This window comes from Cyrtonyx montezumae, unplaced genomic scaffold, assembly GCF_038088225.1.
Source record: "Cyrtonyx montezumae isolate F1298 unplaced genomic scaffold, pur_monq_1.0 scaffold_4, whole genome shotgun sequence".
NCBI classification, from domain to species: Eukaryota; Metazoa; Chordata; class Aves; order Galliformes; family Odontophoridae; genus Cyrtonyx; species Cyrtonyx montezumae.
In genome coordinates, this window is record NW_027072045.1 from 16175107 (window position 1) to 16297002 (window position 121896).

General features: G+C 41.5%; 4 protein-coding genes across 8 annotated transcripts; 2 read left to right on the top strand and 2 right to left on the bottom strand.

Annotated features, from left to right (window-relative positions):
• Positions 1-4608: 4608 nt before the first annotated feature.
• Positions 4609-6449, top strand: IFIT5 (interferon induced protein with tetratricopeptide repeats 5; the record flags this gene model as incomplete). Its single annotated transcript, XM_065746666.1, has 1 exon — positions 4609-6449. A coding segment is annotated over one exon (1482 nt), but the record flags the coding sequence as incomplete, so codon positions are not given.
• A 4717-nt stretch (positions 6450-11166) lies between these two features.
• Positions 11167-36145, bottom strand: SLC16A12 (solute carrier family 16 member 12). 2 transcript variants are annotated; one of them, XM_065746170.1, is made up of 7 exons: positions 36102-36145; positions 20311-20502; positions 18667-18770; positions 17333-17476; positions 14512-15106; positions 13196-13455; positions 11167-12275 (listed from the first exon to the last, which is right to left on the bottom strand). In XM_065746170.1, the coding sequence occupies exons 2-7, from the start codon at positions 20403-20405 to the stop codon at positions 12013-12015; spliced, it is 1461 nt and encodes a 486-aa protein (XP_065602242.1). In that variant the 5' UTR covers positions 20406-20502; positions 36102-36145; the 3' UTR covers positions 11167-12012. The 2 variants fall into 2 exon arrangements, with proteins under 2 accessions (XP_065602242.1, XP_065602241.1); XM_065746169.1 differs by lacking the exons at positions 18667-18770; positions 36102-36145 and having other exon boundaries at positions 20311-20358.
• A 6226-nt stretch (positions 36146-42371) lies between these two features.
• PANK1 (pantothenate kinase 1) lies at positions 42372-76506 on the bottom strand. 4 transcript variants are annotated; one of them, XM_065746164.1, is made up of 9 exons: positions 76394-76494; positions 75279-75391; positions 73937-73992; positions 59820-60172; positions 50669-50922; positions 48448-48624; positions 47921-48044; positions 44424-44549; positions 42372-43801 (listed from the first exon to the last, which is right to left on the bottom strand). In XM_065746164.1, exons 2-9 carry the CDS (start codon positions 75329-75331, stop codon positions 43742-43744), a joined length of 1203 nt encoding a protein of 400 aa, XP_065602236.1. In that variant the 5' UTR covers positions 75332-75391; positions 76394-76494; the 3' UTR covers positions 42372-43741. The 4 variants fall into 4 exon arrangements, with proteins under 4 accessions (XP_065602236.1, XP_065602238.1, XP_065602235.1 ...); XM_065746166.1 differs by lacking the exons at positions 73937-73992; positions 75279-75391 and having other exon boundaries at positions 76394-76506; XM_065746163.1 differs by lacking the exons at positions 73937-73992; positions 75279-75391; positions 76394-76494 and adding an exon at positions 67915-68287.
• Positions 76507-82021: 5515 nt separating this feature from the next.
• On the top strand, positions 82022-120371 carry KIF20B (kinesin family member 20B). Its single transcript, XM_065746667.1, has 33 exons — positions 82022-82272; positions 84514-84670; positions 85157-85243; positions 85377-85493; positions 85700-85838; positions 86502-86686; positions 88881-88929; positions 89578-89775; positions 90462-90573; positions 90989-91060; positions 91508-91654; positions 93373-93535; positions 94587-94844; positions 95567-95706; positions 96209-96356; positions 96903-97167; positions 98280-98341; positions 98544-98663; positions 99803-99965; positions 100457-100467; positions 102249-103468; positions 103904-104042; positions 104768-104890; positions 105302-105362; positions 105992-106117; positions 106377-106516; positions 107144-107299; positions 108237-108425; positions 109384-109548; positions 116204-116329; positions 117541-117672; positions 118430-118562; positions 120269-120371. The coding sequence occupies exons 1-33, from the start codon at positions 82022-82024 to the stop codon at positions 120298-120300; spliced, it is 5586 nt and encodes a 1861-aa protein (XP_065602739.1). The 3' UTR covers positions 120301-120371.
• Positions 120372-121896: the final 1525 nt, after the last annotated feature.

Sequence of the window (121896 nt, forward strand, 5' to 3'; positions counted from 1 at the left end):
AAAGGGGGTGGGTGAAAGACAAGGCATGCAGGAAGGGAAGAAAGATCTTCCTGAGGGTGGCAGGGAAGTGCTCGGGGCATGGCTCATGCAGGTTCCTGAGGCCCTACTTGCCCTGCCACCTGATCCTTCTGCCTTTTTCCTGGGGAAATGAACCTTGCAGAAATAAGGAGAAACAATATGAAAAAGAAGAGCCATCTTTATCACAGTGAGGCACAACAATGAAAGAAGTCAGTGTCTTCTGTTCTATCTTCCATGTGCTCTGGAGGATTGCTCTGAACTGTCATCACCCAGGGAAATGTTTGTGCAAGTATGGCTTTGCAGTGCTCACCCAGTGTCTGGTGGATGAGGAGGAATGCTACTGGCTAAGGCACTAAAGGAACCAACTTGGTCAATTCCAGACTGTCAGAAGTCAAGCAGGCAGGGCAGAAGGACCATGGATCTTCTTCTGGAGCTTGGAGGCAAAAAGAAAATGTACAGTCACTGAACATGTGTTTAGGCAACATGGAAAGACTACAGAGATGCTGTTTGCCGCACCAGGCAGAAAATGAAGGTTGCCAAAGCTCAGTTAGAATTGAAACTGCAGGGGGACAATAAAAAGGGCTTTTTTAGATATGTTAACATCAAACAGAGGACCAGAGAGAATGCTGTTTCATTACTGGATGGAGACAGTCACTTCAGAAAAAGGAACGCAGACAAAGCAGAAATGTTTAATGCCTTCTATGACACTGTCTGAAGCTGATGGGCCCTGGGACCCCCAGAGCCCTGAGCTATGGTGAATGATAAACTCCCAGCCTAACTCAAGCCCGCATGAGACTCGCTGCAGCTGATGGGGCCTGGTGGGATTCATCCCACGGGACTAAAAAAGCAGCCTGATGTCATCATGAGAACTCTCTCCATTATTTTTCAACAGTCTTGGGAATATGGAGTGGTTGCAGTTGACTGGAAGCTAGTAAATGTTGTCCTAGTTTTCAAGAAATAAGACCCTTGTAACTACAGGCCCGTCAGTCTCACTTCAATGCCTAATAAAATTAAGGAGTTATTCTTAGACCTACTGAAAAACACCTGATAATGCTGTTGTGGGTCACAGTAAACACAGACACACGAGAGGAAAGTTCCATTTAACAAACTCAATCTCCTTTTATGATAAGGTTAACCACATACTTGACCAATGGAAGCCAGTTATATAGTACTTTGTGAATCTCAGCAAACCTTTCAATACCATTTCTCTCCCCATGGTCAAAATATCCAGCATAAAGACAGACAAATACAACGTGATGAGTGAACAATTGGCTGTCAGACTGTGTTCTGAAGGTTATAGTAATTGGGGTTACATCACAAAGGTGGTGAGCTGCTAGCGGGGTCCATTTTACTGGACAGATCATAGAAGACATAAAACTATTACAGAATGCTCAAAGGAGAGCTATAGGGTAAAGGGCCTGGAGGGCAAAATGAACAAGGAGTATTTGAGGCCCCTTGGTTTGCTGAGCCCAGAGCAGAGGAGGCTGAGAGGAGCCCTCATGGTGGTCTACAGCTCCTCCCAAGAGTTGCAGAAGGGCAGCACTGAGTTCTGCTCTCTGGTGACAGCAACAGGATTTGAGGGAATGGCATGGAGCCGTGTCAGGGGAAGTCAGGCGTGTGCTGGGATAAGATTCTTCTCCAGGAGGTAGCGGGCGTGGACCAGGCTCCCTATGGCAGTGGTCACAGCCCCAGGCTGATGGAGTTCAGCAGATGTTTGGACATCGAGCCTGCTCTGTTGGAACAATAGTTTCTGGCTTTTGGGACCTCTTCCAGGACTGGGAATTTTAATTAAAAAAACTGTATCCTGCCTTCACAGGATACAATGGAATCACCTTCCAATCTCCTGTATCAAGTTGGAAATATTTGTTTCCAGGCTGAGTGCCCAGGCAGAAGACACTCTTGGACCCTCCCATTCAAAGGCAAACAGCTCCAAAGAAATGAATGTAAAACTGTCCACGAAGTGTTTCAATTGTCTTATGCTGATGGGAGGCAATCCATTCCTTACTAGTCTCAGACACCAGCAAACACTTAGCTGCCACCCAAGACAGAGCAGCCACTCAGCCATGGGCTACACTGGCCAGGCAGTTCTCAATGCTAGCAATTTGGGGTTAAATTCAGACATGGAGCTACTAGAAGCCGTTGCCATGGGTTACACAGCACAAGTTAATGTGTGGCATAAAGCCAAAATTAAAAAAAGGAGAGTGACTCATAAGTTTCTGTTTCCCAGCCGGTTGCCTTGCAGCTCCACCCCGACTCAGGAAGCTTGCTTTCACTTTCTGATTCCCAGTACCATGCTCACCTATCACGTGCAGGCTAGAGCACATAAAAGGCAACTCCGGCTCCAGAGAGCATCTCTTGGGCTTCAAAGCTACCTGCGAACTCTGAGAGAACAGAAAATCATGAGGTAAGAGAGCAGCCTGGTCTCCAAATGCTGTTTTTACTGTACTCTTATGCCATGGGAATACAAGTTTGTAATTTGCATGACTGGAAGCAGTAAGGTACTTAACAGACTTAAGCATCTGAGAATAATTCACAGAATATTCACTGGAAGCATTGAAGTAAGACAAGGGTGCAATTGGATGCTGTAACATTACTGCTTTTTCAGAATCGAAGGTCAGAAACTGTGCATGCAGTTGCAGGATGCAGTGCAGGCTGCAGTAACAGCTGCTGACCAGCCAAGAGGATGGCTGGCGCTGATGCAGCTGAGAATTTACTTTCTGCTCTCTAATACCATGAGGACCAGCAAGACCATTCTGGTCTGCAGTCCAGAGCAGAAGAAGTGGGATAACTGTCCTGCACACACAAATAGGGCAGAGCTAGAATGTTTATGACAGCCTAGGAAATTGCACTGACTGATTACGCGTGGTATTAAGTTGAACTGTTATCTGCATCACGCATCTGTTTTGGGGACTGCATTCGGATTGCCTGGTCACAGCCTGAACCAGTAAATGAGCACCTGAGTGCCGGGAGCAGAGGAGCCCAGATCTGGCCTCCCTCTCTGTCTCGGTGGTGTTTCCTGTAGTGCAGATGTGCTCAGCTTCTGCAGGTTGCTTCCACCACCACCCCCCCCCCCCCCCGCTCTCTTTTTTCCGGCTCACCAGAGTTCGAACAAGAGGCAGCTGCATTCCTTAACCCAAACGTTTGCCAGGAGGGTTAATTCCCCTTTTCTCTAGCATCTTGTTCTATAGCACCTACATGTCAAATAAAGGCTCTGTCAGCACCTTTGTTTACTTTACAGGGACACTGTTCTGTGTTGCTGGTCACCAGGTAGCTGTGAGGCTGTCTCTTCATCAATCAGAAAGAAAGAACATACCACATTACAGTTCTGTATGGTGTTGTCAGAGTCTGAGCTAGAAACATGTCCCTTAAATCCCACACATGTTCATAAATGTGAATTTACTCCTGAAATTACTGTGTACTGTTGTTTTCATTTACGGAAGTTTTCTGAGTTCTCAGCTGGGGCACCAAAACCAACAGGAAATGCAGAATCACTTAGTTCATTCTCACAGAACACGGGAATCCTGCGGGTTGGAAAGGATCTTCAAGGTCAACAAGTCTGATCATCTCCCTACAGTCCCATCACTAGATGGGGCTAGATCGTCGCTTAATGTGACAATTTGAGTGATACATTTCGATTTTGGTTTGAGGGGGAACAACTTAAAATGCTTTGAGCAATTCTTGGACAGATTACACTGGTTTGGCAGCCAGGATTTGTTCTTCTATGGTTTTCTCCTGGGGAAATAGGTTTCTAACAAGGTATTGTTCGTATCAGGAACTTGCTCTCACTTCCCCTTCATCCCAGAAAAAATATAAATTCCTACATACAGTTTTCTAATTAGGAACTGCTGTTAATAACTTTTTTTTTTAATCAGTAGTCAGAAGAGATTATATTTTGATAAAAGTAAATAAATCAGTAAGACAGACATACACTTTAATAACACTTAAAAATACCTATTCCTCCTTCGTTTGCATCCTCAGAATTGTCCAGTCTTCCCTCTCACTCCATTTTCCTCCTAAAAGACATCTCCTCTCTATGTCCTTTCCTTTCTTTATGTGATGTTGCAGCTGCGCAGCACACATGGCCCCATACAGGCTGGTAGATGCTCCTAGTTTTACAAGGGAAGAGTAGAGCAGTCTTTTTGACAATGGAATATTTGACCAAGGAAACAGTGGTAGGAGGGGGAACACAAGCAACACTGCCCCAGTTGCTGCCAGGCTCATCCAGCATCCATCAGCCCACGCCCACATGCACGGAGGAATCCAGAGGCACAAAGGCAGGAAGGATCTCCACTTCTATTTGATTACCTGTTCCCAAGTAGGCTTCAGAAAATGTTCTAAGCAGGGGTAATACATTCCTGAGGCCCGGAGGAGTGCCGGTGTTAAGAGTACAGCAGCCCTGCTCTAACAGCATCCAGATCACATCCCCTTTCTCTATGTAAGAGGTGCCCTCAATTCCTCTGGCAAGGCAATTTACTAAAAGAATGATTCCAGATCTGTGGCTTCCCACATCTTTGGCTTACTTGAGCTGTTGCTGACTAGCAGCACCAGCAGAGGTACTGCCTGCTTTTGAAGTACATCATGCCTGGGTGAAAAACAGGAGCAGCAGGAAGTAATCCATCTTCTTTAATTTATTCTAGTACCATTTCCAAGAATTCCTTGAAGAACTCCCTGCTGCAGCTAGAATGCTATTTCACATGGACTTTGCTGAAAGAGGATATAGATATTGCCTGCCTAGAAGAATCGATAGCTGATCAGATTGAGTTTTTCATAAAACCCAACATTACAAATTACAATCTACTATCTTACGTATGCCACCTAAAGCACACAAATGAAGAAGCTCTGGAAAATCTCCAAAAAGCTGAAGAAGAAGTTAAAAAATATTATCCAAATGAAATTGACAGGAGAAGTCTCATTACCTGGGGGAACTATGCCTGGATCTACTACCACATGGGCAGATATGAAGAAGCTCAAGCATATATCAATAAAGTGGAAAACAGCTGCAAAAAGCTGTCAACTACTGCTCAGCTGAAGATTCAGCTTCCAGAGATCTATGCTGAGCAAGGATTTGCACTGTTAAAATTTGGAGGAAAGTACTATAACAGAGCAAAGGAATGCTTTGAGAATGCTCTGAAGAAAGAACCCAACAATCCAGAATTTAACGCTGGCTACGCAATAGCAGTGTATCGTTTGGAAGAATTTTCTTACAGAAGATGTGAAGAGGTGAACCCATCCCTGGAGCCTCTGAGGCGTGCAGTGGAACTGAATCCAATGGACACTTATCTTTTGGCGTTACTTGCGCTGAAACTTCAGGACTTAAATCAGGTGAAAGAAGCGGAGAGATGCATTGAAGAAGGAATGCAGAAAACCCCCGATCTTCCTTATTTCCTGAGATACGCTGCTAAATTTTACAGAAGGAAAAAAGAACTAGACAAGGCACAGAAGATTTTGGAAAGAGCCCTAGAAGTATCGCCGAATTCTACCTTTCTGCTTCACCAGCTAGGACTCTGCTACAGAGCAAAGCTGTTTGAGTTGAAAAACAGTACAAGATATCCACCTCGAGATCAAATGGAAGAACTCATTCAAATTTGCATTTCTCATTTCAAAGAGGTGACTGAGCAAAAGCCAAAATTTTTTTCTGCCCTAACTGACTTGGCAAGGATGTATGCAGAGGCAAAGATGTATCGAGAAGCAGAAGAGACATTTCAGAAAGCAATGAAGGTAAATATTCTGTCCTGCTCCGATAAGCAAGAAATATGCTTTTTTTATGGATATTTTCTGCAACATCAGAAGAAATCAGAATCTGAAGCAATTAAATATTACACAGAAGGACTAAAAAATGGTAACCATATGTTTGCAAGAAAGATCAAGAAATACCTAAAGAGACTGCTGGAAAAGAGAATTCAAGAAGGGATAGGAGATGAAAAAGATTTTAGTGCACTTGGATTCATTCATAAACTAGATGGTGAGAAGCTTGAAGCAATTGAATGTTATGAGAAAGCCAATGAATATGATCCTGACAATGAAGAATTTCTGAGCGCATTATGTGAACTACGACTTTCCCTCTCAAGCTGAAGCAACTCCAAATCCTTCTCAACAAGAACACATTTAAAGAGACAAAATAAATGTATTTATTCACTTTTTATGGTTAAAGTTATAACCAGATGAAAAACCTGATGGCATCACTCTAGTGATAATGCAGAAACTGTAGACAATGACTAGGTGATGACCGTGCATTTGCTTGTCTGTTTGCTACCAAAAAGCATGCCTGACAAGAATAAATAACAACCAAGCTACCTTAGCTTGCCATGCCAATACTGGCATAAAAGTTGTCTGTGTGCACCTGTATGACACAAAGCTTCTAGCCTGGAAAACAGATCTCACCTTCTACTGAGAAAAAAGAAGCATAACATTTTAACATTTAACCTATCAACTGGTAATAATAGGGTTATTTCTAGTGGTCTTTTGAATATCAAGTATCATTTAGAAGAAGCCTGTGTTGAGTTGTTCAGTTTGCTACCTTGTATGCTGTTTAACAATAAAAGCAACCACTGTTTGTCAATCCAGTTCACTGTGAGTTGATATTAAGACACTTTGATACATAAAAGGTGGAAAAAGCAAAGAAAACCAAGAAAAACAAGTGATGCAAAAAACACTTACCACCAGCTGACCTATGTCCAGCCAGCCCCTGAACAACAGCAGCCCTGGCAAACTCCATCCTCAATTCTCCGTTTCCAGTTTTTATTGTGGAGCACAATGTTGCATGGTATGGGGTATCCCTTTGGTCAGATTGTATCAGCTGTCCTTGTTACAACCCTTCTCAGACTGTTGGCCATCCTCAGCAAGCCCTTAATCTGTAGCAGGCTTTCTGATGGGAGCGAACACCACGGAGATGATTCCAGGCTGTGCCCCACATCAGGCTCTCGCTGACACTGGTGCACAGTGGGGCAGAAGAAGGCAACAGCAAAAAGGAAAAGCAGCCCTCTGTGATAGACAACAGCAGCTGTGCAAGGAGTGATACTTTGTGCTGTAGTCATTATTATTATTTAATTTATCATGCATTTGTTTCTAGCTGGGTCCTGCTAAGTGCTGTTCTTGGAGTGGCCTCTTGCTGGGTTGTGGAGGCTGCTGGCCCTCATCTTTGGAGGACAACATGGCCCCAAGCAAGCAGTCCCTGCCCTGGCCAGGAGCAGAAGGACCTGCTGCCTCCTTCCCAGGCTCCTCAAGAGGGCTCCTCCTGCACTACAGGGATGGCAGCAAAAATAAGAGTGTCTGGAACCTCCAAATGAATTTTGTCCAATGTACTTGGAAGCTCATCAGTGTGTAGTCTGAGGTGCTGCTGCAGGTCCCCGGTCTGGCCATGGGGTTGTCCTCCTACCTCATGACAGTGCAGTGCCCTGCCAGGAGAGCAGCCTGGGGGCCTCTTCAGTGCAGCGCTGCACAATGACAGCACACACAGGACACTGCATGGTACTCTAGGTTGGGCTCCAGCATTTGGGTACAGGCCTCCTCATCTAGTCCATACAGGCTGAGGGTGGAGATGGTTAGGTTCTCTGCTACAACTGACTTCTACCACCTGGCCCCACATGTAGATCTCCTGCAGCTCCCATTTGCAGCCAGGGCAGAACGGGCTGAAAGATGATACGGTTCTCCTGGAAAAGGGCTGCTCATGTACCCAGGAGGGGGCTGCCCAGGACCTCAGATGGGAACAGCACTGTTTGCAGAGCAGATGGTAGAGAAGCCACAGGGCTATGGGATCTGTTAGCATCTGAGTGTCTCAGAGCAATTCCTGCACTGCTATCTGTAACTCAGTGATTTCATCTGATCAGTCCTGTGCAGAGGAGGCACTCTGGTTTCTGCTTGGCTCACCAGATCAGGCATCCAAAGTAGAACTGACAGAGGCATGGTGACCAAAAGCCAGGCCATCACAAGTGTCATGGCAGATGGGGCAGTTTCAGTTTGGTGGTGCAGCCGTGAGCAGTGTGCAGTGCAGTGGGCTGTGGAAAGCAGATGGAGAAGAGCTGCTCCCCTGCGTTGGACCTGCAGCTGGGAGATAACACACACTGGAATAAAGAGCAGCCATAGTTCTTCGCTGGCCCAACAAATGGTAGAAGATATAGCCCATTCCCTAAGCAGGAAATCTTTCTAGCCCCACAGCTGCGCTGTCTTCTGCCCCTTGCTGGCATAGGACCACTGACTTTCGCCTCCCCACTGGGCTGCCTTTGCTGGCAAAACGTCAGCACTGAACAGAGGGGAGAGCTGCAGCACATGCTGTCCCCTGCCCTGAACAAGGCAGAACGAGTCACGCTGTGCTTGGTGTTGGTGAGATCACATCTCAAGTATTACATCCAGTTTTGGGCCCCTCACTACAAGAAAGATATTGAATGTGTTCAGAGAAAAGCATGAGTTTGTCATGAGCACAGTGTCAGTCTCTTTTCTCAGTTGACAAGTCACAACCTGGAAGGAAGAGCAGGGAGAGAGGGAAGAAGAGCTCACTGCACGGTTCATGCAGGCTCCTGAGGCTCAGCTGGCACATCCCTGTTTGTCGGGCTCTTCATCACAGTGAGGTATACAGCAATGCAAGAAATCAATGTCTTGTGTCCTACCTCCCCCAGAGGGATATCTGTGCAGGCGTGGCTTTGCAGTGCTGTGGCTGGAGGAGGAATGCTGCCTCCAGTCAAGAGGTGCAGCTGCATCATCAGCACGGCCACCTTGGGCAGTGGACATGCAAAGCATTTGGCGCCGTCAGAGCCCAATGCCCAACACCAGAGCTGCACAGAAGCAGGACTCCACCTCATTCACATGTCAATACGATTACCTCACTGCAGCCTACGCTACTTACTGAAGTAGAAAAGAAAGAATAATGGTAACTGTGCACAAAGTACTTGTATATGAATTAACATCACCTCTTAAATCGTCCATGAAACAGTACTAGAATCCACGCAGATATATAAGATGAGTTAGGCCCTCTATGTTGAGGTATCATCTGCTAACATGAAAATTCAGCCTTACAGAGGGACAAGGCAGGACAGAACACAAAACTGAAACAGCAGAGCAGCCCAAAGGCCTAGAAAAATATCAATTATAAAGCAATTACAGATCATATTCTGCACTCACTTGCACTGCACTCTGACACGCGGCATGGAACACAGCATTACTTCAGGCAGGATTCATCTGCAGGAGGATCCATCTGTTTCTGTCTTGGGCAGATGCTGCCCCACCAAATCTCAGGCAGCCAGAGAGGTTCAGCAATGCAGTGTCCCATCCAAGGTTATATCCTCCACTGGTGCTCAATAGGGCTGGTGGGAATGCAGTGTTATCCTGGCAAACTGTTCACATCTTGCCCAATATTCACCTACTTCCCCACTGCATCGTGCCGGAGTACCCTGTATGAGAAGAGCCTCAATAGTATCATCTCTGGAAAAAATGGAAAAAAATGTTGCAGATGCAATTAATCATTTTTAAAAATGGTATAATCCATTTCATGCATCAGGATGGAGAAGACGTTCACTTCAGCTGTGTGGAGCACTAAGCAGAAACTTGGAATGAGGCTTTGCAAACTTGAGTTGTATTCCTGGTTATTCCACTTTCATTTCTCGCTATGCTTCATTCCTTCCAGGTTTCTTAGGTGGAGAGTTTCATCACAGAGCTGATATTTTACACTCAGTTTTATGCACAGAAAGAGTCATTCTGGTACCTAAGCCTTTGTCCACTGGCTTAAGTCAAAGCAGAAACAGCACTAGAAACACTGACATAATTCAAACACCTTCTACAAAAAAGGTCTGTGTATAAAACAAGTTGAGTGTTTTACGCTGAATTGATATTTAAAACAATAAATACTGCTCTAATTATAAATGAATATTCATGTTTATAAACAGAAAACCCTATGAAAAAAAAATCTTGAAACTGTTTAAAGCAACTCCCATATGCTAATAATTTGTTACCAGATTTGTATTACTTACCCAGATCAAAATGTTATAGCAGTATTCCAACAGGCTTTTATAACATGCACTTCTGGCACCAACAACTGCTGACATATCATGATGTGGTAGAAAAAAACAAACTACTAAATTTTTGTAAAACAAGTGTTCGATAATTTGTAAGTTGTTGAAATAACCTCTTTTATAGACCACACTACTCCCTACTTCCTGATATGAAACATTTGCACTGGAATCTAAAACAATATTTTCATCATTACAAATAAATATAACTCCCCCCCTCCCCCCCCCAAGTGTTCATACTGTGTCTAGCTCACGAAATACCAAAGAATGCTTTTTGGCCTTTTATCAACATACATTAAAATGAAACTTAGAACCACAAACTCAGTTGCCACGCAGATCTGAAGAAAGGTTGTGCTTGGTAGTTTTAACAGCTTTCACACTCCCACCTGTTAATCTGTGGTCTGTGCAGGAACTCACACTACTTGCTCTGACCATACCGGGGCATAGCAGGATTGGTAAATGCTTTGAGCATAGACAACTGAAGTCAAACAATTTTAATGTGTTATATTTGAAATATGCATGAAAAATAGAAGTACTGATACACAGAGTATTGATAGATATAAAATACTTTATGACCCTGCGGCTGTTCTCTTGATCTAAATCAAAGTCCTGAACAGCAGCCCACACTGCTTTCCCTCCTGAGGCACAGAATGGAATAGGACACCAACAGCAAACATCAAATGTACCGCGGGTGATCAACAAAATTACAGCATTAATGAAACTCATCTGGACACCGATCAATTTGCTAATGAACAGAATACAGCTTTATACATCAACAAACAGAAAAAATTTGTATCTCAGAATGTAAAGTTCCTCCATCTCTAACAGTTTCATCCCAGAAATGTAGAAGCATCCCATTTTTAATAAACCAGCCATGAGTAATTTACCTCATGAGCCACACTCAGTCTCCAGGTCCCACAAAGTAGCCAGCTGTAGTAAATAACCCTGGCATAAGTAGCATGAAATTGTCAGCAAATTGCAGCTGTTGCTTTCTGGCCAGGACAAGTGACCTGATCAGCTGCTACAAGTGAGTAATTGGCAGCATCTAAAGATACAGCTCCCAGATCCAAAATAGGGACAGAATGGCCATTGCAATACACTGGAGCAGCTTGTCAGCCAGCATTCTAATGGCTGGTGTGGTGAGTTCTTGGTAATCTGCTTGCACAGATCTCATTTTTTTTAAAAAGGCTAGTGACGTTCAGATGGCAGAGCAGCCACAATTCCTCTTACACCCACTCTGAAAACATCAGCTGGAGGATCATACCTGGAATGTCAACATTCAGAAATTCAGCCTTTAGAGGTTTCCAGGGAAAAATAACACCAAACGAAAACCACCAGCAGCCACCTGAACATTTTGCTGCAGGGGGACGGGCAAAGCAGCTCTCCAGCCACCCTTGAAATGAAGTTGCAACGTACGTACAAGGTCCAGGCACACTGTAGAAATTAAAAGCTGCTTCAGATATACTTCCAGTATAAATCACAGCTTCCTTCCAGATTTTCTAAAAAATGGCTTTGGCATTCAGAACAGTCACTGGCACAGAGTATAACGCAGCCTGAAAAATGGAGAGGCTTTCTGGTGGCGTCTGCGATTACTCCGTTGCAACATAACAGACTGGAACACTGAAATGCCTATTTCATTAATACTATTCTTAAAATAATTTAAACATTATAGTTCATCTTTGGTGACTGATTACTTCAGTGTTTTCTTTTGATCATAGCCAATTATGCTCTTTCAGATTACCTGTGAAGTCAGCATACTGCTTCAGAACTAAATCTGTTGACATTCGTATCTACACACTCTATTCTCAGTCTAGCTCTGCTCTACTACTGCTTGAACTTTCTATGCTGTATGTAGATTCTAGTCTACCAAAACATGATAGAAATATCTAACTGAGATGCCTTGTGTCACAGGACTACCATTTTCAGCACTGCAACGTGATGCAGCCTCCTCTGTCTCAAGTGGTGGTTGCACAGTGCTGAGTCCTGACAGTGCTTGTCATCTGTTGCTGTAGCTGTTTGTATCCACAGCCAAAAATTCAGCATCCTTTTGGTCTAGTTCTCCTGTGACAGAGTAAGCTATTACTCCGTTTGTCCATATGTGCTGTTTGCTGTGAGTACCATTGGAGAGTGACTTCAAATGTGTTCTCTTTATTTTCTTTGCCAGTCTCGCAAAACATAACAACATAGAACTAAATATCATAGCAAATCCACACAGGAGGAATGATGCCGTGTAACTGCCGGTTGTATCCACAAGCCAACCTGTAGGAAGACAAATTACATTTTTTTCAGGTCTCCCAGAATTCGGATAATTTACAAATCCTGTGATCAGCCACGCTTCTGGAGTTTTACCACATCTGAATGCCATAAAACCAGAGACGTTCACATCCCTGTCACTATTCTTCTACATCTTGGGGTGGGAGAAAACTGGTCCACCGCATCACCAGGCAGCTAAGACTTCTGTGGGATTTTGTTTAGATACCAAACACACAAGAAAAATGCAGCAGTCATCCCCACAGTACTACATAAACATCTTTGCACCATCAGTCTTTAGACATGCCTAAGAAGTCAGCGGAATAATTACTGTGTGCATGAGATCCTCAGACCAAAATTGCTAGTGAGCTGTGCCAAGGCTCATGCATCTCTTATAAAGCACTTCCTTTTGCAATATCTTTTGCTACTCAAAATTAAATTAAAAGTTTCAGGTACATAGATTAATTGGAAATTGCTTTGAACAGCAGGCAAGATACACAAGACATATATATACATGGCTCTTCGGAAAAGATCTCTAACCTTCCTTAATATTCCAAAGTACGCCAAGAGCTTTCCAAAGAATAACAATTACTCTCTTGCAATGAATAACATTACCCTATTGCAATGAAACTGATAGGGAGAGAAATGGATGAGCTTGGGACCAACAGCAGCGAAGCTGACTCACCCATCTGTTCAAAGCAGCTCAGAGATGAAAAGATTAAGTCCTCTGGATGAAAAACAAAAAACCAAAAGCCTTGGAACTAATCTTTTTAGCTAGCATTTTTAAACTGCATAATTTCAGAGAAATCTTTCATTTCTGTACTACATGAAATGGTAATGTTGCAGCTCTTAGAAGCTTAGACTATTCTGCTTTGGTCAGGAGGTGAAGCCAAATAATAGGATTACAAGAAAGTCACTTGTGAACTGACCTGCAACAGGTGGGCTCACTAGATATGGTATGGCATGCAAGAAGTACACAACTCCCAGCGCTGATGATAAAGAAGTTGTTCCCACTACATCCGCCGTCACAACAGGGATCAGTGTTACATAGGCTCCATCAAAGTATCCAAAAGTAAATGAGAAAGGCACAAGCAAGGGGAAGTTTTGGAGAACTGGCAGGAAAAGACAACAGAGACCATCCATTCCTACAGCAAAGAGGTAGCAGAAGTACCGATAGTTCTTCAGACACCTGCAAATTTCAAAAAGGAAAGAATATCAGTGGACACAGCATCTCAGTTGCTATATAGTCTGAGTCTTTCTCTCTTACATATTGCTCAAGTTTAAGTCCAACTGATTACTCAGACTTCTAGATGAAAAACTCAACCAGCAATGAGACCCAGTGGGGAAATGAAGCTAAACTACAGCTGCAGAAACCCTTGGAGAACAGCACATCAATCTGCTCTTAGGGCTGACTGTAGTGAGGGAAGCTGCTCAGCTGTCAAGATGAAGCAGTCCTCTGAAGTTTCAGTACTCAGAACAGTATTTCATGGGCTTTCCGGCTCAGCAAGGAGCTCCCAGTACGGTGCAAAACAAGCTATAGCACACCTCTCTCAGCGGTCAACCTTCACATCAGCCCTCCAACAATGGAGTTAGTGAGAGCTAAGTGAGATGGCAATTCCCTCTCTCGCTTCCACACAAAACCAATGATTGATTTCTCTTAGGAAGTGAATAAACTCAAATAATTATGTGTCCTTAAGAATCAAAACACCTCTCAGTTTAGCCAGATGCTGTACACAGATGTCTGGAATGAGCTGAGTTAGTAAAGAATTGTGAGTTCTCATTATACTGAGAAACGTCTAACAGTTTTACATCAGTCCTTGTGAGTATATGCCTGACAGTGGTAAGTCAGACCTCTGCTCTTTCTCCATCACTTCTGCATCTCCCCAGCAGCACAGAAGAGATGAAAAGGCAGAGTATTATCCTTTAGGGATTACATACAGGGGATCACAACTGACACATCTTGGGCAAGTGGTTACATTTCCAAGGTCAAACACAAGCGCTTTGCACAAACACATCCTTTCTTCAAGCGAGAAAAAAAACCAAAACGACAACACAAAAAAACACCCAGCAGAAGTCAATGAAGAGACAAAACATTTCTGAAAGTTAACTTGTGGGCTGGTTTTCTGGAGAAGTTACACATGCTACAGATAATGTCCATAATGTTAACTTTTATATGTATTTCACCCTACTTGCATCCAGCCTCCCACTGGCTAAAGCTTCCATTTCCTTGGCCATAAGCCCTTACCTTCTGTCTGTCAGCCATCCAAAGGTGATATTACCAATGATATCAATGACACCAAGTATGGACATGAGGAAGGCAGCCTGGTGATGGCTCACTCCAACACTCAAAGCATAAGGCACTAAGTAGACAAACAGAGGGCTGCAGCCATATGCCATAAATAAAACAGACACTGCTAGCACCATGAAGCCTGGCATCAGTAGAAAGTCATACTCCTTCCACGAACAGTAGCATAAACACTCATGTGACCACGTTTTGATGAAAGGTGAACAGAGAGACATTCGCTTCAAGCCTCGTTTCTGTGCTTCAGGGATGTAATCTTGAATTTCAAGAAGCCCAGGAACAGTTTTACGGTCCTCCTCGAGGGCAATAGGCCGCATCAAGGCACCGCAGACACAGAGGTTTAGAACAAAACCGCCTAGGATGAGTAACGCCCCACGCCAGGAAAACTGCTCAATTAGGAGCTGGACCACAGGAGCCAGGATGAAGGTACCGATTCCACTTCCAGACATAGCTATTCCATAAGCCAGTGCTTTCCTTTTGTTGAAGTATTTGCCCACCATTGCAATAGCTGGAGAATAACAGAGTGCAAACCCAAGTCCTAGGAAAGAAAACACAGTGCATATGGTTTAATTCTGAGCACAATACACAGAACATTCTAAATTAAGCCATACAGCTTGCTTTAATTAGCACTTTAACGAATAGGAAGCTCCTCCTGATCCTGCATCGTGAAGTCCACTGTGGGAAGAAACCAGGATGACTCCTTCCTTCCACTATCAGGGCCATTCACTTGACAAACCTAATACATCATTATTAACCCACAATAACAAGGCTCAGAAAGGAACAGCGGAGTTTACTTAATCACAAGGAACAGGGCTGTCAATAAAAATCAGAAAAATAGCACGTCACCTTCTCCTGGATACCAGATAAGGTCTTAACCCAGCACAGACACTGGTGTGGGGCACATTGGTGAGGCAATGCTTTGTGTTTCAACCCGGTGCAAATCCAGCTGTTAATTTTCAGGTCGCAAATGCAGTACAAGGAGTCTACCTCTGTCACTAATATCCTGCACTATATCTTTTTCAGTCAGCTCAACTAGCTCCAGGGAAAACTGGCTGGAATCCTGAGCATTTGTAAATCTCTGCACACAAACAAAGAGGGGAAAAATGCCTCAGAAGACAAAGCCATGACCAAGTCAGTAAACATATAAGATCCATCTCTTGGAAAAGATTGTGATCTTCACTGCAGAAAGCGGAGAGATTTTAACTAGCACATGTTTGCCACGATGCTAAAACATGTATTTCCAAATGAAACAATAAAATGAGCTCCGGAATGGGATTCTGGAGCATGTCTACATTCGGGTTAAAAGTGCCCCAACAGTCCCCAGCAGAATGTGCCAGCTGGGGATGTAATCACCTATGCCATAAACAGCTTGCAAGGTTCCCCTCAAAGGCCTCTCTGTGTTGGGCAGGCATTGAGCTGAGTGGATTAGAGGGGATGAGGAAAAGAGATGGCAGAGGAGCTGTGACAAATATACTCTGTTTTGAATGAAGTGGCAGGGGAAACAGGTCCCCACAAGCCAATCAGTGTCACGTGAAAAGTGGAAACTCAAAGTTTGAGTCGGAAAACCTCTTTTTACCTCTTAGAATGAGCTCTGCTACTTCTCACCAGCCAGTCCCTCATCTCATCTCTGTTTCACTCTTCACAGTTTCAAGTTCTGCTGCCTTTATGGACTTAATTTAGTTACGTTCCCACCTCCTCTTTATGTTGAAGCATCACCACTAGCCTTTATCAACAGTTATCTCTGTATTAATTAGGCCCTACAGTCTAGAAATTAACTGCTTACAGAATGGACTCCGTAAGGAGTCTTATAGATGGGATTGCTTTTACACCCCAATATTCACTGTGGTTCTCACTAAGGAAGCTTCAGTGGCATTAAGGTGGTATGTGACACTGTCCTTTAGAGCTACAAGGAGCTTTTTTATTTGTTATGAACACATTTGTCAAAAGATTAACATTGCAAAGCAGGAACTACATGCACTATAACAAAGTAAAAAAAAACAAAACAACAAACAAGAAGAAATCCTTATTGAATAAGCTGTTGGCAGCATGTGAACTGCAGTAATTCCTCCACCTCATTACTAAACAGCAGGGGACCGAATACAAGGGCTTATATCACCGTGGCTACCAGGTCAGTATTAATGAGGAAGGAATGTCAGTGTGACCATAAGCACCTCTCATATTCCTCTGTGTATGACAAACATGAGAAAATAAGACAGAGCAAAGATATCTGCTGTCACCGCACCTGAATGCAAATGGAGGACCTGCTACAGCAATATGATGAGCCAGGGATGTTTGCCTTTTAAGTGGAATGTAACACAGATAAAAATAAGGTGCACAGCTGAAGTATTAGGTATTCATCTGGGGCTACTCTGTTCATTTACTCTCTGTTTCAATTCACATTTTATTTTTAATTTGCAAATATATGGGAGGCATTTTAGAACACCCATTCTCCCAAATCACAGTCAAAAGAGGAAATCTTTTTGGGTATCACCTGTAGCAAAAGTCCTTCCCAAACTCCCATAACTTCAGAGCTTTATCCATAGCCCTCAGTTGAGCAGTGTTAAAGAGACACTGCAGCATGCTGTATTTGGGCTGTCTGAGACCCACTGACTGCAGCCAAACCCTCTCTTCCACAATGAGGCGAACAAGTTGCCGAGTGGCACTATGTCATGGAGAGACCAACCCCCATTTAAGGAAGGACCATCATTTTTGACATTGCTGTGTTGCTTTTCCAACTGGACACTAGAAGGTGAGCGTCTCCTACCTGTAAGGACTCCTAACGATAAATAGAGATGTTCCAGGCTGGTGGCGAAGGAGCTCAGAATTAGTCCAGTAGATGCGAGCAGCCCTCCTAGCATGATACCAACTTGGCAGGATACATGATTACTGATTAGACTCCCAAGCGGGGCTTTAAAGAAACAAAGCTGGCAGTTAATAGCAGGTCTTCAGACACAGTTCATTGCAACAATCACCATGGGAATGGAAGCAGCAGAAAAGTGGACAAAATGGTGATCAGGATGGTCTTTCAACAGCCTCCCTTACTTAGCACAGGGTGAGCGTCGAAAACCTAAGGTGATTTTCCTGATAGTCAGGACTAAACTGAAGTTTACAGTAGCTTTTTTGGCAGACCTAAGTCATTGTGGGGCACAACTACTCTGCAGATCTGGGGGTCAGGGAAGGCCATAGCAACAACTAGAACAGCTCACACTGTTCTTTAATCCATGCTTACAACAGCAGAGATCTTCCTCGACCTGAAATCTGTACTTCAGCCCTGAGTAACTTCAAGTGACCTTCCTGAGGGCTCTGTGCCAGACATAGATGGGAGAGGTCTCACACCATTTGATCACCTTCAGAGCCACCAGCAACATGTCCTGCACTCCTCCAACAATGACAGTTCCCAGATCACCCTGCCTCTACCAGGGAACGTATCACCAGCTCTCTCCCTCTCTGTTACCTGCAAATGCCAAGGCAAGCTTATCCTTATCTCTCTTTTTTTTCTAAGACATTACCCAGCTGACACAGCAGAGTTGCTATGCCTCATTTCAGCTCTGTTCCTGTGCCTGTGGATTAACCCCTCTACAACAGGATCAGGGCCTGGATTTTCACCTAATTGCACAGTTTTTAAGTAAAACCCTGAAAATTCAATACAGCTGCTGAACTAATGCATATAACTTATAGTAGCACAAATTTTTCTTTTAAAGGAAAATAATACTCGTAAACACAAGTTGCTACAATGAGGAAGATGTGACTTGATCCAAAGGCAGAAAGTACAGCCTGTGCTAATTCTCAAATATGATTCCAATCAATAGGAAAAGAAATGTGCTCAGCTAGCAGGTCTCTAACATAACTTGTCCCATCAGACCTTGTACATTTCTGCAAACTTACATAATTCGACAAAACAAAATTATGTTTGTTTTCTTTAGTGTTAAGCCACTCCCTTCCTGCTCAGCTACACTAGGGGAAATGGCTCGCATACACCAGACCCCACAGTCCACAGCACCCATCCTCCCCAGATTACTGCACTGACTGATGGGTGCACCCAAACCAGATGGAGTTGAAGGAAAACAATCACACTAGTCATAAAAATGCAATACACACCACAGAGCATAGTGGCACAGTCGGCAATGGAGTGGATCCAAGCTGTTCTGGCATAATCCTGCCCAAAATATGTCTGAAACTCCACAAAAAAAATGGAGATGCACCTACAGAATAAAACATGAATATAGAACTGTTAAAGACTGCCTCACAGAAAGCACCAGTGTCATTCTTCAGGGATAAAAAAAAACTTGCTTGAAGTTCCTCTCCAGCCCCCAAGACAATCAAACCTGTGGTCTGCCTGGGTCCCAACTTGAGGGAGATATTTTTAGAGAGCTGCAAAGGGGTACTAGAAATGAAGATAATTAATGCATGTGACACAAGTCATGAAACAGGGCATGCAAGTTTAGTAATCACAACAGAACTCTAAGTTAAGTACTTATGTTGATGTGATACAAGCAGGGAAGAATCTTTACTTTGCACTGGCAACAACTGAATCATAAAACGGCATCCAGCTATGATCCCAACAGGGGGATTAGACAGGGAGACTCAGAACAAAATTTAGACAGGTCAGACTAATCCAGAGGGATTATTAACATTAAATACCAAATTTCTTATTGTGGTATTTGCTGCTAGGTTTCTATAAGTCAAATTATTTTTCAATTGAAATGAAACCGAAGCTGTAACTATCACCAGCAATTTATAGCCACATCATGATGCCATTACCCTAGTACACAAAGCTCAGCCACCGTTCCTTGCTCACTCAAATGGCACCTGTGCAAGCAGAGCAGATCTCCTCTATTACCTGTAGAACCAACACACTGCCTATAGCTTCATGTTCCTACACGCACAAGTACAAAAGTGGTAGCAAGTGCAAAGCAACACCTTCAAAACAGAGAATAAAAATACCACAGGAGCCAGCAGCCCTCCCAGCACTTCATTAAAACACCTCCAGGAGTGGTTACTCCACCCAGTTGCACAAGCACTAGTGTTACACCTGCCTCTGCAGGGAACAGAATCATGGCTGCATGGTTTTGTTCCAGCTTCCCAGCTGCAGAAGAGATCCCTTTTGCCTCTTTTCTTTCTCCTGTAATACATGGACAGCCTCTTTCTTTACTTTTTTTCTTGCATATATTTCACTTTTCAATGTTCTCCAGATGTTCAACACTCATCAGATTATTTCTTCGTCTCTTTCACATTTCATATGTGAAAAAAGAAAGAAATCCACTAGGAAATACGCTATCATTATAGAATGGATATGTTTGCACGCAGAAACCACCACTATGTCAACAATCATATGCCCCTTTTGTGATATTTATTCCAAGCTCCTAGATTTCATATCCCTATACCCAGCAGTTTTATTTTAAACAAGATGTGAACATGAAGCGGGAAATGCTGTATTTGTATTACACTGCCTGACCCAGAGTCTGCTGCCTCAGTCCCTCCCTCACTAGAACACCTGTCTCTGGTCTCTGCTTAACACAGCTCAGTGTCCACATGCACTGGGGCATGCTCCTGCCTCCTGCCTCCAGCCGACAACAAAGCAGCCCAGCAGCAGCTGTGGAAGCCATCTCACCCCAAATGTACACATCACATCTGTGCAAAGAGGTTTTTTCCTGTTCTTTCACTTTTGAGAAGTATTGATGAGGGGAAGGAAGAAAAGAGGTAGCATCACTGCAGGCCAGAAGTGAGCAGCAGCCGCTTTACCTTGTCACAGCCCTGGTGCAGATAGTGACCAGGAAGCATCCGGCCACGATCATCCAGCCCCAGCCACCGTCAGGCGGGCCGGCACGTGGGGCCATGTTGTGGTGGGCGATGCTCCTCTTCCTCCTCTCAGTGCTGCTGGTTGGCTCCCATCACCACACACCAGGGAAGATGGGCCCAGAGGCTGCTCGCCATCTGCAAAGAAACAGGCAGAGAAGGGTCAGGGTACAGAGCTGTGAAAGGTAAAGGTGAGCTTTCCTTCTAAACACAGGGTATTGAAATTCACTGGATGCAAGGCAGAGTCATCAGAACTTATCCTCGTGTCTGGTATCTCTTGCACCAGGGTGATCCCCCCAGCAGCTGCACCCTACCACGTGGCAGGCTTTCCCCCGCAGGCGTAACTCACCCTGCAGTCCTGCTCACCTCAGCAGGGCTCCAGCACCACACACCAGTGCCGGGACTTTATTTCAAACCACACCCTCTGATCGAGGCAGCTCTACTTCTGGTAAACTGTTCAGTGAAAAAATCACATTTGAGGGAATACAATTTTAACTTCTGTGTAGTTTGCAAAGGCCGGAGATGAGTCCAAAAACCAATGTCTGTGCTGTAGTATGGAACAGCTGAACCTTTGTCACCTCATACCAGTATGTGCTTGTCAACACTTTTGCATGGTGATTTAAAGCAGCCGTATCTGAAACAGTATCTCTATCAGTGGATGAAAGTACCCATAAAAGATGCCAAAATTCTATGTAATTGCCATCCGATTACTTAACCTGAGAAAGCTACTAAGAAATATCCATCCCTATGTATTCCTCATGTACCATTTATTCACACCTGTGTGCTGCTCAGATAGTGAACTCTCACTTATTTTACTAGAGGCCAAAAATCCCATACCCCGTGAGTGTACTTGGAAAGAAAAATGACTGGTGTGCTTTCTCTCTTTGTATGATAGGCTTTGCTAGTATTTATTTGTAAGTAAATGTTTGTATAAAGCTTTCAGCGATTCCAAGCCCAAAGCTAATCCAACTATAAGCATCAGAACATGTATTAGTGCAATATTTATTATTCTCTCTTCTTCAATTGTCCCAAAAATCAATTTCATCATAAGTTAAATAGTGTTTTGAAGCCTCTGCAAAGTCTGTTATCCTCTGTGTTTACATGGATTCCAGTACGAGTGATCTTCATTGTAGTCTGAAGTATCATCCCAATGTAACGTGCTAATAAATTAGAAGAGAGCTCATATAAGATAAAAAAGAAAATCCTAGTGACCTGTTTTCACTTGTCACTTCCACAAAGCTCTGGAAATATACACATTGCTCCACTCTACATCATTATCTAGGTGCTTCCCGGTTCATCAAAAGAACAGGACGCATCTCAAATGGGACATCTGACATAGCTGTGTTTTGGATCACACAGCAGTGGTCATAGCAGCTCACAAAGATCAAACAAACACGCAGCTGGGGTTATCAGAGCTTTTGAAAGCAGCCCCAGATCCAGTATCTCATGCATGCTCCCACGTGAGGGTAAAGGATCCCAGCTGGATGCGGTCTTTACAAGTTCATTCCCACAGCTGATAAGAACAAAACACACAGAGCAAACAAGATCCAAGTGAGTTCAACATTTCAAACTTTGTCTTTGAGGTATTCAATTGCTAGGATTGAAGCAAGCAGAAGATCAATGAAAGTTGCAGAGCAGTGACCAGGACAGTTTTCTTTTTCAGACACAACTTTTCAGGACGAAGCTAAATCTGCCTAGGCAGGCAGCAGAGCTTCCTAAGCAGCCTGTTAGATGCACACACAATCAAAGACCACCACTGGTCCCCTTGCAAGCCTTGTGACTTCCTCCTTGAAACGTAAAGTCAAGCACTTGACCATATATATCTATTTACTTTAAGACAAACATGCAGTACTACATGGACCCTCACACCCCACTATGTTTGGAAATAAACTCTGACAAAAACAGAACATGCTCTCTCTTGAGGAAGCATACAGACAAAAGGTAATACAGACTGACTAATGCAGTAAGAAAATGTCTATAGGCAAAGAAGTATAGCACTGTTCACAAATTCTATGTTAAAAGACCATTACGAAAGCTGAAGAAGCATATAGCCAGAAGTTACAGGACTCCAGGTGCATGATGCAGAGGACACACCCATGGACTTGCCACTTGCTACCCACATTCAGTATTCGCCTTCCAGCACGTGCTGCAAATCTGTGAGCTGACCATGATTCTCATGTGCTGAATCCATCCGTACAGCACAAAGGTTTACATCGCTTTTGGAGTGAGTTGACATGAACTTATGACTCGTTCTTGATATTTTTTTTTTAACTAGTAATGTCAATTATCCACCCCTTTCTGTATAGCTCCAAGCAACAACTGTTAATTAAATATGTGCAACTATTAGATTGGCAAGCTGATGGTGAAAGGCTGTGTCCTTACATGATTCTTCAGCCTGGATCAGCAAACGACAAGAACAAACTGTATAATTTGATGCAAACAGATCCCCTGTCAACATAGATGAAAAAGAAAATTTGATGTTTTTGTGGGTACCTGCTTCTAATCTAGCTGCAAAAAAAACTGGTAGCCAATCTAATCTAGCATGAAGTCAGGGTGTCACAGATCAGTTACACTTGGGTTTGACAACAAAGCCTCACATTACATTACCCTACCAAATTCACTTGAACAAGAGAAGAATTACCTTAGAGCAACCACACTTCATAGCCAACACTAGTGATTTCAAGTATGGTTTTACTGCAAGTTTAATGTGTTAGGTTCAAAATGGCAGAATGATTGAATAACCCATGAAAATCCATGCCAGTTGCCTAAAATACCATGCACTGATAAAATGCCATTGACATTTTGCTGGCCATCAGGAGTAGCACAGCTTGGTGGAGTTTGTATAGTCACATGATACATTCCAGAAGGACCCTATGCAGTCCAGACATACCTCTGCAGCACCTTTTAGCATCTTGGTAAGGCAGGGCTTCTTATTTTGAATTCAAGCAATGTATTTCACCGTCCCTGCTGGAGGGATGGAAACTGCATTTCAAATTCTGGTTATTAAGAGTGGAAGAGGAAGTTCCAGAAATGCCAGAAGACATAACAATAACTCTGATTTATGATGCATGTTACAGTAAAGAGAAAATATACATACCACCTTTCAGAGGAGTCTACAGTCTCCAAACAGAGAGCCTGAACTCACTTTTACACACATGCAATAGCTGAGTGCCTGGAGCTCAGCCTGGGTCTCCCTGGCCCAACCTCCCAGGCAAGCTTCAGGTAGGGTGTGACCCCAGTTTGCGTTTTAGTTGCTCATAACCACATTTGTGAAGTGTTTGATTACCTACCAGGCTAAGCCAAAACAGATTAGGTACTTGGTTACACAATCTCTTGTCGATTTTTTTCCCACAGAGCCCTCCCTGCCAACACACACCAACAGCAAACACTTAATGAGGCTACAAGCAACTGGAAACAGCTTCATTAGAGATGTCTGACAAACACAGCAACAGGCAACCCGTAGCAGGACCTGTGCAAACCGTCCTCTTGTCTTCAGGGAGTACTGTGTTACAGCCACTGGATTAAGTTAAATAATTTCCTTTCTTCTTGCTACAGCAGTCTAACAAACACTCAGTAGGACATCCTAGCAAATGTATGCTGAAGTTAGAAAACTTCACTGGCTTACACCCTGGTGCTATTTTCTCATTATCCATGCCACTAACAGTTCGCATTGCAAATTCTGCAAATGAAGACAGAGACAGAAAGGCTGTTCTTTGTGCTGTCACCTATCTCCTCCCTTCCCGATCCTACCTTGAACGGCTCTCATTTTTTCTCTTTCCTTTGTGGTGCAGAAGACCCTTACTATGCATGTTATGTAGCTCATATTGTTTGGCAATACAGAAATGTGCATAGGACAAGAATTTTCTCTCTGAATGAATGCAAAATTTAACTTTGTATATATACACACACTGTATGGGCCTTTCAGAGCCTTTACAGCAACGATAGGCTGGCAAAAGATTCTCAGGCCCAGCTCCACTCTGTCCGAGCACTCAGCTGTGCTCCCACAGCAGGTTCACTCACACAGAGGAATTTGAACTCTGTTTTTCTTGTGAACAGCAACATACACAGCTCTCCAAGGCACCCTGAGAACATTTGTGCAGACAAATTTTATGAAGTATAAAGCAGCCTAAGCACAGCTGGAGAAAACCTATTAGCACTTACAGTGAAAGGCAAGGGTCTATTTTTTATATTATCCGTACAGCTCTAGGCATTCATAGGTTATTTGTAATCAGGCATATTTTTCCCAACAAAGAGCTGTCCTATTATTCACCCAGGTCAGCTATTTAACTGAAAAAGAACAGTTTGTTTTGACTTCTGCTGAGAGTATTTATCAGGAATTGCAGGATTATGACTTCCTGTTTCAAAATGACCCGAGGTCTCTCCCAACTCTATGTTTCTACATAAAAATACCTCATTGAGCATCTCGAGGCTTCCACTCTGTATCCTCAGCTTTCTCCTCTGCTAAAAGGTGGCTTTATCCAATGACCAGATAAAAATAAAGTTTATGCTTTCCTAACACTGGCAGACTGCTCCCCTGAAATCTTCCTTGTGTGAACCAGAAATCTTGAGGATTATGGGTATCTATTGAAGCAGAGTACACAGTCACCTTTTCAGTACACCTCCACACACTCAGCCTTTCCAGCAGTTCAGCAAATGATTATCACCCACCTGAAAGTTCACTTAGGGAATTGTACCAGAAACAAAGCAAGCAAATAAATAAATAAACAAGCCCCATTTCTAACCGCTGCTACAGCATTTAAGACAAGAAGCTTACCACAGCAGATTGTCCTATATGCTTCATCCTTTGTCCAGTTTTTGATGTGTAGTGTACCTGAATCGATCTGGATACTCTACTCTGTGCATTTGTAACACTTTATGCTTCTTTGGGAAGGGTTTCCCTGTGACACCAGATAAAAGCAAAATTAATAGCCTATTTATGCCTGGGGACTTTTATTCAGGAAGTGGGGGTCACGATGCTAGGCATCACACCAGCATCTAATAAGGCTTCCTATCCAAGATGTCTCAGGATAAGAGAAGATGAAACATGAGAGAGCACAGTTTATTAACTGCCATCACTCAGGATGCTGAGCAGCAGACGTTGTTCATTTGCTTGAGTTTGTTCCTGTGGAGAAGACAGATGGCTTTGAAGAGGATAGCCTCACTGAAGCATAGATGTGGGGCCTGAAAAGCAGTAAGGAAAATAAAGGGATGCTAAAAAGCAAGTCAAGGAGGGAGGTGCCAAAGAAGTAAAGAACTGAGTGGGACAGTGCAAAAGAGGGGCAGGAGCTGAGAAATCATTTTATACAAGTGTGAAGATACTCAGAGCTGAAACTCAAAAAAGATGGCAAAAGTAAAAGCCGCAGTGTACAAGAGCCCATTAGTCACTGCCCTGCTGAGTGGCATGATGCTGAGAGAGGAAGAGCCATGTTGCCACCCACCACCAGTGCTTCACAGCCACGAGTTGTTCACAAGAGCAATTTGTCAGAAATCACTAAACCAAACGGTGCATCCAGAGCTCTACCAGAAATATTTACTGTCTGCTGGGCCAGAAGCACATGAATGAAAAAGGTAAACTTCCTCTTTCTCTGGAAAACTGTATGGAGCTAACAAAACCAACAGCTGGATCCATACGGGGTCCATAGCAAAAGGTTAAGCAAATCATAAGGAAAACCTTTTGACCTTTAAAGTAGTTTCTTAAGCTGAAGGTATGGATAGGTCAGTCCTTAAATAGCACAGATAGGGTAAAAAATACGCAGGAGCATTTTTGTAGAAAACCCCTTTTTGCAGACAAGTCTGCTGGAGGTGCACATGTGTGACTGGCACTCTGACAGATCTTCAATCTAACCCTTGTTGGTGCCCACTGAAATCTGAGCTTTTAACTCTACAAACTGACTGGTAGCTACCATTTCTACAGGGGCAGGAAGGAGAAGGTTGCCATCATCCTCCCCATCTTACCATCTTTCTTTCCACTTCCTGCAAGTAAGTGAGAATATCCAGAACACATTAAAAAATAGATAAACAAACAAACCAGGAAACTACTTGGGGTAGAAACGAGCAGTACCTACTGCCCAACAGCTGCAGTTACACAAGACTTCCACCATAGCATTGTGGAATTTTTAGTGCTGAGGTGCTGCCGAGGATACACTTACATATGGGGAGCATAAGACAATATCAGAATTCTCTGATGCTAATTATTTATCATGTTAAAGTGCCATTAACAGTGACTAAATGTTTTATCAAACATTTATCAAACGTTCACAGTTTAAGTAGGTGATGCTCCAATCACTTTCTGAATCATTGCTATTAGTTTGAGAAATGAGAAATGCACTGATCATAGAATCATAGGGGTTCTGGATCAGGAACTTCATAATACACTGTTATGCCCTTAAACAAATATTAACATATGACTATAACTGTTTGGAAATGCTGAAAAGGCTTTTTATTCAGTGGTCTTCAGCTGGCATTTTTCCCTCAGCTCGGATATCTGCAAAGCAGCCATGAAACACATGGAATGAGACATTTTTTTGTAGATGGTTAAGCATTCTGTTTGGGGAAATTACTGCTCTTGCCTTCTTTCACTGTCACTGCACACTGCATTCCACACTTAACTAAGCGGGATCCAAAATTGCTCAGATGAAAAACGTTTGCACTAATAGTTCTCAAGATGTCAGTAGTACAGAATCACGTATTGATGAGAAGGCTGATGACCGTTTTAGAAAACAAATTCTGCACCTACAGAACAAGTTACCAGAAGATTGCCTCTATTTACCTGATGTTCCAGGGCCGCTGTTAGCAGCAATCCATTTTATTTTCCTTCAATATACAGGATTTGTTTGCAGAAACTAATCAGGCATGAAAAGGCAAGGGAGGCTATTTCCTTTCACTCACACAAGCTTACATTTTGAAAGAAACCTATTAGGATACTTAATGCCTTATGTACTCTTCTACTGGACAGCACACGCCATACGATACCAAACTGTCACCAGGACCATTATTTTTCTTGGAAGGCCTAGAGCTGAAATCACAAGCCCTGTAATATCATGACAGTCTTATTACAATCTCAAAGTCACTATTAATACATACATACATTACTTTTGATAAGGATAATATATAATTACTGTATATACCATACTGCACTACCATAATCTCCAGTAGTAATGGAAGAAAATAACTTTAACTATGGGAAATACTTATGGTACATACAGATACATACTTTGATAGGCTAGTTCCAATTAACATTAAACCTAAATGTGCGAGTACTATCATGCACAATGCAAACAGTGTGTGAATTAGTCAAATACACATATTGCAAAATAGGCAGCCAGGCAACACACACAATTTTATAGGAGTTTAACACACTGAATGGATGGTTTTTGGAAGCACAAAAGGCCAATGCCAAGCCTCAACTGCACAGAAACATCTTTCTGCTCAACTTCACAGCTGGGGCAACCTACAGCCAAAGAACTTTGTTCAAGGTCTTTTCCAACCTGAGCAATTCTATGATTCAAATTAACAGACCTCTGCTTAAATGCTAGAATTTAGATTTGGAAAAAGAGTTGCCAGGACCGCTAATATTCCCATTTACTTTACATTGGGTCTCACATCTTGGCCAATCTTACTTCTGCCTAAAAATGCCTTCTGCAATACAAGAATTTTCCTCCTCCAGTCACATGCAGTATCAGCATCCGATATGATAAAGGCAGGCATACTTACTACAGAGGCCCTCTGCATTTTAATAACAGACAAAATGATTCATACGTGAATTAATTGTGCCGAGAGTAATCATACACTATTTTGATAAGATTATCAGGAAACCCTACACTTCCTAACCATCCCAAGGGTAGGCGGAACCTGATCTGCCACAAGGATAAAACACAGCACGTGCCTTCACAGCACTCCAGATATTCTAAGGAAGAGTGAGAAACTTCTGAAAATGACAACACAGAAGCTACCAAGCTGGGAAGGAAACATCAAACGCTACAGTGAAAGACAAGGGAACAAATGAAGGTCAAGAGAAAAAAAAAACAACTTTGTTAGCTATAAAAAATAAATATAGCTCTGACCAGGAAGAACATGATGGCTGCACGCACGTCGCAAAAAAGCACATCTACTCACCAGAAACAGATTGTCTTAGTGAAATCAAACACTGGAAGTTAACAAACAACTGACACGTCTTGAGCAGATCAGCACATTCTTCACGCTCAGTCTTCCATTCAGCCTCACCAAGCTGCATTTCAACTAGATCCAGAAACTTCTTTTAGCTCTTAGGAAATCTTTAAAGCTTCAAGAGAAGTGCCTCTGACGAGTGCATATTGGTGCAGCTGCTTGATTACATCATTTGCAGGAAGGACCAGCAAGAACTTTCCATGCTACTTAAGGGTGTACTTGTAACTACTGCAGTCCACATCTACATCTTCCCAGTCTTATGTTAAAGGACACCTCTTTCTTCAAAGAGAACAAGGAGTTTTTCGGTAAGTGAAACACAAGAAATCAACCTGCCCTGTTACAAGTGTTTCATTTTCTGCTTTCCAGTTGTCCGGCTATTTAAAAATTCATTTCCATTACTTCTCTGGTGTTCCTGTGCAGCTCCTCAGCTTGTATGCCCCCAGCTCCACACACACTGAACTGTCAGCAAGCAAAGCATAAGAGCAGGCTTTCTCACCAGCACGTCTATGTTCACATTTAAGGAACTCATGGAGACATAACTGGAGGGAATGCTAGAAAAAATAGCGAACTGCAAGAGGTAAGGGATTGGCTTAGCTCTTAAAGAGACCAAGGACCAGAGAGGCACCTCTGCAAAAAAACTCAAGGGGGCCTCTGGCAGAAAATCCAAGCCTTAAGTAGGGAGGGCTGAAGCACTGCAAGAGAGAAGGCTGAGCTGCATTAGGAAGAAAGAGGTAGTGGGAAAACAGGAAACCAGTTTCACCAGATTGTATCACACTTTTCTCTTCAATGGCAACACTGAAAAGGCACAGATGGCTATAAACAACAAAAAAAGGACATAGGGAGCAGCAAGACATTAGGGAGTTATCTTGCATTTAGACAGCAACGATAAGGAAGACCATAAATGGCAAAACTTTAAAGGACTTAAAAATGAGAGAAAGAAATCTGTTGCTAAACACAAAACAAAAAACTAGAAACGTCTCTAAGAACCTGTCACAAAAGAACTGATAAAAAGGCTCTATTTCTTCCCATTAAACTCAGTCCTCCCCATTGAGCAGCAGAGCATTTACAACCACAAACCAGCTCAGCCTGCCCAACGTCCTGTAAAACACCCAAACACTCCTATCAGCAGACTCACAAATGGAAACACTTCAGAAGCAGACTGCAGGCTCTGCCACTTAACATGGCCCCACCGACCAACTCTGGGCCATTTATCACAGCGTTCTGAACTGTTACTCAGAAACCACTACATTAGGAAGTGCACAAGACCAAACACCTGGCTAAGAAATCCAAGAAAATTCTGCAGAAATAAGGAGAGGTCCCTAAGCTGGCACTGCACTCCTACAGCAGACTCGAAGAAGGAAAAAAAAACAACAATCTTGGATCTCTTACTGCAATTTCCTTCCTGACAATACTGGTCAAGCAACCATCAGGAAGAGATTTCAGATGGGATAGTCACACACACCATTTGGTCAAAGTCTCACCGTGGGTGACAACTTGGGAACCAAAATACAAGGGATTTCAAAGAAGGACTCAATAATTATCCTCTTACCTTGTTATCCTAACCAACCTCATAATTGTCCCTTATCCAGATCCCATTATCAATAATCCTTTCAGTGGCACTGGTTTCACTTTAAACAGCTTATTACACAGCATGTCAAAGCAAAAATAAGAACAATCAGACAGTAAGAATTACATTCAACATTTTTTTAAATTCTTGATACACAGAGTTTGATATTCCTTAAAATCTTTTCCAGATGAAATTAAGAGAAAAGAAAAAGAACAAGACATACTAGGTTTTTTTTTTGTTTTGTTTTGTTTGAGAACTATTTACAATGTAAATTCACCCCATCTGAGGAATAAACTATTATAAGAGCCTCAAATTACTTAAATTGTTGTTTCTGAATTACCTGAAAGAGGAACCTGGGGCATTTCAAAGAATCGTTGTTACAGGGAACTGTTGGTTTACCCCTAAGTTCATTGACATTGCAATAATGACAGGATAACCTTGAACTCATGTCAAAAACAGTAAACAAAATGCAAAGGAAAATTTGATTAGTATCTTGGATTTGCTGAGAAATATCTCAGCTGAGCTAAGTTTCCTTTATCATAACACCTGTATATGGAAATATGTTGCTAGCAGCTTCTGCCTACAAACCTGCTTTCTGAACAAAGCTCTGCTCAGCTTGCATCCTTCAAATCCTGAATTGGTACATCGTGTTCCCCTTGTGCAGGCATTTCAGTTAGGTCAGGCTGTATTTAGAAAACTCCAAATGACTATCAACTTTCAAATTCACCTAACGAAGAAAACAATTTTTTTTAAATCAGTCCACAAGTGGCAGCTGACTTCACTTACCTGCATAAAACACTCTGCTTACTTTTTCACACATCAGTTCTTATATCTCAACCTCCACAGCCTCTTCCTCCCTTTTATCCACATCCATTTGTTAGTGCTCCAGTGAAATCTGCACTGTCCTTTACTGCCAGGAGGCAGTAATATATTGCTAACACACTTTACTTGCTTGTTCTATTCCCCAGGAGCAATACAGCTAACATCACCAGTATTCACAGAGTATGAGCTTTTCACATGTGACTCCCCAAAACTGCGTCCTCATCTAGTTACAACACAGCAGAGCTGCCCGCTAAGAGCTCTGTGCATTAGAAATGCCTCAGATGTCCATGCAACAGATCTCATGTGAAGCATTTCATTCTCCTGGCCTTCTGGCACACCAGCAGAGTCTGGAAGCTCTGACAAATCACACAGGAGCTGTTTCTGTGTGCTGTGCCTCACAAGCACCATTACATAGTGTAGGTTTCTGCTCCTATAAGATTACTCTTTCCACAGTTAAGTTCATTAAGAATAAACTAGCTGAATGAGATCATTCCACTTACTCCCTTTAACTTGCTTTTCCACCAGGCAAGATGAATGGGCATGGACAGAAAGAAGCACAAATGAGATCAAGGAGAAATGCTGGCTCTGTGAACAGCAGAGCACGGCATACCAAGTATGGGACAACTTACAGCACATCCTAAGTTACCGGGCCTCCCTTGCATGACCTTGCTGCATTGTCCTACACACAGCAAACACATCTGGGTTTGACTTAGCAAACCCAAATGGGAGCTGCTCAAAGCTTGGGCCCTGCGCTGCACTTCTGCAAGGCCTCACTGCACTGCCCATTTACTTGGTAGTCACACATCAACTTGCAAAAAAAATGAAAACCAAGTTTGACCAATTTAATCCTGTTCTGACTGCTGAGATCTTCACAGATTTAGTGCAGGCACCAGGTCCTTCAGTACACAGATGCTACTGGGTACCTCTCAAGTGGATAAATTATCTGGCTGTTGTGTTCTCAGTTCCATCACAAGGGGAAGCACTGCTGTTTTCAGCTCTTTCTGCTCAGCCCACTTGTGTGCCAACATTCTCTTTGCCCTCAGGAACACTTTTTCCAAACCCTTAAGTAAATGAGATGCACTTTTGCTCATCAGATTTGCTGCGTCTGACACTGTGCCACAGCCAAGCTAAGTAATATTCAAGCTAATTAAATGCAGTTTCAGAACTTCAGTTAACAGAGAAAAACAGAATCAACAGACAGGACTGTTGATAAATACATTTCTCAAATGCCTATTGCCCTTATCTAGAGAAAAAAAAAATAGCATCGTTGTTTTGTTAGATTAAGCAGATCAGATAGCATGACTTCAAAGCTTTTATGTGTTTGGCTGGAAGAAAGTGCAATTTGAGGGCAGATTCATGAGAAAGCTGTGTCCAACAGATACAGCTAGTAGGGAGAGAACCCTGCAGTACAGTAACACGCTGTGGCACCAGGCATGGCATGTGATCATAGTGGAGAAGAGATGGGCAGTGGTTTGCCAGACCAACAGGATCTCATCTGGAAGATGGTGAGACAAAAGGAAAAAAGAAAAGCCAAACCAAACCCATTTCCTTCCCTCTCCAGAAAAATCCAGAAGCTGCTCCTGATGGGGAGTGTAACAAGAGCATTCAAATGGGAATGCTGTACCAAATCAATTCTCTGACAATCACTCAAAACATCAGGTTACAAATCCAGAAGTTAGCCTCTGCAATGATAAACACAGCTCCTGTGCTTCCACCAAGTTCAGTATTGTAATGGTTCTAAAACCAAGCGTGGGTATTTACTGAATGCTGAGCCACCCCTGTTCAGTCAGGGCGATGTGCTAGCCCAGCAAACTCCAGTCTAAATGGATGAGAGACTGGGTGCTGCATTTCAGGCTGATAACAGGAGCCTTGAATAAGGCTCACAAAGACAAGGAGTTGCCAATTCAAATGCCCAGGTACCTTGGGACAGCATAAGAGTAACACATAGGACTTCATGCAGCCCACTGTGGCATCAGTGAGAGGAGCTGGCAGAGCCAGGACAGCGGCTGCAGCCAAGCAGGGCTCAGCTCTGTCCCAGCAGCTCCTAACTCTGTGCCAACTGCCTGAGCTGGCTCCAAGCACCTCTGTCAATGGGGACTGATGTTGTCAAACATCAGCTCAAGGACATAAGCCCCAAAAGGGACTCGAGGAAGAGGTACTTCCCTGCATCAGCAGACTAAATTAGTATGTTTCAGTGGTCCTCCAGAAGTTCTCAAAGTCAAAGAAGTTTCAGATGTGCATACAATGAATGCTCTAAGACAGTAAACACTGTCCCAGAATGACTTGTTTAATAAGCCCCCAAAACTCTATGGCTAGCAGGAAAACCATCTGGATCATGCTGGACATGCTATTTAAGAAACTCAACAGCAGCACAGACTCCAAGAAACCCCCATAGAGGCAGAGGAAAGATCCCACTTTACAGATTTGCATTTTGCATCTGGGAAATGTGAGTCATCACATCCACATTGGTACAAATCCAGAAACTGCAGGAAGGAAGGAAGCTTTGAATTGGGGGGGAGGGAGTGAAAGAGAGGGGGCCGTTTCCATGTTGAACAAAGGGAGAGAGAAAGGTCAGCACTGTCCTGCTGAGGGCTGTGCGTGGGGAGCTACATTTCCAACTTCAAAGCTACTTTCAGGTCCTAAGCAGCAGCAAGGCCATGGTGAGCTGAAACATCTCCACACTTTTGTACTCCAAACTTACCCCGCAGGATTCCATGCAACAGCTGAGAAACACCTTTCATTTCTTAAATACCCTAAGACAATGTTTTGTCCTCCTACTTATCTCCTATCTGGAATTTTGCTTCCAACTTTTAATCAAGAACTGAAATTTTTCTTCTGTATTTTCATCTGGATTCTTATCTACTGCTCAGAATGAATTCAAGAGCAACTTTTTCTCCATAAGTAGCCCACAGATGAGTTACAATACCAATAATGTGCACTGCAGCTAAACATCCACACATGGCTCAGGGCTGCACGTTACCATTATTTCTGGATGCTGCTGTCATGACCTTCTGGCAGCAGCTAACACACTGTTCAGAAAGCATCAAGGACAAGAGTTCATGGAAACCCAACTGGTTCTTGTGATAATGAAAATCTTGTGGTAATTAAGATGACATTTAATAGTTAAAAAGCATTTTCTAGGAGTTCAGTGTTTCTCAGAGGCATTGCTTCCACATTCATTTTAACTCAGTTCAGAGATAGACTTCCCCAACACAACTTCCCAGCTCTGCTTGCTGCTGTGCTGATGTGGAGATGCATCCACAGCACACACTGGGCACACGAGTACAGAGACCATGGTTACACACAGCTGCTCACACCTCTGCTCTTTACACCACATCCTGAAATTCATACCAGAGCCAATGAATCATCTTACAACAAAAACACCAGAAAAGGAGAGAAAAGGCCCATTAATTCTTCAGCAAAATGTTGCGACGCTGACTAAAAGCAAATGCTGATGACCACTTCAGGTACTGCCTTCTCAGTTCATTACTTCAGCAAATAAAATGAGTAGAAACTAATAAATATGACAAAAAACAGCATACAAGTGCTGCTTCATTTGCTACAAGTGTCAAGGAAAGGCAGCAAGCAGATGCTGCCCTGTGATGGCTCGCCAACACCAAACTACAGCCAAGCAGCAGTTTCCCAATGTCTTCTGCACTGCATGCAAGTCACCCAATTACATTTACTAACCAAGAGGGAACTCATCCCAACTCCCTAATGAAATGCATCAGCTGGCTTCCTAGGCAGTGCCACAGCCCTCAGGCTCTGGGAAGGTCTGTTGCAAACTGCTGGCTCATCTTAGTGCAGTAGAGATGACTGGATGCTGAAGCTGCCTACAACCATGCCTACCTTTCCAATGCCAGAGCTGCGTGAGCTGCAAGCCCACTTGCTGGCACAGCCAAGGCAGTGCTGCAGCATCAAAAGGCCCAGCATGAAGCAGGGCTGTCTGCAACCACTCAGCCCACAGAGACTCCCACTACAGTGAAGGCTGCACAGGGGCTGCAGCACCCACTCAGCATCCCAACTGGAGCCCCATCCTATTAGAAAGGCAAATCAGGAGATCCTAACTCACCTTTGTGTATGCACCCCACGGGTTTAAGCAAGAAGAAGACAGAGGCCACACAGATGTCTTCACCCAGGGCTGCCTGACTGCTGGCACATGCTGGCTGCAGCTCACCTCCTTCTACACTGCAGCAAGCACAGGCAGCTTCCAAGAAGAAAGCACAGCTCTCTCTATTGTCCACTAAGCCACCCACCAAACACCTTTGATTCCGGTGAATAAAAATGGAATGAGCATCCTGGGCGTTGTGGGCTTCGGTTTTCAAGGGTCACACATTTCAGAGTGCTCCAGGTCACAGCTGGGAGCCACCACGTGCAGAAATGCCACAGCACTGCAGCCCCACTGCCCCCAGCCCCACCTGCAAGGCACCGTTAGCATGGGCAGCAGCACAGTGCCTGGGGGACACGGCTGGCTCTCCTTGGGCTGCTGGAAATAAACCCACTTCTTCTCAGAAAGAACGGATAAAATAAAGGATTTTCTTTGTTTTTAATCTGCTTTTTAAAGCTACTTTTTCAAATCCGCACCAGACTGTAAGGCAATTCAAAGTGCAGCTGTAAGGAAAGCAGGAAAAAATAACGTTTTTCTTATCTTTGTTTTAGGTTAGAGGGACAAGCGGTTTCCCTCGTTGAACACAGGCTGCCATAGCATGTCATGGCTCCCTGGATGCCAAAGCGTGCCATCACCTCTAAGCAGCGGTGGCTGGATGAAGGCAGGGAAGAAAATGTGTAGAAACGGGCGGCAGCGCGGACACCGCGAGCTGAACTAACAGGGATTTGGCCCCGTACGGCCAAACTTCTCCCCGAGGAAGAGAACGGCGTTCGCGCACAAACATCTGAGCAGTCCGTCCCCCAACCCGTACCCGAGCCGCGGGGAGCCGGCCCGGAACGCGCCCGCAGGTGGACGGGGGAGGGGGGGAGAGGGTCCCGCGGCGGCCGCGCTCCCGGGGGCACTCACAGCCGCAGATGGGGGTGCGCTGAGAACCTGCGACGAACGTACAGCAGCCAGAAAACAAACAAACGAAAAAAGGTAAGAGAGCGAAACACCTCGTTCGGCGGAGCGCCTGTATGAAATAAGCGGCGAATCGGCGCAAAAACGACACGAAACGTTGAGGATGACACTCACCGTGTGCCCTTTGGCATTGTTTCTCGCTGAGCGGTGCCCTGCCCTCACGGAGCCCGCCCTCCCCCCCTCCCCAGCCGCCTGTGCCCACAGCCGCCCCGCGGGCGCCCGCAGCTTTGGGGCGCGCACCGCCGCACCTCCCGCCCGCGGGACCGCCCCGCACCGCCCCTCCCGTGGCGGTGGGCAGCCTTTCCCAGCGGCTCTCTTTTCCTTCTTATTAAATAGAAAGACAAAAACCAACGGTATTAAGTTCTCCCGCGCCTTCGAAGAACCTGAAGCGCGGCTGGTGTTTTCTTTAGCTGCCTGCCGGGCGTCACGTCTTTTGCTGCACTTAGGTGCGCACACGCCGTTTCCCCGCCGAACGGGGAGGGTCATAGAGCTAACGTGCAGGTCAGTGAGTGCACCGACACCTGCGCCCACACGGCCCCGGCGCAGCCCCACGCCATCAGGAGCTGTGCCGCTGCTCGCTGCGTTTTAGGCGTCTAAACTGAACACAAAGGCACGGGCCAGGGCAGCCGCACAGGGACCGCAGCGGGCTTTGGACCCTCAACTGGGAACAAGTTTCAAATTCCAGCCGCCCTTTGTTTATCCAAGGAGATAAACCACGCCGGCTGCTGCACTCGCCAGGGGCTGTCTGCCGGGGGCTGGAGAACAGCAGGGCCCTGCCGAGAGGGACACGACCACCCTGGGACACAGCCCACGAGAACCGTGACGCTGCACAGCCTCTTCCCCCTGCTGCCCCTCAGGCAGCTGCTGTGCACTGCCAGGAGTGGGCAGCTAGGAGCTGCAGTCCCTGCGTGGGCCAGGACCGTGCTGTCACCCCTCCTGAACTGCTGCCACCACAGTGCCATAGGAGCACAGAAACGATAGAAACCACAGAAAAGACTACACTGGAACTTAACGGGTGAGACGCCTGCTTTTGTAGGTTGGAGCACGGCTGCGTGCTGTGGTACCACTGATGAAAGGCATTTGGACAATGCTCTCAAGACACAGGGTTTGCATTTCAGGTGGTCCTTTGCGGAGCCAGGGTTTGGACTCAGTGATCCCGGTGGGTCCCTTCCAGCTCATGACATTCTGTTTCCGTGGTCGCTAACATTTGGATCTACCTCCTTTGGCACCACACGGTCAAGGGGACACAGCTTCCCTGACATCCCCAGTATTAAGCCAGCGACACCCCAGGCTGAACATGGACAAACCGTACCCCCACAGCCCCAACCCAGCAGACTCCCAGGTAAGGCTGTCACCACCACTCACCAGCAAAGGCTGCTTCCTGGGCACAAGGCCAAGCTGCCTTGCTTTGGTGTGCACAGGGCTTCAGCAGAAGGTCAGGAGCCTGCAAGATCCTCAGAGCACATGGTTGTATAATTCACACATGGAATCTGGATTAAGAAAAAAGGAGGACGTGTAGTTGTATTCCACAGCCTCCTCACTTCACACTGGTGGTTCCTACAACATAAAGCCATTGTGCAGTATCAGGCCAAAAGATCCACTTGAAAACAGCCCAGTTTCTGATGGCACCCAGGATGAGATTCACCAACATCCTAAAGCCTACTTTGCCTACACACGTCTCCACTATGAGAATTTTTGCAAGTTTTGCTAGACTTAATCTCTGTTCTTGATATACACCAAGTACAGCAGATGAGGAAAGCACACCATTTCCACAGCTCTATGAAAGTTCATGGCATTGTTTCTCCTCTCCCTGCTGGATGACAGGAATGGTTTGCTGTGTTCTGTGGAGGTGTCAGCAGCTCAGCACCCACACCCCCAAGTACAGCAGCTTCTGGGCCAAAGCAGAAGGAGCTCTGCCCCTACAAAGAGTTGATCCAGGCTGCAAAGTCTGGAGGGAGCACAGGTCCTTACCTAAGCCCACAGCAACATCACTGGATGACAGGTGATGGTGAGCCACCTCCACAACGTACATCAGAGACCAAACCCATGCTGCACCTCAGGCATGGGTTTGGCACCCATCCCCTCCCTCCCCCCAATGCCCCGGTGCATTCTCCACTCCAGTTCTGCTGTAAAATGCTCACCTGAACTGCTAGCCCTGATTTCAGCCCGTGTTCCACTGCCCAACTGTTGTGTTTGTTTACAGCCTGGGGAAGAGGTTCTTTGTTTTAAACCTTTGTTAATGTCCTCCTTTAAATAAAATATGCTCATTATGATACCTAGAGCAAACATTTGCAGAGCTAACAAACTGGGAAAACGTTGTCATCCTACCCAGAGAGAAAGCTGCAAGCACCAAAGTGCCGTTTGACTTGGAGGCGGACCAGGGGACTCCAGGGGCCCTTATGCAACACACAACCTTCAGCTATTTATTTTATACCGTTCGTGTGCAAGCGAGCTGTTGGGCTCCCCTCCCTCTGTTTGCTTTTTTCTCTGCGACTCGAGCAAGTGTGGACAGAGCCCTAAAGCAGAGCCAGCTAAAGGAGAGCCAAACTGCGCGCACCACGTGGAGAGAGCGAGCCGGACAGCGGTGCCACCTAGCGGGAGATGCTGCCGGGCCCTCGGGAGGGTGTGGGAGAAAAAGCATCACGGGAGGAGCGGGAGAAAAATCTAAGGATCAGTTCCTGAGTGCTTTGTCCTACCTGTAAAGAGAAAGAGCAGCTGCAGGGCGGTGGGCTGGGACCGGCCCTCAGCAGAAAACAGCTCTGGTTCCCTCGCTGCACTCTTCCTTCTTCAGAGGCTGCAGGGACTTCAAGCCGCCTGGATTTGAAAAGACAGAAAAAGAACTGTCTAGGCTAAAAAGAGATGACAAACCCTAGGAAACTCGGGAAAGTGTTTTTGGCTTATCTTGCAAATATTTCTGCAAATGTTTTTTGCACAGCCCTCTGTAGCCAAGTGCAATCTGCAGGGCGCTAGCTGCTAGCAGCATGCTGCATGCCTGCGTCCTGAGAACAGCGTGTAGATGTTTATTTATCCAAATAACACCAGGGGTGAGGTTGCTCAAAACAAAACAATTCTACGTAAAAGGAACGAATATTTCTTTTAAATCCATTCAGCATTTTGTGATTCACCTAGCCAGCTATCTTTGAAAATGGAAGACTCGTTTGCTCCTTTTCAGTTCCTTATTTCTGCCAGGTGATAACAATTTAGGGATTTACACGAAAATACTTGGTGTGCAAGCTCCTGGTTGGCAGGGCTGTTACAGCAGCTTGCAGGACAGAGTGCTGACAGCACGTTGTTTCTGCTGGCTCTGGGCACTGTGTTCCTCATCTTTACACACAGGTTCCCACCTCCACTTCTCCCAGATTTGCTGTGATCTGGGTTCAGTCAATTCCTCTTTAGCTAACAGGTAAGAATGCCAACAGCAAGCTGCAGTGTACCAGCAGCCACACCACTTTGAAGCACCGCTGCCTCTGTTGTGGTGATCTCGTGGTGGGAGCAATCCTTCTTTGTCCCCGGCGATCCCTGGAGCTTGGTGCTCTGCAGCTGCCCCCACAGTGATCGGAGCAATGCTGGCATGGTGCTGGCTGCGGGGCCCTCAGAGCCCCGGGAGCTGCCACCCCTCTCTCACAGCCAGCTGTGGGGCACTGCCGCACACTGCACAGCCACCACTGTGGCCAGCAGAGCCCTGTCCTGCCAGCAGTGTCACTGGTTCTGTGAAATCTGTTTAAAGGCCAGGACACCCATGCTGCATCGCTCAAGTACTGAGACGAGCAATGGACATTTAAGACCAAGCCACTGCTTGCTCATGAGAGCACATCTTGGGCAATTAGATTCCCTTCTTATTTTACTTACCTGTATTATTATTATTATTATTTTTTTTTTGGAGGGGGAGAGTCATGGATGTTTGAAGAACACCGTTACTGCATACAAGTTCACAAGTCCCTACATTTTTTTCCTCCATCACATTAATGCTCATCTACTATCAAGTTCCAACCAGAACCAGAGAATCAGAAATTGGATTCAGATTTTGAGTTTGTTATTGCATTTTCCATCCAGGACTTTAAGAGTCCCAATGTCCTCCACCTCCCAGGCAGAGAGACACAGAAGAGACTGTGGTCTTTTTCCATAGCCCATATTTCATTTTATCCTAGATTCGAAGACACCTTGTACTTTGAAAACAGATGCCAGTAGAAGTAGTCATTCCACTGGAAACAATCACAGATGTTTGTTTTGTCACCAGTTCAACCCCATATGGCTCTCCCACCCCTAAAATCCTGTTGTGTCCTGCCAAAACTCACTTGAAAGCATCTCGTGACAGCCTTAGAGGAACATGAGCACCGCTGTCCCTGAAACACCAGGACAGCCTTGCTAAGGCTGGAATGCACCACGAACACATCCCTTGCCCAGGAAGTCAGGTCCTTGGGCTGTCCCCCCAGGCATCCCATACTTGCCTTCTCCACATCTGATCAGTTAAGTACTGTGTCTCAGCCACCTCCCACTCCTCAGTCAGAATTCGCAACTTCTACACAGTAATCCAGTCCAAAGATTTCACTTTAATGCATATAACTCTTTTCCTGGGGGACACAGTTTGAATTTCTGTCAGAACTGTTAGACATCAGGGTTTCTGAGTGTGCAGGGAAGAATGATGGGAGTGGTATGCATTTCAACAGGAACAAATGCTTGAGTCCGAAAGCAGCAGAACGGACACAAGCCATCACAAGTGAAAGCAGGGAATCCCACTCATTCTGCTCCAACTCACATTACAATTACCCAGACATATATCAGAAACAAGACAGGCCGCGTTAATCTAGCTTCTAACAGATCTCAATTTGTACCAAGGCTTTTCAGTATGTACCTAGAGTCGTGGAATAGCTTGAGTTGGAAGGGATCTCTAAAGACCACCTGGTCCAACCCCCTGGTGATGAACAGGGACACCCACAGCTAGATCACGTTGCTCAGAGTCCCCTCCAGCCTGACCTGATGCCTCCAGGGATGGGGCATCCACCACCATTCTGGGTAACCCATGCCAATGCCTCAACACCCTGACTGTAAGAGCGTTCTTCCTCATGCCCAATCTAAACCCCACCCTTTCAGCTTGAAACCATTTCCCTGTGTCCTATCAACAACAGGTCCTGCTAAAGAGTCCCCTTCCTTCTTACAGACCTCTCTGGACACTTAATGGTTGCTTCCAAGTCTCCCTGGAGCCTTCTTTTCTACAGGCTGCACAGCTCCAGCTCTCTCAGCCTGTCCTCACAGAGGAAACTAAATCTGCAGACTCACTGATCTTCCCAAGGGAAGTCTGCTCCTTCACCAGTACCACTCAAAACAGACTCAAGGATCTGAGCACTTCATGGTTGTCAATACAGACCTTCCGCAGTGGTGCAACGGAGCTTCTCTTGCTCAAAACAGAAACGATGAAGGAAGGCAAAGCTTAAAGATAAACAAGCAAACTACTGGGCTGGCAGGTTCTCAGGACAGCACTGCAGGGGAAGGAAAAAAAATGGTGACTTCAGATTTCAAGGCAACGAAGAAACACCTCTGCATGCCTTACAGGACTCTTTTCCTTTAGGAAATCTAACACACAACAGACTTTTTCTTACACCAGGCTCTTCCAGTTTCTCATACTTAGTGACTTCTCTATCATCCTCTTCATTATAGCTGTTATTTTCAACAATTTCCAACCAACAAATAGACTCACCTGAATTGTTGGTACATTTTTTCCATCCTTTCTGCTACAACAGCTGACACATTATGCATTTTAAATCTCAATTCAGCATTTTGAAGTTAGTTTCATTTTGTGCTCCTCTTCAAACAGCTGTGATTAACTCACCTGACAGTTCATGGGATTCTACACCCAACACGAGCTTTCCCTCCGCAGCCACACAACCTGAATTGGTGTTTATTGCATACGTTTGTGTGCACATTTTTTGTTGGTTTTCTTTTTCCCTGGACCACAGAATTAGCATTTTGAAAGAAGCACTACTTCATTTTTAAGGAACATTTCATTTTTTCACCACTAACCTATAAAATGTTAACAATGCAGGGATGTCTAAGTGACAGACACTTCCAAATCTGATCCTCTTAAAAAGAAGAGGGAGAGAGAGATATAATAATTATATATATATATTTTTTACATTAAGGGAAAAAAAATCACCAAGAGAAAGAGAACACCCACCCCATAACCACCAGCTGCCAGGAGCACCATCCTTAAAGCCATGCAGACTTCTTTATCTGTGTTATGCTGCCCTCTACTGCTTTACCTAGGAAGTGTGTCCACTTCCTCTAAGAGTCAGCTGAACAAAGCTATGAAAAGATAACCTGCAAAAAGTTATGCATTAACTGCAAAGTTACGTCGATTCCAAGAAATGAATTCCACAAGCACATTAAAATCGTCAAAACAGTGGTGGTCTTTATTTCCATCAGACATGGTAACAATTGGGTTAATATGAATCCATTTCACCATTTGTGAGATGTGGAAATTAAGGAGTATTTAAAAAGTGAATAAACCCTCTTCCAAAAATATATTGGATAATACATGTGTCTGAATTTTACACTGACCCTCCAATGAGCCCTTTACGTTATGTGACACGACAGTTTTACAAGACAAAATAATCTATGGACTTTTTCAGCCTCTGATTTGTGAGCCTTCAAGGTATCAGGAAAAGCAAGTTTGTCCCCCTACACAGCTGTAAGTACATGGATTTCAAAAGGGCCTCACCTCAACGCAAAACACCTAGAGGTCCACCAATCAAACCAAGGTAGAAAAAGTACTGGAATAAACACTTAAACCTTAGTGTTCTGGAGGGAAAGTTAGCCTTAGCTTAAGAACAGAAGATGCATTAGTGGTAATCTTTCTAAGTTTAGAAACTGGGCTTTGGATAATGCAGTTCACACTTGGTTTAGATCACCAACTTAGAAATCACAGACTACAGAAAAGTCTTCAAACAAATTGAAGTCGTCTCCTCCCTCTCATCTATCACCCAGGTACGTACCATATAAATAACAACTGTACTACAGAGCTCTTTGTACAAATCAGAGACTTTCAACAGTAACAGGATTTCACTCTAGTGTCAAGTTAGCAGCCTGTTTCTGATCGTGAAAAAATCAGGACTAGTGAAGAATTAACCCTGAACCACGCACTCCCCCTTCTTGAAGTTTTCTTACAGTCTTGCCAAGGAACTCACATAGCCACAGAAAACCTGACTTTTTATTTATTTATTTTTGTCAGGGTGAGGGAAAGGTGTTAAATAAAAGCGTCTCATCTAAAGAGAAAAGGCAACAAATCAATGACTAGTTTTCACAGTAAAATGCATCAGCTTTGTAGTTTCATTTGAAACCAAGAACAAATCATGAAACGTCATGAAAATAAGAAAAAAATCTCCTAGAGTGATTACTAAATGAAGTTAAAATTACTACACTAATCAGTAAACCCCAGAAGAAAAGCAGATGCCTCGTATCACAGGTACTAAACATTTAACAGTATACATTTAAAATAATTCCATAAACTCTGTATGTTTGGCAACGTTGCACATTTTCCCCCTAAAAAATACAGTGTACAGAAAAAAAATCTTCGTATTCCCAGTATGAACTCCAAAGTGTAAGCTCAAAACCCAGAAGTTAGAGATCAGCTAAAAGGATTTTAAATTATTTACAAATCCAGCAGGTAGAACTATCGTAATGGCTTCATTTCCATCCTTGTAGTGGCTTTCACTCTTATCCAGCAGCATCCACAGTAGAAATCTCTTCAGACAGCTTCATCATTGACCATCTGTCATTTTAAGTAATTCTAAAAGTGCCCCAACAGCTCCAAAATAACCCTTCAAACAAGGCAAGAAAACAAAACTAATCAAACTCCAAAGGCAGACATAGGCACGAACGTGTAAACCCTCCTATTTTAGTAGAGCAATTAAAAAGACCTTTCTTACAAAATCAACCCTGATGTGCAAAGTATTTTCTGTATCTGAATTATGACATAATATCTTGCTTAAGCACAAGAAAGCATTATATCAAGAAGAGTCTTATACAGTTCTCTAAACAGTAATATATATATAATATACGATTATAGAACCAGTGTAAAGATGCTGTGTGGAGGCAGCACAGCTTCCCTTATAAACACAGCCGTCTGACATTCCCCTTAAAAATGTTTGCTAAAATCCATCCTAGTTGAGGTTCATACAAAGTACCACATACAAGAGCACGTTTGGTAATCAGGTCAGGAAGCAGGCTAAGATGAGCGACATTTAGCAATAAATACCACAAGATTAGTGGTGAATTCAGGGAGCTAATGAGCAGTATTTTCCAATGAAATCAAATATATACGCAGAACTTAGCTTGTGCTTTCACTTCAAAGCAACATCAAAATTTTCCCTTTCAACTCCATCAAAAGTCAAAACCAAGACCTCTTCCATGCCAACAGAAGTTCAGCATGCATTTCCTTACCTCATGTTCCAAAAACAGAGCTTTCAGCTGTCCCTTGGACCAGTAATCCATAGCATAAGCTAGCACCTTCATCGAAATCATATTAATTCTGAGAAAGTTCCCAACAAATACCACTTTGTCAATGTTCTGTAAAATTGAAAATCAGATCAGCAAAGATTAGATTCAGCTGCACTATTTGTCTTGAACGTATCCTCAAGAGTCCTCTAGTGAAAAATCACAGCAAAATCCTGCCAAGACAGGAATTGCTAGACTCATGCAGCTCTATAAAGCCTAGCACTTGGTACACTTTGTTCTGCTGCAATTATTTCACTACAAACTGCAGTTTCTGTAGTACCCAGCAAATGACATACTACATGAACACCTTCACCTGAATACCTACTACTGGCAACCGTGGACATCCAAATGCAAACATTTACTTACTCTCCAACGACTTCAAGATACATTTGTGATTACACTTCTCAAAACAGACACATTTATTTACATAACTCAGGGTTATAGTAATCTATCCTCTTAGAATCTGCAGTCCCATCAGCATGCATTTGTATGCCTTCCTGAGAATTTATATTGCTCAAACCAAGAGCTTCTCGAACTTCAAAAGGCCACTATTAAATACAGCCAAGAATTCTCTGCATCCTCTGACAAGTCACTTTTGGCCCTACAACTCACTTCTAATAAAGGAAGGATAAACAACTATTTTCCTGTATGTCAATACTGTCAAACTGATTAGAACTTATGTCTGAATTTCATTCTCATAAAAATCTTTTTTTTAATATACATATTAAGTTGCTGTTACCAGAAATTTAAGCAAGAAGAACTTGAAGTGTAAGAGCTATTAAAAACTGAAAATAATAATACTTGTGCGTTAATCTATGTTGCTGTTATAGTAGACAAGTTTCCTATCTGCTCTATTTTCCAACATTTTTCGATTTCACATGGTTAGAAATTGCTGATCTCCTATATGCTGGAGTTGACAAGAAAACAGCTTTAGTATTTTTACAGGACTTAGAAAATGAGCTACTTCATCATTTAAGAGAGTCTTGCCAGCTTACTTTCGAATTGTTCACAGCTGAAATATTTGAAGTTGAAAGACAGAAGCCTTACACTTATGAGGGCTGGTGATGAAATGCTTGCTTAAGCCAATCAAACTATAACACCCTGGCAAAGATAGGCACACTTCCACTTTGGGGTTTAGCTCAACTATTCAACTGCCCTGCAGTAGAAAGTATACTTTTGAGTACAGCACGTATTACATACACATATTTGTCAATTTAATTGAACACTGGACTTTGTATCAATGATGCAATTAGAAAACCCATCCAGCACGTGTTTTACAAGGTTTGTAAAGATGCTGACACGCTCTGCTAGTATGAAAAGTATAAACCAAGGAGATTGGTTTCCTTTACGTTGACCTGTTGTACCTAGGACAAACTGTTGCGAATGATGTGTAGCCAAATGGTTCCAGACTATGGAATTTTTCTACTCTCCTGCCAACTTCGTGCATTAAACTCTCCTTTGAAGTTCTGCAGGCTGAATATTTCATTTATTCCCTAGCCTCATTTTTTCCCTGCACACATGCAAGTCATTTTCAACACAATATTAAAACTGCAATCACTGAAAAAAAGAAAACTCATGCTTCAGGGCATCAATTGATTTTTATCAAAGTGAGCTTCACTGTAACCCTAACCTACACACAGCATTTCACAAAACAGTATCAAATTCAACTGTTTTTTAAGCATACGGCTTTCACTCAGGTATTTCATTCACCAGATTGTTGCAAGTCAGAGCTGTATCTCGCAGACCATTTGGGTGTCTGAAGTATTTAACAGAACAACTGCATGACTTTTTCATCAAAGAAAGCTGCCTTGAAACGATGTACTACATTTGAAGCCTCTTTTAATAACATGCAAAGCCAATTATGTTTTCTTTTGTTTAACCCACAGAAATTTATTTCTCAAATGTTGGGGAAATTTTACTTTGATGTTGTCTAGGATGGGAAGCAAACTTGATCTATCAAGTTACACTCCATAGAATGCTACAGATCACATCTAGTTTTTAATGTTTGTCCACAAAACAAAAATGTTAGCAACTTTTTCACCATGACTCAGAAGCATTAGTTTTCATTAGCAGCCTACTTCCTCCTCTGAACACATCACATGTGGTTCCCTGCTGCAACTCTCCATGCTTTGATAGCCCTGTACAATGCTGCTTGAACTCCATGCCACAAGGCAACACTGTAAAGAAGCTGAAAGCAAAGAGAAGACATGAGAGAGAATCATCAGGACTGAAAAAGTCAAGGTGACAAAAAATGTACATAGCCACTTTTCACAACGAAGAGAGTTTATCAGTAGCATTTGGTAGGAGCACACAGATATTCAAAATATTTTATAAGTGGCTCCAGAAAAAGATATTAGCAACAAACATTTATTGGCATACAAAGTTCATCAACAGAATCAAAATGAGAAATCAATGGTATAGAAATGCTGAAGAGATTCAGCAGCTGAATCAAAAACCGTAAATGAAATTGAGATTAAAGAAGTGAAATGACAGATGGAAGGGAGAAAGACTTCAATACTCAGACATCAGTAAGTTCCAGATCAGCCACTACCACTCAAGAAAGGCTGTGATTAAGCGACAAGTTGGTAATTACCTGCTATTTCTCAAAGCAACACAATGAAAAAAGAACTCATTGAAGCAAACAGATGGTGGTTTGAAAGTTTGTTTGGGGTTTGGGCTTACTTCTTTGAAAATGAAAAGAATAAAGAAAATAATCACTTTTTCTTCTTAATGGAGAACATCATAGAGCTAAAAACAGCAGCGTATGAAAAAAAATTGGATCAATTTCTGGAGATCAGACAAAGAGATCAGTTACCATATAATAATGAAGGATGGAACTTACAGCTCAAAAGAAATCCCTACACATTTTTAAGAAGCTGGAAATAAGTATGTATGAAACAATCCAAACTTAGTTACCACGTCTAAAGAAAAGAACATGACAAACAACTAACAGGAGTCTGAGTTAGAATAATGAACTATTATCTTCTCTCTGATCCAATACAGTAGGTGTCATATCTATGGGAATATTTAATACAAAATACAATTCTAATCCATTGTACTATGGAGACGAGCCATGTAAAACAACCTGCCATGGTATAATGATGTCTGTTATTAACTAAGAGGCAATTAAAAGCATGAATTTAGATTACAAAGGCATTCATATTTATTACAGTTTGAGCACAACTGGGTAGCTCCAAGCATCAATGGATCAAGCAGAGCTTTAAAGCCAACTTCTCTGCCCTCTTCCCTACTTCTGAAGATCAAAGTACCTTATACTTTGCACCAAAGCATACATGGCAAATCCAGAGCTAGGACAGAGCATTAAACAGATGCATATTTTCCAAGGCCAGTTACATATCAACTATGCCAGCGATTTGAACGTGTTCTGACATTACTGAGTTGCTGCTAAACATCTTAAGCTCATAGTAAATACACCATCTTACCTCATTCAATGCACACATGCGAGCAATAGAACCAATGTTGTTGGTGATAGTAACCAAAGTAGCTCTGGCCAAGTCCTCTTTACTAATGGAATCTCTCTTTTCTTTACTCATCATATGGCCAAAGCTGTGGGAAGAAAATCATTCAGTCTAATATGGGTATTTACAAGTGCTAAAAGCCTGCAGAAATGCATTTATTATTTAGTACAGTTTGCTTGGATTTTATATCCATCAACTTTAGACATAATAAGACGTGAAAACTGATCATACAGAAAAGACAAAAAGAATATGTAAAAATGGCTGCTCCTTTAAGTAACTGCGATTACATGACTACATATAGTACTGCTTGTATCTGTTTAAAAAATAAAAAGGCAAGAAGTAAATAAGAGATCCAAGGACAAACTACATGATACATTCAGTGTGACAGCTCCACAAGGACACAGTGCATATTGTACGGACTCTGCACTCAAGTTCAGCATGCACAGTAGATTTCCTACGAACTCCTTGAAAACAGCTTATTTAAAATGTACCTTGAGGCTACAGCAGAGCCTTGAAGGCCAAACCGCTCGTAATCTCCTCCGTAAATATCCTTCACCAGTTTATCCACATTGGTGCTGTCTCCTTTTGCAGCCATTTCTAGTGCTTCTTCGAACGTCTCGCAGCCAGTCAGCAAGCAGCAGAGGCCCAGGAACGTTCCTCCTCCCAGGCTAGAAAAGCACATTTCTTTCAGATCAGCAGCTTGAACTAGCTTTCACCACAGCTCTTCAGACTCTTGGTTTCAAAATGGTCTACAGAGCTACCAATCATAGTCTTGTAACTCTTCTCTTGAAGAAGTGAAGAAAGACACCCTTGGCTGAGCTCCTGTTTAACACACATTCATAGTTCTAACCAAACCACTCTTCCTAATATCTAAACAGAAGAAATCATGCAAAAGAAATGCTTGATTGAGAATACAGCTCAATCTGACTCTGCAAATATTGGTCTGCTACTGGTGGCACCCTAGCAAGGGTTGTACCTGAGCCTGTGCAAGGTTTTCAAGTGATGCGACTCCTCACTCTGAGTTCTACAGAGGCTGAGGCAAACATCTGGGGCTGATGCCTTGCTCTGAACAGGAATCAACGGCCTGGTACAATATCTACGGACTGTATAAATATAGCAGGGAGCATTCAACTATGTCTAACAGGTTGCTAACTCATTATTAAAACTCTACCATGGACTCTGCAGCCTTTACAGCCATGAACTTCAGCTTACTAACCTTTACATACTTCCTTACTATTTTTTAACCTTTGACAAAGTTTACTTATTGGCTCGGATCAGAATCATGCTGACTGGGGCCACTGTAAACAAGAGGACCGGTGAGACACCACATACGCACTTCACAAAAATCACAGAAGGTTAGACAGGAACACTGTTCAGTCAGTGCTGTTAGATTATCAGGAAATCCTTTCAGAGCACAACCAGCAGTGCTCTAATACATTCAGTATCTGAGCAGTGGGAAGCTGACATGAGCTGTGAGACAGTATTGATTTCACCATCTGTAACAAGTCAACAACTCACTGCAGTCATGTTTTTCCTTTTTGTAATGGAAAGGATTAGAAGTACATCTACAGATATTGAAGGGGCTGTGCTTGAAAAACAACTAGAACTGCAAGAAAATCAAAGCCTCTTCAGTTTATTCTGTATTATACAGAAAATGGCTCATGTATACATTTATTAAAAGATATTCTAGATAAAGCAACAGAAGTCAATGTACAGTCATTTGCAGTGTTTATGAAAAACTTTATTAATATGTGCCATGCCCTGAAGAACACAGTGCAGCTTTGGAAGGAGACAAACTCAAAATGTTTCTTCAGTTGTTGCTTCAGAAATGGACTTTTTTTTAAGGTCCTCATATTACTAACATGAAGCATACCAATGAGGGGAAAAGTGCATGGATGCATACATGCTTTAAATACTAGTTGAAAATGTGTGCATCCAGATTAAAGTAGTTCCCTACAACTAAGCATTTATTGTGGTCACATCCATGAGTCAACTTAATCATGCCTTGGGCTGTCCTGGGACCTTAAGAGCAAAATTCTGCATCTATGCCACTGAACTGCCAAGCTCTTAAACAGAGCGACCACATCTTAACCTGCTCCACTGAACACAGCCCAGAGACCATTTCAACTCAGCTGCATCTTACAAACAATTCCAGAGAGCACTAGCTGACACAAGCAGAACACAAATAATCAAATTCCAGTCTTTACACACTGCCATTTGTTAATTTACCAGCATCATCCAGAGACTACTGCAATCAATAAGGAAGCAAGATCCACCAAGATTCCTCTGCCAAAATCCAGTGGCAGGAGGCAATTCTACAAAGTTCTCCTGTATTCTGGATACACACCTTAACTGTTAAGCAAGAGGCTTTTGTTCAGCCCAAATGTTTTCACTCCACTACTCTGGCTATTATGATGGACAATCAAAGGATAAGGAGAACATCCATTTATCTGGACAGCTCTATTTCAGTAACTCACAGCAAGAGATAGGAAGTAGGAAAGAACACCAAGAAGAGACTAAGGCAGCTCCAAAGCTGAGAGGATAAATGTTTTCTCTGACCTAAACCCTGCTCTGATGAAAACCTGGGCCATTTCCAGTCTTGCTACTACCGAGATTTAAAAGACACGTGAAGATGAGCACGACACGGAGCTGCATCTACAGCCACTGTCTGCTTATATCTCCTGAATATTAAGCAAATAAACAAATGTTTACCTGGATCCTGTGACTCTCTTGTAATTGTCCTTAGAATACACAGCTAGGATGCTGACTCCTGAGCCCATGTTAACCAGCAGCATAGGATAAGGATTATCAAGGCAGTACGGCTTCTTCTGGCACTGTTCAGGATCTGTAGGATTTTCAAAATAATAGCACTCTGGTTGGCCATTGAAACCAACAGAATCAACATAAAGTAGGCCCTGGATCAAACAGTCCAATTCATCCAGTTTGTGGAGCTGCAGGTCAGCAATCTGGAAGGGAACAAGAAATTAATATTTTTTAGTCTAACTCTACACTGAGAAGGAGAGAAGGCTCTGATGAAGCATTTTGATCACTTAAATAGAAAAGCATTATGCTATTTAAGCAGTGCAAAGGTCTAAGCATGAAATCAAAAGGCAATGACTATTGACTGACAATGAGTTTCTCTCAAAACAACACCCTATGCAGCACTGTCCTTCAGGTCCTTTACCTTCAAAGGTAAGCAAGCAATCCAGGAAACATTTCCCTCTCATTTACATTCTGTGGCAGACAAAGTCTTCCCCTTCATCCCCATCCCAAGTGGGCTGCCCTCTGAGGCTTTTAGGACATTATCTGACCCTTGTGGTCAAAGCAGCACTCCTCAGGAAGCAAAGTGCTTTAACTCATCATCCAACTACATTTTCCCAGCAATTTAATGCAGTATTCGATAGAAGTAGTGAGGTCAGGAAACTGCAGTTAAACAAGAAGATAATTCAGGCTTTACGAAGTACACATTTTTATAATAACATGCATTGAGTACGCAGTGGATCATGCACTTAAGATGTTATTTTAAAGCATTTCACCAGTGATCTGAGAGCTGCTTCTTTAAATTAAAATCGGAATTTTAAAACCCCTCATGAAAATGTACAGTTTTTCGCCAAATGCTGGGAATGCTTTCTAAGAAGTAAATACAAATAACCTCAGGCACATGCCCCAAGCATAACGTTCCTAAAAATTTAACCATATCAGAAGGCAGAAAAAAAATTCCAAGAGCTTAAAACAAGAATTCTTTCAGATCTCACAGGTCACCCAGGACTGCACTTCAGCAGACAGTCCTACTTGTCATAGCACTCTGTTTACCAGAATTAGAAATTAGACTCATTTCCAGAAATAGGATACAGTGACAATCTGTAGGAAGTATCCTTTCTAGATGACACCGTGTTCAGAATAGAAAAACTGCTCATCCAAATCATGAGGTCATTTGCATCTTCACACCTGTACAATATGTCTCATCTGCTCCACTTATATCAGAAAAAGCAACAGGGCACTGGGAGCAAGTAGGAGCTGTACAGCTCACAGCTGCTTCTCCAACATCTGCAGGATGTTTTTCTTAACAGCTAATAGAGAAGGTTTATGAGGCTACTTCTCTCCTATTTTTAATCCTGGAAGCTGAATTAAGTCACTATAAAGATAAGTTATTTCTGTGGAACAGGCACAGCCAACAGGTTACATTCTTTTGAGCTATTTAAATCTCTCCCCTTAAGTTTTCTCACTCTTGCATAGCTCTAACTTGTCTGGACTGAAAGCTGCTGTGGTCTGTCCTGGTTTTGTTCTTGCCAGTACTCCAAGCCACAGAAGAGAAATAATACAAGACAAAAACTAGCAAACAAAAACCCAAGCAGATTAAAAGACCTCAGTGTAAATCCAGTTATTCATAGGACAACAGACACAGGTGGGGGTCATTTCTTGTGCATCAGCATTTTCTCCAGTACATTTAAAATCTCTCTCTATGGTTTTCTTTGTTACCATTTGTCTGTACAAATTTCAGTTACAGAAATGCAGTATTAAAAGACTTGAACCCAGCAAATAGAAGAAACAAGTGCAAATTGAGAGGTGGAAATTAAAGGAGCATTACAAAAATCTTAGGGTTATTATTTGCAAATATATTGGATTTCAGCTATTTCTTGCAATTAGAGAAGAAACCTCCAACTAAGAGACCTGTGGTAAAAGGGATTAACATAGTAAATGACTCACTCACTTCCTGACAATGTTACAGAGAGCCCATAAAGTCACAACTAGTTAGAGGCTGTATTTGTTTTCTTAAAACCCGAGAAGCATTGCACATAGAATCTTGATCCCAAAAGCTTTACAGGCCATGGTATTTCTCTGGTTAAAGTATTGCAAGAGCCCCATTTTCCTCATTTACTCTGTTAACTGTATGTATGGGAACTGCTGAATCACGGCCTGAACCACTGATTGGTCACCTGAGGTGAGCACCAAGTCAGCCATGGGGGCACAGGTGAAGGTGATATACCTGTGTGGGTGGAAGGGGTGGAGCCTAGTTCCTCCTCTCTCAAACCCCATTTAAGGGCTGACCACCACCAGGGAAGGATCTCTTCTTGGAGATCCCTCCCATGTGGAGTCCTCTGCGAGCCTTGTCATCTTAAAGGTGAGCCATCTTCTCTTTTGTATTACCTGTATAACTGTTTGTATAGAACTACTTAAAATATACCATCTTCTATACTATTCCCTGGTGGAGTATCGTCATTAGGAGTTATTTACTCTACACTGTATGAACTAGATGCAGCACGACAAAACACCATCCAACAAAGATGCATTACTCACAAACACACTGTGAAAGAGAAGCCCACAACACAAGGAGTCATTAGCAGATTTATGGCCCTTTCTGTCTAAACCTCTGCCTGCCCTGTAGGCCAAACAACCAGCCACAACCACTACACTTTCATAATTAGGTAAGCGTGAGTGCTTGCAAAATACCAGCAAGCAATACAAATCTAAAAGAAAATCACTTCAGGCATCAGTACAGAAACACAGACAAAATCCTTGTTTCTACCAACACTGCTCAGCCCACCACTTTTAAAAGGACAGAGCAAGAGAAACTAATCAGAGGTTTCTTTCAAGTGTAAAAGTTTTATTAGGTCCAACCCTCCACATACGAAGACATTAAAACTGACTCTACTTTTCGTGGTTCTGTGCTACATATAACAGCTGATATACTCTAAGAGGAAAAAACATATGCCACTTTCTTTCGTATATAATGTTGCTAGAAAACAAAACCTCCATCCCTGCACTGTTACAGCAATCTGTTTCTCATTTTCGGAAGGCATGAGCCTGGCATTCCACATGGATGCCTGCATTCAGAGACCCACGAGCTCTTCATCCATCCCATCTCAGAGACTCTGGGCAGAACAGCTAAGCCACCAGCTTTTTCTTCCTAAGTGCAAATCAGGGCAGTTGCAGGAAACGCAGTAATCCAGCCCCACACAACGAGCCTTGCTGGAGCTAGGGCTGCAATCCCTTCCCAGCTCCTTTCACTGCGTATAAAACTGCTTTTTCCCTATTCATTCTTTGCTCACAGTGACCGCAGCAGCTCAACTGCATCACCAAATAGATGTGCCTGTAAACAACATAACTAATGTATGAGCAGGCTTACGTTTTTTTCTCCTGCTGCAGTCACCTGACCTCACCCCACCCTCTTCATCCTCATCTTTCAGCTATACAAACTGCTTGCCTTGTGAGAGCTGAAGTTTACGTGCAGAAATACAGAAGAAAAATGGAAGCACTGTGAGCAAGCCAATTTTAACTGGATGTTTTTCCTACAATTTTTTATAAAAATGAATTTGTAGGTACTTGTAGGTATTTTCCAGTCCTTTACATCCACTGGAATAAAGGCAGACAGCGTACTGTTCTACTTAGCCTGCTCTGCACTCCTGCAACTGTATGCAGCATGCATCCTCCCTAGAGGAGTTTTACGTCAGAAAGTTGTGCTGTGAGAGGAAGAACAGCAGAACAGAGCAGTATACAGGGCCTTGAAGGGAAAATTTACAATGGTTACAGGGAAACCATATGTAAAGTTTATAACAGAACATTTTCCTGCCTTATGGCTAGACCATAGAAATTCCTCTTTCAAACTGTTTTTAAATACTGGGGTAAGGAAGGGAACAGAACACAGCAGACCTCAAAGAATTCTTCAGGCCTTTCAGAAGCAAGGACTTTAGGTTAATATCTGGACGCGACACAGTATGGGTTTGGTGAATGCTTTCATGTGACACCATGCCTCAGCAAACTCCTGAAACAGCTTATTTCAAAGATGTGCAGGAGGTCCCTCGTTACCACGTACAGACCTATCCTAAGGAAAATAAAGCACACCTCTAGTTTTAAGCATCATAGGAGCACTGGAAAACAACACTGCGTGCTCAAGACTCTTTCATAGTATGCACAGCATCAAGCCAGCCTTAGCTGTATTCACTTATCAGACAGCATGCCTGCAACTCAAACCCCGCAAGATCAACACTGTGGTAACCACAGTAGGGCAGCTGACAAAGCCTTCCTGACAGGAAAAAAACAACCAGTGCCAACTCGCTGCTCCTCTCAAGCATAGAATCACAGGAGTGGAAGAGTTAGGTCATGTTTGTTTGTTTTCATGAGCATGTAAATATTTCCACCTCAGGCAAGGAGAACACCAAACATCCCAGGCCTCTTGAGATGAGCTGAGGGCAGCCATGACCTACATGCAGAGGGGAAGAAGCTTCACGGATCAGCATCAGTAAGCATAATCAATACGCATACACCCCCTCAGTGAAGCTGCAGCTTGAGTAAGATTTCATCTGGTTGAATATTCAAACTCTGAACAGCTCTGGAATTTCAAAAATCCGGTGCAGTTCCAACTTCATCTATAGAACGGGAAATACTTCTGTAAGAAACTGTTAAAACCGTGCAAGTTATTGCATTTCTAATTATCAGCTACAACAGCCTTGCTTTTTGCCTGGGCTTTTATATTCCTTCTGGGTTTTGCTCCCATTCTGTTTTGTTTTATTATTATTTTTTATTATATGTAATAGCTCAGCCTATCTTTGCTTTCCATCTCCCTCCCATTATCACTTCTCCACTTCTATAGGTATGTGCTTTGCTTTCACCTCAAACAAAACCCCTGTCCCCAAACCTGCTCCATTCCGAGCTCTGATGCAATACTCCTCCCCACTCCTTCCACACCCCGAGGCCAGGAAACATCCACTCCGATTAAAGCAAGACAAAGACTAATACAACTAAAAGTTCCACATCACATCCACTGAAGCAGAAGAGAATTCAGGACACTGCATCAGCTTAGGGCAGAAAAGCACTGGCCTGGGATGCTCCGCAGCAGATTCCCTCTTATCCAGGTGGCTGGAAGGACACCTTCCCTCTCTCAACAGAGAGAAGATGCACACTGTCTCTCCCCATTCCCCTCTGAATTTTCCTTCCTGCAGTGGCAGTAATGGAAGGTATCGTAGCTACTTCACCTGTTCTCTGGTTGACTCTTAAATCCAGCCCAGTCTCCACACTACAGTCCAGCACCAATAACCCCCAGCAGAGGTTTCCAGCCTCCTCATGTAAATGAGGTGCAGCATGATTCTTGTGAGTCTTACGCAAACCTAGAGTTACAGAGCTCACACATCCTGCAAAACAGGGCAGTGAGTCCATTTATAAAGATGAATATCTAAAGGTAGGTTGTAAAGAAGACTGAGGGAGGCTCTTTTCCAGTGGTGCCCTGTGTCAGGACAGGAGGCAATGGGCACAAACTAGAATCTCTTGCGCTTCCTCTGAATACGAGGAAACAATTTTATGATGTGCAGGTTGCCCACAGAGGTTGAATAGTTTCTTCCTTAGAGATCTTCAAAAGTCACCAGGACATGGCCCTGTGCACCGTGCTCTGGGTGTCACTGCTTGAGCTCCAACCAGATGAGCCCTGAGGTCCTGCCAACTTCAACCACGCTGTGAAATACAGTCCGCTAGTCATCCGCAGACACTGCTCATGTCACAAATGCTAAGGAAGGACAAAGTTCTTTCCCTTACAAGTTATTTTTCTTACAGATTATAGGGAAGGTCAAAATCTAAATCTGTGCTGGTAACAGACTTCCTCTCTCACCTTCCACCCTGCTCTACTAAGTGACTGACTTTTGGCTCAGGTCCTGCTTCCACTGAAGTCAACAGTGAAGCTTCAGCAGAGCCAGGTCAGGTCCAGGTCCCCTAGTTATCAGGGAATAGGAATTTCACAATAGGGCAGGTTTTAGACAGAGGTCTGAAGAGTCAGTCCTTTCTCCACCCGCCCATGCCGCCCCACCCCCCCTTGATCCTTGATCTAATTCACTTTACAAATCTAAGTGTTTACAAGTTTACAAGTCTAAGAGATTATTTCTCATAATGGCAAGTTTCTGTGGAAGTAGCATGACTGCTATCACAGAAGAGGCAAAGAGCTAAGAGCTTTATATGACAGACACAGGGTCAAGTAAGTCCACGTCCTTTCCATATCCTAAAGAGGTGATGCTGCTTATTATAGAAGATGGGAGATAACAATAAATGGTTGGAGAAAGCAGGGAGAATGATCAGAATTAGCCGACATTCATCTATGGCTTAAATGTACTGTTATCTAAAGTAACAAGTCAGTCATAAGGACCAGTCATTCAAAAAGGGAAGGAAAAAAAGAAAGAAAGAATATATACACAAGAAAAACCTAAGCTGGAAACAGTTCTTACTGTGAATTTCTTGCTGCTGCTCTTCAGTGAGCATTAAGTATAACCATATGGTCGGTAAAATTATTTCAGTGGTCTAGTTTAATGAACAGACTCAGTTTTCCTACTTCCAAGGGAAGTATTCAGATCTTAAGAGTGAATTAAGCAACTCGAAGGCTACTGATTGTTACTGCTAGCAGTCATCACACAGTCCTTGAAAACGTCTCCTTTTTCTATCCAACAGGATCAATCATAAGACAAGGAGGTCAGATGGTCAGACCTCACTGGCTCTGTGGGTTTAACTGCCTTCCTATGACAAAATACACAGTCTTCAGGAAAACAAAAGATGCCTCCCAATTTTACTTTTTAAACACACAAAAGCAATAGAGGTGTCCAGTACAAGCCTATTCAACTTTAAATTTAGAGATACAAAATCAGACAAAATAGACAACTATGACAGTATTTGCTTGTTTATTTTAAGGAGAAACTGCAATTGCAATTTTAGAAGCAAACTTACTTTTGGATTTGAGTACATTATTCTATAACATTTGGATTTTTTAATCTTAAATCTACACAACCCTGAAAGCCTCACGAACATTTAGATATACTGTGAAAGAGAAATAACTTAAAAGCACGTGCATATGGAAAAGGAGGGCTACAACAAAACCATGTTATCTTTTGTTATCTCTGTTAACTTCTAGAACCATAGTTTATTTTTTCCACATAGGTTCAAACAGTAAGATTTAAATCCTCCTCCCTATAAGGCGCTATATGATACTGAGTTCTGAGACTCAGCACTTGTTCTCTAGTTCTGTAGATACTAGAAAGTGATCAAATATTAGGATCAGGCATTTTAATACTTCGAGTACATTTCTGAAAAGGTTGTCCAATGTCAGTTTAGTCAACAGAACACACTGAGATAGCCAGCTGCTGTTAAAATAGCTAACGTGGTATGACAATTTAAGTGCTAGTACTCAGGATGCTTGGCCCTTCTAGAGATATTAAACAAGCAAACCTTCATGTAATTGACAGTATTTTGCTTCTGTAATACTCTGTGATATCACAGCTTGAGTCAAGAAATGTTTGTTTTACGAGACAATAGCTGTAAGAAAAGGTGTCCAAAGCACTCACCTCAGGTTCAAGTGCACTTCACTGATTGCACAATACTGTAAAACATTCTAGACAGACTTTTATAGTGTTTTTCTTAAACTACTTGCATGTAAATGCTGTAGCACACAACGTAGGATTTTATATCCATAACTGATTTGTTTTGAGACCTCACTTATTGTACAATAGCTAGCTGCAACTTCAGCTAAAACTTCTAGCACCATATCCAGCTGAACTGGGAGAGAGTGGTCCCATCCTGAAAAGTTGCCTGTCTTCAGCAGATAAGGTCAAAGCCACGCAGAGATGTCTTGCTGTGACAGCAACCAAGTAATTTCTAGTTCAATTCCACAGCTGTGGGAACAACGTATGTGAACTTCCTTATTAAGGAGCCAATTCTAGCTATTATTCCATGACACAAAAGAGAAATTTGGGGATACTGACCATACTAAAGAAATAATCAGCCTCTTCAGAAAGCCATATAATGACCTGATTGTTACTATGTACTGTGATCTGAATCATCCTTGAGCATATGCAAGCATGCTCCAGAGCCTGAATTATGGCCAAATTCACTACTGCTAGGACTCACTTCATCCCATGTTGCCTGACATTACCTACACAATGCAAGAAAGACAAAATCTGAACCTTCTGAAATCTCAGTCATCAGTAGAGCCTAACATGCAACTTGTAACCAGCCTAAAGGACAAAAAATCTGGTACTAGCAGTGAACTGCTACAGCAATTAACAAAAAAAAAACTTGACACTCAATTAAACTAGCCTCTTTCACATCAAACAATTCACTTACTGAAAATCACTGCACAACGGCTTAACAGGTGGAGTTCTTGTTCACCTCCTGCAGAACTCTCCTCCCCTGAGGAACCAGAGGCTCTTAGCCACCTGCCAGGTGAGGGGTATTAACAAAGAAAAACCTGCTTGTATTGCAAGATGCTTGGAATTAAAAGTAAAGCAAAAACTCAGAGACTGTAATTAAAAATTGCTTGTTAAATGGGCATGATAGCTCTCTATACAGAAACAGTTACAGAAAAGCAGCTGCTGTCACCTGTCACCCCCCAGCAGCTATCCCCCACTTTCAACATCAGGTTGGAAGCTATTGACAGAAGAGTTAGAACTGTTTAAGTAAATATCTCACTTTAATCTTTGTGACAACAGCAGTATAGGATAACTAGCTTGACTGGCAACTGCCTCCCCAGTGACTTCCTCAGTGAAGTTTCAGGCTTCAAAGATACAGTAACACACCCCCAGTTGACTATGAGGCATCTGATCACCACAGCAATACTCTAACTGTATTTACTTAAGACACACGACACAGTAATAATTCAGGTAGAATACACACCAGCCTCCATATCCTCCCTTGTCCCCTCTATGTCCTCAGCAATTCCACCAATTAACAAATATGCATCGATACTGTCAGTCTTAAAGAATTCCAATGAGCAAAATGTGTTATTTCATCCACAAGTTTTAATCAAGACAAAAAAAATAAAACAAAAACAGTCATTGGAGTCTTTGTCTTCCCACCCAGGTGCTTCCCACTGAACACACACAAAATGTTCACATACCGTTCTAAAGTCCTCCTCAAATTTGTAAGCTCCACCTCCTGTGGCACAGAGCGTAGTATGCAAGCTGGAGAAGTTCTTTTCACTACCCATCTGTATGAACCTGTGCATGGCACAGCTGGGAAAGCGGATGAAGTGCAGGTTTCCTTTGCGTCCACACATAGTCAAATTTTTCAGTTCTAGGTGGACATCACGAATGCCAGTTTTACCATAGGCCGTATTGGAGGTCAGGTATTTCCTAATGCTTTTCAGGTTTTCCACCTCCTCTTGTTCCTCTTCTGCAGTAATGTCCTTAGGTTCAAAGTAGACCAGTTTAACCAATGTTCCACCAATATCCATTCCAAACCATGGAAATGCTAAGGATGGGGATGTGGGGAAGAAGAAAAAGAGAGCCACCATGAATACACAGGTCAGCCATAGCACTTAAAATATTTGTTGAATGACAGTTTAGTGCAAGTTATAGTATCAGCTGAAAGCTGGTGGTCACTTAGGTGCCTAGTTCACACATACTACATCCTAAGATAAGACTCCATAAAGCCTCAGTTGACAAAAAGAATAAAGAAAGAAGTCACTCTCTGAAGAAGCAGGTTCTAGCAACACAGAATACTTCTTCAGTAAACACATCTTGACAGAACACACCCACAGCATTTCACCCAGTCTGACTCGCAGCTCCCATTCTTCAAGTAAACTAGGTGGGACACAACCAAACAGGAGAGCAACATTTCTTGAGTCACACCCCCACTACCTAACACCTCCAATTCCCGCTCTGATACCAGTCCCAATGCTCTGTCTGAAGAGCAGCACGCTGCAACTCTCCCGTTCTGGTGGGAGTGTCTCCAACCCACCACAACTAGCATCTCTTACAATTCTTGCACATACCAGCAGAAAGAGAATGAGCTGTTTTATATTCAGTGTTTAAAATCCACTGACAGTCATTTTTCTACTGGTGTGTGCATTAGATTATCAAACAATTACACAAGAAAGGCCATTATTTGCTTCTCAGCATGCATGGGCCACAACCTGAATCAGGTTGGTCTGCCTGCTCTACTTACGCATACACAAGTTTTAAACTGTAAGCCAGGTAACTTTATGAAGCAATGAGAAATGAGAAGTTTGCACAAGTCAGAAACAACACCTAGCAGTACTTCTTAGACAAATTTAAATTAGAAGCATCAAGAACAGCAGTCATGCAATCACATCCCTTCTTGCAGCTAGAAGCAGCTAGGCACCATAGAAGTGTGATCCTCCCAAGCAGGGCACCCCAACTTAGTGCTGAGGTGAACTGCAAACCACAGACATCATAAGCATTACTGTCTCTTCTGCTGGTGAACCCAGCTATAAACAACTTGGGGAAGGATTTGAGTAAGTGAATCAGATACTGATCACTCTCTTCTTCCTCAGGTGATCACAGAGCAGTATTAAGTTACTAAATTTCAGGCTGAAAGAAGCTTAGAGTCTTACTTAGTCACCACAAAGAGCTCAGCCTGTGCCTCCTTCCTGGCTGGCTGCCTGAGCAGCTCCTAAGTCTCAGGATATTCTGTGATTCTAAATTTCACAGTTGTTATTAAAAACAGAAAACAAAACAAAACAAAACTTCAGTGCCAGATGCTTAAAACAGCTGTTTTGTGCCATTACTGGAAAGTAAAGGAATCATCAATTTCTCCCAGCTTTCCATAAGTACAGGGAGAACATAAAGAAATAAGCTCCCAGGAAGTTGATTGCTTACTCTGTTCACTTTCCCTAAGAACACCTACTGTTATCTACTGGGAACCCTGTTTAATTTCATTTCCCATTCCCAACAAGCTGCAAGATACCAAGACAATGATACAAAACCTAACCTGAGGTCGGGTATGCAGGCTCCCTGAAACGTGAGCAATTCAAGTGTTTTAAAAACAGAGTTCATTTTGATGAGGCAAAACACCATGCAGTAACCCATAACTCAATCACTTTTGGAATTAGAAGAGAAATATTTAAGTAAAAATAGTCCAGTCATACTGTACTGTACTGCATTATAATGCAGTGGAGCTCAGGACATCAATCCCATTAGAGATTTGCACAAATCTTGGCTTAAGCTGCTGAGAACTTTAATTACTTGTCACACTGGAACAGTAAGTCTCCTCCACCTAGGATGCATCTTAATTATACAAGTAGGAAGCTAATATTAAGTGCAGTATAACTGGACAGTGCCATACAGACCCAAACTAATGCTAACTAGAAGCAACACTCCAGTATTCTCCCTTGTGGACATAAATTCTGCTACAATCCATCTGCTCCCACAGCTGCTATGAAGCTATTGCGCAGATTTAGTCTTCGAGAGGGTAGAAGCATTCCTTTCTCTTACCATTACATATCTGGCAATAGAAATGTGAGTACTAATAACTTACAGTTACCCATAAATGACTGCTAAGACATTTATATCTTCACTTTTTGAGAAGTCATAGTTAAATCATTCACAAATAAGTACTGTTAAAAAAAACAAAAACAAAAACCAACCTACTGAGTTATTTCAAGCCTGTACAGTTCTTAGCATAGGTACATGATGCTCACTTAGAAAACAAGCAGAAATACAAAGACTGTTTTTTCCCAGTAGATCTGAAGCCCTTCCATTTTGTGGTGAGCTGCAGAAAACAAGGACTTTGCTCCTAAACCAGCAGCAGTTTTCTTCAGCACAAATAAATAAAGAATACAAGATCAGACCACAACAACTGCTACTTCAGTGACAGAGCTTAGAATCCTTCACAGCTGCTAACACTGCCAATCTGCCCCAACTCCTCTGCAATAAAGGAGACATATTTTGACTCATTAACCAATTAGGAAATCAATCAAGCGTCCAAGTTGCTAGCGAGTGCTGGTGATATTCGTGTAATTTCATTTCCATATAATGAAAATCACAGCAGAAACATTCATTTATCCCAGTGATGATTTTAACTCTTTATTCGTTGTAGCTTTTGTAACACTCAATAGACCTTGAAGCAAAACACACCACTCAAGCACCATCAGGTCCCCCCGGTGCCTTCAGACAGCCCTCCTTCAGTAGCTGCACACTTACTGCAGCTGAGCTCCATCTTCCCAAATACTGCCTCCAATGTGCCCACTGACTCAACGTAATCTATGACCATAGAGAAAATAAAACTGCCTTACTGTAACTCTGAACTGCACTAAGCCATAAAGAGTGGTGGTAACACTAAAACGAAGGCCTGTATCTGATAGAACTGATAAAGAAAGCACCAAGATGAACCACGCACTCTTAAAAGTCTACTATAAATCCAAGGCTCCACTTATCTTCTTGTGAAAACGCATTCCCTTTATGTTAATAAACAGCACCAAGTACTTATTGGTCTGTTAACCAGAGATAAAATCTCCTATTAGTCTAAAACCTAGCAGCTGAGACATGTGACAATGCAAACCGAAGGTATCACCAGCATTGCATAATGAGGTAATCTGATGCACACTAACAGCTGTGCTATCTGGGGGAAAGGTCCACCCATGAGAAATTCCATGACACACTTCACCTAGTTTTTACACGAGCTCTGAACAGCGTGAACCCATAAACCTTTTCCTATAAGGCATGTTACACACAGAACTGAAGATATTTATCTGATTTTTCAAAGCCCTACAGTTAACGTATTATTTAAGGCAGAGAAGAGGGAAAGGAACATCAAATCCTAACCCACTCATGCACAACAGCTCAGGGGAAGTAGAGGGAACTCCTGTGTCACTCAGCAGCAGCGCCCTGTTGAAGGGGTTAACAAAGGGCAATCTCCTCTGTGTATTTAAAAGACAACAACACAAAGTTAGCTGTCTTACTACTCCTCAAGTTTTACAACGAGATGATTGCCCAATTCCTTCCACCTGTCAGACCTCGATATATTTGGGACCAATTTCCAGCAATTTCTTCTTTTGCTAAAGCTGTCTCAGCTTGTACACCTCCACTTGCAAGACTGGCGTAACATCTCTGCAGCCCTTGTTGGGCAAACCTGGCCAGCTTCACTCAGCCTTTCATTAATAAGGAATTTCCTTTTCCCACACTTGTCTTAGTTCCCCCCACCCCCTCAAGCACAGGTACAGTATCTCAGTATTTTATCAGTAACTTGAATGGTGCTATCAGCACTCTTTGCTATCTCCACCATGAATATCTTAGATAAAAGACCTTAGATTCAGCTGTCTTGTCTTTTTTTCCCCCCTCCCTGACACGTGATAAATTCCTATGATTTTATTTCCATCTCATTTCCATTGCTTGATGCATTGGTGAGCTAAGAACTTTTCTGCCTTAACTGGGGCTGGAAGAGAGGAGAGAAAGCCAAAGCTAAAAATAGAGGAGGGGGAAACAAAAACAAAACAAGTCATGTGCCAGATGGGCTAACATTCTCACTGCTGCTTCCCATTTAAGAAGTTGATAATGATTTTTGCATATTTCAATCATTCCTTCCCATTCTACAGTTATTTTGAGCAATCCAAACCTGCCTTAAAATTGAAGCATTTGTTTTTTTTTTGTGTGTGGAAATAGAATATACATCTTGGAAGATGAATTTTAGCTGCTTAGTACAGGAAGTTTCTTCAAACCCTGCAGAGCTACAGCTAAATAAATCCCTCAAATGTTAAGTGAAGCCTTCCAGATCATTTTCAGCAGCAACATCTAGCTGAATGCTTGCCTGCTCAGCAGCAAGAAAAAGAAAAACCTGCATAACAGAAGGCAGAGCTGTTTGCCAGGCAGTTGTGACCACCCACACATATATTCTCTTATGGGTCACTACCTGATCTGCACAGCCTCATGGAAAACCAGCCTACCAAAAGCCAACTTCACGAAGCTGTAATAAACAACTACCAGCTGATGAGAGTTCCCCCCCCACCAACCAGCCTGACAGCACCCAGCGGCACTGAGAACATCTGCATACATTTCCTATTCCTGCTGGCTAAGCACTACCTTAGCAGTGCAGCTGGGACTCACAGTAATGCTGGCCACAACACACCAACCAGATCAAGTGTTTCCCATCCGCCCTGTTTTTTCAGGCAACCCTAGCATCTGTCTACATGAAAACCAGCTGAGGACTGACTCTAAGCAGCATGCCACCAGAAGTCACAATTACAAACTGTGGGATATTCCAGTACTCTGGACAAAGTTTCAGTTGCCAACACCACAAACTTATTCGCTGTGTTGACCAAAACCATTTCGCTTCTCTACTCTCCATTAAAATCTAGACCATAATTGTGGCATTCCACATTTAACATCACCACTAGGTTTTCCGCAATAAAAAACGTGGGCTTAAGTAGCACTACAATGGAAATAATGGCCAAAAACATTATTTGCTGAGAAGTAACGACTAAGTGCTTAGAAATGAACCACAGCAGCTATAACATTTATTAGCTGTAAACAGTCACGACGCCTCTGAACACGCATTCCCTGACCTCCACCTATTGCCTGCTGACTTGGGGCGAGATGCCAGATACTGCTCTGAACAGAGAGCCCAATGTTGTACCTTCATTTAAGAAAAGCAATCCAATTAAGGTGTCCAGCTGCTTCTTCCCTATGTCTCTCATAGGATAATGCTGTGAAGCACTAGTCTAGCTACCTGCCATGCTGAAGGCTTTGTTTTTACTTGGCTGCAGTGCTATTGCACAGGGATCAAGGAGGGCACTTAACTCTTCCTTCTGCTTCTTCTGGTCAAAGATCCCATTTAAACTAAACACTGTGACACTAAAGCAGGTTTCCAACATTGGCAGAATTCACCGCACTTGAACATTTCATTCTCTGGCAGAGCACTTCTGAGCACGAGGCATAGTAATGGTTACTTGTTCTGTTTGTCACACTGTGCTGTGATACAGAAAGGCACCCCAAACCCTAGCCTCATAACCAGCCCACACCACTGTTTTGAACCAGTCTAACACCCCAACAACTCATCTTGTTGAACTAACCACACAGAGACCAGCTTCTAAGCAGAAGGGAAGCAGCAGGTAGGTCAGAAGGACAACAAAGCAGATCCAGGTTCCCTCTGAGCATAGGCTGAACAGCCCAGAGCACAGTCTCAAAAGGGAACCTTCCCTTCTCTGAGAGGAAGAAGGCCAAGGAACGTAGAAGTCGGTCTTGCTTTGGCAGAAAGTAAAAGCCCTCAACATGTAATTTGTGGGGACTTAAAGGAAGAATTATTGCTATAGAAAGACAGCTTCATGTGTTGGAACATTGGGAAATGCCAATTATCATCCTCCCCACGCAAAGCAAACCCCGCAATCAATACTTAGGGCTTACACATCATGTGGCAACCACACTGCATTTTGCAATGTGTCCCCAAGCACAGAACAAACATCTGCAGAGGCTGGGATTAAACACAAAAACCAGAAAAACGGGACTGTATAGTGTGTTCTGGATATGGATGCACTGAAAATTTCACAGCACCAGAACTGGAGTCAGATTTAAAGAACTTTTTCAACCTAGGACAATGCACCATCACACTTTCCTGCGAGACTAATATCAAACAGCAAATTTACTCTTGCACATGAATAAAAAACAAGATCAACTAGAATTTATGTATCTTATTTAGCAAAGAAATACCCCCACACAACAGCTTTAAAGAGTTCTGGTCTCACCTGCTGCTTCCATCCCCACTCTCTCCAGAGAGCCCACAAGCAAGGGCTCAGCTGTTGCACGTTTCAGGCAACACAGCCACTGCCACCTGGGTCTGCAGTCTGACAAAGGTTTTTTTTTTTCCCTTCAAGATATGAATGTTATGATATCCTTGTTCCATCTGGTTTGAGTAACTACGTTAATCCCTTACGAGCCTTTGCTCTGCAACACTAAAAACTATTCTAAAGTTTGATACGCAAGTGCTGTATCCTCTTACTTGCACAAAATAAACATGCAACTTAATCCAAGAGCTGCAGCTTTTGTTCTTGAATGAAAATTTGAAGCTGCACAAAAACTCCACAAAAACCGTTGGCACCAGAGAGTGCAGTAGTCACCAACACACTGCATTTGGTAGGAGCCCACACCCACGTTAATTTTCCCCAGGTAGCAAGAGTACTATATGATTCTGCAACACAGAGAACACGCTGAGGCTAGGGGCATGCAGAGCTTAGCAAAAACATCTGATGAACAGAAGGCTCTGATAAAGAAGTGGCCTTGGAAAAGCTGCATCCCTCCAAGGCTGTTTATGACCACTTTGTTCTGCTCAGAGAAAAGCCCATGCATTTATTTCAGTATTAAAAAACAAAACAAAACACCGAGTAGTGGAACAGCACTGCCTACCAAACAGAGCTATCCCAGGGAAACTGCAAGCCTGCCTATCCTGCATTACCCTACCAGAACGTGCTGAACTTGGAACAGGAAGGCAAACGTGCAGTGGTTCTACTTGAAGGAATGGCAAAGTGAGTGTGACCAGAGCCAGGGTGCTCCCCCAGCTATGTTGCTCTGCTGGTAGTGGCTGCCCGGGCACAGTGCAGCAGCTCTGTACCTGTATACAAGTGAAATACAACCAAGAAAATGAAGCACGTTGCTTCCTAATCACCGAGCACATCACAAACATAAATATCACAGCCTTAAAACACGAGGCAGAACAGCCAGCCACTTTACTGACACCTCCCAGACCAACAAAAAGCCAGAGGCAGCGCTCGTAAGCAGCACATCACCAAATCACAGTGCCCGCCTGCACATTTCTCCAGCTAAACGAAGCAGCGCGGAGCCACTGCACCGCTCTCCCCTCCACTCGGCGCAGCAGGACGGGGCCGCGGAACAGACCCCACCCGCGACCGCTACTTACAGCGCTGTTTCTGCGCTATGAGCTTCATGGGCACGTCTGGGAGGCTGCGCGGCCGGCGGGACCCTGCTGCCTGGCTGCCGGAGTGCCGTCCGCCCGCGTTCGCGCCGGGCCGCCGCTCCCCGCCCGCCGCCGCCCCATTGGCGCAGGGCGGGGCCGTGCCCTGCCTCCGCCGCCGCATTGGCCGCCACCGGGGGCTCTCGCTCCGCCCGGCGCGCCGCGGGGGGGGGCCGCTCTCGGGGCGGGAGCGGAGCTGGGGTAGCGCGGGGAGGGCTGCGGAGCCGAGGGTGTGGGGGGGGGGGGGGGGAGGGAAGGGGGGGGGGTGCCGCGCCGCCGCGCCCGTCACTTACGTGGCCTGTGCCGCCGGCCCGAGTCCATCCTGCGGCGCAGCCTGCACTTCTTGGCTGGGGAGCCGTGCCCGAGCTGCGGCGGTTCCGGGCGGAGCAGCAGCGGGTGCGGCGCTTCCCCGCAGCCGCCGTTGCTGAGCGTCGGGCCCGCGGAGTGGAAGCCGTTGTGCAGCAGCCCGGCGCGCAGCGAGCAGGAGGCGGCGGGCGGGACCCCCGGGGCGGCGGCGGGCTGCGCACGGAGCTGCTCCCCCATGGCGGCGGCGGCGCCGCCTCTCTCCCCTTTGTCTCCCGGCTCAGCTCCGGAGGAGCCTCCGCTCACGCCGCCTCCCGCGCCTGCAGCTCCGCGCGCCGGGGATGCGGCGCCCGTCCGCCCGCTCCCCCCCTCCCGCGCGGGGACGGCGCACGCGTGGTGGCGGCCGCGGCGCGCTGCAGAGGGGCGGCCGCCGCCCTTCGGCGGGAACGCGGCGCCCTCGGCTCGCGCGGCCCCGGCACCTGCGGGCCCCGCGCGCGCGGATCCCGGCGCCGCTGCCCGCCCCGCGGGTTCGCCCTGCGCCTCATCCTCAGCCATTGGGGCAGCGCTTCCCTCTGTGCCCGGCGTCACGTGTCCTACAGCGGTTGGGAGCGACACGCGTGACCTTGAGCGCGGCCGACCTCGCGCGTTTTCCCTATCGCGGCGTTGCTGCTCGTCCCTTAGCCGTGATTTATGCCGAGCACGGAGATGGCCCGGCGAAAAAACGCATTTTCTGAATGGGACGTAAGAACATCAGATATGCAGTGGCTGCAGAACACCGTGCTGCGGGGCGGCATCAAGTGTCCACCCACACAACGCTCGGTCGGTTCGGTCCCGTGCATGAAGGTCACCTGTACATAGCTGCCTGTCACTGCGCAGATGACAGCCGTCATACGAGCCGGTCACACAGCAGCTCCTCCTCACACCTACCACCGACGAAGGACACAGGCCCTGTGCCGCACACAAACCACACCGCAGGAGGGATGGCTGAACCCGGCCGCAGTCAGGGAGTGCAGCCCTACAGAACGGCCTCGACAGGGATAGCGTCAAGTTCCCTCCACTTCTCAGCTGGGGACAGAGAACGAGCTGCAGGCAAACACCACGGAATGAAGAACGTGTTTGGGAACAATGAACACGTGAAGCATCCTTCCTAAAGCAAATAACCAGTGTTTGAAGATGATTAAAACACTCTTAGGTTTCTTCACAGTACACGAGCAGCTGCTGCAAGTGGCACCCCAAAAGCAGTTGCCCTAGGGATGGTGAGAAGGACCACAGGCTGCATATCCTGCCTGCTGCTAGAGCTGCTCAGCTTCCCCTGGCTCTTGCCTCCTCCATCCCTGACAGTCTGACTGCACACACTGCCAGGCTGATGGCACGGCTGAAGATTGTTCCTGCAAACCTGCTTTTCTCGTGCAACTGCAGCAAAACTGGGAGTAGGCACACTGGCACTTGGCACCCTTTGGCTGAGTTGTGCTAACTTTTAACCTTCCTTCACAAAGCAAATCTGCTTTTAATTATACACTTAGTTTCTGTGTGGTAGGATAAGCAGCCATTCCACTGACTCAACAGTGGAATGCTGCACCTGTTTCAAGTACTGCAACCAATCTTAAGCACTAAACTGGAATGACTAAAAAAAAGTAAAATCACAACAGCAAGGTTTTGTCCAGGCGAGGAAAGATTTGAAAGTATATTCAAATCTGAAAGGGATAACAGCAAAGGAAATACAGAAGCAAGAAAAAAATTGTGAGTGCAGATTGCAGCACATGAATTTTGATTAAGCCTTCTAGCAAATATTTCCTAGAATGAAGTTACAGAAGCAGTAGATGCACTGAAAGACTAAAGACTGTCCAATGCTGCAAGTCTTTTATGGAAGGTTAAACATATGCAAGGAACAGTCTGGGTAAAGCTGATCCTGCCCTGGCCTGTAGTGATGCAGGCAGTCTGTGCTCTTCATGTTCTGCAAAAAGGCTAAACTGGTGTCACAAAGATCTCACATTATACTTAGTATTAACTATAATAGATTTTCAAAATAAATTTATATTGCTACTATAATGTCTTAGAAAGCACAGCTCAGAAGAAATATGACAATTAGTAAAGTTATCCCCTCAATACAGTACAAAAAGCAGAAATAAACTGTCCCACTGCACCCAGAGCTGAGCAGCTAGCTTGAGACCTGCTGTACAACAGCAACAAGCTGAAGGCACGCATTGCATTTAAGAAGTGGTACTGCTTTCTCTTCTCTTCACACTACATACACACATTAGGTTTGTTGCTGCTCTTGCAAATCAAGAACTAGGCACAGAAAATACAACAGCTGTCAGTAAGATCATGGCATGTAATTACAGGCTCAATTTTCCTTTTATCCAAACTTTCCAAACAAACCCTGAGAGCCAGTTCAGTTTTCAGTTCAACCTGCAAGACAGCAACACAGGTAGGGGTGCACAGTGACCAACACCATCTGGGATGCTTCTAGTTCTTTCAGTACTAATATTTACACAACATTTCTGTCTTCCTTTCTGAACAGGCACAGGTGGAAACTACTTGTTTATTTTTAACTCATTTCTTACATAAGCAAACCAGCAATTTGCTACAAATACATGGCATGCTGGAGGACGCAAGACACAAATGGACTCAGAACAGTCAACTTTCTGCTATCACTGGCCCTGGCATACCAGACACCTGCATGGCAAACATTTCATGCATTATTCTATGCCAGCCTACACTGCAGGTTCCCAGCTTTCTATTATGCCTATTTACTTGCTTTTAAACACAAAGATCCAGGCTGTAACATTCTAACTACACGAGTCCATGAAATTTAGTTAAGATAGTCTGCCACAGGATTGAAAGCACTGTATTTCAGCTGCTATAGTTTCAAACTCAATGGAAATAGGGGCCAGGGAGTATGAAAACAAAACAAAACCACATGTGTAATCATCAGGCAATCTGTCCTGAAACCCATGAGGCTCCCTGCTCATTCTGAGGGGCTCGTATTAGTCCTGTTTGGAGTCAAAACTAAGGGAAGCATCAAGCAGGTGCAGTCCACATGTAAACCTACTACTCAAGAACCCCTCAAAATGCTACAAAGCACTGCTGTTATTATTCAAAGCTTTGGTCACATTTTGGAAAGTGGTAATAAGGAGTAATAACCTTAATTAGAGGAACATCCTTCTCAAATGACAAAAACTGTATTATGCAATGCAAAGAATGCAACAAAACAAACTTCTCGTTCAGCTGCCTGCAGATTTATGTTCTAGGGATTGCTGGCACTCTGCCATTCTTGCTTATACTTCCATTCAGGTTACTTCTATTTTTATCTTGCTTCTATATTACAGGAACACATCTGAGAGGAGAAACTACAGCTTACAGAGGCAACAAAGGGCATAAATTTAGTCATATGCCTAAACGTTTGCCAGACAGAATGCATTTGAACCATCAGTGCTTTCCCTCCCCACCCACCTCTTAGCTGTTGATGTCCATTTTACATAGAAAACAAAACCTTCTGTGCCTTAGTTCAGAAATTTCAAATAAATTCAAATAAAGCTCCCTAAATCTGTAAACATTTAAAATCTAGCACTTGATTATTGCTTAGAAGTACAAGCCAGCAATGATGAAGGAGGCGTTGCAGGTGAATCATCTTTTTCAATTCCATAATCCCTATTTTGCAGAGCTTGTAAAAAACCCAAAAATCAGGTAGTGGATTCAAACCATTGTATATGCAAAAACCTAAAAATACACTCTTCTTTTCTCCCAAAAGTCAATCCACATTCTTTCTCCCTAAGCATTTGGCTCAACACACTGACACTTATCTTTAGAAATCAAACTTAAATACACAGAATTGGAAAACACACAACTTCACAACTCACTGATTGAGAAATACTGTTCCTAATCATAAAAAAAAACAATGATTGCAACAAGAGATGAGCATTTGGTAGAGGAAACAATGGTCCTTACTCCACAACTGCTCCCCCACAGACAATTACCTTCCTGTATGTACACATACTGGTTTTGCTTGGCTGAGTATTATTACGGTGGCATTATGAAGGACCATATAAAAGTGACAGTTTCAAAACAAGTACTGTGAAATACATCAACACAATAGTAGACAACTACAACTGGCAACTACAATCAACAATTGCAGAAGACTTCATTGCTCACTCAGCACTGCCAGATATGAAAAGGAGAAACTGGTTTTCCTGTCAGCATTCAGCAAGATTTGCCACTTGCATTACTTTGTATGCCAAGAGCTTATATGCTGACATGAAATTCCCATAGATATCAAAGATTATAGACCAAGTTGAAACAGGAGACTATACCTATGCTTGCATGTGGAAGAAAAAAAACCACAAAAAAAGCTCCTCTATGAAATACTTGTTTAAACATACTTCCAACCCAGAACAAACATTACTTTTCCAACTCAGGAGGGAAGGGAAGGAGCACACAGTGCTCAGCTGCTCTTCAAAGTTAGTTCACAGATGGGGAACACCACACCTTTGGCATTTCTCCTCGACCTCCTTCAGTAGCAGGGTGATTTAATGATCTTAATGATCATTAAATACTGAGCTAAGTCCAAACACTACAACTAAGTCTGGAGTTAAACCTTCAGTATCTCGACAACATGACTTTGCTTTCACATAAATAAACCAAAGGTTTATAATGTTTTGATGCTGACAAAAACATTCAACACGTCCTTGTGAGATTAAGCTAAAACCACAGACAATAAACTCAAATGCTAATCTTTTAAAAAATATCTTTTAAAAGTTTTTGTTTTCAAACAACTAGAGTCTTGTGTAGGATGGGTTTGTGCTATTAATGACAAATTTCTTCCTTAAAGCTCTAGCTACCTAGTAACAAAGATGAGAAACAACCAAATATTATGCTAAAGCTGAGTTGTTTTGCTGCAGTTACATCCTCTGACATTTCTGCAATTGGTAACCTTTTAAAGTAAGTAATACTGGGAATGATCTGTCGTGTGCAATTACTTTTTTTTCCCCAAGAGGTCAAAACACATTCTCTGAATCAATCTGAAAGATCAATCTGAAAGGGTTGGAGACATACATCAAGAATCATGGGCCACGAAAGATATTCAAATATCTTAGAATCATAGAATGACTTGGATTCGAAGAGACCTCAGAGATCATCTAGTTTTCACACTCATACATTATCATCCTTTTTGACCCACAAATGTTAATCAGACTCCTTAATCTTCGAAACACTGTTCACCAAATCTGTTGCTTCTGTTCTTAATTTTAACACAGAAGCCAGATAAAGCAGCCGCAGAGTTAGTTTTGGCACCAGCCAGTTCAGAGAGGGGAAGAAAAAACAAAAGCATTTTTTAATCTCTCATACACCAGGACAGAAAGATAATTTTCTTTTTTGTTTCCAAAATCTTTGTGTATTGACTGAAAGCAGAACCAATAGGACTTAAGATATCAAGCTCCAATACTTTTTGTCTGATTGCTCTAAAAGTAGAAGTAACTGATTGATTTGTTTTATCTTGTCTCCATTTATAAAATTTACATAAAATATCAGAAGAGATGTGGATTTTCATTCCATTACCTCTTACAAGGAGGGAGGAGGGGAAAGAGGGATAGCACACAAGCTAGAATGAAAGTAAAGCTACCCCACAAGTGAAGGTATGAGGAAAACAGTGCTGCAGTGAGTATGAGATATCAACGGTCAACAGTTGCAAGGAAGACAATTCCCACAAATAACATGATTCTGGTCTCCATTCACAGGCATAAAAGAAGTCTAATGTAAGGTGAAACAGATATCCTTGATCTGAAATACTGATACAAGAAAAGCTGTCTGATTTCTGGCCTTATTATGCCAGTTTTCAGACCTTAGATCCTCCCAGAACACGAACTAGCAAATTCATATTTAGAGAGGATTAATTTCCACAGTTTCAAATGCAAACACTGAACTGACACATCATGACTGTTTTCACAGGATTAGCAAAGACTATTTAATCCATTAACACTTAATTAACTCTTAATAATAAACAAACAAAAAAATTACCTCTTTCCTGCAGGGAGAAATCAGGTTGGAGTTCTAGTTTCAGTGAATTAGACAGCCTGTGGTTAAAAACAAAAACAAACATTCCACCCCTATTCATCAATCAAGTTTAAATTTGATTACAAGCAGATTTATTCAGGTCATGGCATTGTCTGGCACAAGGAAAAGGGAAGGTGACATAATACAGCTCTGAATTTAAACCCTTTGCACTTATGTAGTGCTTTACATCTGCAGATCTTCAGACATTGCATAAATTGAGTAAGTGCTCTTTTCACCTGCCATTTAAAGAGACAAAAACATCAATCACAAACAAAAAAGTGAGAGAAAAGACAGTTCTCACTTCTAAACTAAAACAATTACTTGGATCAGTTTGATAAAAAAAATATCAAAATGAAAATACCCATGCCTGCTCAACTGTGAAATTTAATAGTAACCTAGCAATCTAGCAATGCTTTGGATTGGCTCATCAACAGTTAAAAACACATTTCATCAGGCAGAGCACTTAAGTCTTCCACTTAATATGGCAAGGCCTTGGGAAAACAGCTCTTTCATGCTGCTTATTAAAGACAGAATCCATTGAGGTTTTGTTGTCTGGTATTGTTTGGTTTTTTTTAATATAAATAGACAACACAAAAAGGCCTTTCCTTGCAGCTTCAGTAAATTAATTAATCAGTATTAGCTCTGTTTGTTGAAGCACCTTAAGCTTATTAGAAATGCAAATTTGGACCACTAACATTTTGTTGTTCTGCTTGTAACATTCAGTGAAAAGCTACCTATTTATATTTGCCCACATATCCACCAAAGTTGTGTCATTCGGTTTCTACCACTGCGATCAAAGTTCTAAGCACACAGGTTACTGACCTCAAAATTCTGTTTCAAGTCCTTGTTTGACATAATCTGTGTTATTTTCTACGTCAGTACTTATTCGATCTGTTGTCCAGTACATTTACAACTGAACAAAAGCAAAAGAACAGAATCTTCTCCTCAATGCATTGCTTTTAAGGCATTCTCTTGTCTCAGTACAGTTTACGTATGAATACAAAAGCATATTCATATGCAATAACTTCTGATGTTATTATCTGCTCTCAGTTGAGAAACATTGATATCAAACTCACCAGACCTTCCTTTTCATTACTTCAACTAAAAATCATTCACAACTGTCACAACGAAATACAGAAATGTCAAGCAGAGGGGGTAACATCCAACTTCTTTAGGGAAAAGTGCATGTAGTCAGACTGGATCCCATGCAACCAGTAACACTGAACTCTGATTTGAGTTAATGACACAAAGAAAGGACAGGAACACAGGACTTGGCCAGGGCTGGGAAACTGAGCAACAGATCTACCTGACAGGCGGCCAGCATTCCAGAGTCTGTGGCCTGTGTTCTCTCCCAGTCATAGGCAGGCATCAGCAGTGGTTTTGCCCAATCAGACCGCTGTTGTCATACCACTTTATAAACTGCAGCCAAAGGGGAAAAGCAAAAACAAAAGGAAAAGGTTGGAGGCAGAAGAGAAAGGGAGACACATTTATGATTAACAGCATTTCATAACTGCTTTTCATGAAACACTTTACGGGGAACCTCAGCAAAGCTGTGTACTCCTTGTCTTTCATTTGTGCTTTAGTTATTCCTTCTCACTCTCTCTTCCTGTCCTTTGATGAGGCAGAGATGTCTAAGCAGCATACTCTGGAAACATTCACAATAGTAACTACAGTATGGAGTCTTCAAGTGGATCTGGGCTGCATTTTGAAGAGGAATAGCAATGCCAAGCTGTGCTGTCATCCCTAGCCATTTCATGACTGACAGAACACAAAGTTAGTAGTGACCTCACTACTTCACTATCACATGTTCAGAATCATGATATTACCAGAACACCACTACAAATTCTGTAACTTTCTGGAGGCTAAGCTAACCAGTAATAAGGAAATGTATTGAAATTAAGATATAATTTAAAGCTTCCATAAGTAGAACCTAGCGAATATTCTAAATGGTTATGGCCTATTAAGAATGTATGCCGTCAGTAATACCCAATAAGTGTAGCCTTACAGAGAGTTCTACAGGTGGAAAACACTATTAATCCAAATTACCAAACAGTAAGATCAGGAAAAAAAAAGCTATTTGACGCTAAAACAATCTTATCGTTACGAAAGCTAGGACTCCATTCTCTCTCAAAACCTTTTAAAATAAGCAATATCAAAACCAACCATAATAAGCACAACTCCCCTTCAGGCATTTACATTCTCACTGATACAACACTGGGTGTGTCTCTATAAAGGGAATTTTACCAAGGTTCTTAATCTATCCCAAGCAAAGGTGGGACGGATCTTCCCCATATCAGTGTTTCCCCAAAACATCAATTTACTAAGAATTCTGAGGTGAACAGTCGATTCATATGAATGTTCCTGTGATAAGGTCTAATAAACCATCATTCATGGCTCCCAGAAATACAAAGAAATACATACCATATTCATTTTTTCTCATCCAAGTTCACTGCTGAGATTCTTAGTGGTTAAGGGCTGCTTTACACACCCACTTGCTAGCTATTCCATCCACCTAAAACCAAAAACAAAACATCAAGTAAGTAATTTTGCTGTGTGCAGAGTATCCTCAAGCATAATTTATAGGGCACAGCCACATTTGTTACACCTGAAATGAAACATCATGCTTATTTATAAGAGCAATAGCCATCTGATTAAAACAATAAGAACACTACAGCATCCATTTCTGCATCGCTTGTCTTGGATAATTGATCTTCTGAAAGCATGAGTCATCCAGTTAGAAATGTATTCATTTGCTAACTTTACATTAATATTACCCTTAAATTAACAGGATTTCTTCTCACTTGTAAATTGGTGCTTTTTTTTTTTTTGTTCTTTTTACAGTGACAAAATGCTGCTTTGTACAGACTATTCAGGTCAACCATGTAACTTCATTTTATAAAACATTATCCACACAGAAAGATCTTATGGTGCTTTAAAAAATGATTTGAAAATCAAATCTGCATAAAGGAACAAGTTTTTTGTATTCTTGTTGGCACATACATATGGTGGCATAGAGCACCTGGGCAGCACTATACAAAAGCATTCCACTGGAACTGCAGGCAGATCCTGTAATCTTTTTAAACAGCAAAGGGGAAAATCAGAAGAACAGAAGGGAACTACTGATGATGGAATCTAACTATTTATGTCTCTGCTTTTCCAAAACAGGGATTATATTCTAACTACTGAGGGTCAGATCAGCCAGTGCTCGATAAAACTCATCATTTCAGTGGAAACCTTTCAGTGAGCTGTGAGCAAACTGAGTAAGGAAGTCTGGTTTGTGTCAAAACTATGTATCCTTAGCTGGAAGATTTTTTGCCAACCTAAGGTTGGGACAGCATCGAATTAAGAATGTAACTTAGGTTGTAAACTCTCTAACTGAGCAGTTCTGGATATGCTCAAAGGTAAGCTGTGCTCCAGCCAGCTTTCCAAATATTTGACTTCCCGCTGAAGAACTGCCAAGGATGGCTAAATTGCATTGTCAAGTGGCAATCTATGGGGTTCTAACAGAAGAGCATCAGTCCTCCACCTTCGTCCCATCAGCATTTTTGCCTGCTGCTCCAGCATCTGTATGTTCGTGCAGATCAACTTGCCAGTCTGGCTAAAAATAACAGAATAAGAATGTATTTAAACAACCAGTTGTACCATCTTTGTTTGGAGCAGCAATTGAAACTTCACAACTTTTTATCTCCTTTAATCTGCTAGTAATCTTTCAGAGAAGACAGATGAGACTCTTCAGTACTGCAAAGAGCACTGTAGTCTGACTGCATGGCAGAAATGTAGTCTCCTCTTTTCAGAAGTATAATTGTGCAACGCAGATGTTTTCCATCTATTAAAAATCCCAGCTTTCTGTTTTTTCCTATAGGATGAGCACCATCCATCCTGAAATACCAATAAAATATAAGCTTTTTAACGGGAGGAAAGAAAGCTCAAACCAAAACAGGAAATGCCTCGGGCCTTTTTCTGTTGCCAAAGAGCCATTATTATTGTCAAGTACTTTAAAGATAAGTCACTAGATAAGAAATCTGATCTATAAAAGAAGCAAGGAATGCACATTTCTAATATTTAAGAGTATCAGCATTACCTAACACCAAACATTTAATGTTTATATCTAAACTAAGAGGCAAGTGGGAAACCTCAGTGGGAAACTCAGGTTGCAGTTACGTCTTTTAGCTAAACCACAAAGTGTAACTGCACTTTCAGAACAAGAAATGAACATGTATCTTTAGCAAATCTGAGTGCCCCACTGACTCCCCTGGAAGCCCAGACTGAATATCTGAAGACCACTGGTGTGACTACCCTACCCCACTCGTGTGCTCATGTGAGTTCAAGGGGAAGCACTAAGTGCCCAAAGCCTGACGACATTCTGAGGAACAGTACATAGTGTGAGAGAACAGCAATGGCTTCTGAGGTCAGGACACACAGCTGATGCTGCCAAGTATAAGAGCAACTATGTCTTTGGTATGGGAGCCAGAAAGATGAGCAACACTACACTGAAATACTGTAATGGCTACACTGTATCTTGGTCCTTGTATTTTGCCCATCTCACATGAGCAGTAAGCTTCTTGGCCTTGGACCATATCTTTTGCCCTTGAACTTTATATCTTTGAGACACTGCAGCATCAAGCCTTGTGGCTTCTGCACAGAGCCAATACATACACATATATACATACATATATATATGCATCTATTCAGATATATGTTGGTACCTTAGCCAGTTTCACATAAGTTCATAAGTTCACAAGTTCATAAGGTTGGAAAGGACCTATAAGATCATCTAGTCCAACCATCCTCCTATCACTGTCTCTACCCAACTACTAAATTAAGTCCTTTAGCACCTCATCTAAACGCTTCTTGAACAGTGCTAGGGATGGTGCCTCAACCACCTCCCTAGGCAGGCCATTCCAGTGCCTGACCACTCTTTCAGAAAAGAAATGCTTCCTCAGGTCTAATCTAAATCTTCCCCGGCGCAACTTGTGGCCATTCCCTCTCGTCCTGTCATTACTTATCAGGGAGAAGAGGCCTACCCCCTCCTCACCACAACCCCCCTTCAGGAAGTGGTAGAGTGCAATAAGGTCTCCTCTGAGCCTCCTCTTCTCCAGACTGAACAATCCCAGCTCCCTCAGCCGCTCCTCATAAGACTTGTGCTCCAGACCCCTCCCCAGTTTTGTTGCCCTTCTCTGAACACGCTCCAGGGCCTCAATGTCCTTCTTGTAGTGAGGGGCCCAAAACTGAACACAGTACTCGAGGTGCGGCCGCACCAGAGCTGAGTACAGGGGGATGATCACCTCCCTGCTCCTGCTGGCTACACTATTTCTAATACAGGCCAGGATGCTGTTGGCCTTCTTGGCCACCTGGGCACACTGCCGGCTCATGTTGAGCCGAGCATCAACCAACACCCCCAGGTCCTTTTCCTCTCTACATTCTTCAAGCCATTCTGCCCCAAGCCTATAGCATTGCATGGGGTTATTGTGGCCAAAGTGCAGGACCCGGCACTTGGTCTTATCCTCACATCTTTCACTTTGTGATGCACTGGATTCATATTGGCTTTGTATTCCAATGTATTGAGCTTATTAAGTTTCTAGTAAGATAAGAGTGAAAGCTGAAAATTTAACAGTCAACAGAATGACTTCTTTTGGAAACATTTTTGGGGGCTGTTCTGAGGGCTCTGGGACCATCAGACCACTACTTATAGACTAAAGTTTCTGTAACACTACACAAGAATACCAGAATTGCAGGGATTGGAAGGGACCTGTAGAGATCAAGTCCAACCCCCCTGCAAAGCAGGCTCCCTGCAGCAGGCTGCACAGGTAGGCATCTGGGTGGAGACCTGGACTGACTGTGGCCCACCCATTCCCTGTTCCCAAACCAGTATTCTCCAAAAAAGCCATTCTACAAGTGGGAAACAGAAAGAATCAGAAATCAGTCATAGCAAAGCAATATGGACAAAGCTAGAACTGCAAACCCAAAGAAGCAGCTTGTTGCTTAGAATCACAGTATCGTTAAGGTTGGAGAAGACCACTAACATCATGTAGTCAGCCCACTTCCACGGTGCCCACTAACCATGTCCTACAGTACTTGAGGTGTGGCCTTACTAGCGCCAAGTTCAGGGGAATGATCACCTTCCTGCTCTTGCTGGCTGCACTATTTCTGATACAAGCCAGGATGCCAGTGGCTTTCTTGGCCTCCTGGGCACACTGCCTGCTCATATTTAGCTGTCTGTCAACTAATACCCCCAGATCCTTTTCCTCTGTGCAGCTTTCCCGACAAAAATAAGAATGGTAAAGCAGAACATACTTATAGCACTATTAGAAAATAAGAAAATGAACAACCTGCAAACCTTCATGAGTTCATAGAACGAACTGCATGTGCATTAGACACGATGTCACCTGAAGGCCGCTGACTGCAATGAAGGAAACTCTATATAGAGTTACACTTAAAGGCAGTGAGAAATACCTCCACAGCTGTGCAAATGACAAGGAAGGGTGGGGTCATGCAGCACCTACCAAGGAGAAAACTTGACAAACACACCATTTTCTGCAAGGACACTTCTGTGCCAACGAGCTACCTCTGCAAGAAGGACCTTCCCAGCAACAGGACCAGAAAGTCGTGTGCGGAGCAGGTCCAGGCACTGAGGTGACACAGAGGTGGCTTTGTTAATTCCCCCAGTGAAAGTGAGTTGACTACAGAGCTGATGAAGCTTATCCTAGTTTGCTGCTGCTCGATGTGCTCAGGGTGCTGGGCTGAGTCCCAGCAGTGCTGTGTCTCTACTGATAGCACAGTAAAGCCAACTGACACAAGCTGCCTTGTAAGGCATCTTCTTGTCACTCAAATGAGCAGACTGTCCACAACTTTTGAATCCTGTCCCAAATACAGACAGCATCTTTCCCAGGATAAGGGGAAGCAGAACTCTGTATTAGATGCTCTCTGTATTACAACTATACATCATTTCCAAAAATTATACCCCCTGGGGTGCACTAACCTTGCTCTGCAAGTTATAGGCAATTTTAAAGGAAACAATCAAATTTCAGATGTCATTAATTAATTAACGGATTTAGCAACAGATCATTCTGTTATAACTGGTTATCCTTGCACAAACCACTGAAGGAAAGTATTAGTGGAAAGCCATAAAGTGCATTACATACGCATATATATATACATAGTTTCATCATCTCTCATGCCAAAGCAGGCTGGGTTATGGTGAACTAATGTTTTCTTTATCACTGTGTGAGGCCAGCAGTACACGTTAGACTGTGTTTTAGTTTGCTCTTTTCATATGTTGATGGTAATCTTCTAAGATGCTAAGTTAAGCTTTGCAGCATGTGTAGGACAATAAAAAGAACTTTAGAAATCCCATATTCAAATGAAACCAAGATGTTGCTTGAACTGTTTTGTTTGTTTGTTTTAATGGAGATACTCTACAATCTTTCTAGGAATACATCTTGCAAAACTTTCTGAGATATTCAGTTTACCTTTTCAGCGATGTGAAGAAAATAATTTCCAGGCTTGCCCTACAAGCAAATTTTTCCCTTTCTTTTATGACTGTTCTCAGTCCACTCCTGAGAGGAAAAAAAGATTACTTGGAATTAACTTAGAAAGAAGATACTCCCAAAAATAACCTAAGTCTTACAGAGTCTATAGGAGGTTTTTGGTTTTGTTTGGCAAACAATTTCCAATTCAAAACTGTGTAATTTTATGCTGTTGAAACAGAGCAACTCTTGCAAGATGGCCTGCATCCAAACTGAAATAAAGTACGTATCTATTACCAATATGACATAACTTCTGTTTAAAGAGCAAGGGGATTTATGACAGCCTGGCTGAAGCACCAGGATCTGCGTAGAATTATTTTTTACAGAACTGCTTGCACTGCGCAGCATTCTTTTCTTCAAATGAAAAGCCAACCTTGGGGTTTGATGTTTCCTGACTACTTCCAGGACATTTTTCCTTTTAATCCAATGTAAAACGGACAGACACTTCTCCTTAAAGTTCAAAGGATTCCTGCCTGAGTCTAACGAGAAGCTCATAGCTATTTTTGTTAACAAAACATGCACGATGCCATACCCTACCATCCCGGAACAGGATAATCTGACTGGCAGGACTGGCATCCCCCATTTCAAAATAAAGACAAGTAAAGCAGTCCCAAACAATAACTTCCACTTGGGGAAGGTTCAGAACGCAGACAGCGTTTCTGCCTCAGCACTGCATCCGCGGTCCTTCCGACCCGCGGTGGCGGCAGCACCGCAATCACGCGAGTACCAACGGAGGACTTACAGACATCGTCCAGCCGGGCCCGGGGACGCGCAGTGAGGGAAGGCGGCGAGGCAGGCCCGAAAGTCCCGCTGCACCAAGGCGCTCCACACGCATACGGCAGAAGAGTCCCCGCCAGCAGCACCACCACAACACAGCCTCCATCTCGGCGCCGGGCCGCACCGCGAGAAGGCCTCTTAAAACGCCGGCAGGGCCCGCCCCCAGGACTACATCTCCCATCGTGCCCTTCGTCACGCTACGTTAGCGCCGACGGCCAATCCCCGCTCGGCGCCGCCTTGCGCTGCTATTGGCTGGATTTGAAAAGAGTCCGCGGCCATAACGGGTGCGTCTTTGACCGGTAGCAGCGGTGCGCGCGGGTTGGCGGCGCTGCGCTGTGGGGAGCTCGGCTCGGCTCGGCTCGGCTCGGCTCGGCTCGGCTCGGCTGGGGCTGGGCAGCGCGGTGTGAGCACGGGCCCGCTCAGCTTGGGCTGAGGCTGGGGCGAGAGGTAGCGGCCTTTGCGGTGAAAGTCTTGATGGCGGGTGAAGAGTCCCTAGGGAGGGTGAGGTGGGGCTGAGGTCTTCCCCTGGCTCCTTCAGGCGGTCCCTGTTCTTTCCAGACGCCCATCGAGGTAGCGGGGCCGGGAGGGCCGCGAGGAGAACGGTTCCTCCTCGGCTTCATCTCTGACATTTCTATATCGGGGCGGCTCTCACGTGTAGGGCTGAGGTTCCGGCTCTGCGTGCGGCGCAGCGTTTGCCCTGTGCTTCTCAAGTCAAAAATCACAATGCGAGAGCAGGATCGTGATAAATGAGATAAAAAAAAAAGCAGCGTTTATTGCGAAGAAGCGAGCGGCGGTTAAGTCGCTTTGGGGTCCTTCGTGCGCTGGCGGTTTGTGGTTGACTAGCGACCTGCGAAACGCGTCGGAGAGGGTCCGTTCCTCTCCGTTGTGAGGACGTTTGTTCAACGCCGGCGGTGTTTCGGGCCGAGCTTTCCCCTGTTTCTCCCAGGTCTGTAGGCTAGGGGAAAGAAAACGCTCCATCCTTTACCTTCTTGTGTAACTGTAAGCGGTGTTCGTCCGGCCTCGTCAGACTCTCCACCTCCGATGTGCGGATCAGATAGGGAGCCCGAGCTGCCCGTTGATATATTCCGTTTATTTTGTGACGCTCGCAGAGATCAAAAACGTGACTGTGTGATGGGCAGCGCTGCCTCCGAGCCGAAGGCACTTTGACCCACTCCTGGTCACATCGGTTGCTTTAACTGTTGAAGTTTAACAAGTATTTTAGGCTCCTGATTAACACTTATGGGCACTGTCTGCGTGCACTACTGTGGCATAGCCATGGGAACGTAGTACATAAGACAGCCGAATTACTATCCAAGCTGGAGGAAGCCAGGCAGCATTTAAGAGTTAGAGTGCTTTCTGCTGTGATTTGTGAGTAACGTCCAAACAAGCTATTTTAACGTGCAAATAAAACCTCCAAAAATCACAACTGTAAAATCACAGGAAGAAGCAACAGGAGAATGAAGTGCAGACAAAATATACTGACATTTTTAAGTAAAACACGCTTTCTAAACATTATTTTGGTGTTTTATCTTTTTACTATCTATAACACTGAATCAAATACACTTTTCTATAGCAGATAGACTGCTGAGGCCAAGATACATAAACTATGAATTTAGATACCAACAGTTGTACTTTGCCATGAGGTTTACTGATTTTTATGGTGTCCTCCAAATAACCAAAGCTACATATTAAACTTGACATAACTCAGACACATTGTATTGTGTTAAACTGCATTGAGTTATCCTTTATAATAACTAACTATTCATTTGGTTCTGTAGAGATAAGCTGTTACATTAGTTGTTTTTGGTTTTTTTATTAATCTTTTATTCTAAATGGATGCTCTGCTGGAAAAATGAGATGAAGGGAAGGTTTTGTGGAGCGTGACTGCTTCTATTAAATTAGAGTAAATCTGTAACTATTTCTGTCAGGCATCGTGGCTCTAGCAAAGTTGTGCTACGTGAGAAAGGCTTTTTCCTGATGAGCAGTTGTGTTGTAATTTAGTCTGACAGGCAACTAGGCACCACACAGCCGTTAATTTGCTCCATGTAGCAAGATGGAGGAGAGAATAGGAGAAAGGTTAAACTTGTGGTTTTGAGATAAAGGAAAGTTGAAAAGATCAGAAAAGGAACAAAAAACATACTGCAAATATTGCTTAGTTTCATTTTTATCTAAAAAAGGTTAGAATGTCTACATAATGTGTTCTAATAACCAATTATTATTTTTTGTATCATCTTGCAGAATGGAATCAGATTCAACTGGAAACAAACTTTGGAGACCATCCTATGTGAGTAGCACTGAGCTACCCAAAAGTACAGACCTGGTAGATGTGGAAGGTATTAAAGTAGATCTCTTAGATGAGTTTTCTTCAGCTTCGTCAAGCTCAGACACGAGCCAGGTAAGAAAGCTTTAACGTTTAAATTAATTGGATTTTTAAAAAATAAAAGCAATTCTTTTCTTGATAAGAAGAGGCATTAGAATCTCATGGAGGAGATGAAAATCATCTTTACTATGCCTTTAGACTATGCATGGACTAGACCAAGATGGTGTGGTGTTGCTTTGATCCCTAATTAGGTTCATCAGTATTAGTGGATGAAGCTAATGTCCTTTCGGAGAAGCAGAGTCATTGAATAGTTTTGTTTATTGTTGGCCTGAATGCAGTATATGTATGTACTGCAATATTACCTGTTTTGAGAATCTAGGCTATTCACAAAGAATTTTAGCAGGGGCTGAAGAACCTGAGAAAACAGTAAAATACGCTCGCTTCCTGTGTCATCAAATGTGTCTAATACAATAGGCTGATGAAAATAATGCTGTCTTAATGTGCTAATCATCAAACAAAGGATCTAGTCAAATTTCCAACTTCCAATTCTTTTAATTTAAGGGGTCTGATTTGGAGCCAGAGGGGCACATAAAAATTTTCCTGCGAGTTAAGCCACTTACAGAACAGGAAAGACAGAATGAATCGCAGGTATGGCATTTATTTAATCTTAAAAAATGAACAACAGAAAAACAACCTCTAAAGTATATACATTTTTCCCATAAGATGACCTTTTAATACTTTTTTTTTTCATGCTGGCTTTACCTGTGCTTCTTTTTAATAGGGGTGTGTTTCAATAGAGGACTCGAGAAGCATTATAATGAAAGCCCCTCCGAGCTCCATGGGTCAACAGAATCAGAAAACTTCAGGACAGACGACTCAGAAGTTTACATTTTCACGAGTAAATGAATTGTCTTCAAATGCTTTTGAGTTATTTGTGGAAGAAGTTGCTTTACTTCTTCTATTATTTAACATAAAGCAAACAGATTTTTCTGAATTTTAAAGACTACTGGTAGTTATAAACATGTATCTGACTCCTTAGAAGAAGTATCCAAGGATTGCTTAATCAAAATAAAGGTATTAACTAGCTTCTTGGTAATGTTCTAGGTGTTTGGACCCGAAACTTCTCAAGAAGAGTTTTTTGAAGGCTCTGTTAAACAGTCGGTACTAGATTTCTTAGAAGGGTATAATCGACTTATTTTCACCTTTGGCGTTTCAAATACGGGGAAAACCTACACATTTCAAGGTATGAGTAGAATGTTTTCTCCTCGAGTTGACTTTCTTAAATTTCTTAAAGTGAGAATTACTTCTAGGAGAGAGATGTTATAACTTCTTACCTAGTGACTCAATAGGCCTTGCACATTGCTGCCTATTAATAGCCTTGAAAAGTCTTCCAGAACAAATATTACTGAACTGACAGCTAGAATCACTATCAGAATTTACCTATATGTGCTGTGATATTCATTTGTAAAACACTAGTAATTTCAGACAGATAAGTATGACTTTCTTGTCCAAGTACCTCGAATCTTAGGGGAGAGTGAAAGTTGTGAAAATACGCAATCTATGTATCAGTATGTGAGCAGTGTTTAAGTGTTTAAAACACAGCTGAAAAACAGCAAATATGTTAAATGGGGGATTTTTGTGTTTTGTTTTTTTTTTTCTTCAGGTTAAGTTTATACAGAATATTCTGACTGTTTTTAAAGTTATGCCCTGTACTGTTGACGGAATGTTACATGAGCTGTTGCTTGAAGCCAGTGTCCTTCAAAAAACAGTCTGATAACACCACAGATATTGCTTAATACTATAACTGACCTCTAAATTTCTCATGTATGCCTTTAGATTAGAATCACTTATCTTCATCTTCATTTGTTTGCATCTTACTCACAATTCTTCTGTGTATTGCTTACAGGGACAGAAGGTGATGTTGGTATTTTGCCAAGGACTATGGATATGTTATTTAAAACTATTGGAGGAAGGCTGTACACAAAAATGGATCTGAAACCTATTCGCTGGAGAGATTACATAAAACTGACTAAAGGCCAAGTGAGAGAAGAAACTGCTATTAAAAATTCGTTGCTTCGTCTAACAAAAGAGGTAGGAGACTACTTCACAGAATCACAGAATTGTAGGGCTTGGAAGGGACCTATAGAGATCGAGTCCAACCCCCACAGATGCTGGGCAGTGCCACAGCCAGCCCTGCTCCCTGTGGACAGCTGTCCTGCTTTCAGCTGGGATAGAATTTATGCTCTTCCTAGCTGCTGCAATGGTGCTGCTCTGGATTTAGAACGGGAATAATGCTTCATAAAGAAATGATGAGCTCATGCCTCTTGAGATAGCTGGATGTTATCCTGTCCATTCTTTAATGCAAAGAGGTTCTGTATTTACACATTGTTGTCTATTCATTATTGGGCAGTTACTCATATTAGTAAGAAAGGGAGCAGCAGACCTAATGGGTCCTGGTTGCATGTGAGTTTGTTTTGTGGCTCAGTAGTTTATAGAAAAAGCCTTAGAGCTGTAACTTGAGTACTTAATAGCTTATCCTTTGGGGTCACTGGTTTTTAATAAGGACTGAATACAAATAGTTTCTCCATTCATCAGGACGTAAGTAATTCTGTAACTTAAAAAAATACCGTCTTGCAGGATACTTAGGAGAAATTCACACTTTTCAGGTTATTCCCTTATTTCAGTTGAGCATACTATACTTAAAGAAACCCAGAAGTTCTTCTGAAACAGAGGAGACATAAAACCAGAAGAGTGCTGTTCAAGAAGCGTTTAGATGAGGTGCTAAGGGATTTGATTTAGTAGTAGTTGGGTAGGGATAGTGATAGGAGGATGGTTGGACTAGGTGATCTTGTAGGTCCTTTCCAACCTTATGAACCTATGAGTTTTAAGGATTTGAAACAACGTAGTAGACTTTAGTTTTGAATTGATTGATCAATGTCAGCAATTGCTGAGCAGTCCAGAAATATACATCAGTTTCACAAGTTGTCTGGAATTCTAAAACTGTCTAGTCCATTTGTGAATGTGGACGACTTGCCTTGCATAAGACAAAAACTTCTTGGTGTTTAAAATCAGAATGGATGGAGTACTAAAAAAAATAATAAAGGTAGATATTAGAAATTTGAAGTAGATGAAGTTTCTTATGCTTTCTGTTCCTGTTGAAAAAGAATGAAGCATCTTATTGGCGTGCTACATCATACTGGGGTATTTTAGTTGTGGAGTAGCTACTAAATTAGGTCTTACTGATGAGTTAGTTAAGTGTGGACTTCCACGGTGTGAAAGGCAGGTGGCAGTAAAATGTTTAAAAATAACTTTAAGAGCACAGGCGTATATAAAGTCTAGCCCCAACAATCTTTAAGTATTTCAGGGGAAAAACAACACCTGTCTTCTACGTGTATATGAACCAAAGCTGTGTAAAACTGTTCTAGTTTAGTGAGGATAGAGACAGACATTGCAGTGAATATGCTGATCCTAACTCTCTATTAGAGTAGAATGAGATGTGATCATGTGACATCGGTGCGTCCTCTAGTTTCAAGAACCGTATTTGTAGTTAAAATACTTGACTTTATAAATTGAGTAGCTGCAAGCTTTGCTGCTAATACAAAGCTAGATCTGGGTGAGTGTTCTGTAGATGAAATCTTCTCAGTTCCCAGAAGAAGTTTTAACCTAAATGTATGTGTACGAGCATCATCAGTTCTAGATGTTGGGAATTGTTTTATATCAATTTTTTAAAAGGAGTTTGGACAATGAAAATCTCATTTACAAAACTCAGACTTAATGTCAATTGTGTAACACTTTGACAGCTTGCATTGAGAAAAAACAAGCTGCTAATCTGTGTTAGATTACCTTAACTTCTGTTTCTGAGAGTTGACCTAATAAGCCATAAGATATGGAAGTCCTGAATTAAGAGAATACCATAAGAAAAAAAATTTCAGGAGTCCTAGTTTCATAAAGTCAAGAGTAATATGCAGATTACAACTAAGCTATTGAAAATAATCCTGTTCAACAGGAAGGAAGTTATTTGGAATTCTCTCCCTATTTTTTTTCCCTGTGTCAGAAAGCTGAAACACTACTCATTCCTGACAGTTCCTTTACTATAAGATCTGATGTAAGGTAAAAATGACACTTAAAGCAGGAGTGTACAAGTGCATTGAACCAGTCATAATGTATAGCCAGGATTTTTGTGTTGGCATGTTAAAACCATGCTGTATCACTTTCTGGTAGAACAATGCAGCTGAATATAAAGTACTTCAATAATAAATCCTGAGATCTCTGTTTTCTTTTGTAGGTAGACCATCAAAGCAGTACTAATGGCAAAGCGCCACTTCATTCTAAGGGTATGTTTGATATTAAACAGTAGCAATTAAAAAAAGCTTCCTTAAGGTCAAGTACTGACTTTTGGCTTATGTTAATAATAAAAGGACTATTTGGCTTTTATTTGTGATTGAATTGAATAATGAGTAGGACATTTGGGCAGAAAATACAAGGATAAAATGGTTAGGAGACTACCTGGACATCTAGCGTAACCTGGTATTATGAGGTGAAACCAAAACGTGGAAGAAAGAGTACTGCTTGTGATAAGACCCCCTGGTGATATTCTGACAGGCTTTAGAGCATTTAAAAACTACTGAAATAGTAAGTTTCACTAAAACATCACAATGAAGCGTACTTAGCAGTTCAGTTCTCTGTACTGTAAACTCTTCGAAGAGTTGAGAGTATTTCGAACCCTGCTATACACATTAGATTAGGTTTTGGAAGTGAAAAGGCAAGATCTGAAGTAGATGTGTCTTTGCAAGTGTGTAGAGTAAGCATATGTCTTCCAGGTACTTAGTGTGTGCATAGGAGGTGGGGGATATTAGTGGGTCCTCGTTTGGGAAAAGTTTTCTTTAATTAACAAGACTGCTGTATTCTTAGTCTTTACTTATTTTTAAATACAATTAATTTTACTGGCTTCACTTTGAGTTGTAATGTTTTCTACTTCACAGATGTAGAAAATCTCCTAAATAAATCAGAAGAATCTAGCAGATCGTCTGTAGATAATTTCTTGAAGTTTTCTGTTTGGGTTTCATTTTTTGAGATTTACAATGAGTGTTTTTATGATTTACTGGTTCCTATGTCAAATGACAAGAAAAAGAAGACACTTCGCCTTGCTCAAGACGTCAAGGGATATTCTTATGTAAAAGGTAACTAGGATGCTTTGCAAACTGCCAAGTTTGTCACGGGTTTGAAACTTATTTGATTTGTTTAAAGTTCTTTTGACAATTAAAACACCAATTCTAGATTAAAGGTTTTTTTTTCTGGTATTTGGCATACTGCTTTTATCTTCCATATATGAGGCTATAAATTCAAACAGCAGAAATGGGGAACAGAACAAACTCCTTCATTTCTTCAAATGCTGGGAAATATGTGAAGTAAGAAATAGTCTGCTTTGTGCTATGCTTTGGTACAATCTTTTGTTTATGAAGCTTTGAAGGATAAGGCTGTTATGTTTGTTCCTCCCCATCAAAACTACAAGCTAAAGCAAAAAACCTGCTACTGCTCAGATTAAGTTCTACCTTAATGAATACAAACTTAGGGCTTATGTAGTTTACAAAGTTACCTTTTCTCCTTTTGGTACTAAGACTGCTTACTTAATTTGGATGGAGCATACTTTAGTATGCTAGTAGGATAGAATGTTGTGATATACTGTACCATGCCCCTTTCCATGGGAGGAAGAGTCTTATTGGTCATCACCTTTATTAAGTCTGTTTCAGGCATACTATATTTTCTTGTCTTGACTAAATTCATTTTTCTTTGTTTATATACGTTGTTTCTTGCTCAGCTTCCCTTTGGCTAATGAGGCTTATGAAATCACTTTTCTTTCTTAAAGATCTGCAGTGGGTTCAGGTTTCTGATTCTAAGGAAGCTCTGAGACTTTTTAAACTGGGACTGAAACACCGGAGTTTTGCAAGCACAAAACTAAATATTTGCTCCAGCAGAAGGTGAGAAATTTTGACTAACACTGGGTGTAAGATAGTGTGGGGAAGAGGGATAAATTAAAATATTGCCTATGGCTTTTGTAGGGGCTTTAAAAATACTTGATATGTAGACTTCCATTTGATGTCCTGTGACAGTATGTGATTTTAGTGCTTTGAACTAGAAGGATTAGTCCTTCAAGCAGATAAACATGTACATGTTTTTATCAAATAGTCCCCTTTCAGCAAAATAACTAAGCCTTTTTCCATCTAAATACTGGGGGGGGAGGGGAGAGCAAAATAAGAACAATAAAAATGTCTCTTTAAAAAGGTTAATGCATCTAGTAGGATAACTATATTATAGATTTAAAAATATATATGTATTTCTGGATATTGATCTTAGCTCATTTCTCCTTACTGATTTTTAAATTTCTCCTTTTAGCCACAGTGTATTTACTATTAAGATAATAAAAATTGAAGACTTTGAAGTTCAAAAAGTGACACGAATCAATGAGTAAGTTCAGAGTTTCCATCTTCTTTTGGGATGAAATTGTCAGTTATTTTTAGTGTTGGTGTATTGATATTAGACTACATACACAGTATTCCCTTATAGAGCCTCCTGTATGAGTGATGTTTCCTCATTTCCATACAGTACTAAACCATCAAGTTGCTGGGCTGTTCTATATCTTCTGCCCTCTGTTCAGTGTTCCTCTATTCTGCTCCATTCAACTTCTGAACCAATGCAAGTCCTCAGAAGGAAGAGTATGGAAGAAAAGTCAAAAGCTTTGTTGAAGAAGAGTTTGGCAGGAAGTAGTGTGCAACTTCACTGGGGAGGCAACATGAAAAAGCATAAAAGGGTTCAAGAAATCCTTTCTATAGGAAGAGTGGTTGTTTTGGAGATGGTAAATAATAAGTGCATGTTCCAAGGCAAGAAAACTTACTTTTCTTTATCTGCCTTCAGATTATTGCTGTGTGACCTTGCTGGTTCGGAAAGGTATACCAAGACACACAATGTGGGTGATAGACTGAAAGAGAGTGGAAATATAAATACATCTCTTCTAAGTCTAAGCAAGTGTATTCATGCACTCAAGATGAACCAACATTCAAAGTAAGTCCTTGTACAAACCATAAACCAATTGTAGTAGATTTCAGATATGGCATGCAACATTTAAGCTATTGTTTAAAAAACAGAGTACCTAACTAGGTCATGAGTGAGAAGTATCTATAGACTTCTCCAGTTGTGTGAAGTCTTGTTCATCTAAAAAAATTGGTCTATGAACTTGCCTGCTTTGTTTTTAAATAAAACCATTAGAGTTCTAAATCTTTTTACGTGTTATTGTAGGCCTAAGCAACTTCTGTTTTTCTGATCTTGCTTTATCAAACAAATCCTGTAATAAGTTATAAATTTATTTTCACTGTTTTCATTGCAAATGAGTAAAATTTTTGACCTTATTTTCTTCCTTCGTTAATTAATTCCATTTATTATTTAGTTCTGCTGTAACAGTTTTTGTCAGGAATACTGCTGCGTTTTGTCCTAGCTAATAAAAAATTATACCAAGATTTTTTTTTCCAAATCTTGATATAATTTTATTGTTCTTTCTGATATAGCTAAACAAATGCAGACAGAAAAAAAGCCTACCTTCTACTTATGCCTGCGGTTGGGCTTTAAACGAGTGTAGTCAGAACTTCTGTATTTTAAACACACGTAGTATTTATTTACAGTCTCATCTGGATATAACTGCTCAGGAGCAGTTTTATCTGCAGATATTTATTGGAAGATGTCTTTGTCGTAGAGATTAAATGACCTCTGTATGCTTGCGAAATGCCATCACGTGCTTTAAGAAATTCACTTGTTCCATAACAGTGTCTGATAGCCTGTTCAAATCCCGTTATGCTTAAAATAAGCTGAAAACAGGCCTTGTTTAGTGGTTTAGTCTCTTATCTTTCTGTTCTTTCTAGCTAGGAGGAATGCATTACAATTAGTTGCTTCTTAAAGAGCTTTGATATATTCAGAACTGTTTTATTTTCTAGTCCTGATTACATGAAATTTTAACAATATAGAAGACATACTGAAGTATGATATCTTAAAATACTGATAGATGAGTTATGGTCATTTTCTTAAAATGAGTCTTGTTTATCACTCCTGCAGTAAAGCTGCTTATGGATCATGTGTATTGTGAAAGGAATGTAACTGAAGTTTTCCAGCACTATTCACATAATTCTTCAAGAGCTTATAAAGAGCCCAGAATGCGGGCAACCTCTTCAGAGAGCACTGTATTTAGTCATGCTTTAGAAATTCTCTCAATTCTTTAAACATTCAAAAATATCACCAGCTATTCAATTCAGTGGTGTAACTTTGGTTTAGGAAGTGTCAAATATGTTCTGATAAGTATGTACTTCTTTATTGCTAAAGTATTTACTATTGCCCTTTCCCAGACTCAAGATACTGAGTGAGAGGTATCTCTGATTTTGCTGGATATTGCTGTCTTAGAATTAGCTCGTTTTCACAAGCATGATAAGGGAAAGACAAAGCTGAGCGAGAATTTAAGCTAACATGAGGCTATGTGACCTATCTTAGGCTAAATGTTGAACATGCTTTTTGTTTTAAATGTTCTTGTGAGTTGTCTAAGAAGATGTATGTAGTAGCTGAAACAGCCACACGACCTTTCTGCAAACTAGCAAAAAAATAAAATTTAAAAACCCCACAACTTAAAATGACTTAAAGACTACGGTTGTTATTTTTTTGTTGTCTTCCTCTTGGATAGCTCTTACATTGAAGTCATTAACTTCTGGTCATTGGATTTGTTTTGTTTTTTGTCTTCAAAGGGTGCAGCCACACATACCATTTCGGGAAAGTAAGTTAACACACTGTTTTCAAGGATTCTTCAGTGGAAAAGGAAAGATACAGATGATAGTAAACGTAAGCCAATGTGCTTCAGCCTGTGATGAGACGCTCAGTGTGCTAAGGTTCTCAACTACTGCACAAAAGGTGAGTTGTTTGTTTTGTTGATTAGTATTTACGATTTGCATTTAAAGAAGACATTCTCTCACTTCTAAGAATGTGAGTCTAGTTATGTAATGTGAATCTGGGTGTTTGTCTCCATTCAGCAATCAAATTTTCCAATTTAGTCTTTTAGTCAGGCTTTATTTCCCTGCAGAGATTTCTAAAAGCCTATACTGGGGGCATTCCTCTCTTCTTTGGAGTGTGAGGGTGGAAGCATCATCTGAGACTCTTATTCCCAAGAAGCGTTTAGCCTAACAAGAAGCAACTGTTTTTATTTAGAGGAAATTCTCCACTTTTTACTTAATTTTTCTCTCTGCTCAAAATATGATTCCATCTAGGAAAGCAAGTCCAGCTGCTCCATATGCTACTGCTATTACAACTTTGAGTATTGTTCAGTTCAAGTATTGACAAAATAAATGGAGCAGCAAAGAGTTTGAAAGGTTATGTTATGGCCATAAAAGGCTTCAGTGGGAAAGTGAAGGTTAAGCAGAATGGGTAGGAGGAAGTGTCATGAGATGACACTGAGGAAGTTAGAGTAAACTGTCAGATCAATGCTACAGCCTTTCTTGAATGCTACAGGCTTTGATATATGGGGAGTTTTTGTTCAAAAGATGATTGATAAATGTGTGCACTTGGATTGTGGCCTGATTAAGGGACGTTAATTGTGAGACTAGACGGAGCAGCCTGTGAGGGTGATGATGAGGGTGCAAGACAAAGAACTAAAAAGACAATGTTCAGTTACATTTAATGCAACTGGAAACAAAGCATAGAGAAAGCAGAAATCTGTTGCTGCATGAAGTGACAATTCTTGTAGGTTGTTTGGCTTGTGAAACTCTTGAGATTAAAAGTAGAGTTAGAGTTGAAGTAATTCATTTGTGCTTTCTTGAAAACTGGTTTAAACAGTGACCAAATACAGCACAGATCAAGGGAGTAATAAACTCAGGAGAGCTACAGGAAGTTGCAACAGGTCCCTCTTGAAAGTGCTAGTAGAGATTTAAGGAATACTGATGGCTTTGTTCTCTTATTTCCTGGGTAGGTTATAGTTACGGATGCATCTCTTCTTCCTCATAATCAGTCATCTGTCCAGAAATCAGCAAGTAGGTCATCAAAGTTCTGCTGCACTAAAATGGGCAGCCCAGTGAGAAGCACTGTTTTTCAGTGGAACCAATCCCTAGAAGATCTGATTGAAGATGATGCTGAGATGATGCTGGAGGAAGAACATAATACATCAGGAGAAGAAACAAAGCTGCAATCTGAAGAAAATAAAGTCCTTGTAGGAAAGGAAGAGTATACAGTATGTCAGCATTCTTCCTTTCCTCCATCTCTCTTCTGTTCCTTCTGACTGCCCTCTTTTTCCATAAGTTCAGTGTTAAGAACTAAGTGGAATGACTCTGACTTACTGTCTAATATAAAAAAAAAACCAAAAACTGTGTGAAATGTATCTAAATGCAAACTGAGAAATGAGACATGCAGCCTTGTTTTTATCTACTTTTGGTAGCATGTGGTCAGTATGTTGCAAGGATTGCATGTGGTATTTTGCCAACAAAGGAAACTTATCCCTTATATTTTGTGAAGGAAAATGTTTTTAAGCAACAGCTATTTTAGTGTATTTTAGGATAGTGCTTCTTCAAAAAGTTACTTCTGGATAGGGCAAAAAGGCAGAAACAGAAGGTTAGTGAATATTTTGGTAACATTTAATTAGTATTACCCCGTCCATTTCCGCACCTCCCCCCACCCCCCACACACACACACACACAAAAGGACATTTGTATAACAAAAGCTCAATCCAATATAAATTAAACTACTTTAGTATTCTTAGCAAATGACTTCTCTGTGCAAACTTGTAAGTTATTGTGCTAGAACCAAACAAATACTTCAACCTAATTGTGAATGCACCTGTTTATGAATAAGTTAATAAAAGAAGTGAAAGATCTTTTTCAAATAGAGTGGAGGGAGAAAATTCAGTTCTAGGGGATCCATTGCTTTATGGAAAACTTAATACTAATGTTATTCTAGGCATTACTGAATCTTGTAGAAGACTTGAAGAACAAACTTATTGCTGAGAAGAAGGACAAGTTACTACTGGAACTAAAAATTCGCGAAGAAGTGACACAAGAATTTACCCAATATTTTGCAGAACAGGAAATGGATTTCAAGTAAGTTAGCTTTAAATGTTCTTAAAATTATTGGTCGAAAAAGAAAGATGAGAGTTGGATTAGAGGAAATAACAGTCTACTTTCTGCTGGACTTGCTCCTTTACTCTGACTTAGTTTCTGTTAAGAAATCAATTTCTATTTCAGTTGTGATTTTAGGAAAAGTACAATTTGGGAAAGACTTTGATTTCGGGGCTAAGGAGAGGTGGGTATCTTTAGTTACTACTCTCTTAGTGAAAAACAGATGTATTCTGGCTTGAGGGGGTTTAGAAAAATGCTTCCAGTACACGTTTGCATCTGTTGCCATCTGCTGCTGCTCTGCCTCACCCCCAGCAAATCTTGGGTAGTGGGGAAATAGAATTCTATGTTAGTGTAGTGATAAGATTCTGTGTATTGTGGTGCCAAAACAGAGAAACATCTTTGTTTACAAGAAGCTATACTAATAACTTAGCAGTTCAGATTGGCTGGCTTTTAGCTGACTTACCTTTTTTCTCTTGTACTACAGGAAATGCCTTTCCCATGAACGTGAGCGGCTTGAAGAAGATTCGGAAAAGCGCCTTGAAATTTTCAAGGAACTTGTATGTGATTATGCTGAAAGCCCAAATGAAGAGAAACTAAATTATCCACCTTGCAGTGAACGAGCTGGACCCCTGGTATGTCTTTCTTTTTTTCTTAGATGTTTTCCTTTTTACTATTCAACTGTTAGGGCATATCTTAAAGAGATAAAAGGATGGTTATAAGGAAATGCATGCTGTTTGCTGTATGATGAGCAGGATGCATCTATTCTTCACCTAATAGGGACAGTTTCTGAGCCTTAAGAACACTTTCAGAAAGCTTTGGGAATCTGGAGGCTTTTCTGGGTTTCTGCAATGTGGAAATCTAACTATATACAAAGAAACAGGGAATCCAAGCTCGTACATTAAATTCGTAGGACATGCATCTGTGGTAATACTAAAAAAAAAGTGACAGTGGGTCATCAAATACTATAAGATATAGTAGCTGTTCCTAGATTGCCAATTTTTATCTTCCTTCACGTACAAATCTTTATCAAGTTGTATATAAACTCTCAAGGTGTGTTTTGAAACTGGAATCAACTTGTTTTATGGATGAACTTGTAATGGCTATTCAAACTGTAGAAATTACAGCTGTTGTGTATTTAGCTATTCACAGTCTTTGAGTGACTATAAATTACCTTTCAGGATGGAAAACATAGTGTAGTGTCAGATACCTGTGTTCATCTTGAGGGCATTACTGATTCTCTGCAGAACGATGTGGATATTAGAAAGCAAGGTGAAGCAGAACATGATCGCATTGTATCCCTAGAGGACCCACAGGAAGCCATAAGTTCGCTTGAAAAGCAGCTGGAAATAATTAACTTTGAACTAATGAAGACCAAAGAAGAATTGACAAAGAAAAATACCGAACTACTCAAAGCTGAAGAGGAACTGACACTGAAGAATAAAGGTGAGCTATGTGATGTGAAAACATCATGGTTTTATGATTTTTTTCTTTTAATCAGTATTCCACGTTATAACATCATGTAGTGTGCTGGGTGTTAAAGAGTTAGTGATCCAGTTCTGTGGATCAACAATAGCTCCAGTATACCTGTCTGGTAAGAAAGGAACTGCATACCTTGGAGTCCCAGAGGACTTTGTGTTAATTTGTTTCCATTTTCCCTTCATAGGGAAAGATAAAACTGCTCACATGTCAATAGATGCCCTCTCTTTTTCCTTGCTGCTCATCCCAGCAGTGTCTGTGCTCCCTAGCTGTCTCAACTTCAGCAGTAGAGTAAGGCCTCTGGTTTTTGGATGCTCTCTCTCTCGTTTTGTTTATTAGCTTCAATTCTAATGATATTGCATTACATAATCTTCCATTCTGATATCTTATTTAGTAAATGAGCTTTCCTCCTCAGATCGTTGTCACTGTTTTGCTTTTAGGTCCATCTCCCTACTCTTTCCCCCTTTTCCTTTTCCAAGGTTGTGGGACCGTGGGTTCCCCTGCCCCATTAGTCATGGAACCGGGCCAAAAGGGCCCGTGAGCTGTTGACAGAAAGGTAGAAGAAAGAAACAGTTAACTAATCAAAAATAGAAATAATCAATTTCAGTAGAAAGTAGAGAGGTTCTACATTTGGAACATCGCCTGCATGTAAGTGATTGTCCATTCTGTTCATGCTCAGATTGAACACAGTTCTTGGTTATTTCATTTTTTCCCTTGAAATTTCAACTAGCAGTTCTAAGCTTTCAGAAGTGTGGGGTTAAATGTCTAGATCTTGATTTTTACTGCTACATCGTAACCCCTACTATTCTTGAAAACATTGCCTCAGCAAGGTGTAAAGTATCTGATGGAATATTCATAAAGGATGAGGTTGACCGTAGTATGATTTCACATAATCCTCATGGTATGACCTATTTATCCTATTTAAGAAATATAGACAACTTTTGAAACACTCTATAAATAAAGGCAACATGAATAAATTAATTTATTCAAAGCTACGTAAACGTGAGAATTTCTTGAAAAATAAATTACTTAATAAAAATTGGCTACTTATTGAATTCCAATTTCTCTGTATGTTACAGATATTGAAATGCAGATGACTAAATTGGATGAGTCTGCTGAGCAACTTAAAGAAGCAGCTGAGGTAACTTAATATCTTACACAAGGTTTTCTTGGTAATTTGTTTTAATATGAAGTTGTGGTAGCTTAAAATGCTATTACAATAGGCTCATAGCTTTCTTACCAAGTTTAGCTTGACTGAACTTGCTTTTAAACACATTGTTTAATTCAGCTACTTAAGACTACATTAAAAGCTGATGACTGACCTACTTTTTTTTACTTCCAAGAAAATGAATATACAAAACGAAAGGATTCAAGAGCTAATGGACATCGTTGTGCAGAAAGATGATGCTATTACAAAGCTACAAGACTTAATATCTCATTTAGAAGAAACAGTAAAAGACTATGTGAGTTTTACATATCTCAATATCTTTATCCAAAAGAAAATCCCTAAACCTGTACTTGTTTGAAACTGTAAAGAATTCAAATTTATTTGAATTTAATTATTAAGGCAAACAACAAAGAACTGGCAACAAAAATGTGTGTTCCACCAACTGCTACCTCACACTCCTACCTCAAGGGAAGATCAACAATATTAATATATTGAGCAGAGTTTGAAGGATGAGTAGATAGCCAGGATATCTCTACATTCTACTCAGTTAATAAAACTCTCTCCTGAAGTACTGCAAGCTACTGAATATATAAAGACTAGTTTGACTAAGTGTGTGTGCATACTGCTTGCTGTTGGTTTTTTTTGTCTTGATGTTTGGTAGCCTGAAGTAGCTCTGAAAGTATTTGTAGTTAATTCTGTCACTCAGATCTCTTCCCCTGTAAACCTAGCACCCGAACCTTCCTTAGTCTTTGACTCTGTCTGCACCACTGCAATTTTAGTATTCCATAGTATTAAAGCTGAGCGTGATGAGTAGTTCCAAGAACACGGCTCCAACTCTATCCATGAGGTTGTGTGGCCTTAACATTTCTGAGGCTTTTCTTTTGTATTCATGAAGTATTAAAGATGAGTAATCAGTCCTTGGCAGTGCCAGCATGGCTTACCATTTGTCATCTTGTAAGTAAAGCAACTGCGCTCCTGGTCAAACACATAACCTAAACTATGCATGACAGAGCTGACTAAGCTTTCAAGTTTGATTGTATCTGTCATGATAAAAATGATCTGTGGGCTTAGCAGCCACAGCAAGTGTAGGAGCTGACTGTTTATTCTTTGACCAAATTTGTAATTATGCTGACTACTTTGACACTGGAAATTCTTTGATAAACTGATAAACTCTGATTGATTGTGTGCAAGTCTTGTATTTTGTAACCTGCTAGGCTGTTGCTCTCCCTTCTATACTGTACCAAGTTAGCTTGTTATTGTCTGGAACTGTACCTGTTCTTGCTGTTACTGAGATTTGTAACTGACTTCTATAGGGGTCACCAGATAAATGTTCTACCTGTATAGTTCTGTGAAAATCTTTGCCTGTGGAAGATTACTGAGACTAAAGTGCTCATGTTGTTAAACTTCAATGTAACTGATCTTATATCAATACAGGACAATACTGTAACTACCATTAAAATAAAACTGGAAGAAGAGAACTCCAATAAAGCAACTGAAAGCATCCAATTCAAGAAATGTGGGAAAAGTGTGCTGGAAGTGGAAAGGAAGCGTTGCTTTGAAGATGAGACTACTGCGGGAGAGCCACCAGCAAAGAAAGGTACAGTTTCTTCCATCACTGAACAAGACGTCTTCCAAAAAAAATTCATTCCTATTCCAGAATGGAAGCAAAAAGTTAAGTCTATACATTATGGTGCGAGGAAAAAATCTAGCATGCTAAACTGTAAATAGAAATAACTGTTATGTAAGTATCTCTTTTGCAGAAGGCCCTATACTCTTCATTTTTGAATGCTTAAATTAAAAGATTTTTTCACTGTTTCCTTTTTGTTCCTTTTTCCTCAGCTGCTGATGCTCTTGCAGATTTGATAATCCTAAAGAAACTGCTTTAGAACTTGTTTTAACTGCTGCTGTTGCTAGTCTTCTGGGAGAGTAGCATCAGCTACTCAAGTGCTTTTTTTTTTTTTTTTTCCTGAAGCAAGTATCAAAACTGTTAATGTCCTGCTCATTAATGCTCAATTACCTCACTCATGTGGGGAAAAAAAAAAGCTTCATCTTTTATATATATATAAAAATGTTCTGTGAATAGACCAGTGCTGGTCAAGGTCATGCTGCTGGCAAAAGAAGAAAGCTTTCTATTTGAATACCACTAGCTTTTTTAAAATCCATAGACAATATATTTTGCACAACACTTGTTTTTACACTTCCAGTCCAGTTGCTGTGTATCTTCTGAATTTCACTAGGGATGAAACTTAAAAAGGTACCATTAATTATTTTCTAAACTTAATTGATGTACTAATTAAGAATATTGAGCTGTTTTGTACAAGTCATGTCCATACTGTGTCAATAAGTTCTGCTTTTAACAACTTCTGGGCACAGTTGGGCTTTGGTTTTCCTAGAATTTCAGTTTTTCTAGAATGACAGAAGATATACGCAATGCAAAAGGAGAATTGCAAACTTAGCTTTAGTCCCTTCCTCTCTTGATTTCCTCTTGCAAAATATGTACAAGTAAGTCAAGGCTTTGATGTTTAATACACAACATTCCAATTTATGTTTTCCAAAAAAGGTCTCTAGATAGTGGCTAGTAGCCAACAGTAGCCAAAGGAGGTAAAATACTAGTCACTGTGGCCCAACGGTGCGTGCGACTCAGGGCACTTCTGGTGTTTGTACAACTTGACTGAGTGCCACCTGAAATGTTACTGAAACAGAACTTTTATTTCTGCATCAAACATCTCTCGGATTTGTCTCTGCCATCTTTATTTGGAATAAATATTGGATCCTAATCTGATCACTTAATGGCATCATGTATGTAGGTAGTACAGGATACAGAGAGAGGGAAGCACAGCTGATGTGGACTCCTTCATACCCCAAATTGTAGTATGTTTGTTATAATCATGTGACTGAAGCTCTCATAAAAAAAAAAAAACAACAAAAAAAAAACAATGATAGCACTCCCCCAACTAGGAATTAAAATGGATAACTGATAGTGACAATGCCAGCACTGAGTTTTCTGTTGAGAAGAATTGCCTATTCAATCATGTGAAATGTTTCTTTTATTGGTGAGTGTGCTATTTTTTTAGTACTTAAACATAGCACGCATATTACTGAATGGGCATAGCTGGATTCTAAATCACTCACGAAATACAGCTGGAGCCACTTTTCAGAGGAAGAAAATGCACGTGGTTTTAGTTATCGCTCGCTACTTAAGGAGAAATCAGCCCCAAGCTAATGAATTACTCATGGAAACTTGAGTCTGCAAGTTTGTACACCTTTCTGAGAGAACTGTATATGGAAAACTTTAGGTGAGGACAGAAGTAGGAATCCTTGGTCTTTGTTTAGAGACCAAATGAAAAAAAAGAGGATGATGCAAGCATTGAAGTGATCAACTTGTAGCTGATTTTATTATTTTTTTTTCCTAATTAAAAGGACAGTGAGTTTGAATGAAACTTCTTAGAAAACTGTACAGTACCTTTTAGATGTAGACTAAGCGATTCCTGGCTGTATTACAGGGATTGCTGAACCAGGGAAAGTGGAAACAACATAGCTGTGAATTATCTATCTCATTCCCCATGTTTCTTAAAACTGATTAGATTTTCCACTAGCATAGAGTGGAAGGTTTGAGTAATGCCATAGTAAAAGTGTTCTTCCAGGCTGAAAGCCTTTTGCTGCAAATTATGGATAGAAGTCTGAGGCTCTTTATTACATGTTTAGAGAGCTTTAACTAGTTTGAGACTTTTAAATACCACATGATGTGATGGTGTGGCTTTCATGTCATGCCTGTTTTTCACTTAGTAGTTGCTACCTGATATTGCTAACTACTTTGTAACATTGATTTTAATTGATGTGAGCTATATTCCTTGGTTTGTTTCTTTTGGTAGATGTGAAGCAAAGAAACAAAAAGAGCGCTCTAAATCAAGAGGAAATTGAACACGTGGAAGAGCACTGTTCTTTGAATGATATGGAAATGGTACAACTGCGTGAAAGAATTGAATACTTAGAACATTATATACATGCACTTGAAGAAGAATGCAGAAGAGAAAGAGAGAAACAAGAAAGGCTGAGTAAGCAGTTGACAACCCTGAGTATTAACTTCTCTTTTTCTGAAGAAAGAGCTGCTAAATTCTTTGAACAAGTGAAGCAGTGTCAAACTGGCAATAGGAAAACTCTTTCTGAATTGACTGAACAGAAATCTATAGATAAGAAACTAGAAGAAAACAATGTTCAACTAAGGAACACCATAAAAGCTGCAGAACAAAATATCACTGATAAATTGTCTCAGCTAAAAGTCATGCAGTCCAAATTAGATGAGTTATATAAACGCCACTTAGAGTCTTCTACTATGGATATCGATTTAGTCAATCTAAAGGATTTCTTAGGCTCTCAAAAAGATAAAATGGAGGAAAAAAATCTGAAGTTAAAATCTGAAGTTAATTCTGTACACGTTCAGTCTCAGGCTTCTTCTTTATCAGATCTTGCAGAAGACCAGTCCTTCAACTGCTGTATTGAAAGCATTTGGGATATATGCAGAAGTGTTATTAAAGTTTCCTCACAAAAAAGTCAGCAGATTGAAGCACTGTTTCAAGAAGGTGAAAGCCTAAAGAAGGCACTCGAAGATGCTAAAAAGTGTAATTATCAACTTGAAATGCAGTTAAGTGAGATGACAAATCAAGTCAGTCAGTCCATAAAGGAGGAAGATCTTATGAATCAGTTACAAGAGCAAATAAAAGAGAAGACTCAGGACTTTGAAAGAAATATTGAAGAAAATCACAGAGTAATTGCACAGTTTGAGGAGAAAGTTACCAACTACGAAGTAAAAATAAGAGAGCTTGAATATCTCCTGGAGGCTTTTAGAACAAAGGAAGACAGCGTGACAAAACTCAACAAATTACTTAAAGAAAAAGAATCTATTATTTTAAATCTAGAAACAGTTAAAGTGGCTCTGCAAGAGAAGTCTGCTAATGCAGAGAAAAAGCTTGAGGAGTTCAGTAATAAAGAGGCAAATCTGATAGAAGAAGTTACGCAGCTGAAAAACAGCTTAGAGCAGACAAAACACTCTCTTTGGGAAAAGGAGAAAAGTGAAAAGGAGAAAATGCAATCTATAGAATTGTAAGTACCAGTGAGATAACTCACAGCCCTATGAGAATGAACTAGAGTTAAAACTAGTTCTTGTGAACATCATTTTGTCTAATGCATTTGCATGTTTATCAGTAGCTAAACTAATACTTTAGGATGCTATGGTATGCTACTTGAATTCAAAGGGAAAACAGGAGTGTGCAAAGAAATAAAGAATAATTTGGGGAATTCTGATGGTTTTGTTGCACATCCATCAGAATAGAACCTGTGTAGTTTATTGCTTCAGAATCTTATTTATGATAAGTTGAAATTCAAAGTTATTTGTTTAAATCTTGCCACTGGTCTCGATAGATCTAAGATTCCGTTTACAAATGGAAACAGTTGGGAAGAGCCTGGATTAACCCATAAATGATGTTTCCTTGAGATGCATAACAGGAATGTTATTTGTCTCTTTGTCTTTAACATAAGGCTAAATAAGGATCTTTCTGAGAGCTCTGCCCTCGTACAGAATTTGAAAAAAGATTTGCAGTGGAAAGAAGAAGAGCATACAGATTTAAGAGAGAAACTTTCTGATGCCAAGAAACAAATTCAGCAAGTACAGAAAGAGGTTTGTAGTCAGTTGAGATTTTTCTTCTTCTATGCTTGGTTTTTTGTTGTTAAAACTTGATTTCTCAAACCTGAACTATGAAGCTTAAAAATCTTTCACACTAGGGCTAGCAGCAGATTTTAGTTACTGTTGCTGCTGAAGCTGTAGAGAAGATAGGATGTCAAAACATGGTTTCATATAGGTAACAAAGAGAGGAAAGGGAACTTCATTAGTAGTCTTGAAGAAGGTTTGTGGAAAAAATGGCTAATCTGCTCCTGGAGAGGGAATTCTTCTAATCTCTGCAGTAACAGTAAACTTACCATTAGTATTTGTAGTAACTTCAAAGCCTCAAACTTTAGTCTTGTGAAAAACACTAATAACTGCGAAGAAAAATGCTATTTACGTGTAGAGAAATAGACTAATTTCCAGAGGCTCTTTAATATAAGCTGTACTTCTTTTTTCACTTGCAACTTCAGTGATGTGAATAGCTAATAATTAGTTACTAAGCAGTAAGATGTCTTAAAACTTATTTTGCAGGAACTTAGTCCAAAAGTTTATTGGAGGAGTTTGGGATGGAAAATTGAGGCTTAAAAATGTATTGATGTGTTCCCTGGTAGCCTCGCATTTGCTGTCATTTTCCTACTCTGCATGTGTTTTTTAACTCTTCGTTTAATAAAGAATAAGTATTTAGATAGCTTGGATTACAGAAGTCTTTTAATTAGTTATGAGCTTTACTTACATTACAGGTGTCCGTGATGCGTGCTGAGGAGAAATCTCTGAGGAACAGAGTTAATGAACTTGAAAGGATTAAAAAACAGCTTGGTGAAGAAGTAAATATCAAAAAGCTTACTCTGCAGGAACTGAAAAAGGTATTTTAATTTTTTTAAATTTACTTGGTCTTTTTTTTTTAATTAATCTACTAATGATGCAAGAGGAAAAAGCTTACAAAAATTAGGGTAATATGAAAGCAGCCAGCTGAAATTAGCAGTAGATCATGAAAGGTATTCAAAAATTTCTCGCTGTAGAGCATTGGAGAATTGTTTTAAATGTAAAACATAAATGTACATAACATATTAGTGTTTTAAATCTGCATTGTAAATACATGTATAATACATGCAGATAACCTGATTCTGTTTGGTGACATCTCGATATGTTAATTGAAATGTCTTTCATTTAACCTTTTTATCAGCTTGAATGCTTATAAGATTTGAAAAAATGATTAATCCAGGCTGTCTTAAAATTCTGTTTTGTGTACACTTTTCTTTCATTGTGAAATATAGGAGCAGTTGAAAAACAAGAAGTTGGAAGAAGTCATTGAGCAGTATAAGAAAATACATGAAGGTCAGCCATTTTTTTTCCCCTCTGTGTATGTGTGTGAGGAATATCAATGTGAATGTTGTTATGTTGCTGATTACTTTAGCGAGTCTTAGTGTTTTAAAATATAAATACATATTTGAGAAACTCCAAACTGGATGTTAAGGAGTTCAGCACTGCTGTTTTGTTGCATAACTATGAGCAAATAAACCTGAAAATAAAGCAACAGCCTTGGAATAAGAGGAATAAGAAAAGTCTCAAAGAAAATGTAGATTTTCTGTACTTTTTTTCTAGAGTCTGTTATTAATTTGCCATTTTAGTTGACCTTTTTAACAAAAATCAACCATTGAAATGTCAAGTTCTACAGCACTAGATTCTGTAGGCTTGATGAACTTAGAGCAGCAGGTGAACTACAGTCATTTTCTCATGTAATAAAGTCCATATTCTGATTGTCCTTAGCATTAGAAGTCTCGCCTAAAACAAGTTGGTAAGACTCGCTTAAGAATGTTGTATATGTTTGTACATATTTCAGTAGAGATGTTCAGTTTCTTTCAAAAGAGCTTTTGATCATGTGGGAACCTCTTGACTTGAAAACTCTTTGGGAGACAATAGAAGGAACTAGTAGGGAGTTCATCTGTATATTTTCAAACCTCCAGATCTGCGTGCAAAAGAAAAAATAATTGAAGATATGCGCATGACATTAGAAGAACAAGAACAGACTCAGACTGAACAAGATAAAGCATTTGAAGCCAAATTAGAAGAGAATCAAATATTAGCTTCAGGTAATCTTTCCATGGAAATGGAGCAGGGAGGCAAAAGTGCTTTAAATGTATTGTGATAGTCACTTCCATTTTCATTTGACTGTTATTTAGGCATTAATTTTCTATAGTTAACAACAAATTTCCATGGTTAAAGGCTTCTGTTATTTCTTTGTGTCTAAGCAGATAAAACTAAATGGCTTTAATAAAAAGTTATTAAACGTGGTATTTCAAATATACATTTGCAACTATATGCTATCTAACCTCATTTTGTGTTGAGTAGAACTGGAGACGTGGAAACAGAAATACAGAGAACTGAGTAACGAGAGCAGTGGTGACCAGCAGCAGAAGAACATGGGAAGTGAAAAGACAAACATGAATGAAAACAATACTGAATTAATAAAGCTGCAAAAAGAGCTGAAGGTAACTTAGTTTTAAAGTTGTAACTTTTACTTACAAGACTATTTATAACACGATACAGTAAAATGTTAGTAACAGTAATGTTAGTAAAATGTTAGTAACAGTTTACAGTAAAATGATTAAGAAAACTTCCTGTAAAACCTGCGGTGCAATGTGCTACAATGTCCAGATGCAGCTTTCTCATAGAATATGAAAAATGGCATCACTGATACCCCCGTAATATAGGTAGTGTAGCCTTCCTTACATCATGCTATCATGCTTCTGTTGCTGGCTTCTGAATAGATGCCTTAACCCATCTGATGCTTTTTTTAATAAAAACAGTGGGCTCTCAGTGGAAGTTCTCTAAGGTGAAAATATAATAAATTACATCTGCATCTGCTCTGTTAGTGGAATATTTCCGAACTTCTCTTTTGTCCTGCATAAACTTATTCACAGTATTTCTAATACGCGGAGCCAATGCCATTTCTCAATCAGAAGGGAAGGTTGAACATTCATTGCTTCATTTTCTACCACGTCAACATATTGTAAGCAGAGTATACTTAGACAATTGACCTGCACGTTATTTGCAAGAAGGGATCTGGCTTTTAAGGCTTTTATTCAGTGATTTCATTTCTGGTTTCTTTAAAATAGGAAAGTGAGGCAAAGTATCAAACTGATAGAAAAAAGTGGTTGGAGGAAAAAGAGGGACTCATAAATCAGATAAAAGAAGCTGAAAATCTCCGCAACAGAGAAATGAAAAACTTTGCTGAGGACCAACAACGTCATGGAAAACAGAAAGCAGAAATTGTGAGTGACAAGGTCTTGCCAGAGTCATCCAGTGTCTGTAATTTGGAGAAAACCTGATGCTGAATACTAGCAGTATGGGCACTTAAGAGTCCTCTTGCTTTCTTATATGACAAAGCCCATATGAGATCTACCAGATATGGAAAAGGAAGGAATAGAAGGGTCACAAAAAGAAAAAGCTTTCATAAGTGCATAATGAAATGATAAATGACATTGATAAGAAAGCTACAGTTGAAAAGTAAATTACTGCTTAATGATACTAAGAAAGCATTTTCCAACAATAGGATTTATTTTCTTTTCTGGAAAACAAAAGGCCTTTAAGCCTTTATAAGGAAGAAAAAGGCTATCCAGTTTCAAAAAAACCCCACAAAAACCCCACAGACTTCTCTCCAGATATTGAATAAAAACGCTTGGTCAAATTTCCATGCTTTTCTCCCATATCACTTTGAAAGTAGTAACTGATACTTCACAATCAAGTGGATACTTTACCTGTTCACTGGGCTACTGTCATGTGACTTCTTAAATATGTGAATCTGTGCAGTCTACAAAGCTATTTTTGCATCTAGAAGTAGTTAGTCCTAACTTTCTGGACCCGCAACCAGCACAGAAGGGTATGAGAAGCTCAGTGCTATTATCACTTTGTCTGTGACTTTATTTTATTATCCTAAAGCTCGCTAGTAGTCATTAAATGAGCAAACTGAAGTGGGGGTTCTTAATAAAATAAAATAATAGTAATAATATTTTTTCACAAGAAGAGTAATACAGATTGTCTAACTAAAGCATGGTTTTGCTTCTTTAAGTTTGCAGTGAAACTAGTCCTAGAGCTCCAGTAGATCTTGATGAGCTCGTGTATTTGCTAAGGCAGTAAAATAGCATTAACTACCAAACTGTTAGAACAGTTCAATATGTAGTAGTGATGATTATTTCTAAACTTATTTAGGAAAGACTTGTTGCACAGCTGGAGGAAAAGGACAACAATCTTCAAAAGTGGCGTGAAGAGAGAGACCAGTTAGTAGCAGCTTTGGAAGCACAGCTCAAAACTTTGGTTCCTAATGCCATACATAACGCCATACAAAATGATAAAGAAATAGCAGAACTGAAACAATCTGCCTTAAAGGATTCAGAAAAGGTCAGCTCTCTTTTCTTTCTATCTGATTTGCTACTCATAAAACCTGCTGTTTTTATTTTGGGTGTATTTTTTTTCTTAAGCACTGTCATATTGATAACTTGTGCAGATTAAAAAAAAAATAAAAGCCAGATTTTACTTTTGTTCTTTAGAAACTGAGTTTCTGTCAATTACTAAAGTTTCAAAATGATTAGTAGTTCAGATACACACACACTCAGTTTGATCATTTTGTTTATAAGGTTGGTCTGGACATCAATTTTTCCTGCAGTTCACAGTGTTTCTTGGTCCCAAGCTAGACTGAATACTCAGTAGTAGTCTTCTCTAGTACTGAGTCGTAGTTTTGTCTAAGGTTTCTTACTTCCTATGCTTTTTCTGAGCTAGTATCTACAATGGCATGAAAGACAGGAGATGTGAAGAGATGCAGGAAAGCAACAAAGGCTGAGGGGGATGATCACTGGATGTTGCATTTCTTTATTTCAATGTTCAGACTTTAATCAGGATAGCTAATCTAACCAGTGGCTAGAACTTCAAAAGCTAAACAGAGGACTAAATTTGTTGTGCTTCTTTGAGAATCTTTGGATTCTTTTTCTCTGGGCAGAGGTTCTCATAGCAAAACTTCCACTACAACTGCTGACTTTTTCAGGGTACTAAGGATTTCATGTACAAATAGGAGCTCAAGGTATCACAAAATCACAGAATGTCAGGGATTGAAAGAGGAGGGCTGAAGCAGGCAAGCAGAATGGAAGGAAGCAATATACATTGTATTACATTTTTACCCAGGCAATTACGTGACTACTTCACTTGTAACAGTGACCATACAAATACGTGAATTTTTATTATTCTTGAAGAGTTTGCTGTTTTAGCCTGCAATTCTAAAACTGTTCCTACCAAGTAATTGTAGTGGTGCACGTTAATTCCTTTTGCCAATCCTTCAACTCAGCAATTTTACTGTGTTTATTAGGATAATGAAATTGTGATAGAAGAATTAAGAAGAGAATTGGCTGACAAAGATGACTTAATAAAGGAATTAAAACAATCCATTAACCGCGATAACCCTCAGTCTTTACCGGCAGTACCTTTACTTGAAGAAAAACAAGATAAAATGCATCACTCTGTAAATGAAGAGGTATGGTTATATTTATGGAACATTTGTACTTGAAGTCGTGTTAATACTTTTTGTTCTGCTGTTGTTCTAGGAAATATTGGAAATATCCCAAGAGTTAGAATCATTTTTCTTAGCATAGTCCTTAAATTTCATATTCAGTGATGAGTACTTGTTGGTTCTTTTTATCTTCCACTCAGGCATGTGCTCTCATCCTCTCAAAGATATTTTATTTACTAGGACACCATCTCTCTACATATGTTACAGAGTTTTTCCATGCACTTCTCCATATATTTATAATCAGATACTGAAGATTGGGCAGAAGTTTACTCTCTGACATTCTAACATAGCTGCTGTGAGTGCACAGAGAGTATGGGGGGAATGGATGACAAGATGATTGGGATTACAGGTTTTACCCCTAAATAACATCTCCCTTTGCCACTTTTGGAGATAGAATACTGAACAAGACTGTTGGTGAGACCCAGTAGGATGTATCTGAAGATCACTTGATGAATAGAAGTTACTATCTTCACATACTCGTGCTGTGTTTCAGCTTAGCTTACCTGTTCACTAGGTGTCTGAGCTTGAGATTTTATGTTGTAACCTTGAAAGACTCTGTATGGGAACTGCTGAATCATGGCCTGAACCACTGATTGGCCACCTGAGGTGAGCACCGAGTCAGCCATGGGCGCACAGGTGAAGGTGATATACCTGTGTGAGTGGAAGGGGTGGAGCCTGGTTCCACCTCTCTCAAACCCCATTTAAGGGCTGACCACCACCAGGGAAGGATCTCTTCTTGGAGATCCCTCCCACGTGGAGTCCCCTGCGAGCCTTGTCATCCTAAAGGTGAGCCATCTTCTCTTTTGTAGTATCTGTATACTGTTTATATAGAACTACTTAAAATATACCATCCCCTATACTATCTCCTTGTGGAGTACCATCATTGGGAGTTATTTACCTTACACTTGGCGAGCCAGGCAGCTCTAGCGATACTAAATCCATAATGTCCTTCATTTGGAATATGTTTAAATGGGCCAAGGGGGAGAACGTTACCCCCTTAGAACAGACAATCCCTGGTCTAATTCCAGGGTTCATGGGGTCACCCTACTATGGGTTGGCGTCCATTATTGAGAAATGGGGACCCATGCGGGTTCCAGGGACTGCCTCTCCCTCCCCATCTTATTTGACCGACTACTTTCTAGGATTAGATAAAGACATACTTGTTACCAAGGAGCGGCGGTTAGCCGCCTCTGCAGTAGCCTGGCCATTAGTAATGGCCATACTCAAATTAGATACTGCAAATGTTAATATGGAGACTGAAAATCAGTTATTATGAGACCGTATTGAGAAACTGGAGCAACAGCTGGGTACATTAACAACCAAAAAGCCTGGCCTAAATGTCCCCACGAGACAAATACGGAATATATCAGTAGAAGACACCCAAAAATCAGAGGAAGAAGACTCTGATATGACAGGGAAAAAGATCTCTAAGGCAGATCTCGAAACTCCATCTATGATGGACCCATTTGAGATTCGGCCTATCATAACTCAAAAAACAAAAAAGGTACAGGATAGACCAGCAGGGGTGCCTCCTGACCAATGGCCCCCTGCAGAAACCTGCCTCCATGTAACCGCTCGTCCGTATACAGCTAATGAGTTGATGGACCTAGTACAACGATTCCATCAGAAACCAAGGGAAAGCATACCATCATGGCTCCTAAGGTTATGGGATGCAGGAGCTGAAAGTGTCTTAGTAAATGGAACAGAAATGTCAAAATTAGCATCTATAACAATAAACCCGGCCTTAAGACAAAGATTATATGCAGCCGTCCACTATAATGAGGAAAACCATTCTATTATAGATTGGTTGATGGCTGCATGCCGCTTAACATGGCCCAACAAAACCAATATCCCTCTTAATACTGGTTTGTGGTCCTCTATGGAGGACCTCCAGACCTACATCAGAGAACTAGGTATGAGGGAGGCTCTGTACGCAGACACTTTTGAAAGCCCCGATACGGAGAAATTTACAGCGGGCATGAGAGATCTGATACTACAGCAGGCCCCCTCCCACCTATATGGGATGTTGGTTTCCATATTAAATCCGTTGGTGGCATCAGAAGCCATCGTACAGCAGGCAGCCCAGTTAGTGACAGACTTAGGGGAGACGGAGCGCGTAAGAACCAGGCGCAATGTTAATACAGTGGAAGACGCTGAGGCCTTCCCTATTAAAACTAAAAAGCCTGCTCCACGGATGCCCCGATCAGGCCCCGTACGGGTATCCCGGAGGACTATGTTTAATGATCTCATACGGGCTGGGGTTGCATTTACCAAAATTGATGGGCAACCCAACCATGTTTTGTTGCAGCTATGGAAACAGCTTAGAAATGATCAGAAATTTCAGAGTGCTCCCAGAAAATCGGGAGTACGAATTATACAAAAAACACCGACAACAACCTGGAATTTGGCTGACTTTATAATACCGAACAGAAGAAAAAAACATCCGCAGGTGTCACGGGCTACAGTGCCTGAGCCACCTGTGACAAAAGATTTAGATCTGGCAAAATTCATGGATTAACGGAAAACTCTGGTCCCCATAGGGCCTCCAGATGTGACCGGAGGCCCTATGTAGAACTAACAATATTCTGGTCCAGGACAAATGTGCAGAAGGTGATGGCTCTAGTGGATACCGGCGCAGAAACATCAATTATATATGGAGACCCAACAAAATTTAAGGGTAATAGAGTGATGATTGGTGGGTTTGGGGGACAGACTATTCCAGTCTCCCAGACGTGGTTGAAATTGGGGGTTGGGCGTCTCCCGCCCCGGGAGTATAAGGTGTCGATTGCCCCAATTCCAGAATATATCTTGGGCATAGACATTCTATGGGGTCTGGCTCTCCAGACAACTGTGGGAGAGTTCAGACTACGGCAGAGGTACATTAGTATCCGGGCAATACGGACAATATTGAGGGGCCATGCGAAACATGAGCCCATTTGTTTGCCAAAACCACGCCGGATTACTAATGTAAGACAGTACAGACTCCCAGGTGGGCAAGAAGAAATATCAAAGACAGTGCAGGAATTAGAGAAAGTAGGTATTATAAGACCTGCACACAGCCCATATAATTCCCCCATATGGCCAGTACAGAAGTCGGATGGAACATGGAGAATGACGGTGGATTATAGGGAACTAAATAAGGTCACGCCGCCCATCCATGCGGCCGTACCCAATATTGCCTCCTTAATGGACACTCTTAGTAGGGAAATTAAAACTTACCATTGTGTCCTGGATTTAGCGAATGCGTTTTTTAGCATACCTATTGCTAAAGAATCACAAGATCAATTTGCATTTACGTGGGGAGGCAGGCAGTGGACCTTTCAGGTCTTGCCACAGGGGTACGTGCACTCACCAACATACTGTCATAATTTGGTGGCACGTGACCTGGCTGATTGGAGAAAACCAAACAATGTGAACCTATACCACTATATTGATGATCTCCTGTTAACATCCGACTCACTGGAAGCAGTAGGGGAGGCAGCGGATTCATTAACTGCCTACCTAAGTGAAAGAGGATGGGCTATCAATCCTCAAAAAGTGCAAGGTCCAGGACTGTCCGTAAAATTTCTAGGGGTAGTCTGGTCAGGAAAGACCAAAGTATTACCTGATGCCGTCATAGATAAGGTTCAGGCATTTCCAGTCCCTACAACACCAAAGCAGCTGCAGGAATTCCTGGGTATATTGGGATATTGGCGTTCCTTTATACCTCATTTGGCGCAGCTGCTGAGACCTTTATATAGACTTACCAAAAAGGGCCAATTATGGGATTGGGGGAGAACAGAACAGGATGCTTTCCAACAGGCGAAACAGGCGGTTAAACAAGCCCAGGCACTGGGTATATCTGATCCTACCCTCCCAGCTGAGCTAGATGTTCACGTAACTCAAGATGGCTTTGGCTGGGGCCTGTGGCAACGTCAGAGTTCTGTTCGGACCCCCATTGGATTTTGGTCTCAGGTGTGGCATGGTGCAGAGGGAAGATATAGTATGATTGAAAAACAGTTATTGGCTGCCTATTCCACATTACAAGCGGTAGAGCCAATAACCCAAACGGCCGAAGTTATAGTCAAGACTACATTGCCAATCCAGGGGTGGGTAAGAGATCTGACCCACCTTCCTAAGACGGGGGTGGCCCAGGTGCAGATGGTAGCACGATGGGTCGCCTATCTCAGTCAGAGGAGTAGTCTGTCTTCCTCACCGTTGAAAGAAGAGCTTCAGAAGATTCTTGGCCAAGTAACGTATCGTAGTGATGCACCAAAACAAACTTCGGTTGCTCCACCACAGAAGAGTCCCGTCCAGGAAGGAAAATATCCTATTCCTGAAGATGCCTGGTACACAGATGGGTCCAGCAAGGGCAACCCAAGTAAGTGGAGAGCAGTAGCGTACCATCCTGCCACAGACACAATCTGGTTCGAAGAGGGGGATGGTCAAAGCAGCCAGTGGGCAGAGCTGCGGGCGGTGTGGATGGTTATAACCAAAGAACCTGGTGATGGTATCCTGAATATTTGCACAGATAGTTGGGCTGTGTATCGGGGGCTCACTCTTTGGATCGCACAGTGGGCCACCCAGGATTGGACTATCCACTCCCGACCGATCTGGGGCAAAGATATGTGGTTAGACATATGGAATGCAGTCAAACACAGAACTGTGTGTGTTTACCATGTTTCTGGTCATCAACCCCTACAGTCACCAGGAAATGATGAAGCCGACACACTGGCCCGAGTTAGATGGGTTGAGAACTCACCATCTGAGAATATCGCTTACTGGCTACATCAAAAGCTGCGGCATGCTGGGCAGAAGACCATGTGGGCAGCCGCTAAAGCGTGGGGACTGCCTGTACAACTATCGGACATCGCTCAAGCATGCCAAGACTGTGATGCCTGCTCTAAGATAAGACCGAGGTCGTTGCCTGAAACTACAGCCCATCTTGCTAGAGGACACAATCCTCTACAGAGGTGGCAGGTTGATTATATAGGGCCCCTCCCTCGGTCTGAGGGGGCGAGATATGCCCTAACCTGTGTCGACACTGCGAGTGGGCTAATGCAGGCCTATCCAGTACCAAAAGCCAACCAGGCATACACTATAAAGGCACTCACAAGGCTGATGGCTGCCTACGGGACGCCGCAAGTCATCGAGAGCGACCAAGGAAGTCATTTCACGGGTGCAGTGATACAACACTGGGCAGAAGAAAATAATATTGAGTGGTGATTCCACCTGCCATATAATCCAACGGGGACAGGCCTTATCGAACGTTACAATGGTATTCTCAAGGCTGCCCTGAAGACAGACTCTCAGTCCCTGCAGGGGTGGACAAAGAGACTCCATGAGACCCTGCGGGACCTGAATGAAAGACCTAGAGATGGCAGACCCAGTGCCTTGAAAATGTTACAAACAACATGGGCCTCCCCACTTAGGATCCAAATTACGGGCACCGATAATGAAGTGAAACCTCAGATTGGCCGTGAGAACAATCTTCTGCTCCCTGCCCCTGAGGACCTAAAACCAGGTACCAATAAAATAAAATGGCCCTGGAAGGTGCAGGTAGGACCACGATGGTGCAGCCTACTTGCACCTTGGGGGAGATTATTGGAGGTGGGGGGTTCGGTAGCCCCTCCGGTAATAGGTACATGGCCTACTGAAATAATGGTTAACACTCCAGTCTTCATTGCTAAGGGAACCCCTATCATGTCTCTGTGGCAGATCAGGACACCCCCTTTGGTGCCTGATATAGTCGTACAGCCACAGACATTGGGTCAAAGGGTTTGGTACAGGCGGCCAGGGCATGCCCCTGTACAAGCTGAAGTGTTAACCCAAGACAGGAATACGGCCTGTATCTTGCCCTGGAGAGCGGATCTTCCCCTCTTGGTACCTCTAAAACACTTGTATATGAGTCGCCAGAAGGAACCAAACAATACTGCAGTGTTCCAGAGTTGTTATAAGACCACGTGCAGCATCTGGTGATGGTCTAACCGGGACTGATGACACATAAGATGGACCTGCACTGTGTGATTACATGCTTCCAGTAGATACCACCAAGCACTGGCCCAAAGAAGAGTTCGAATGATGCGCCAATCATCACTCATCTCGGATTACATCAACATGCGTTGCGACGGGCAATTATGTAAGCGTCGCGATGTATTGGGTCTCTGTATCAAGGGGAGCTCACCTTATGGTTACTTGATCAGTGGTTCATGTCGTGAAGGGATGGAGTGTATGGGAACTGCTGAATCATGGCCTGAACCACTGATTGGCCACCTGAGGTGAGCACCGAGTCAGCCATGGGGGCACAGGTGAAGGTGATATACCTGTGTGAGTGGAAGGGGTGGAGCCTGGTTCCACCTCTCTCAAACCCCATTTAAGGGCTGACCACCACCAGGGAAGGATCTCTTCTTGGAGATCCCTCCCACGTGGAGTCCCCTGCGAGCCTTGTCATCCTAAAGGTGAGCCATCTTCTCTTTTGTAGTATCTGTATACTGTTTATATAGAACTACTTAAAAATATACCATCCCCTATACTATCTCCTTGTGGAGTACCATCATTGGGAGTTATTTACCTTACAGACTCAAAATAATTTTGAGGTCTACTATACAGCCTAATCTTTACTCATTTTAAATATTTACAGACTATGAAAAAACAAAGCAAGACTAAACATGTAGATGAAGTAAGTATTCCAAGAAGCTGTGAAACTAAGGACAATTATTCATCATCTCGGTGTCCTAGCAGTATGACTTCCCTCAGTGGATCTGAGGTTAGTATGAAACTTTTGAATCTGAAAATTTTGTAATTTTGTTGATTTCAGTAAGGAATGAGTAGCAAAAGGTCTCATGTTCTCTAAATAGTTCTCAAGTTTTATTTTGTTTATCCCTTTCAGGGTGATCAGATCACCCATTTGGATAGCCTTTGGTAGGAGTAAAAGCTGTAGAAACTACTGTGTGATGAATTGTTTCTGTGTGCTGTTGAAAACTTTTCTCTTGTTGATGCTGATAAAGAGTCTCATGATTAGATGAGTCACCTGGGAAAAAAATTTATAACGTCACTGAAATGGGCACAGCAAATTGGACTTCTTTTCTTCCCCTGCAGGGTTTCTGGGTGCTGTTTTGTGAGATGATGATGTTAATCATTCCTATATAAGTTTTTGGTTGCTAACTTTAATGAAGTAGCAGATATATATATATATATATATATAAAACATAAAGTTATATATATATATTTAAAAACTTAATTCTTGGGAATACAGTGGTGGTGATACTCCATTCAGAATCTTATTTCTTGTTCGGTTGCCTTCTAAACAGAAATCCAGAAAAGTGTACTCCCCAAGAAAAAAAGAAAAGTAAAGAAAAAAAAGTAGTTGAAGGATTTAATTGATGAACCTCGTGTGGGAAGTCCAAGCCTTACTGAAACTAAACTCATAGCCAAGCTGAATGATAATGTTTAAGAAAAGAGGAAAGATTTTATCTTAACTCCATTGTGTATTTTCTTTGAAAATCTGTAGACATAAATCAGCATTTTAGACTTCCTATATGTTTGCTTTCTATTTAATCTGAAGTATCTGAGTATTTCCTTGGAATTGTCAGTGTGCAATTTTGCTTCATATGAGTCTTAGTGAGAAAAAAAAGTCCATTATATATGGAGATGGCATCACTTCATGAAATGCCTAATGCTGATATCTTAATGTTGCTACCAGCCTGTTTTTGTAATTGTCACCATAAATCTGAATTTGTACTTAAATGTAGTGATTTACTTTCAACTTGCATTTTCATCTGTCAAATATCTCAATTGCAAAAGCATAGGAAATAATGGATTGAAGAGAGAATCTCAGAATGATTCACTTACAGGTATTTTTAGCTCCCTTGAATGTTTATTTAGTATTTGATTCACATTTGAATAGTCACCACTAGCAAATGCCTCCTATACTATTAGCAATAGCATTTAAAGTGTCTGCTTTTGTTTTATAAGCAGTTGTTATTCTTTCTAAAAGAATCATGGCTAAAACTTATCTTATTTTCCCAGGATATTGTGGAAAGCAAGAACAAGAAACATGCAACGTCTGTTACAGCTTCTAATTCACCCTCTGGAAGTGATGAGAAAATGGTTGGTTTTTGTTCTAGTTTGGAAGCTAGTTTGGGACTTTCTGTAATTTGTGTAGAGGTGTGAAAGGAGTGAACATTCTGATGCAGCAGTATCTTACCCTGATCTGTATACCTGATTCCTAAGATTCCTGAATAGGAATCTTAAACACTTATGTCTTGTTCCTATTCAGTTCCATAAACTTAAGCAAAGAGGAAGACTGTCTGTCCCAAGAGTGTTTAATGGCTGTATGACTGTACAGTGGTGATTTGGAGGAAAGGATATTGCATGTTGAATAGTTTGGAAGACAAGTTTGAGAATACATTCTCAAATTCAAGGGTGAAGCCCTTGAATTCAACTTTAGTTTCCTATCATTTATGCATGTGGCAATTATTAAAGAAAGATGTTTCCATGCCTTAGCAATATCTTCAGCATGCTCTGAGTGTGAATAGTAGATTTTTCCCATCTGTTTTCTTCTGTTTGTGTATTCATTTATTTTATATAATTAGAACAAGTTCTGTAAAATAACTTTACAGCTTGGAACTATTTTTAAAGAAACTATTTTTCCTTTAAGAAAATTCAAGAAACTTATGTCTTGAAATATCTGAAATCTTGACAGTTCCCTAAAGGGTATAAAACTGTCAGCCTTACTTGCTGTTGTAGAATTGTTAGCATAGTAAAAAGAGGTGTGAGTAGCAAAGCTCAGAATGTCAGCTTCAAATAACATTGAAATAAAGCTTAAGCAATGATCTTATTTCTTGTTCAGTTGCCTTCTAAACAGAAATCCAGAAAAGCGTACTCCCCAAGAAAACAAGAACATACAGCAAGTAAAAGATTGACCAGAAAGAGGAATGCAGCACTACAAAGAATTGAAGATTTTCTTCAAAGCTCTCCTCTTGTTAGTCACTCTAAAGGTTAGTATAGAACAAATAAGATTTATTTCATGTTTTCTAGGCACTGTAGAATGGCTTGCTTCTGTTGTAAGCTATTAATGTTCTTAGACAACATCTGCCATGTTAAGTTGTTCTTTAATCTATGAAATAAATCAATTTATTCATCTCTTCAGTAATTCATTACACCTTGGAATGAAAATCTACAGGTGTACAGAGAAAGTTGATTCTACCCTGTGCTTCTGTCAGCACATAAGTTGTTGAAGTCCTGCTGAAGTTTTTAACTTCCAGTGGATTCTGAGTCATAACTGTTTTTAATGTCCAATTTTAATGCGTGCTTTAAGCTTTTGGATCTGAAGCTATAAACTGTTTCAGCTACAGAAGCAATAGAAAATCCTGGTAGACAAATAGCATTTCTATATATTTTTATTTAAATTTTATGTAAGTAACTTTTTAAAACCGAGTTTATTATGAAGCTTTTTGTATTCATTGATTCCAAGGCTGACAAAACCAGTAAGGCATTTGGTTTATGAATAAAAATAATTTCTTGTCTTGGAGAGGAAGAGAACAAGACAAAATGAACTAAAAGAAAGCTGTATTCAGCTGACATTTATGGCCCTCTAGATACAGTTGCTTCTTCAGTAAATGTTTATACATTACTGTTCTGTGCAATGTAATACATTTCTGTAGTCTTGGCTTAAAACGAACTACTGAGGAGTCAGAACAAGCCTGAAGGTTTGATCTATTTGCTGGAGGAGGATAAAAGTACTGAACTATTTCCTTATTCTACCTAGACACTCTTTTTAGTCTTTCTGCTGCTTTATTTTATTTTGTTCTCAAAGATCTTCTCTGTCTTTGAGTGCTAGCTTACAGTTTACTATGTAGGTGATATAACAGTCATGGAGAGATGTCTTCCAATTTGGAATCGTAGATATTTACAGTGTGTTGGGGTAGGATTATTGTACGTATTTATGCTTTTCTAAAGCACAATTTAGAGAGCTTTCTAGGTATGCTTAAGCTGTGTTGTCCTGTCTAAGCCAACTTGTAAAAGGTGTTAGGTGCCATGTTGATGTACCATTTCTGATATGCAATTTCATGACTCTGTCAGTAGCTGTGGGGCTAAAAGTATTCTTGATCTTTTAATTTTGCTGGAGTCCTTTTCCATTCAGTGTAGTGAACATTTGATCAAGCTGTGATGTCCCATTGAATTTTCCATTAATTTTATGAGTGAGGAGGGCAGAAACCAAAATGCTTTTAATTAGAGGATGAAGAAAATGATTATAATATAATTAAAATTTTTTCTTATAATATTCTTATATTATAATATAAAATAATTTCTTCTCTCACTGTAGTTCTGAGGAAGTCATGGCTACAGAAATTTAGGCTAAAAATGTTTCCTGAACACTTCATGTTTCACAAAATGAGTATTAGAATATTCATTTGAAATGACTTTTAAAGTGAAAGCTGCCTTCAGGTTTTCTTTGCCTGTGGATATTTTTTTAAGATAAGCAGAATTTTGTATGTTCTCTTTATTTGTTTATTCTAATTAAGCTGTGTTAAAACAATCTCCGTATCTTACAGACTTCTGATTAAAAGATAATAAGCAGATTCCACTCTGAAATCTATTTAGGGGAAAAATGTTTGCGTGGGTCAGGAATTGTCTAATGTAAAAAGTATCCGTAAGTCTAATGTAAAAAGATGATGAGTAACTCTTGAAATACTTTCTTCAGGTTTTGAAAATACAAAACGAAGAAGAAAGTGATCATCAAATCATCAGGCAGCATCTACAAACAAAAACAGCTAAATAACCTTGAAGAAGCATGTTTGCACCCCCAGGTCTACTTCTATTATATCATTTAAACTGGTTGTTAATAATGTATTAAAAATTATTTTTTAAGTTTGTACATAGTTGTATAGTGTCTTTCTGATTGTTTCAAGTTGACTCCATTGAAGTTGAAATAAATACAAACTTTCTTGAACTGTGTGTTTGAGGGTTTTTTGTTTTGTTTTTTGCATCCCCTTTATAGGAATGGTGTCTTTAGAACTCTGTTATTTACTAATTGTGCAGTAATAACTATGCTTGTGCGGGATGGCTTAAATTGCTTTTTTTCACATGACTGGTGTAATTTTCTTTGCAGGGAGAAGGCCAAGGAATTGGCACTACATGTCAGAATGATGATTTCTGTCACTTGTGTGATTTCAGCTTTAAATTACTAAGTTTAGAAAAATAAACCTAATAAATTTGGGGAGAATTCTAATATATTAATGCACTGTTTGAAGTGATCTAGTCTGGAGCAATCATTTCAGAATATATTCTAACCATCTAGTTCTCAACTATGAATAGAACCAATAATATTGTACTGAGATCTCAGTTCATAATCAGAGCGTGAGTAGGCATTTAACACTTGGGTTCATCAAGGCAGCATTTACTTACTTGAGAGAGACTGCATTTCCTAAGATTTTATATAGTTAGGAGAACACTTCTGTTTGTAAAGAGCTGAAATTACTTTCACAATGACCTGCATTTGATATGCATGAAAAAGGGTAATCCAAGGCAGTTTGTTTGCTCTCATTTCTTGCTCAGGCAGCTTTCTTGCCTTATTATTTATTTATTTATTTTCTTGAATTACTTCAAACCATACAGTACTGTTGGTTTAATTTTATGTTTTACCTTGATTATTGTGTTGCTTTGAATATTTATTTTTGGTCTGTTTCATCCCCATCCTATTTTATGCATAGGTGTCCAGCCTTTTGGCTTGCCTGGGCCATGCTGAGTGAACTACAATTGTCTTGGGCTGCATATAAGATATTTTTTATAGATAATTAACTTTTTTTAAAAATGTTTTGTTGTCATCTTTATATTATTTATTAGAAGTATAACTAAAACTAGTGGGTTGGACACGTGGTTTTAAGTGTTCCCTATCCATCTAGGTTTTACATGTTCTAGCACCAAAAGAAGAGTATCTTGTCTTACAGGACTGCCTTTTGTGGTCTGGTGTTGGCCTGGCTACAGAATTTTCCAAGAAAATTCAAACAACATTTAGCCTGAGATGTTCTTTTTTTTTTCTTCCCAGTTTTCCTCTCTTCTTCCATTCTCCAAGACATACTAATTCATTAGAAACAATTAGTTCGCCCTAGAGTCAGTGACAGTTTCACACTACTCGTTTCTGATAGTACAGCTGTAATTTTACTGTCCTCCAGAAATCATTTCATGATTTAACAGCTGTAAGTTTTCTTAGACTGCTATTCTTTGTCTTTTGTACGATTGAAAAATACAGATCAGCTGGACTTGTGAGCACAAATGAGAAGAAAAATTCTTCTCCTTGAAAAAGAACTGCAGCATTGATTTAACAATCAT

Coding starts and splice junctions, on each gene's coding strand:
- SLC16A12 (XM_065746170.1), bottom strand. CDS start 20,405: ATGGCCCCACGTGCCGGCCCGCCTGACGGTGGCTGGGGCTGGATGATC. Junction 17,477..18,666: donor CTGTGCCACTATGCTCTGTG/GTGTGTATTGCA, acceptor GTTTCTTTAAAG/CCCCGCTTGGGAGTCTAATC. Junction 12,276..13,195: donor AGTGAGCCCACCTGTTGCAG/GTCAGTTCACAA, acceptor GTCTTCCTACAG/GTTGGCTTGTGGATACAACC.
- KIF20B (XM_065746667.1), top strand. CDS start 82,022: ATGCCATACCCTACCATCCCGGAACAGGATAATCTGACTGGCAGGACT. Junction 93,536..94,586: donor TCTCAACTACTGCACAAAAG/GTGAGTTGTTTG, acceptor TTTCCTGGGTAG/GTTATAGTTACGGATGCATC. Junction 98,342..98,543: donor AACTTAAAGAAGCAGCTGAG/GTAACTTAATAT, acceptor TTTACTTCCAAG/AAAATGAATATACAAAACGA.
- PANK1 (XM_065746163.1), bottom strand. CDS start 68,164: ATGGGGGAGCAGCTCCGTGCGCAGCCCGCCGCCGCCCCGGGGGTCCCG. Junction 60,173..67,914: donor GGGCCGGCGGCACAGGCCAC/GTAAGTGACGGG, acceptor CCCCATCCTTAG/CATTTCCATGGTTTGGAATG. Junction 44,550..47,920: donor GCATGTGTGCATTGAATGAG/GTAAGATGGTGT, acceptor TCAATTTTACAG/AACATTGACAAAGTGGTATT.